Below are 121,896 nucleotides of genomic sequence, written 5' to 3' on the forward strand. Positions count from 1 at the left end.
AAGACTCATTGATAGTAAAGATTATTATGACCATATTAAATGGTACTTCAGGACACATCTTTTGTCCTGTAATATACACAGTTCTTCTGTTTATATCCATCATTTATTGCCCCCTCAACCTTTCTGAATTACAAACTGAACCATGTATAAGATGGGACTTTCAGATATGAAAACCTGTAAGTCAGTAAATGCAAATCAAGACTGTGGTGTTACCACACTAAGGAAATCACAGACTGTCCACATCTGCAGCTAAACACAATTTGTCATCATGCCCACATTTTTCAGGACTCTTACTCCAATGTCAGTGACATTATATAATTATATTATACCATGACCATTTCTCTGCCTGCTTCACAGGCTTGTGTATGTATTTAATTCTATTTCTATGCAGATAATGAAACACTTTCTGCTAAAAATCCTTCTCAATTTTTGCTTCTAAGTCACACTTAAAGGAAAAGCATCTTAACAGTCATACTGTTATTGTATTAATCTTTCAACTGGGTAAATTAAAACATTTAATTAACTTATATTTTATAGTAAATTCTGTGTTTCTGCTTCAAGAACTAAAGTGAATCACACAGCAGCTGGCCTCTTGCAACAGAAACTACAAAAATACTAATATATTAAATGCCTAATATCAGACAGTGATGTTTACAGGTTCTAATTCACTATTTGTTGTTCTTCAGCATCTCTCTATGTGTAAGTTTAAAAGCCAATACCCATTCCTTTTCAGTATATTAACATATGGCCTCTCCATTTCTGTAAGTGACGGTGCATAAATAATACATCTGGCATTAAAATGTAAGCTCTCCCAGAAGAACACTGTATTTTATTTAGACTTCATACACAAAAAAGAAATGCAGCAGCAGAGAAAGACATCTCGTTCTAACTCAAAGGTTGGAAAAATATCCAGAGTCACCAGACACACATGGTGAATTATTGTTTGGCTACAGGTACCTTCAAGGGTTTTTCAGTGTATGGGAGAGACAGCACTTTATCTAATCATAAACACTATGAGCTTCTCCTAGAAACAAGGTAAATAAATAAAAATGTGAATTTTCCTAACAAAGACACAAAGTCTGTCCCTGAACAAAATCTGAATATAATGAATAAAGGAGCCGGTAACTTTTTTATAGTTACAATTTCATAGCTTGAAAAAAGTTTGGGTTATCTTCATTTACACAACACCCAAACAAGATGAAGAGATGTTTACCATAACTGCAAATTGATTTGTCCTAGAAAGTGTTGTGCTCTGTAGAGCGGTGATAGAATAGAGCAGGAAACAGTACTATAATTAGGCGTGCAACTCCTGTGTCTTTTCAGTACAGATCAGACAATTTGCGAACATGGAACTCTTAAGTACAGGAAACAGAAGACAATTTTATAGCTCTATAGGTGATATTGCCTCACTAGCTTGCATAGAAGTGACACTATTTTGCCAAAAAGGTCTTCTTGCTGTTTGTCGCAGGCTCTGCCCAGCCCAAAAAAGTCACTCTAGCCATATTAACCTTCCCCACAGCTATTTGTTACTGCAGGGAGTAGATCCCATTTCGAAGCCTTGATAATATCGCTAGTAATTTAACTTTCGGAAAGCCTCCTAAATATGCCTCATTTCCAGACCCATGTACTCTGGTCTGCCTTAAAAATACCACTAAAAGGATATGCTTTGGGACTCTTGCACTTTTGCATGCATTTTATTGAGTAATTTGGACTGCTACAAAAATAATCTGTGCAGTTTGTCCTGCCGTCCGAAGCTGCAGGTGGAACAGGAGAAACAAAGGCAGCCTCAGGTGGCAAATTTCTCTTCCTCTGAAGACCAAATTCTACATGAATTGCACTGAAACAGCTTCTGTGGCTGCAACCACAACTTCCCAAAGCAAATGCTGGCAACACTCTTCAAATGCTAAGTATAGTTTTGAATAAAAACATTTTCCAAAAAGAAAATGTTGATAGAATTTCTGTCAATGCATCAGTTCTAATATTCACTCCACAGAATGGAATCATCTTGTGCACTTAGGAAGTTCCTAATCTAGCCTAGCAAACATGCCTTGACTTTGCCATTCAAAGAAGGATAAGCTATTTTTATTCATTCTCCATAATAGCATTTTCAACACTTAAATATTTTAGTCTTCTAGGCCAATTAATTGGTCAGATCAACAGCTCTACACATAATGTGGCTGGGGGCTAGAGAGTTTCTTCTCCGAATCTATCACATCCTGAGTAGCAAGGCAGGATCCCTGCAGGATTAGAGCTCATGAGCTCTCTCAATGGAATAGCCAGAGAATAGCGGCAGAGAACACAAAGACCCTCCCCCTGAGACAGCAGACGCCAGATTTGTCAGCAAACTCTGAAGCTGCTTTGAAGAACATGATGCTGGAACAGTGTTTCTGCACCTTCACCATTTGGCATTGTGTTGTTACCTCTTTGTAGTCTCTCTTTTCGCTGATTCTTTGGCCGTGGTTCACTCATTGCATACGTGTACTAATTTCCGCACTGGTAAGGTTCATGTGATTCCTTTAGCTTACATCCTAAACTGATCATAAGGAACACATCAACAGCAGAAAATGGAGGTATCGTACAAGGTATTTTTCAGAAGAGGTGGGGTCTTTGTGGGAGACTCTCAACTAAAGTGCCTAACAAAAGTTTCCATTTATAATAATAGGGCTGCTGATCCAATTTTAAAACTGTGCCCTAAGCTGATACAGCAACAACCAAAAAAGCTGAGCCAAGATGGACTTAAGGTGCCAAGTTCTTGATCTCTGATTCTTCTGTTCAGTGTATCTAGTAATTTGGTGTCCTAATTACAGCTCTTTTTTATGCGTTCTCTGCCTATTAAAAGGGAAAGGCGAGGCAAACACTAGGAGGAGGGGGAAATGTAGTACCTACAAAGAACAAAAACTGCTTAGGTTCATTGGCATGATTAAGTCACTTCAGAACTCACTGGAAAATTAAAAAGGGCAAAAAAACACATTCAGTACAGGAATACATTTAGAGATCAATTGTACCATATGGTAAATGTGCTTTAAAGAAACATAAATAAGTGATAATTGTCACTGAAACTGTCCAGCACCTATTTAATGGCTTTGCAAACTATAATAGTATATGATCATACTATGATTCTTATTTTGTTTCCTTCCTGACTTCGACTATGAAAAATGAAACTATGAAGTGACGGTACTTAGGGGAGTACACCAAGTGTGGTAAAACTACATATTAACCCAAATACAACAGCCTCACAACACACTTGTGCCCTGCAGAGCGTTCCTCCTGTCCCCGTCTGCCCCGGCTCTGCTCCACAGCCAGCGCAGGCAGCGGCTGGAGAAGCAATCCGGCAAAGTATCTTTACCTGAACAAAGATGTGCTGAATGGCACCTGGAACATGCAAAACTGGGCAAGTTAAAACACACTGCTCCTCAGTTAAACGAGCTTTGAATCCTTTCTATTGTTTGCGTGGGCACCATCACCTGATAAAGTCATAGCAAAGGTTCTGGTTAAGGAAAGGGAAAAAAAAAAAAAAAGAAAAAAAAAAGAAAGAAAAAACAGGTTTATATTAACTAATTTTAAATGTGGTCTTCACTGGAAGACCCTCACATGACTTCCATTTACCAATTTGCCTTTTCAGTACAGTAAAGTAGCTGACAGAAGAGTGTGGGCCACCATTCCATCCCTGGTTGCTGCTATGTAGCCAGACAGTAGGTGGGATTTATTTTTACCAGGCTATGTATTATGTAATCAAAATACAAATGTAGATTCAATTTTCCTTAAGTGAAAGGACAGGTTTGGAGGAAAGGAGAAGGAAAAATTCAACTCCTTGCAACTACATACAAAGGCAATTCTAAAAAAATAGCCCATCCATAGGTTTGCATCCATCAATTTGGCTACAAAACCAGGATGCTGTCTAATTCTAGGGTTGACTATGGTAGAACTGCATGCTGATGCATGTGGGAGAGGGAGCTTGAATGCAGAGCACAAGTATTGTCCAGCTGGTGCCAAACTCCCTGCTCTGCCAGTCTTTAATGTGAAGGCAGGATGCCCACTGCACTGCTAGCAGGGAAGAAGTGAGTGTGTTCAGTTTTAACACAGCCTGAGCGTGAACCCTTTGTGTTTTGTGGCAGCAACCGAACACTGTGTAGCTGCTGGACACAACCGCAGGAACTGCCTAGAGCCCGGCCGCACCCAGCTAACAGCAGGCAGGAGGTGCTGCTTCCACTCTAAATCCATCTGTATTCACACATTTTAAAAAACAGACTAGCAAATTTCATCTTGATAGCTACCAGGACATGTGAAGAGCTTTTGCAATCTTGCTGATAATCTCCTGAAAGTGTGACAATCACTGTTTTATTTAAAAACAGTGCAGGCAAGGATTCCACTTTTCTTACTTTTCTGACACATCCAGAATTGTTTGCAAGGAAAAAAGTCAGCTATTCTAGGGAATACAACCAGCCTGCACTGGAACAAAAGTGTTTCTGCCAGAACATACAGAGACAGGAACTAATGCAAAGAAATGGAACAGCCTAAGAAACAAATGAAGTGCCTTTCTAGAAGTTACCAGACCATGCCAACAGACCCCTGCATAGATTGGGGTGAGATTTTTATCACAATACAAGAAGATGTGACCAGAACAGACGAGCAACGGAACCAACATCATCACCTATTAGGCTGGCAGTGACACAGAGCTGCTACCTCACCTGCAGCCACTCATTTGGGTCAAACACCTTCCCAACTGAGGCCCGTATCACCAGAGCAGCCTGTTCACTCCCTGGCCACAAAAAGGACCAAGCACTATCTATCGATTCATTGCAATTATTTTTTTGCTTCAAAAAGGTTATCTTCCAACTATGGTCTAGGCCCAAATCTGCATGAAGTTAACTATTCACGTTACAGAATGAGCAGGCTGTAAATAGTGCTGCCAGATCTGGTGAAGAGGCAGGTTTAACTGTGAGTCTGATTTGCTGTTCTGCTGTTTCCTTAACTCTGTTTTTGACAGTTTTTCTAACAAGTCCTAATACAGGCTTGTTCTCCAAGGGGAAAAACCTTAAAGTTGACTGAGACTTAACTCCAGGGTTTTTAGACACTGCTAGAAAAGGTTTTCTGAATTCCCTATGCAAGAGTATGCTTAATAAAATATTATCCTGAACAGAAATCCACTGAGCCTTGAAATTCCTTGTAGCAGTTAGATATCAATGTCTGATATGGAAAGTGAGAACAACTTGGTCACATTTGATTGAAGACTAGAATCTTTGGGAAAATTGAGTTTAGCAGCTCAATTTAGAATTGTGGTCTCTTGCTACTGGCTCGAGCTTTCTGATATATAGTCCTTTCTTCAAGCCCAAGCCCTTGGAGAGACAAGAATCGCAGTTTTCATTATTTTTAATGTACTCTTCCAATCTTCCTGCTTACAAAGGCGATTTTGAAAATGTATTCAAGCTAGCTCTTTAAATGGAAGGAAATAACCCAATATTATTAATTCTTTTTTTTCTGGCATTTTAATCCCCTCTCTAGGGGCATTTGGCAAGAATGCATTGACTCCTGGGTTTCTGAGGTTGGCAGTACAGACTGAAATACGCTCCTGTGGGAATACATGCAAGAAAGCTTGAGATGGATTTTCTAGTTCCTGGCAGTTTTTGAAGTAATTTGCAACAGTATTGGTCAAGCAAGTCATTAGTTTTCTACAAAAGAAACTAGAGGAAAAGTCACAGTAAATGGCCTAGATACACATAATAGTGATGGAAGGAAAAGTCAGAGGCTGTGAACAAACTATGTCAACTGTTATATGCTGCAGTTTATCAGCCAAAACAGTTATGTATAGGGCTTTTGAATCTAAGAATAGTTTACAGACTCCTGACTCACCTTGACATCGTGATTCCAGCTTCTTCCAGCCTGCAGGTGCCCCAGCTGGCCCGTCAGCAGTGCCTGCAGCGGAGGAGGGCTGTGCCTCACAGCACTGAGCAGCCAGCATTTCTATTTGTTCGCTTGCTTGGGTTTGGTTTATCTGTGCGCTTCTGTCCATCAAACAAAGGTGCCAAGGCAATCCAATAGACAGTACCGGTAAGGGACACACAGACACTACCAGAAAAAGTAAGACTCAAATAGTTCTCTCTGCAGTTTATTCTGTAACCCTTGTTCTGCTTAGTGCCACCCATACTAGAAGTAACAGAGTTCACAAGACTGATTGCGTTATTACAAGACCGAAAATGCTTACTAATGCAGAGTGTGAGACTAACTGTCCAAAATGTTTCCAAAAATGATGAGAAGAACTGACAGTCACTGAGAAAAGCATCACTGCAAGCATTTCAATCTTCATTTCTGGGCAGTTAAAGCTGCTTGGAGAAGGCACTTAACCAAAACCAGAAGAAAATTGCTACCAACGTGTTTATTGCTTTTCCTGAACCAAGCCATCATTTTCTTTTGCTCTTAATGGGATTTTACAAATCCTTATCTGAGAGTGCAGAATTAAGACGGGGCAAATGCTGAGGCTGAATTCTTCATTTTAAATGTAAATTAAAAAGCCTGTTGCTCTTACAGGAATACCTTATCTAGTCTAAGAACATTTACAACAAAAGATTTTGAGCATATTTTCTTTATGGACAATTTGCTATCATTACCACATTTCTTACATTGCTCATGTCCTACAACTCAATGTTTTGTAGCATGCACAGTTCTAAAGCATAAAAGAATCACAATTAAAGTTCAAATAATAAAGGAGAACTAATACTCTGCATATTTATGGGAAAATGGGAATCACAAGATTTGGGTTCTGTTGCTAGATCTGGCACAGATTTCCCATGTGTCCTGGGACAATTTGCTTATATAAAAATATTCAAGTACTGCAAGGGAAATTGGAAATCTACAACAGGCCTGGCTTCTAGAGCCAAACCCCTTCATACCATGTACTATTTTCAGAAGCATCTCTGGCACATAGTCCTACACACCAAGTTGGGCCCACAATCAGCAGAACTTCAAAACTGAGCTCATACCAACCTGGGTTTTATCATCTGTAGCAACTTTGCCTCACCCAAGAGAGAGAAAACAATATTAATCTGCTTAACATTGGTAGCAGAAGATAAACTATTGATGATTACAAGCATTGATAACTTTGAATAGTTCTACATAAACAGTGTTGATACACCAACATGGACAGCAGCTATCCATAATGTGGTACAGCAGTTTAAAACTAAGTAATTGCCAAATGTACTCTGCACATATGCCTAGATAATGTATTCAATCATACTTTTATAAACGGATTTTCAAAGCAAATAGGTACAGGAAACTGTAGCTACCAGGAAAGGAATGTATAAAGAAGCTGAGGTTTTGTATATTCACAGAACTTACAGGAACATCAACTAAAACCAAGTAGCTAAGGTAAATAAATATGCAGCTGAGTGGAGAGCACTGTAACAAATGATATTTCCAGTCAGTATGCAAAAGAAACAAGAAGTCCAGAAGACTGGCTTGCATGCTGATATTACTAAGGTCTACAGTAACATATTGGAAGACTTTGATTTCATTAATTTATCAGGGAAAATGTGCTGAAAGACACAGAGAAAAGACTGGTGGCTTAGGAGTTCTTAGTATAAAGTTACTCCTTGAATTTTAAGCAATAAAGTGGAATATGGCTGAATGTGACATGAGATGCAGAAGAGGTTGCAGTGCATATGTATCAATATACACTGAGCTGTAGTCCCTGCTCAAGAGCAATGAGTGTCATTTTTCTGCAAGGTTAAGGAGGAGTCACCAGGGTTGGGAACTTCAGCAGGAAAATGCTGTTAAGTGAAAATTGTATTAATAGCTCTGAGAAAATATGGCAAGGTCAGAGAACTTAATTTTGCTGTTGGTGCAAGTGAATGATTCCTCCTCTGCAAGTCAGGCCATCTGGAAGGTTGGCTCTTGTTCTTCCCTCACTTGCCACTCTGTTCCCTCTTTTCCTCTAGCTGACACCCAGCTTGACAGGACAGAACAACAGACATGTCCTACTTCAACCTTTGAGGTAGTTAAATTGCTTGACCCTATTGTACAGACAAGCTGTGAGTTTTAGCTAAGGATATACCTTTGATAGAAGACTGAGCTGAAACAAATCAATGACCACTAAATTTGCACATTTAATTTTCCTTGCATCTCCTAGACAAGCTGATTCCAGCTTCAAGAGACAGTACTTGGAAGCACTTGATACTACTGACTGTACATAACAAGACTAGGGCTGGGACTGCTGCACTCCCAAAGCCCCGCAAGCACATCAGATGAGATGATGTAGTTAACTACAGAAGACAAGGAACCTTGAGGAGTCTGAGCATACAGGAGAGTAATAGAAAATGGAGATTCAGGAGACCTGGGTGTCTGGGACACCTCACTAACTGCCTTGTCTGACATCTTCCTATCACAGAAAAAAACCCACCTTCCTATTCTTGGCACATCTACGCCATGGATGTCTACAGGTGACACTCTGGATGTCACATTTCCATTTACAAGGCTTTTTTTTGTATTAACTCAGCAGTAAGAAACAGGTTTCTCTAGAATGATTTGTTTACATTTCTGCCCAGCTCCGTAAAAGGGAAGGTATCAGTTGTGTCTAGGAGCCTTTCCAAGTGTCTTGAAATTACCTGGAAACCTGGTCTAAGTGCTGTGTTGGGCCTGTGATAATCTTTCGTGTCACTTCCAATTTGATTCTTTTTAGAACTGGCTGTTGGAGTCTGCTCTGCCACAAGCTAAAGGTAAAACCACAGGATTCCCTTGTGTCTCTAGGTAATATACTGATTTATCTTCCAAATAGTTCTTGGCTTTGTTTGTTTTAAATAAACCTAAATAGCATTTGAGTGGCTCAAGAGCTGTGTAATGCAGATTTCCCCAGTAGTTTATTTTAAACTTTTCGACCCTCTGAACTGTAACGTCTGCTAGTCTGGAGATCACACTCCTATTCTCAGTGTTCTGACCTGCTATCTACCTTTAATTCCAATCAGCCACCTGAGCACATTGTAGGTCTCTCAGCTACAGCTGTTGATCTGCATTTAGTAAATAATGTCCCCTAAAACAACCGGAAAATCCATTACTTGGTCATATATCAGAGGAACCACAGAAAGCACATTTCATGCCTGCCTGCATCATATGAGACTGGAATACCAGGTCCATCAAAGCTGTTAATTTAAATTTTTCCTCTCTACTATACAAAATTCATAGCCAGATTAAATGCATTTTTGAAACATATACATGAGCACCAATGGGATGCAGGTGCTCTGCACTACTATACAGGCTTGAATAACAACTAGTAATCTGGATAAAACACTAAAAAGTACTTTGTGCTAATACAATCTGAACCATACATGTAGACATGCCACTTATTTGACTACACATTGATACTCCAGCAAACAGAAGTAACTTGTTACTACTTAAAATGGAAATATAAGGTACAGATAATCACTCTGGTCACAGCCTCACCCAGATATCTGATGAGTAAGCTCCGAGAGAAACCATACGCTATATAAAGCAGTTACAACTGTTCACAGATGTAAATTGTACCTTAGTTATACTTTTTATGTTTGAATACCTACAATTTTGTTGCTTTTTCTGTTAAAAAGTGTACCTAATGCCAGAAGACTGTTTCCAAAATCACTTAATATCTGAAATCCTATATCCCACCTGCAGCTACTTTCTGACTCTTTCCATAGTTATGATGCCCCAACAAGTAAAATGGAAAGGGGCTATCAGGTTTGGGACAATCTGCACAAGGTACTGTCACCGTCTCCCAGTGCTCTGCATTTTCCTTTAGCTTTTAAGCATTTTTCTTGTCCTTCAGATTGCCTATTTTCTGTTTTTCCTGCTAATATTCTTACAATAGAGTTCTTGATTCTTCTCAAGTCTAAAGGAATTAAGGGAATTGCCCTGTAAGTAAGTAACTGCTCGCTCCCACAGCACCTTTCACTGTCTGTTCTGTTATCCAGTTTGCAATACCCTACACAAGGGCCAGTACCGCGTGTTTTCTTTGCCAGCATTTGGGCAGTGCCAGGGCCAGCTGCTGGCACGCGAACAGCCACGGTGTTTGACTTGGGAGAGGTCTTGGCTACCCTGACTATTCACTGTCAGTGCAGCTGCAATAACCAGTAATAGCAGAGAAACGTCACAGGAAAGTCTAGTAGAGATGAGACTCTTCAAGAGACACAGAGGTCTCTAAAGTGGAAAGCAGGTATTCAGGCAGGGTGTGAGAGCATCTAGGGAATAGACAGGAATAAAAATCTTAATTGTATTTAAAGGATAACAGGCTTTTCAGTGTAGTAAAGTTATCTGATTTCTTACAGTAATTAATATCAGCTTCAAAGAATATGCAATTTCAGTTTTAGAATTCTCAAATACAGCAGGAGGATAAAAGTTCAAATACATCCTACAAACATTGCCTTCTGCAACTGCTGACTGGAGACCTCGCCATAAGGAATACCGTATAGGTTTTCTTTCAGAGAAAAATGCAATGCTGTTTTGAAGTCTTGTGCATTCACCCTGGGGAATCTGCAGGGCACTTTGTCTTGTAAGAAAGATATCTTGTCATTAATGACTCCTGACTGGTGGGTAATCCTGCAGCACAGTCTCTTGATGTGACAGGACCGCACACATGGGTGACTTGCAGCAAGATTACCCTGGCATGGTTGCTGGGTGGCAAATATAGTGCCTAGAAAACATTTGATGCTGACAGCTACTGTAAACTGTTCTGTAGGGAACAGCTTTACCAGTGTGCTAATTCTGCTGCAAGAAAGGTTTTTCTAAACTAGAGCTATTCAAAACAAAAACATCATAAAAATCAAATTTACACTGAACTTTTGACATGCATAACTTAACCCGCATTTCTCAAAAGAAAGATTTGTAATACCAGAATGCTCTAAAAGCTGAGTCGACAAGAGAGCTAAATCACTAGAGAAAAGGCCGTTCTGGCCCTTGCCCACAGATTATAGGCCTGGATCACAGCAACTAATGGCTCTGCCCTCTCTGAACTTTAGAAGCAGTTGGCGCTGCTCAAATATGCATCTTAGCTGATGAAATGAGAATGTAAAATTTTACATGCAAAATAGCCAAGCACAAATGTACACTTCTTGTGCACCACTCGCCATGCAGGGTTAACACCTTGAATTCCTTTGTTATCAAACCTCCTCTCCCCATGCTGATTTGCATGTATTAGTGTAATAACTACAGTCCAGCACCTCTCTCCCCCTAGACTGACACATTGAACTCTGGCAGCCTTGCAGCTCTCTGGCATAAAGCAATTACTGCAGAGCAGAATCAGTTCAAATTACATCCAGCTGCAGATGGAAGTAAAAGGAAGAGAGAAGAGTTACAGATAGATTAAGCTGCAGGAATGTGAAGGAGAACGAAGACCTTTGCACAAACAGCAACAGAACAGCTTATGGCTCAGCTTCTAGTATAGTGAGTAATTGCTGGCATTCAGGAAATTATTCTGAAGATCTTAATTGCAACTAAAACAATTACTCGTAACCACACTACTGTATTTAATAGTTTTTCCTACTAAGAGATAAAATACATATTTCATGTATTAAATCTTGCCTATGTTAAATGCTCTGCTTGTCCTGTCCTGGGTTTCATAGGTTGTGGGTTGCTTTCCAGGATCCCAGAGGAGTGAACAACGTCCAGGCAAAATTTACCAGGAAAGTTGCAGAAAAAAATGGTGATCAGAGCTATCGAGGGACTAGAAGGAGCTGTCCGAATTGATTTGTCAATCTGAGTTTAGATTTCCAGTTAATTTCCACCTTCCCTGTTTGCATCACTCAAAAAAACAGTTTGTCTCTAAATCACCTCTAGCTCCTCTACTAACATCGGGCTGTTGTAATCATTAAGTGCAATAGCAAATGTTTTCATTACATTTCTATTCTTTGTAGGTATCAGCCAAATAGTGCTTTCTGTATTTTTGTAATGGCTGACACTTCCAGTTTGAACTGTTTACTGTGGTTCAGTTTCAGGAATGCTCCTAAAATTCAAAGCAAAATAAGGCAAGTTGGCACAAATGCTGAGATAACAAGGGATTTCTTTTTCTCTTGGCTACAGTAGAGAAGGTTCAGCCTAGGCTTCATCTGGAGAGATGTTCCACTGCAAGGCAATCTGTCACAATAAATGCAATACACTGGGGTAAACTATGATTTGCATTAGTGCACTTATACTGTTTCAGGAACGCTTGCTGTAAAAAGCAGAACGATGGTGATAAAATGTAGTAAGGCTGTCAGGAAGTTACTAAACATTTGACTACCCAGTCTCAAAACAATATCATTCTAATCTGAATATCGAGATCTGTGTGAATGTAACTCAAGTACACCATGAAGTATATGGACCAAATAGTGTATACTGCTCTGTATGCTGAAAAGGTAAAAAATGCCTTTTAAACATGCAAATTAGCAATTAAACAGACTTTCCTTGGGTTTCCCCAGGTTAACACGTTCCATATGTGTCTGGTAGACCAAATAAAAGATATTGCACAAGTAGGGGAAGCAGTAAAAAAGGACATGGCTAAAAACCTGGTAGATGTTAAAAAACATCTTTTGTTTATTTGATCAAATGCACTTATAGTGGTAAACTTGAGAGAGAAAAGCTTCAGCTGCAGTGTACAGGATGGGGTGTTTGCCTGTCTGCACCTCCAAAACTGCCCAAGGACTTATTATTAACAAGAGCCATAAATATACACTAGGACTTATTTACAATTGGATTTTTTAATACCTGGAAGAAAGATGAAGATACTCAGTAAAATTTAGAGGTCTGTAGTCTAGAGGCCCTGGACTCTTCAGGGCAAATGTTTTCTCAGCACTGCACTCCCTCTGCTGCCTCCTTCTCCTGGATTCCCTTATGAATGTGAAGCTGTTGTTCCCTTTCCTCTTTTCACCCACAAAAGAAAAATTGCACCTTTCTAATGTGAAGGTGAAAAGGTGGAAAAATGTGACAGCAGCTTGGGTTTTTTGTGGGTTGTTTTTTGGTTGGTTGTTTGGTTTTGTTTTGTGTTTTTGTGTGTGTTGGTTTTGGTGTATTTTTTGGTTGTTGTTTTTAAATATAGGTAATTTTCTTTGTGGTTTGGGTTTGGGGTTTTTTCGGTTGGTTGGTTGGTTGGGTTTTTTTGTATAAGACATTCTGGTATTACTCACAAAATTTTCCTAGGGGAGTCTGAAGTGATCAGGAGAACTGGAAGAGGTGTAACATCAGAGGGAAATCAATAAAATAAAATGAAGCAAGAAGGACAAAAGTAAAAGAGATTTACATCCAAACCATTTTAGTTGTGTTAATACTCTAATTATTTGATATGAACAGATGAGTATTTTTTTAAACCTATCCACCTGCTTCTCTTCTGGAACGGGTAGGGAAAGGAAGGGCACAACAAGGAATTCCTTTAAGAAGACTCCCAGGGAACTCTCCATAGGGAAAAGAAGGAAGAGAAAGCCTGACGTTCGTAAGTTCTGCAAGCTTTGAAGAGAAAGGAATTCATAGATTAAAGTTAGGCCCAAATTACTGAGAAGCAAAACAAGAAAAAAATGTATTTTGATTTCTGGGTGGGCATAGCATCACATTTACTGGTTTCATTATCCTGATAAATCCGCCATGATGTTAATAATATCTAGTAAAAGGAGGGTAATGTACTTTCTCTTTGCATATTTGTTTACTATTCTATAGTGATTCATGCAGCCAGCTCTTCCAGAAAGTAGCTTAATCGCCCTGTTTATCCGGAAACTTTTCTATGAAGAAATGAAAAATGAAAACCCCCACCTAATCACACACTTAATGGTTAGCAATGACATTTTAAAGACAATTTTTAAATGTTGGTCCCTCCTCCTCTGGAGTACCTGCAGGCTATGGAGGAGGCTAAGCTCTCACTGATTTATTCATAACCATTTTTGCAGTCACCCAGTTTTATGCCAAGCAACTAGTCAGGAGCTGATTGCAGACTGTCCTACATAAAACAGGTTGCTTTGCCAAAGTAAAAGGGTATTCTGGGCCACACTACTGAAGACAAAGGGAAATAGGAGTGCACTAAGTTAATCAAGAAGGGGAAAAGGCAGCTACATACAGGAACATAAGATACGTGGTCTTTTTCCACGCATGAGGGAAAGAACTAAAAAACTTTTTGGCTCTGCCTCCAGTCTTGGAACAGGGAATGGCTTTGTTGTGTATGTCTGTGGTAAAGTTAAATTGAAGGAAATGCTGAACAACTCTACCAAATGTGGTTTCCAAATATATATCAAGGAATCAATTTTTCAGCACAACACAGATACCTGTAGTGCCAAGCAAACACTGTTCCTGCAAAGTGAAGTTTGTTACATCTTTCCGCTAGGAAACCCTCACCTCTCCTGTCTACTACAGACAGTTCCTGCAGCTTAATTACAAAGCAACATTTGATTTCACTAAAACCTGTATAGCGTCATGTTTTAAAATAACTGTTGGCTTCAAATAAATAACCTGGAAGGATGGGAAACTGTCTGTATACACCAAGATACAGAGTGAGCCTGAGATGGTGGCACTTTGTCAAGTGCCTTTTCTCAGTAGCTCCCTAAAGCTTTACAAATAACTGCTGCAGAAAGGAAATGCCTTGTACCTTGCTCATCAGCTTTCAAGTACAAAAACAGCCTCCAAAACATGGGACAAAGACATTTCAACGCAGCAAAAGACAAGAAATTTCTCTTTTTGCATATTTTGAAGCAGTAGAAGTGAATAGGAGATAGCTATGTTGCAGCAATATAAAGATGAGACTTTTCTGTGTCAGTATGACATATAGGACCTTTCACCTTTCTAATTATCATCTGTGTAATTACTTATACATCTGCTCTTTCATGACAAAAGACAAGGCAAGCAAGCAGAAACACCTCTAGTCCCAAGTTAGGTTCTGTGCCAAAAAGGGCTTCAGCCTTCAAAAGCCTGAAGTTTCTGCTCAAATGGGTTTGAAACAATCTTTTTTTTTCCCTGGCCTGGATTCACCGTCTGTCATCATGAAGTACCACTTGCAACACTAATCAGAGTAAGAGAATTCATCATTGCCATCACTGCCATCACATAAGAACTATGTTTTGAGGTTTTCTTTTAAATAGGCGAGTATCCCTGAAGGTGGAATTAAAGCTGAAGTGAATTGATTCTACTACTCAGATATACAGTGAGCACTAAAAGTGCTTTTACCTTTTATGAGTCATAGCAAAATGAGAGTAAGGTGCAGCATGGACACAGGAAGATATAATTACAAATGAATATTCAGAAGTGCACAGGATAACCAATGATGTTACTTTGTAATGACTGACGAACACTTCCAGATACGATGACATGCTCATTCCCATGTTCTCTCCATGTGCAGAGCTGGATTAATAATTTCTCATCCCCTTATTTCAGGTGAAATAAGAAAATATATAACTTACCTGCCCAAGCTGCTGGAGAGATTCAGCTTGGTCCCCCTTTCTCTGTGATATGCGCTCTCTAGTGGGCCTGTAAGTAAAGGTGCAAGTTGTCACTTATATTAGTGACATTTAGTCTTTGATTCAAGATACTGGCATTTGCCCTCTTTAACAATCCCTCCATAGACTTGCAAAACAATTATTTCTAAGGAACAGCTAAAACACACATAAGAAAATGTTCTGTATGGACCAGTCTGTTTTCTCAATACATTTTCTAGGCTGTAAAGATGATTACTGAACACATTTTGCAGCAAGGAGAGCTACAAAACAACAGCAAATTGAATGAGAATTATAGGTGTGACATATATCTGTCGCATATTTGTTGTATTTCCAAGTGGTAGTGGAGGATGGTTTTATTTTACTAGTTGCCATTTCAGAACACTACATATGGCCATAAGTAAAGGAACGAATATTGCCAGTAACCATTCAAAATTTGAAGTTAGGAATATACGTAGGGGACTGTAGTTGGGTGTAACTGACAGAAGGGAACTCCAAAAAGAGCTACATTTAAAATAGCCACACTAACTATCTGAAAACTGTTGAAAGACAAGGAGACCATGATGTGAATTTGCAAGAATGGAAATAATTTATCCCTAACAAAATAAAATACAGTCAAGTCTTAATCTGATAATGAATTTCTCTGACAGCGGTACAGTCCCTGAAGAGAAACCAAAGAATCTCTATAATTAGTAACTCTAATAATCAACATTGCTGGAAACTACGCTAAGGGTCAGAGTAGCTCCAGCAGAGATTGGGATGATTGTGACAACAATTACAACTGAGCTCAGAATCCTTCTGCAGAACATTGCCAGTGAATTCAATAATGCTTTAAAATGATGAGTGCTGTATTATGAAAGCATCAAACCAAGAGAATCATAGAATCATTTAGGCTGGAAAAGACCCTTAAGATCATGGAGTCCAATTGTAAACATAACACTGCTGAGTCCACCAAAGACAATATTATAAACGCCATTTATAAATTTAATGGGGGAAAAAATCTTATTGATAAACTTATGATTTTTTTATTCTAGGAGGAGAAAAGTACCTCCTGTACTAGCATGTTGCACACTCACAGTTGTACATTACTTGTGCACAGCTAAGGAGCAATAGCAAATAAATGGGAGGAAACCCTCAGTTCTTCATCCCTCACATAGCTGAGGAGCATGTTACTCCATGGCTTTAACTGAATCTGCCAGTTCGCGTCACAAGCTCCTGGAAATGTATAAAGTGGTTCTTTCTGCTCCCCAGCTGCAGGGACTGGAGGTCACCAGAGCCTTTTCCCCGCTATAGCCTTAGGCAGTAACTGGAGCAGGTGAAGGTGGCAAAGTAAGAGAAGTTTTTAAGCAATTCTGAAGGATTAACTATCTCCACAGAAGACTGGAAATTTCCCATGCTATAAGCCTGCTCAGATCCAGCAGCCCATTTGCAAAGATAAGAAACCGATGTGAATGAACCTGCTTTGTTCCCTGTGCAATTTACTATTAATAAATATGAGTTACAAAATCACTATAGAAAGTTTCTCAAAGGCAAAAAAGATTTCAAATTATGCCAAAAGAGACTGCTGGTCTTCTCTTAAGGCTGTACTTTTATTGGATGGCTTTTACCAGCCAGCTCTGTCGTAATTGCATTCATGCTTTTTGTACAAAAGGGCATGACCCTTCTCACTGAAGTGGATGAGGACGCTTGCATACAGCAGGGTCTACATCCACAGTTACGTAAGTAAAACAGGCATCTCTGTAGAGATTTAAATATCTAAATGGGATTTAGGTCTCTTATTATTATAAAGTGTTAGCCCAAAGGCTACACCTGTATCTGCTCACTTGACAGAAAGGTAAGTTACTGCCACGGCTAATGCTTTTTGCCAGATGAACCAGACTATTAGTAACTAATAGTGAAAGTAACCCAGTGTCAGTGCTTGGTCTTCCACTTCCTCTCAAAAAGGGTTCTGAACTTTTAAATATGTGTTTACTGTCTCTACTGTAGTGGCTGATGCATAAAGACAATAGAAACTGATGCTGTGCTACACTCGCTAGCCCCAAAGCTTAAATAAAACATTAATCTTACACTAAGCAATGACTTTTCTAAAACGTTCTTAATTCGCTGTGGTAGCTCAGGTACTCCATGCCACTGTGCATTTTTGAGTAAGCAAAACTACAAGATGGTGTGCTTAGGGCAGTCTGTACCACGAGCCAGCTCTGTGTTAATGCTGCAGGCTGGCTGGGTAGGATTTGGGAGCAGTTCAGTTACCTGTCACCTTGAGAAGGGCTCCTGAGACACTGAGATGTGCGGGTGCAACTGTACAGCTTCCAGGCAGAAGATGGCTCGTGTCTGCATGGCTTCAAGAGCGAGGAGGGGAGGGCAGGCACCTCTCTGGGTACTGGGCCTTATTTAGTTTTTCACGGACTGAGAATGGAAAGGGACAATACACTTAGGATTGTCACATACTCATGGTGGACACTGGGCAAAAAAAAATTACTTTTACTCCTTTAAAAACTGCATTATATAAACCAGCACCTATATAATCCAACAGGTGTTTGTATAACTCATGGTAACTTCTGAACTTTGCTGGAGTTGTAGAGTTGCCATCTCTGCAGACATTCAAAACCCACCTGGACACATTCCTGTGTGATCTGCTCTGGTGAACCTGCTTTAGCAGGTAGGCTGGACTGGATGATACCCAGAGGTCCCTTCCAAGCCCAACCAGTCTGTGATTCTGTGATCTTCTGTCTAAGTCCTTTTGCCAGAAACCTCTTAAGACTTTAGATGAGCCACAAACAAGTTGGGATATGTTTTGCCAGCAACTATACCATGTCAGAAGAGTTGCAATACTCATCTTTTCACTCTCTGTCTTCAGTAAGGCCCAACTTCAGTGGAGGAGTGAAGAAACCCGGTATTGGGCAAATTCCTAACGCATTTACACTGTCACTGCACCACCACGGGATGAATTACAACATCTAATGAGATCATCCTAGGCCGGTTTGAGACAGACGAGCGAGGCGAGGCGAGGGAGGCCTGTGCTGTCTGCACCGCGGCCCGGCAGGCCCGGCCGGTCCCGTCAGCTCACCCGGCACCGCGCTGCTCCGGGGTGGCCGTGGCGGTAGCGGCGCCCTCGCCATAATCCTGCACGGAGAGTCCAGAAGGGGCCTCTGCGGGGTCCAGACGGCAGCTGGGGGTTTTCACCCCGCAGAGGGTGGCGAGGGCAGCACTGGGGCCGGGGCAGAACCGCCCGGCACCCTCAGTCCTCGAGCCGGGGGCTGCGGGGCGCCCGCCTTCCCGCATTCCCGCCCGGCCGCTGCGCCCTCACGGCCTCTGTCAGCGCCGCGCATGGCTGGGGCGGCCGAGAGCGGCGGCGGGAGCAGCGCGGTCCCTCAGGGGAGGGCTTTTACCTCAGCTTCGCCCTCCTCGGGCCCTCCAGCCCCGCTCCCCCACTCCCGCCAACCCCTCGGGGGGCGCACGGCCGCCCACGGCCGCTGTCAAGGGAGGGGAGCGGAGCGGAGCGCCAGCCGGAGCCACCGCCCCGCCCGTCAGCTGTCGCTGGCCGGGCCCTGCGCGCCGGACGCCGATTGGCCGCCGCGCGGCGCCGCCCGGCCCCCGATATAAGGCGGCGCGGGCGGGGAGAGAGCTGTCGCGCCCGCGGCGGCGGTGGGTGTGCGGGGGGCCGGAGCGCGGCGGGGCCGTGACAGCCGGTGAGCGCCTGGGGCGGGCAGCGCGGCGGGGTCGATCCCGGCGCGGGGAGGCGGGAGGCTCGGCCAGGCGCGGTGCAGGGCCCGAGAGCTCGGGTGGGGGCGGGCCCGCCATGCCGGGAGCCAGGGCGCTGAGCGCGGGTCGCGTCTCGGGCAGGATCCCGCGCTGGGGCAGGGCCGGAGCCTCGGGAGCAGCGCAGGGACCCCGGGTGCTTCCCCTCCGCCCCGGGCTGGGGCCGCCCCTTCCCGGGCGCCGCCGCGGCGGAGCGGCTCTTTGTGTCTGCGGCGGGAGGGTCCGCGCCCCGGCGGCGGCGGCGGCTCCGCTCCGGCCCTGCCTCGCTCCCGGGCGGAGCCGGGGCTCCCGCAGGCCCCGGGGGGTGCCTCGGGGCGGGGCCGGGGCCGGCCGGCGGCTCTGCCCCGTCCCCCTGAGCGGCCCGTGCCGCCCGCCCGGGGGCTCGGCCCCGGCTCCCGCCGCAGTCACACAGTCAGTCACACAGTCAGTCACACAGTCAGTCACACAGTCAGTCACACAGTCAGTCACACGGCGGGGCCTCCCGGCTCCGCGGCTGCAGGTCGGGTGGGCACGGGCCGCGCCGCCACCGCCGCGCTCCCCTCGGCCCGGGGGCTCGTCCCGGCCGCCCAGCGCCGCGGAGCTCAGTGCGGCAGCTGGGGATGTGCTGCAGGGTAAGAGCAAGGTGACCATCATATGGACGGTCTTGGGAGTTCACAGGAACGTGAGTTGTGGAGAATGAATTGTGTTCCTTCCCCCGAGCACCCGCAGCGTACCCTGCTGTCTCGTGCTCTCCCTTTTCCTGACGTGAATGCAGGTGTGGACATCTGTCAGGTGTTGCTTTTGAATAGCCCTGAACAACTTGTATGACTCTTGCCTTGGTTAGCAGGTAGGTGAGCTGGTGTCAGATCTGCTTTCCCCAGCTGCCTGTACCAGGAGCTAATGGTTAGACACTGTTGTGTAACTCCGGGGAGCCAAGAGCAAAAGGGACTCGGGATGTGGAGCATCTAGAGACCAGAGTCATCCCTCTCCACAGGGGAGGAGCGAGGAGGAAGACTTGCCAGACAAGATCCAAAGCCGGTGTGACCTTCATTTTTCTCATAAGCTGGTTCTGAAACTTAGAGCAGACAACTCTTAGCCTGAGCTCCTAAGCTACTCAGTGCAGGTATGTAATAGACTTTGAGTATTTGTGGTTTGAAGATTTCAGCTGAGTATAAAACCTGCTTGAATATCAGAAATGCATGGGTGCTATCTAGCTGCTGTTAGACAAAGCCATTAAAAAACCCCAGACCACACCTTCAGAGAATTACCTCCAATGTGTGAATAGGAAAAGGATTTTCTTATCAGCAAACTTAATGTTGCCATCTCAGCAATTTTTCTAATATATCAAGAGTTAAGCTATGCGATATATACAGCATGTTACTTCTGATGACTCAATGTCAGAAGTGCCCCTGTTATCTTGTCAGGACGGACCTCTCATTAGAGCTCCATGTGGCTGTGACATGGAGGAATATAGAGTGTGGCAGATGCTTTGCCAGCCATGCAGTTATGTCTGAAGCAAATATGCTCTTAACTCTACAAACCTGCTTCTAGTTCTACATAAACTGGCTGGCTTGCCTGACTGGCAGTTACAGCATAAACCTATTCCACTTGCTGTGCTGCTGAGAACGTCTGTCAGCTCTTGAAATCACATTGTTAATAAGAATACCAGTGTCCCCACTTATTTTGGAAGTGGTGAAGCCTGAGCACTCCTGTATTATGAAGGCAGTGGGGGTGGGGTATGTGCTTGTGTGCCCGTGGCAGAATTACAGCTCTAATTCCCCAGAGGGTTTTCCCCTTATCTTCCATCAGCAATAAGGATGCTCTTGTGATGAGGATGCAGCATTCCTCACAAGTAATCTTACTGGCATATACAGGAAAAAGCATTTTTTCACAATTAGTAGCATGTAGTACAGGCTGCTTTTACTTTGTCTCTTAAAGATCTTAACGTGGAGGCTTTTAAACTGAGCTCTTACTACTAAATCTTTTTTATTTAAGCTGAAGGTCACTCTGGCAGTTTTATTCTCATTTCTTTTGACCTGCCCCATTCAACTTACTTTAGGCGAAATACTGCAATAGAAAGTATACCTCCCACCTTCCCCCCCTAAACTCAAAAAAAACCAAACCTGAAGACTTAATACTTGCACCTTAAATGTAACTGCTTGAGGACTTTGGTATATTTGGGTGAGCTATGCTAGACTTGCTTTTGAAGCCTCTTTCTATAGCTTTGGCGTCTATGGTAGCAGTATTTCTTTTCAGAAACGTGTCTGCAGGCATTAATGATAGCAAACTTAGCAGCAGAATGCCTATAATCATGGAAGACTTGGTTTAGAAACGAACACCAGCCTTGCATTGAATTTGTCCGCTAGCAGCCTTCTGCAATTTCAACGGCCTTTCTCTTTCTCTGTTACTTACAGCTTCTGAATTGGATAATAAAACTTCACAAATGAAGTTCTGAGTAAAAGCTGGTATTAGGCAAAAAAAGAGAAAAGAAGCAGTTATTTATGGAAAAGTGGTTTATAGCTGATGTTTTCACTGCTTGATTGCTGTAAGAACTGAGATTGGCTATTTGCAGTTCCCACCAGTGAATCTGACTAATCTTGCTAATGAGTAAATAAGCTTAGATGCTTTGATAGCAAGCGTGTTAGGAAGGGATATAGCACTTCAAGTGCAACCAAGTATATATGGATGGTGTTAGCAATCCCTTTGAAGATCAGGAATTTACAGCTTTTAATATCTGACAGTAAAAGTGATAAATGCACTCAGTGCTGCACCTGATGTAGGAGGCTGTTTTGGCTCAGGTATGTTTGAAGGGAAAAGCGGAGTCTGAAAGCCAGTTGTAATCCCCTTTAGATCAATTTAAGGGGATCTACAGAATGCAGTATTTCTCCCATCAAGAAGTGGACTCTGGAGACAACTTAATCTTGATTTCAATCAGTTGCTGGTGGAAAGAGTGGTGAGGTTGCAGTTCTGCATCGAGAAAACACAGAAACCAAAGGCCTCTCTGGTAGTTGTTACTAGTATAGTTACAACATGCAAATGTACCGTGCTAAGGATGGAATTAAGGCTGCAGGAGAGCTTTAGCTCTAGGTATACAGTGACCTAAAGCCAGACAAATAGCAGCATGAGCTAGCAACAACACTGAGGCTTTCAGCGCCAGAATGCTGCAGGTGTTTGAAACAAAACTATCCAGAGCTAATAAAATAAGTGCTGCCACTCCAGTTATTATCCCGCACCATTAACTAGCTGTTTGTACCACTGCCAGTCTGTACAGTAGCTTAATACCTGACTTTATGTAGGGTGCTGGCTCCATGTTCCTGGAGGGGAAGGAGAAGTGAGTCTGTCTGCAGAAAGAATGACTTTACACTTTATCTCATTGAGAACTGAAGTGCTTTGAGAAAGTGACCTTGAATTTTATTGTCCTTATTCTAGAAGGTGCATGTTCATGGAATAACCTTTCCGAAGATAAGCAGACTTCTTTTCTCCTACATCTCTTAGCATTGACTATGGTCTGGTGCAAAGATGTGATGAGATTTCCAAACAGAAGCTAGAAAGGGCTTCTGGATGCAACCTGATTATCTTGATAGTATTGAAGTGAGATCACACTCATTTCTGTGCCTAGAGAAAGGGAATTTACTGGGCAGTGCATCCAAAGGATGTTGCATATTTTTTTTCCTGTCCCAGAGTTCAAACTGAGGCAGATCCTTTGAATTTTTAATCAAGTCAAAAAGCATTCAGAATTTGAAAGGTGAAAACCTATGCGTTTGGCCAAGAAAGTTCTTTAAGAGGAATCTGTAAGTGGCTGTGTTGCACTCAGATTTGGACTGGAAATTGTTTAATAAGGGTAAATCAGTCTCCTGCATCCTGGAGGTCCCAGTATTCAATCTCTGACACTTTCTACCTTGCCATATCAAAGCACAGTCACTTGAGAGACAGGAGAACCTAGCCCAGCTAAACTAACTTTCTAGTGTAAACAGAGTGAGCATACACGTATAATATCCTGCAACTTTCTGCTCTGTTTATGTCTACTATTGTTAACATCTCAGTTATCTTGGAACTATTTTAGTTGGTGACAATAAATAGAAATGACCTCTTAGACTGGAAGGATGAGTCTGATATATTCTTCATAGTGTGTGAAGTTAGGAGCAAGAGTTCTACAAGAAGAGTTGATCCCCAGTTGTTAAATCTGTCCTTTTGTAAAGGACTCGTGCATTTATTCCAGGAGGAGCTGTCATGACTAAGCTGAGTTGACTGGCTAGAGCAGAGGATTAAGAAACAAAGTTGTCATACCCAAAGGAATCAGCATGTTCTTCCTAGCCAGCTCTGCACTTTGACACTCTCTACTTATGCCCCTGACTGGCATTTGCTGTAAAATTTCCTATCTTCCAGAAGCACTGGCTGTGTGGGAGTTGCCAGTGACTGAAGTCACCCACTCATGGAATGCAAGTGGGCCTGCAAGGTGCCTGTTGAGAAATGAGCCTGATGGAGACTTGGGTCTGATCTTTGGATGGTTTATCATCAGGATATTTCCAAAAGGTGGAAGTAGGTGGTAAATTGCCTCACAACTTCAGGCAAGCAGTAGCAGTGTTATTAATTGTCATTGTGGTGTTAAACAGAAGTGTCCAAGGACAGTAAATAAGAATTAAGTACTATGCAGCTCTTCACACAAGGATGGCAATAAATTCCTACCTCTTGTAACTCTGCTGAACTGCTGCTGCGTGTGCTTTGCTCAGAAGCACCTTCCCAAACAGTGGACTTCCTGGTCCAGCTGTATTCCTTGGGATCCCAAGAGAAAAGGAATGGCAAGAGCCCAGCGTGGAACCTGATAAGACGGAACTTTGTCTCAGGACAGAGGACTGCAGCCTTAGAGAGCCCGATTTCTCCCTCAAATAGGAACTTACAGACCTGCCTGTATTTTCCAGGTCAAACTGAGACCATTGCAGTCCACAGCTGTTAAAAAGGGGGAAGGAGAAATTATTTTCTTACAGTCCAGATAGATGTAGGTCCTCTGTTAGCCAGACCTAACATCTAGCTCTTGCTTTCAGACTTCTTTCTCAAGACTGCTTGGAAAGGTCTGTGCCTTGTTAGATGTTACGCTGAGGTCTAAAACCAGCTTGCCGAAAGATCCTGCTGATACAGAGGATGGCGATGTGCACAGTTTCATACCTTTTACAGCTGATGCTGTCTACGCACTGGAAGTCTGGCCAGGAGTAGCATTTGCAATGCTAGTGTCCAGTACTGAAAGCTGTTTTCTAGGTGACAGTAACTGTTTAGCTCTAATGTAAGGTTATGTGTCGCTTCAAACTGCTGCACAGCAACAGTGCTAGTAGGTTGCCATTGCTGCTAGCAATTGTGCAAGCTGCGGAAGGCTTAACGTGGCCACACAGTGCCTGCGTGAGAAGCAGGGTAGCCCATCTCTTGTGCTGATGCTGTACTGTTGTGGCTGGATCAAATGGTGCTGCAGTTCAGACATGCCCTGAGGAAAACAAACTACATGAAAGTCACTTGTAGTCACCCACAGCTGATCACCCTGTGTTGAGCAAGCACTGCAGAACCAAGCTGATCACAGCAAAATTCATACGCCTCTTCAGCTGCAGTGGGCACACAGCTCTGCTGAAGGTTTGTGGTGTGGCTTGGCCTGTTTTCTTGGGCAAAGCTGGGTCTGCAGGACTTGGTTGGTTATATCAGGTATGCTACAAGCTGTTGGTTGCTGTCATTTATGCGGCTGGGAATGTAGCCAGAGTGTGTGCAAGTTAGTTTTGTGACACTCGTGCTGGACTTCTCTTTAGGGGATGTGTCTTTACTGACATGTGGCAGTGTGTGTGAGTCTGCCATTCAACAAGAAGTTAAGGAACAAACTTTAGTCTCCAGCTTGAGCTCTGTTGGGAAAGACAGTGCATTGTAATTGCCTCGACTCTCTTACATGTTGAAATACTGGTGAGAATTCAAGTGCAGTGGATAATGCTCACAATAACCTAATGGTTCTGACTCGAGGTTAGTTAAGACTGACTTCTCCTGAGGGGTTTGAATGAAGATGTTGCTGTTAGAGCTGAGACACTGCAACAAGGATGGGGAGGAAGAGCCTTTCCAACAAAGGTATGGGGCCCTCAACAGACTGGCAGAGCGGCCAGAAGATCCTCCTGTCACTGCACTGCCAGTCTGTGGCACCTGCCAGGGGAAATGCAGACATTGTTCTGCACTTGCAGCTGCCCTTAGAACAGTTGGGAACCATATGGACTGCACCTGAAACCAGAGTATTGACCTGATCCCCAGAGCAGTAGAGAGATAAGGGATGTTCCCAGGTGGGAACCAGCTCTGGTCTCTACTGAAGCCTTCCATGAGTTCCCGTCCTGTTGAAGACCTAGGGCAGTAGGAAATAATGGGTCATTTCTGACTTTTGCCTTACATCCCAGTTAAAGTTGAGGAACATAAAGCTACCAGATTTGTAAATAGTAACTGAAATTTAAGGCAAGGCTCACATGACCCTTTCAATAGTGTTGTCAATTTGGAAGTGAAAGTAGCAAGAGACATTATGTATACTTATTTTTTTTTTACCTGCCAGAACTCAGCAGCAGAGTCAAGAAGTCTTGGAGCTCCTCCTCTCTCCCATTTTCCTGCCTGCTGCCTCTGTTCTAATTTTGGCTGCAGTCCCAGCACATTACCTTGCTCTTGTGGTCTGAAAGCCACTAAGAGGAGCAGAAGCTTAAAATAATGAACTTGCCCTTGTGTTTTGTTAGTCTTCAATAAATCTAGCTCTACCTGCTTCTTTTGAAAAATGCGTATAAAGCAACATGTGTTTTCTATCAGGTCAATGAAGAACCAATTAATTACTGTGTAGTCAACATCAGTGTTATGGACAAGTTTATAGTAATGCATTAGCATTGCAATTACCTTTGCAATTAGCTTACCAGTCCTGGAACTGTTAGTATGTAAGATGGATGATTGTAAACTAAATTTTAAAAAGGGCCAGACTTCTGACCCAAATGTATTGTTTCCATAAGATTCCTTTTGGAAGACTAAAGGTAGCTGAATTGCTACCTTGTCATGGATTTGAGAGCTCACCCATGGTTTAGTATTTGTATTGAATAGTCTTAAATGTCCATACTGAACTGCACTGCTGCTATATAGTCTATGTGTCTGTGTCTTGTCTCATCCTTTAGCTCCTAGGAAGAAGTGTTACCTCTGAGCAGGCTGACCATGTGCTATCCTGAGAAGCATGTCAGGAGTTGAAATAAGTTTAGCTTTTATTTGCATCTTCAAAGGCAGTTTGAATAAATAGCTTAAAATAAGTAAGAACTGTAGGAGTGTGAAAAGCTGAAAGCACTGAGTGCAAGAGGGTCACGTGCCATTGCAAAGGTTACCAACCATGAATAGAATGTTGCTGAATATGGTAGAAGTGCACAGCTTCATGAAGTGTCTGTTTTTTCCACTGCAGGAGTTTGAAGATGCAGCAAGCCTGATAGTGAGGACAGAAGAATCTCCTTTAAGAAGTCTCACAGTTGGAAACGTTGACCATGTCTATTACGGATCACAGCCCCACCACTGGCGTGGTGACTGTTATTGTTATTTTGATTGCTATTGCGGCTCTCGGTGCCTTGATACTGGGCTGCTGGTGTTACCTGCGTCTGCAGAGGATCAGCCAGTCTGAAGACGAGGAAAGCATTGTGGGTGAAGGGGAAACCAAAGAGCCCTTTCTTCTGGTGCAGTACTCTGCTAAAGGACCTTGCGTAGAGAGGAAAGCGAAGCTAACTCCAAATGGCACAGAAGTACACAGCTAACTTGGAGCAACACGTGTATATGGACCATGTTTATAATGTGTGTAACCAGCAGAAGAATCTATACTGTGAAGAACCTGGTCACATACTCACTACTCATCAGAAAATGCCCCAATGAGGCTTAAATAAGCTTTGTTTGCAACCGCATGCACTGAGAAGTTGCACTTTGCATCAACTGTGTACCCTAATTCCTCTGTGACAGGATCTGATTCACCTGGCTTAATGTCCATTGCCGGCAATGGACACAGGGATATATTGGAGTCAAGAGACTACTAGCATTTTTTTGTTACTTGAATGTTTAGCTGAGCCTATTTTGATGGAGCTACTACTGTAACGTGAACTACTTTACAACTGTGAACTGTAAATAGGCTGCCAGAAGCTTTTTGCTTTGTGTTCCACAGCATATGGGAATAACATCATGCAACTGTACATAACTCACAAGGGGACTCCTGAAGCACAACTGTAGGTGGGATTCCAGACCCTCAAAACCAAATCGGCAGTGAAAGCTTGCTTCTGCTACTAACTCGAGTGCACAGCCATAGAAAAGTTAGAACTCCTGCTCTTAGCAGTTCATTGGACTGATGCGGAATCCTTCCTTTGAAAAGAAGGTATAAGCCTTCAGTAACACATGGAGGGAGAAGCTAGGAGCTACAAAAAGGAAGTTATTTCCTTCTAGCTGCAGCTAGGTAGATGAAGCTTTTGGCTGCTAGAACTGAGTTCTCTAAGTATCTAGCTACTGCAAGGAAACTGCCGCTTGGATGGATTCCAACCTGGGAACTAATGATGGATACTGAACCCTCAGGGATGGTCCAGAAGGTTTCCAGGGCTTTGACAGGGCAGTAGAGCAGGCTCGTCTCTTCTGTAGGTCTGCATGCTGGAACTGCGGAAGTGGTTACTTCATAAAACTGGCAGAAGTGCCACTAATATGATTTTTTTTTTTCTAGAACGCTTGTTTGTGTATTTAACAGTTAGAGTGTATGTTAACAGCCTGTTGTAAAAAGGCATTTTAGTCTACAAACAGCCAGCTATAGAATTCAGTTAATGTATCTTGTAGCTAAGTTTCAGTCTTTCCTACCAAAACAAATGTTGATATGGGGAAGGGAGACTGGTCAGTTTGTAGAAGTCTTTTAACCAGCAATGGCAAAGGCCTTCCAGATACAGACATCCCTTCATTTCCTGCGATGGGAACTGTAGGAAGATGTGTTAAATGGGGAGTTTGGGATCTCAAAGATTTGGGGAGGAGGAACAAGAAGACTGAGCCACCCATGGCAGCTTACATATTGTAAAACTCTTAGGGTAGGCACACATGCTTTGAGGCCACTCACCTGTTTGCTGTAACTTCAGCCATAGCTTCCTCATGCCTACTGACATTTTTAAATACTTAGTTGCCTAGGAGAAAAAAAAGCTACTGTAGATCTGCTCCCTGAAATAAGTGACAAATAAGTCCAAGTTCTTCAGCTCTATAGGAAGCAATAGACTTGCTTCTTGTCCCTTTACATATGGAATTACTGAGTAACATAGGCCTAGCAAACTTGCTTGAGAATTGTAAATATATGCAAGACAATAATGGCCTAGTCAGTGAAGTCTTGTCCCTTTCTGCTACAGTAAGATGTTGAATTGCGTTTTTAGTGCTATATTGGTCTTTTTAATTGAAGACTATATAATTTGAAGCAAAAATTAATGCTGCCAGTAGCAAAAAGCTCTTGCTGTTGCCTGTTGAGTACACTATGGGTACAGCTGACTGCTGGCTGCTTTTCCCCTGGCACTAGTCCCCCGAGACTTGCATGAACAGCCAGACCCATGCACTTCAACTGCTGTATTCTAGGCCTCTTACAAAGCAAGGAGAAAAGGATTATTTCAGTAAGACTTTCTTTAGTTTTCAGTAGAGAACGGTTCACACATGGCTCTTGCAAGTTTCAAGACAGTCATAAGTTATATACAAAAGTGATACCAAGTGCTGAAGGTCTGGAACAGAACAGCTGTAGCAAGATGACTTTGTCCATTCAAGTTTACTGATTACATAGATGAAATATCTCTATTTTAAAATAAATTCAGCAAGAAAATGCAGTGTAAAGGGCAAACTTCTGAAATTATAGAAAAGTATAAATCAAAGGTCTGATTGCTCTTCTAGCAACTGTAAGAGAAAGCCAGTGAAAAAGAACTAGTCCTTAGTCAGAGGTGCTGCCCCTAAAAATCAGCATCTTTCACTTAAATGGGTCGGTGTTTGCAAGTTAGCACAACAGTAAAATGCAGAAAGTGCTTTCCATATTCCTCTTCTCTTTAGATGTGGGTATCTCATAAGTTGTTCAAGTATCCAAAAATATTCCATTTGATTTTCTTTTTCTAGCTCATGTGGGGGAAGAAGTCTTTATTTACAATGAATTTCAATAAAATTTGCATAAATACCTACCTAATAGTGCATCATTTGACTTTGTGTAAGCAGTCATTCTGTCCTGTTTCCACTACTGTGCTCTGTCTCTGTGGTACTGATATTATCAATCCTTTTTTCCTCTGATGTGGCAGTAGCTGTTGAAACTGACACAGCGTTATCTTCAGAAAGTGTTTGCTCTGACTGAAGGGATTCTTTAATTTCATCTTTGCTCTGTAGCTTCCCTTCCCTCGATGCCACCAGGATTCTCAGTAAAGTGTTCTCTTTGAAGAGGTTTTCTGATGCATCAGCTACATCTTGAAGCTCTTCAGCCATTTCTAATAATTCCTGGTTCTTGTGGCCATGTGTGGCCTGGAGCAGCTCGCTGGGGAGCTGCGGAGTCTTGTGCTGCTTTTCCAGAGCATGTTTTTGCTTCTGTAGCTTGTGCTGCTCTCTCCTGGCTTCAGAAAGCTGTGCTTCCAGCTGCTCCTGGGCCTGAGGAAGGGCACCGATTTCTGATCTCAGCTTCTGGATTTCTCTGTCTAAGTGGAAGATGCGTCCTTGCTGTAGAACTGTCTCTTTGTGTGGGCATTCTTTGGTACAGCGCTCTGATGAAGAAAAACTTGAGTGATGCAAAATACACTTAAGGAGATTAGGAAGGTTAATTGAAAAGTCTTCAGGGAACTTCACACTTTGTTCCTTCCTAGAAAGACACAACAAGTTGCTATTGAAACATTCAGACAGGTAAGCAATGATAATTTTATCCAAGCAACTGCTGTTCAATTCCAACTCAATACTTTGGGGGTTTTTACCATAATGGTTAATATAGAAGCTAAGAGAAACCTGAACTCGCACAACAAAGATAAACGAGACATTATTTTCTCTTGGTGAACCCTTTAAGCTGTATTTCAGTCTGGCTACTGTAAGCATCTCTGCACTGGACTGGTATTTGAGAGCAGAGTTTTCTGTCAGATTTCAAGAAACACATTTGACTAAGTATCCTAATTATGGGTGAGGAGCTTGAAGTACATACAGTAGCATCACTGCTGGGCAAGTGTGATCAGAGCATACTAATGTTAACAAATGTTAAAAGCTGAAGGAGAGCATTTGAGTGTTCCTTATTCTACATACGTTATTAGAAGTTAAATCCAGATCTATAAAGCTGATGGGAAGTGCCTATTTTGAGCCTATATATGTTATCCTAGAAGAAGCAACTTAATGTGTGCCAACACCAGAAGGGTGCTGTGAGGGGTAAAAAAGTACAACAGGCTGTTATACAGTAAAGAGCTGTTTTAGTCAGTAGCAAGGCCCTTTTGCTGTCAAAAAACCCAAATATTTTTACTTATTTCTTTTACCACTTTGTCCTCATGTCACTGGGGTGATCAAGGAAGCAAAATAAACAAGATTTTGGTGGGGTTTTTTTTGTTGTTTTCTTTTCCTGACTCATTCTATGAGTGTGAATTCAAGCTGCGCATATGAAGAGCTCGGCCTGTTACCTTTGCAGCAGCAGCAGCTGATCGTCTGAACCTGACAGGAGTCCAAGCTGCTGGAAAACCAACAAGTACCAAGTTTCTTCCTCAAGACTACCAACCACCAACAGACACCCACAGCCTCCAGCTGTGTCAAATATTAACATTATTGCCCTTTTTGGACCATGTGCATCCTTCTGTCACAAAACATGGGAGGCTACAGTGTCCTCTAAGGACCAGACAGGAACTGACTCTTAACCTTGTCTTTCTGAACTAGATACATCTTCAAGCTTTCACATTCCAGTATAACATGAGTTTGCTGCCTCTTGCAGTAGAGCTACTTACACTTCAGTACATATCACTGGGAAGCCCACTAATAGTTTATCACTTGGTGTCATCTTCAGTCTTCAGCAGTGAGAAGCATGATTCTCTTTCTTTAGGGAGCCAGCAAAATAGAGCAGAAAAGCTTTGTTTTCTCCCCTCTGATTGCCACGTTCATAACCAGATTAATGCCGTGTTACGTATATCCAGACACAGGTAAGTTACACAAGTCAGAAAAAGGATATGGGATAAACCCAAACCAAAATCATTCCAAAGCAAGAAAGCCAGATTCAAGTATAGGACCTCAATGTTGACTGCTGCTGTTCCGGCACAACACACACCGTGGACAGACAGTCCTCTGTCCCCACACGTGTGACACTGTTCCTGAATTGCTCACACGGTGCATCTGGAGCAGGGGAGTTGTTCAATTACCACTCACAGTTGCCTCAAAAATCCTTTATGTGAAATCCAGCTGATCAGCATATGGCATATAAACATATGCTGATTTAATTTATTGAGAACTATTTATTGTATTGCAGGTAGGAAACACATACCATATTTTATCAATAATTCAAGAGCTTCAGCCAGATGAGGCTCCTGTTCATCAAAATTAAGCTATTTTTGGAAGTGTAAGCAACATGATTTTTCTCCCCTTGCAGACTTCTGGTGATCAACCAAGATACTCCTGCAATTACAGTTTCTCAGCTGACTGTCAGCTCACATCCAAGTTTAATGAATCATGACATGATTTTGGCAAAAAATAGTCTGACTCATTATACAATGGTAATATTTTACTACATCATCATCCATTCTTTTTGATCAAAAACACAGTAGGTATCCGAAAACCTCAAAGACTATTTAAACCAACCAAAAAGAATAACGGTGTGGTGGAAAGACGTTTGGAATAGAGTTAATTTGCAAAAATTGTCTCATAAGGCAAATGCATATGGAGCTGCACAGAAAGCCTTCATATGAAACACCTTTGTAGCCAAAACTAATATACAACTGCTCTACTGGTACTACGAGTTCAGTCAGAATAAAACAAGGATGCAATCAGAGCAGATGTTGTAAGCATTGATGTATTATCAAATACATTAACAAGAAAGTGTAGGTTGCACTGAAACATTAAAAACCCTGGACATGTCAAACCAAAACATGTCTTTTATATCTATATAAAATATAGATATTAGGCACTTGTGTGTGTGTATATATATATATATATATATAAAAATCTATCTATCTATCTATCTATCTATCTATCATCTCCATAAACTTGTTTTGGCTGGGATAGTTTTCTTCATAGTAGCTTCTGTGGTGCTATGTCTAAGATCTGTGATGACAATAGTGTTGATAAGGCAGGAACGCTTTTGTTATTGGTTGTTTGGTTATTGCTGGAAGTGTTTCCACAGCATTGGGGCCGCCTGTTTGTCCCTGTGCTGCGTGGGGCTCAGCTGCCCCCGGGGTTAACCCACAACAACAAACAGCTTCTCAAATACTGTACTACAGGATGGAATTATTCGCTACAAATTATCAGAGATAGGGATAAAAATTATTTCCTGCTGCCGTTGCATTGATTCGCTTCCTGAAATTGGGAAGCTTCAAGGTTAAAGGCACTGTTTAAAAATTCATTTGAATTAAACTGCATAACTACTGCAGTGAGATTGAAAACCACCAAATTTATGCGGAGGGAAACTAACGCATTCAAAGAAAAATGAAGACAATGACATTCACATCTACTATTGCAAGATTAGAGAGAAAATAAAATAGTAATTATTTTCCAGGCGGATGACCTCAATGAACTTACACTATTCTCAAAGGATGAAATTAGAATCTTTTTTACCTTGTCACAGCGAGATTATCTGGATGCAAAAGCTGAGCAAGCTGAATAAAGATGTGCTTAAGAGAAGCACAGAATCCACACCGCTGTGCATAACAGAGCAGCAAGACATCCTAGAAAATGAAATGGAGAAGAGTTCGATTATCTATTGTAGTTAATCTGCAGTAAAGGACCAGTCTTCATGACAACTAAAACTTAGATCCCTTAAAATGCAAAAGCAAACTATATCCTAATGTTAATAAACTTTATTGTAAGCTACATTCTGATGCCGTTTGTCTACTGAGTTAACATACAAAAACTCTTAGAAGCAAAACTTTTCCAGAAGTTCAAATGACTTGGAATAGAAATATTCTGAGCGTTACTCAGTAGAGAAACCCTCATCATGCACAGGAAATCCTGTGACCTGGAAACAGTTTGAGACAGAACGTACTGGGAGCAGAAAGGGGAAGGAAATGTTTATCTCCTCACTCTGATCTTAATTTTTCCTGAGCATCCAGAGTGTTTATCTGAGGGCTTGGGCTGGCGACAGGACACCGGGCTGGATGGGATCCTTAATACGAATGTAGCTCTTCTTATGTTATACATACCTCTGTACTTACAGATCTATGGCAAAATAGAAATGTAGTGAATGCTGTAAGAATTATATTGATATACCTTCTTGAACAATTTAATACTATGTTCACCTGAATTTACTTTCACATTTACTTACACTGCCAACATTAGAAAAGCCCGCATGTTCTGAAGGTAGACTCACTTTTGCACATCCTCAGGACAGGTTCTATGTGGTTAGGTATACTGTGTCTTATTCAATAACTTGCAAATAAATCGCATATGGATATGCATTTAAGATTACAAAAGGATCTTGAGAAGTGTACTAAGGTTTAGTGCATTTTCATTTAAATTTCCTAAACTAAATAATCCAAATAATCCTCTTCATTTTGTCCTTCTCTTTATGGAAAGAGAATTCCTGAAGAGTTTGTGTGTGTTAACTCAGTAGACAAATGGCATCAGGAACTATCTGTGTCTTATTCAATAACTTGCAAATAAATTGCAACTGTGATCGTTGTGTTGGTTTTTGTTTATTTGTTTGTTTGTCCCTGCTCCAATTCAGCCAGGAAACCGAGTATTGACAGACTTGGCTAAACCCACTTCAGGGCTCTACTTTGAAAACACACAGATTTCTAAAAATAAATATAAACCAATGTATAGGTTGGGTTCAGAGGACAGGAGGAAGGGCTAGTCTCTGCTGATATTTTAGTATACAGAACAGCTGAGCAAACACCAACACCACCATTAATATACAAATGTCTTCTGCAATATAAAATACATTAGATGCATCATAACTTTCTTTTTCCCACAGGCAAATTAGTTTAGATTTTACTAATTCTTTCAATGCATCAGGCAGTCACGTATCACAAAGTTTGAGGTTCACTTATTTTAAAGCAAATCATTCAATCTGGATGAGGGGATTGAGTGCACCCTCAGGGTTCAGAGAAGGGAACGGAGCTGGTGAGGGGCTGGAGCACAAGTGTGATGGAGCGGCTGAGGGACCTGGGGGGTTCAGCTGGAGAACAGGAGCTGAGGGGAGACCTTCTGATCTCTGAACTGCCTGAAAGGAGCTTGGAGCCAGGGGGGTCGGGCTCTGCTCCCCAGGAACAAGCGCCAGGAGCAGAGGAAACGGCCTCAAGTTGCGCCAGGGGAGGTTGAGGTTGGATGTGGGGAACAATTTCTTCCCCAAAGGGCTGTGGGGCATTGGAACAGGCTGCCCAGGGCAGTGCTGGAGTCACCATCCCTGGAGGGTTGGACAGACATGAGGTTCTCAGGACATGGGGTAGGGGTGGACTTGGCAGTGTTGGGTTAACTGCTGGACTTGATAGTCTTAAAGGTCTTTTTCCAACCAAAATTATTCTATGACTTTTGGTATACGGAAAATTATTTCTAATGTCATCTAGAACACAATTCTTCTGCTTGGTTAACTACTAAATAAACTGCAATACAGGAAATTATGATTCATACTGTTGACTATAGTCTCAGTTTAAAAGCAGTCATTTTCAAAATGGCATTACGTTTTCCATTCATAAGGTTACCTGCAAACTTAATTTTCTTATTTCAAGCACTTGTATAGTGGCTACCATACCCAGTGTACACCCAACAAGTGACTGATTTGGATCCAGGACATAGTGCACTTTCTTTCGGGTCAACAATGGCAGCAAATTCCTTAAGGTGAGCAGATCTTGATGCTCCTAGTCTCTCTGTGTATATCCAAAAAAACCATTTGAATCCAGTAGATAGAGATTCAAGGTTTTGTTGGTCCTGCAGTTCAGACCAGTAACATTAGTGCCACTGATGTTAAAAGTCAGGAGTAAAACAATTCCTGTCCTCGGTGTGAGGAATAGAATGTTGGGTGTTACCTTTCTTCCCATGGGAAGAAAACGCTACTTTGGGGGTCTGAAAGGTGTCTTCTCAGAACTTATGAAACTTAAAAAATGCCTGTTTACCATCCTGCAACATGCAGTGTAATAGCTAAAGGGACTATAGAAACTGAAGAAATTGCTGCATTCTATGGTACTTGATATAACTTGAAAAAAGGTCACACAAGAACACTTTGACATGAAGCATAATTATCACGGGGTGTCAAAGCGTCATATCTAGGAGGTGTAGTGTATTAAGATGTGGTCTATAGCAACAGTTTGTTATTCTTCAAGAATTCACTGTTAGATGTTTCCAACCTGAAAATGCTCAGTTAAATACTTGACCCCTCATATTACAATATAACCTGAAGATTTTGACTACGTACATAGAGAAACACATGAAGAAATTATGAACAGAAAATAGCTTTGTGATAAGAAATCTCATTTCAGTGAGCTACTATCAGAAAGTAAATTCTGCTCTTGACAGCCTCATTCTTTGCAACTGCCTTACAGTCAAGTGGTTTCATTGCTCGATGAAACCTGCAGCAAACATCTCCAGGCTAAACAAGTTGCATAATATCTCTCTATTAGAGTGAAGCTATACCAGACCAACTGGAATATTTAGTATCTCATTTCACATTTTGATAGAGATAAATACTCTCATTTAGTAAAATGAAATCTGGAACCGAACATCTTACGTTGCACTGATTTGATCTAAATAAGTGGTACCTGTTACTAGAATGTTGGATCTGTGACAAGCATCCCTAAATTAAGTCTGCCAAAACCAAGACAGGTTAGTACAAGAAAAACTGCAGCTCTTTTCCAGTCTTTCCACAAAGCTTTCCCCAACCCTATCCTGTAGCAGTCTGGCTTTTATTGTATCTATTTCTAGCTTGGCTAAATATTGTATCATAAGTTATTTTTGTTTTTTTTCCTCATTGCTTCAGACACTTCAATATAAATTAGGCCTCCTGAACTCAGCCCTGCTGCTCATCTGCCACGGCTGCTGGTTTCTGATCACCACGGCGATGTGTTCACTGGAACAATGGGGTCCAGGTGAAAAATAACCCAGGGAAATATTTTTCAGCCACATTAGTTTCCCTGTCTCATTTACTGCACAGCTACACAAGCCCCTGTCCTTGGCAGCTCAGAAATGGAAATAAAGTCAGAGGAAGAGAAAACTGGAAGGTGCCTAAGGGATGCACAGGATGCAAAAGTCAGATCAGTTCTGAGTAGTTTTTCAGTTGGTTTATATTTCAAATAAGAGTGTCTGGTTTACTGAAAGGTCCTTTCTTCCTTGTGTAACCACCTCTGGAAAGATGGGAGGAGAAATATTAATAGAATGAGGTGGATTCTGATTCTGACTGCCAGTCCTGTTGTACACTCACAGCAGCTTAAGACTTCCAGACCATGAAGAATAAGATGTTTCCGTGAGACATTTTTAGAAAGTGCTTTTTCAGTAAGAGGAAAATGTAGTGGGAAGAATATATACTAATGCTATATGCCTAATCATTAACCTGGTTAATTAATGTCCTTTTAATGATCATAGTTAAAATTTCCTCCCTGTTACAGTCTGCAATTATACATGAGAAGAATGTCTAAAATGCTGTATTCCTTTTCTCAAGTACCACGCAATTTTTCCTGTTCTTCTGTCAGAATGATGAGATCCATTTGCTAATGCCAACCACTCTGCTCGTTTTAACAAAACTGAATACTTCCAGGTGCCAGCAACTCACAAGGAATCTTGCTCCAGCAAGCGATATTCAAGTCTTACAGAAGAGACCTTTTGATGAAAGAGGTTCCCAGTTTTGAACACAAGTGTGCTGAGAGGAGCTCGACAGCAGCAACTCCCACTCCATTGCATGTAAGAACCTCCAAATGACCAGTAACTGCAGCACCAGCACCTGCATATGGCTGATGTGGCACCTACATCCAAGCTGTTAAGGACCTACAGCTGCTTCCATGCAACCATCTGCATGGGGTTACGGTTAATTACGTTCACACAGGCAGTTAGGAATAATCAGCTGGACTGGATTTGCCTTGCTGCCGTGTAAAGTGGGAGGATAAAGTATCAGAATGTGACACGGGGATAGTTTAAAGACACGTTAGGAGTGTTGGTGTTGCTAGACTGGAGTTCTTTCCATGAAACAATTTTCAGGATCTAACTCTGTAGGAAAAGTTCTGGAACAAACCTAAGGACGTCAGTAGTGAAGGGTCATGAGTACCATCTCCTAATGAAACTCATATCTGGAAATGCAAAAATCTTTAATTGTAGCATAGCCTATCTTTTGCTTGGTCTCTACATCAGCGGAATAGAAAGTGATGTGTGATGTCAATTAAATCAAACAAATAACAGACCTGCCAAGAATCTCAACAATGACAGATCAGTAAGTTCACAGAAACTTTAAGAATGAATAGAGATCCTTTTATTGGAGAGCAGCCAGCATGGATTTATTACTGAACCATCATCCCTCAAGTCTATCATGGTTCTCTGAAGGAAGGAGCAACGTGCAGATGACTGATCTGCTCAATGCAGCATACAGAATTCCCCCAAAGCCCGCAAGAATTTACCAAGCACACTGGAAGAAACTAAAGTTATAAGGAATAACATGGAAGGTCCTTTTCTAGATTAGCAGAAAAGAGAAAACTATGGGTAGAAATGATTGGTTTTCCACAAAGACAGCCAGCCAGGATGTGTACTGGTGCTCATATAGTTCAACATTTCTATAAATGCTTTAGAAAAGGGCGAAAAAGGTGAAGAACAACATTTGCAAGGGTTATTGGTAATCATTGAAACTACATCTGACTCAGAAGAGGTGTAGAAAGACACTACTAAATGACTATGTGATGAAAGAGCTCTGAAATTTCAAAGCCAACAAATGTGAAGTAATGGGGACAGAGAACTGAAAAAACCCCACAGCTACTGATTAGTTTTTACAATTAGATAAATGCTTTTGCTACTCAGTTATTTCTATCCCGATTTGTATTTATTTATGTTTTGGCTATATCGCATTGAGATAAGGGAGACTTTATTTTTCCAGAATATCAGGCGTGTGCTGGCAGGCAATTCCTGCCTCATTTTATCTGTGAACCCAGGAAAGAAAACAGCAAGAGGAAAGGAACTTGTTATCTCTGGGGACCAGAAGAACCAGTATTACATACCACTAATTCTATACCATAGAAATGCAAAGAAGCTGGTTAACGCTCAGGCAGCGTTTCCACCACCAGAGCAGAGCCAGCGCTGACACCACGCCAGGGCACTCACCAGCTCCCGCCCAGAGATGGAACCTCCTCTCCTGAAGCAAAGAAATTACGAGGTCCCTGGACACATTCTGTATTTTTGTAAGTGAATGACGCTTTTTGTCTAACTAGAGAAGCCGCCTGTTTTCTTCCTCTGTGCCTCAGAAGGATGAGGTTGTTTTGAGTAGCTGGGCTAGTCAGATGAGACGTGAGACACACCAGTTTGGATTAAAACGGAACTATTACATCTCTGCAGTTACAAAAATAAAAGGAGGCTGATTATAGGTACTTACAGGTACCTGGAGTTATGGTAGGAACTGCATGTCTTTCTCTTGATCTAATCTTCTTATACATTTCAAGACTTTCACTGCTTTCCAAAGGGGATTTTCCCCCTTGCTCTCAAAACTTTAATTTTTATCTGGTTCTAGTTTTGCACTACTATCCTCACACACATACACACAAACACCCACCCACAAACAAACAAACCGAACCACAGAACCCACTCTTAAAAAAATGCAGAATCCGAATTGTCACCTCTTAACTTCGGTCGTCAAGCAGAATTGTTTTCACGGGATTTGAGCGCCCTCATGTGAGGTCAATACATCATCTCACGATAGTCACGATGTGGTTGAGGAATGGACATACCACCACAGAACTAACACCAAGTGCTCTTACATTTAGCTGGATTCTGTTCATCAGTATTTCTTAGAAATAAAAACGTGCTAATTAACATTTGAATACAAGAGAAAATGCTGCTAGATTTCAGTATCTTTTGGTCCGGTTCAACTGAAAAAAAGCTTTGGCTGTTTATCTTGGTACGTTCACAGTACTCCTTAGTTCGGGCACACTAACACATTGAATGCCTTTCAGTATTCCACTGAGTGTGACCAGAGCTCCTGGTTTTCTTTGCTTGATACTTTTTTTCTGCCAAAATCTGGCTATGGGAATTTGAAAACAAGATTAAAACATCAAAAGCTTCAACAGATTGGATGGAAAAGGATAACTATGGGCTTGAAGCCCTGGCAATCAGTAGATTGACAGGCAACAACAAAATATCCTGGAAACAAGAAAAGAAGGACACAGGAGTTCTTTTAAGTGTGGAAACATGCGCTGAGTAAACTTCAATTCTACATGATGCCCTGCAAATGAACCGCTCACCTATTAACAACCTTCCAACCTGTTGCACACTCCGGATTATACACAGTGCCATCCTTGCACAGAGAACAAGACAACGAGGACAAAAAGTGAGTGACAAGCAACTCCTCTGCAACCTACTGCTTCCTCCATATGGGAGGCCCTGACACACAGTAGAATGAACCAGCCAAGGAACAGAACCGCACTGCCCCAGTGCAGCCTGCGGATCAGCTGCAAAGAGGTTCTAGCCTGCTCTGTCAGGCTCTGTCAGGCACTGTCAGGCTCTGTAGGGCAAGAGTTCACGTTGTCTCCCCACTTGACTTGACGCGCAAAGTAACAGTTTCAGAACAACGCATCTAGGTCATTCTTCGTATCAACAAAACGCTAAGAGCAGGACTGATTTTCAGCATTGCTGAGCACTCACAAACTCATGTCAAGAAAATACACAGGAACATCTTGCAATAAGCGGTCATTTTGTTTTCCTGCATACCCAGGTTCAGAAAACCAATGGTTCCGCAGTGCTTCTCACCGCCCTCGGTCAGGAAAGCCATACCTTCTGTTACCTTTTCTAAGCGCAAACATCTCTGTTTTAATACACACCAACCTGATTAATGTCGAAGCCATAACATGACATTTGATGGAGGGCACAGACTGAAACTACGGAATTACACAGAGAAAGCACAGTCCTGACATTCGCAAGGGTTCGGATGCTTTTATGTCAAGGGTGTTTTTTGCAAGTTATATTCGTTTTGTGAGAACAAGTGACAATGACACACAAGCTTTGCTTTGGAGATACATCTCAGTGCACATCAGTTCCAGATGAGAACAGGTCTGTCCATTAAAAAAAGATTCTTACAAATACCAGTCCTGCCTCAGACCATCCAGATAAAAGCTGCAGAAGGATGTGGGCTGTACATGTGTGTGCACGAGGAGTCAAAGGGAAATTCACATACCTGAAAGGTAACTGCAAGTCGCTGGTGACTTCCCATGTGTTCTCCTTCGCCCTTTCCATTTCACAGAGAAGCTGTCAGGTACTCAGCAAGGAAACACGGACATCACTGGCAGGGAGTTACTGTGGAGACATCAGCATTTCAGAGATAGCAGGGAGAGAACAGATAAGGCTTCAGCAAGGAATTATTGCTGTGCCACTGAATAAAGCTCAACAAGCAACAAGATGTTAGGCCTGAGGCAAAAAAATTTCATAGTGGATATGACTTTGTTTTTCTTATTTCCAAAAGGAAAGTCAAATTACAATAGAATATGTTCTTGGAGCACGTGAAGACTCTCTAATCTGTTGGCAACATAACTTAAACACTCTAAACCAGAGACGGGTAACATAATTTACTGTAACCCATTTCACATCGCTATGGAGAGGCCACAGAGACCTCTCAAAATCCGCTTGCAGAGATCAGAGATGGGAAATACAAAAAGGCAGCTATATATTTTTTCAGTTACTACTTACACTAGATGGCATTGTTGAGTTACTATAGGCATAAAAGAATTACAACCAAATTACACTCCTTGTGGGGTGAAATGGGATTTTTAACTATAGGTTAAGATTCTTGCATCCTAGTGATATAAGGGTAGAAAATTAAAATAATGATAATAATAATGATGATGATGATGATGATAACTCCCAGAATATTCCCAAATGGCAAAGGCTGTCTTTTTCAGAATAACCAAAGCATCAAATAGTGTCAAATTCACTCTCTGTCACGAAAAGTTTCCCAATTACATAGATGCAGCTGAAGAGAGCACGGTTTTCAGAGTCTAGTTCCTGCTGTCCTTGTAAAGCTGTGACAGAGATGAGCTGATATACCTGCATTACAGCTTCTCATTACCTCTCTGCATCTGATTGAGTTCCTCCCCCACTATCTGCCAGGTAACAGACAGTCCTCTCAAGTTATGCCGGTTTTAAAAAAAAGTCTCTCAAGATTTTGATTTTAACACAAAATTCCAGCAATAAAATACATACACATATACCAGTATACAGTCACACAAGACAACAGTGATCAGCATGATTTTAGCAACTGGACTAATAATTTTGATCTGAGACAAAAATCAATAAACCAATGATTAACTCTGAATGTTGAATGTTATTTCTTCTGTAGTAAAGATCAATTTACAAGCTTTCCCCAAAGACTTTCGCCTTTTCACAGCCCTCCGGAGGTTCACACTTGAACTTGTAGCTGTTGTTGGGTTTCAGTGAGGCAGCATATTTTGTCAAGGGAGAATTATTCCCATTCTCTGCAGGAAGAGTATCTCATTACTTCAGTGTGTCACACAATTAAAAAAACAATAGCTATCTTTACATGTCCCCCACATTGAAACCCACATCTTTACCAATGTTATAAAATTAAGGAGCATTTTCATTCACCTCCAAGTCTTCATTTGCAAATAAGCTTTCTTATCTCAACCTCTTTCCTCCTTTCTATTTCTCCTCATATCACTTTCAGGCCCCTCTGCAGCCTCTGTTCATTCCTGGCCACTTTCTGTTTGTGACTGCAAACCCGAATCTATGGTCCTGTGCCGCCACCACCCAGCCAAAAGAAACGGATAGAAACCGTATTCCTTAAAAACCAGAACAAGTTTAAGTGGAATTATGAAATTCTTCTACTATATCTCAGAAGATTTCTAGTAAAAAAGAATAATTTTAAAAACACATCTTTATGGGTGCATGTATGAAATGCTGGAAGGTTGCCCATGTTGTCTGAAATCATAAAAAAATACCTGACACAAGCAACAGGATGAGCCTATTTTTGCTGTTCCACCTGTCCTGTACACTCTTGATTCTTCAACTTGCTTAGAATACTTGAAGAATCTATTATTTAAAAACAAAAACTTGTCTGGGAAGCACATTCCTCAGTCACATCTATCCAGCTCCAATTACAGAGCACTACCTATGTGTGCACACTGTATTTGGAATAAATTCAGAAAAGAAAATCACAAAGAAAAAAACATTCTACCATTTGTCCATGGACAGGGGAAACAAAGCCCCTATTTTACTACATGTTCATGCACATAGAAAAGGGTTAAAGTTTAGCACTGTTAAACTCTTAGAGTTCTACAGTACCTTCATCGCTGGAATATGCAAAAAGAACATCTGCAGAAGAAATGGGTGAAGTTATGCTTCAAGTGGGATGGGGACAGTTCGGCATGGGCAAAGGGAAGAAAAAGTTACTACAAAAAGTCTCAAAACAGACCTTTTGTCTTTTCCCGTTTTACTGAGATTTCCTGTTTTATTGGAAAATGAATTAAATCACAGTAATCACAGAGGAAAATGTTCACATTCAAGCTTTTCCTGTTTCCTTCTTTTTGCTTTCCAAGGGACTTCTCAAATACCTTTATGAAAGAATTACTTAGACTTCAGCAAAGCCTTTGACATGGTATCCAGCAGCATTCTCCTGGAGAAGCTGCAGCCCATGGATCTGGGAACAATTTCTTCCCCCAAGGGCTGTGGGGCATTGGAACAGGCTGCCCAGGGCAGTGCTGGAGTCACCATCCCTGGAGGGCTGGACAGACGGACATGAGGTTCTCAGGACATGGGCAGTGCCAGGGGTGGGTTGTGGTTGGACTTGATGATCTTGAGGGTCTCCTCCAGCCAAAATGATTCTATAATTCTCCTGACAAGCTCCAGCTGTTTCCAACAGTCTGGGCATTTGACAAGGTTGTAAACCAATTGCTGTGAAAAACTGAGTATTGGGATTAAACATAATATTTGTACATTGTATAAATATTACTGAGTTTGTATGATTAATTAGTTAACAACTATTCTAAGCAGTATAAGCTTCTGCTTTTGTTTCCCAAACCAGCTCACCTAGTGTCCATTTCTGAGCCTAAACCCCAGCTGCTGAGCCTGTTCTCCAGTCCCAAAAATGCAGGATTTGACTTCTATTTCTGAGCCCAAAGCCACACAACTCAATCTGTTTCTGAGCTCCAAATCAGCTGTATGAGCCTGTTTTCAAGCCCAGGAACAGAAACTTTGTCTTTCTGGCCCCAAACCAGCTGCTTTCTGGCCCCTTTGCATCCGCGTGTGTGATGCTGAGTGCTGGGGGAGCTCAGCAGAGATTCTCCACAACCAGAAGCGTGAAGCTGGATGGCAGGAAGTCATTATGCCAAAAAAACCACCCTTTTTATTTTTCCTCTCTCCTGGCCAGCAGGTCCTTCCTACATATTCATCCATGAAACAAATGGAAATCTTAAGTAGCCAAAAAGTTACCAGAAAACCTATTTTTTAAGGTTAAAACATAGTTTTTGTATTGCTAAACAACTCATTAAAAAAAAAAATATTTACAATTATATAAACAGTTCATAAAACATTTCTCTTCTTATCAAAATTGTTTTGGTCAAAGCTGACTCATGTTAGTCACAAAACAGGGTCCAACAAAGCCTGACAGGGCCCAACAAGGCCCAACAGAGCACAACAGATCCCAAGAAAGCCCCACAGGGCCTGACAGGGCCTGACAAATCCCGACAGAGCTTGACAGGGCCTGCAAGAGCCGGTAAAGCCTGACAAGGCCTGACATGGCCCGACAGAGCCTGACAGAAACTGACAAAGCCCGACAAGTCCGACAGAGCCCAACAGAGCCTGACAGAGCCTGACAGAGCCCGACAGAGACCGATGGGGCTCAACAGAGCCCGAGAGGGCGCTGCAGGGCTTGAGAGAGCCCGAGAAGGCCCGACAGATCGTTACTATGCCTGATAAGAGCCCGACAAGGGTCTGACAGAGCCCGACAGACTCTGACAGGGCCCAACAGAGCACAACAGAGCCCGAAAGCCATCGACAAGGCTCGACAGGGCCCAACAGAGCCCAGAAAGGCCCGACAGAGCCCGACAGCTGCCGTGGCCAGGAGCTGAGCTCGGCGCTGCAGCAGCCACAGGCACAGGCACTGCCGTGCCCTGGCACTGAGCGGTTTCACCAACTCCGGCTCGCCCCAGTGGCTCCGGCCGCGCAAGGGGAGCTCACGCCGCGGGTGCGGGGACGGGCAGAGACAAACGCACCCAGCGATGAGCCCCGCGCCGCTCGGCCGCACCCCTGCAGGGGTCAGTCCCCGCACAGCGGGAGGGGAGGGCGGGCGGGGCGGCAGCGGGTGCCGGTGCCGGTGCCGGCCCCGCGGGGTGACCGCTCGCATTGTGTCCCTGCCTCCCCCCGCCCCAGCCCCGCACTGAGCATGTGCGCTGCGCCCCTTCCGCCCCCCGCCGCCCGCGGCCCCGCTCCGCGCCAGGAGCGCTGAGCCCCGCGCCGGCTGCGCGGCCGCGCTATGATGGTGTGAGGTGCGGAGCGCCGCGCCGGCCGGCCCGCCCATGGAGCTGAGACGGTCCATCTCGGCCAGCGCGGAGGCCGAGAGACCCATGAGGCGCTACGGGGCAGTGGAGGAGACGGAGTGGAAGGCGGAGGCACTGGGGAGAAGTGAGTGTGGGCGCGGGTGCGGGTCCGGCTGCCCAGGCCGCCCCGGGGGTACCGGCTGCGGCGGGTCGGTGCGGTCCGGTCCTCCCGGCCAGCGCTTGCCGGGCGCTCCCGTTCGCAGGAAGAAGCTGCCGTGTGCTGCTCGGGGAGGAAGGTTTGTGTGACCATTTTGCCCTCTGAGGCTGCTGCCTCCCGAGGAGGCTGTGCCGGAGACAGGCGGGTTCTCGCCGGCAGGGACCGGCCGCGCAGGGCTGGAGCCGCCGCTGCAGCTCCGGCTGCCTCGGCGGCTCCTTGCGAGGGGGTTCGCTCGCTGGCTCCGCGGAGCGAAGCGGTGGGAGGGCGGCTGGGACCTTAACTCTCCCTCGGTGTTCGTTAGGTCGGATTGAATGTATAGCTTTTCATAAATATCGGTAGCTTGGAATGTGTTTCACATTAGAATGGCACAGATGACAGCCCCTGTTATTCCTGCTTGGATCTCAGGCAAAGGGTGCGGGAATATGGCACTTTGTTCACTTCTTCAGTGGCTGCACTGTATTGATGAGCTCAACACACGCTCCATAGTGAAAGAGCTTTCTTGAAATCATAATTTTCAAGAAAGCAACCATTTCCAAAGTGCCAATGGAAAGAGTAGTTAAAAAGATAAGTAGTTGCCAGTTCAGGTTATCCAGGCTATACCCTGTGTTCTCTAAGATTTCCAGTTACTATTCTTTTATTGGCAGAACTATCTTCTTTACAACCTAATAAGCCTGTGAACCCCTTCTAATTTTCCAGGTAACCACTAAGGCAAGAAATATTGAAAATACTGTTGCAAAAAGCTCTGCACTAGTATAAAGAAAAATATTTTCTAAGTTTTATCAAGTGTTTGATTAGGCCACAGGAAAAAAGCTTTGTGTGTATCTGTTGTGACACCTTCGTCTTGGCTGAGACTGGGGTTGCTGATCTTCTTAATTCATCATCCGTCTTTTGATGTGCATCCTGAAGTCTCACCTGGATGCCTGTGACATCCCGTGGCTTTGCAGCATCCTGGCAACAGATTTTAGCCAGTGCTTTTGCTATCTTTAGACTTCCCTGATGCTGCTGTGTTCTGGAGTCACACCTCGCCCCTGGCTTCAGTTTTTCATGCATCTGTTATTGTCTGCCCTGTGCTGGTGGCAGGGGTGTAACTCCCACTCGGTGCTTCAGTCGCAGCGTTGGTTTTGTTGCAGTGCCTGGCAGGGGTTCAGGACTGAGTAACTCCACGCTTTCCAAAATGGAATTGAAGACTGTGATCACTGTTGACTGAGTTGGTTTACTCAGACATATGCAACAGTTTTGCAGGTTCTCTGGTGTGATACAGATGTATCCTTTTCTTATTCTGATAAATACCAAGGTTTGTTCCAGACTCAGGAACTGAGTGCAGTGTAGCACTTAAAATAATAACTAGTAGCTTGAGGTGACAGAAGGATTGCGTCTTGCACGCTTTGGGCAAAAGATCATGTGTTTGGCAGGGGGCTGAGTGGGAGACCCGATCTGCTCAAAAATCTGTACTCGGCATTGAGCGTCCACCCAAATCACAGCTTGACCAGGGACAAGAATGGGCTGTTGGCAGGACTAGAGCCAAGTGCCCAGGTGTCTGCACCCTGGCACTGCTGCCGAGCAGCCCTTTTACACACTAGATTCTGCTTAATGAGAACATTTCTCTGTGTATAACAATTTAGATCTAGAATAGGAAGTTATCTTGATGCCACTGTCTGTTCTTTGAAAAGCAGAAAGTTATTATGTTAAGACTTCGCTATTTTAGTAATTGATCTGTTTGTTTATAGACTCCAACTTTGTTAAAATAATGTAGAAAATCCTATTTATGGTAGTGGTTTTAGATGATCCCTGCATGTCTTTCCTATTTTAATACTAACATTGACTTCTGGTCACACTTTTGCTTTGATTAAAAATAAATAGATTTTACTATTTGCTTTAAAGTTCCTTTACAGCATAGGTCCTAAATTGCTTGGCATAATGACAGTAGTCTCCAGAAGGTCTGGGAACAAGCTGAAAAAGCATCATCCCCTTTTTTTACTAATGTCAACAGCTCGCCTTTGGTATTTGCATATTGATTTAAATATGAAATGCTAAGTAATAGTATTAACAAAAGCAGAAGCCTCATGCTGCAGTATGCATCTGCCCTTTTTACTCTGGTGATTCGTTGTGTCTTAAATCAGGGGGTGGAACTCGTGTATCTGTACAACACTCTGCATGACCGAGTGCTGTTTCTGGTCAGGGCCTTTTGACGTGGGTGTTGTCACAACAGAATGTCCATCCTGATGATGTCCATTACAGAAAGAATGTCATGGAGGCTGGGTAGTTTCTATTTAATTGGTTAAATGGAAAGGCAGCTAGTGCTAAATTCTCTCTCCGTGGTACAGAAAGCATTGCTGGGTATTGGCTATAACCAAAGGTGAGTTACTTCGTAGCAATGAACTGTAGCATCATACACATTTCTGTTCTACGACGGCCTCCCTCAGCCAGGTGATCAATGGAGTTAGTCTGGTTCACAGCAGCTGAGGATCTGATGCCCAACAACCTGAGGGTGTAATGATCTCCAGTGGATTTGCGTGCAAAACATGAAGCAGATTGTTTAAAGGTGTCTCTTTAACAAGACACTGAAGCCTTTATCTTCACACACAGGAGAGACTTTCCAAGGAGTAGAGAACATAAAAAATGATGGTTTACCATGTACAGAACAACTCCTGCATTTTCTAGTGCATGCATGTTAAACACAGTCAGGCTTATGTGGTTACAGCCTTCTCAGTGAATGATCTTTACAATACAGTCTTGGGGAGCTTGCTCTGAAGCAGAGCACTCAAGCATTTTGGTCAGTCCTCATTACCGACCACACAGCTTCGTTTAGATTCATCTGTCTTGCTGCCGGCAGGGACTCCTAATGCCCTGATTAAATCCCTGCGTACCACACCGGGGAAATAGCCACAGAGAGACAAAGCAGTTTTCCATCGTCCTTCTGAATGTTGCACTTCTCAGATGATACATTTCTGCTGTTCTTTTCCTTCCTCTTTCAGTTTGTGTGAGGTCTGGAACTAAATTCAAAATGTATGGTGAATGCGTCAGCTTCAGTCAGTATAAGGAAGCAGAAATGCCAGAAAACTGGATATTTTTTGGTGTGATTCAGTGTATGAAGTTGAGGTTTGGGGAAAGACGCTCTATTACAGGCCAGCACTGAAGAGGATGCTGGAGATCCCCAACACGAGTCTCGGTAGCAGCACGAAGCCTTCGTGAGCAGCTTTACCTGCTCGCCCTTCCTGCCGTGAATGTTGTATCACAGGTTATGTCCAGGCGAAGTGCTGGGAGATGGTGCACGCCAGAACAGCACCAGAGGAGTCATTTGGTCAAGTTCTGAGATTGCTCTGGTTTGTTCCAACAGCAGGAGGATGGTACCATTCCCAGGTTCCCAGGGATCCTGGGCTGACACATGGGAAAGCTTATTTCATCATATTAAGGTAGTTAGGCAGAGGGTTAATGGGTTCCAGAATCTCTGTGCCCAACTGTGCCTACCACACAGGAAACAATCACTTAATGCGTAACGCAGTGCTTATGTTTAAGCCAATGCCAACCAATAATTGTTGCAGAAATTACAGATGAGGCTGAAGTGTCACATTTGAGACTGTTGCTCATGAATTTTCTGATTTCCTTTAAAGATCTTTTACAGAAAAAATGCATTAGACCTGGAAAGTAGGATACTTTGAACTGCACATATCATCCCCACTGCTGGTAGCCTGTGGTATCATCGACTCAGTCTGCGTAATTTTTTTTACTATGTTTGATAATCGATCCCTTCATTGCATAGCATTTTTTCATCAGAGTAACCACTTGTGAGAATGTCCGTGTGTTTTTTTCTCAAGGGTGCATTATAAAACAGAATTAAAAACTTACATTCAGGACTGGGCATGCGCTGCAAAGTACTGTGTGTCATCCATGGAGTTTATAGTTTTCTTGTAGTTTACTGAGCACAAAAAAGGTTGGAACTCAGCACTCTGTAATCCTGAATCCCAAAGTGCTTTTCCTCTGTAGCAGAATTTGTTCCATTTTCATAGAAGTCTTAGGTAGTAAAATAGTTCCGGAGTCTCAATAAGTAAATAACACTGATTTATTTCCATGAAACATATTCTGCTGTCTGACATAGAAGGTATAGTAAAAATGCATTCAAAATTCAAAGATGAAAAATGTATGCTTGGAGGGCAAACTGTGAGGAATCAGCAGGAGCACCCTTGGATAATTATGTTAGTTGCCCTTCAGGATCAGCAATGAATCATTAATTATTAACGTTTTGTCAGCTCATAAAGGGCAAAATATTTGAGAAAATAATTTTAAGAGAATTTGTCATTTAATGAGGATAAATGACTTTCAGTGAGACGAGTGGCTTATTGCACAAGCCTAATGATTGCAAACAATTCCAAATGCAAGAGGTAATTTTTTATTGTAAGAACATCAGCAGTGTTTAAGGATCTTTTTATTGCCCTGAGCCATTCCCCTCCTCAAACCCTTATTGATTAGAGATTTAAGGGATTTTGTACAGACACATTTGTTTTTTTACATTCTGATAAAATCGGAACAAAAGATTCTCGGTATGAAGTGGCTTAATGGTTTTGTTCTCTTGGAGAGAAGAACTCCAAAATCAGAAAAGGAATCAACGATCAGTTCTACCACTAATGTTCTTTCAGTACATGAGGCCAAAGTCCGTTTTAGAATAATGGCATTGAAGCCAAACGAGCAAGACAGTGACCTGACCTCCCTGGGAAGTGACAGAGAAGCCCGACTGACACTTTCTTAGTTAAAAACACAAAACGCAGTTGTGATTTTATTGCCATCAGTGGAAGTTTCCTCACCGATTTCAATCAAAGCGAAGCTGGGCTCTGTGTGTTTGTCTCCTGGAGCCGTGTTCACCTTGATTCTCTACAGAAAACTCGGGTGGGGAGTCTCGGGGTGTGTCAGTTCCACGAGGATTGCCCTGGGGATCTGTGGTGCCCCTGCCTGTTTGGGCTCTGCCCTCACTTCTCACAGGGCATGTCCTTGATGTCCTGCAGAGCCCTGGCGAGCAGTGCTGAGCGTGCGCTTGCTGGGGAGCCGTTTGCACTGGCAGGGGTGATGCCATTTTAATCTTCTTGTCTCTGAGCAGTGAATCATTAGCTAATATGTGGAGCCCCTACGGCGAGTGGCTGTTCCTCAAACTGTCCTGTTTCACAGGAGAAGAAGGCATAGAAATTCCGTTATGCTTTTGTGTCCCTGCTCTCTTTGTCCAGTCTGTAGTTTCTCGGCACTCATCTTCCACCGTGGGTTCCCATACGGGTTCCTCTGGGCGCTGTGCCTGCGAGGGCACTGAACTTGCTGCGGTTTGGCAGACCCTGAGACAGAGGCATTTTCCTTTGGGCTGATGCTTGTCTGTAGCACAGACAGTCTGTGGGATGTGATAATGAAGGGCACAGCCATGGAGTTTCGAAAGGCAGTAAAATGAAGATCCATTTGTCTGTGCCTCAGTAAGGTGTGAAACGTCCTGCGATTACTAAATTTCTTCCTTCTCTCATACAAAGAGAAGGTGACAGCCAGGTAGCTGTTTGTCTCGATGATATAGATAAAGACTCTGCCAAACTGCCTGCGCTTCCCCACTTCTGAGACCTCTGGGGACGCAGTCAGCTCAGCCTCACGTCAGCACAATGCCAGTTGTGAGGAAGAAATTATTAGCTTATTTAAGGAAAACTGAATCAAATAAGCATGCAAAAGCAATTAACCTGGTGAAAACAGAGGTTTCTAGAGAGTGACTCCATATCCACACATATAAGGCAAGTGCAAAACAAATTTCTTTGCCAACTGTCATTATTTTGTGTGAGTTGAAAGATGGAGCCCTGTGCTGTTCCACCTGAGTGTCCACTGAGAAAGAACAAGCGGATTTTGGCTCCACTGACCCTGACAGTTTAATCTTTAGGGAAGGGCACAGCTTTTGCTGGGGGCTCCCTGGAAGCACCGGGTGCCCCATACATGGGAGAACAAGATCCCAGTATGATTCCCCAGTGCCCGGCGGGGAATGCATTGTGAGCCCACGGCCTGAGGAATGGCAACATCCATCCACCGGATGGTCTTTCCTCCTATGAAATGTGAAATTCCCTTTTTCTTGGCTTCTGAGGAGCATCTTCTCAATCTTTAATTACTTGCTGGAGTGGGAATCTATTATGTGAACCAGTTTCTTTACTGTCTGAAGCAATTCTCCATACCGGTATCACTTTGGCCTTTACTGGATTGGACTTATATGTCTATAATTTTTATCCAGTCGTTTTAAGGCTGCCTAAAAGTATCTACCAGCTGATGGGAAGATGTTTAGAGCACTGTTAGAAAACTGTTATCAGAAAATCACATCACAGAGTGGAGAGAGAAAGGCAGAAAGAAACGAGGTTTCTGATGTGTGATGGTTTCAAAGGACAGTATTGTAAAGGTGCGAAATTTAGAAATGCGAGTGGCTGATTTACTATTACTTCACTTGTAACATATGCTGCTTTTCATCAATTGATGCTCATAGGAGAAACCATAAAGCTGTATATCCTAAAGAGGTTTCGCAAGACTTTTTTTTTTGTTGACTAGTGCCACTGAATAAAACTGATTGTGAGGATTTGGGGGTCAGACATTCAAAAACAATTTTCCCTCATTTTTTGTGTTTCACTTGGGGTCAATTTTCCCATAGGAATAGCTGTGAGATCATATATACCATGCAAACTTTCCTACCAGGCTGCGTATAGCTGCATATTCTCCTGATCCTCTCAAGGACAAACTCCTGTTTAAAGTGCATAAGGTTGTGTTTTCAATTCATAACATGATGGGAAAAGGTGAAAAGAATATGCAAAAAAACCAATGGTAATTATATTGTCAGCATCGTGATTTATTTGAATGCGAAGCAAGTTTTCATCTCACACAGATTTATTTTGAAAAATAAAATATTATTTGAAGCAGTCAGTCCTACACCCCCTGGTGTGGAGGCATTAAAGACCAGAAACCAAGAGCTGGTACTTTAGGTACTAGCAACTGCTGCTCTTTTGCACTAGCTTTAAGATAGTCAGAGAGATACTAGAAAAGATAACCCCTGTTCTCACAAACCAGAGCTCTAGAAATAGGTAAGTAATGCAGTTTGATTTTGGGATTTTCTTTTCTCTGTCTCGGGGGCAGTGGAGGTCATGAGACGGGACAAAGGGGCTGGTGCGTGTGGTGTGAGAAGCACTGAGGTACCTGGTCCTGTTTAGTTCTGTATTCCTAAAGTGAACTAAGTATTCAAAAGAGATGTAACTAATAGTGGTACTATTATAGGATGATAACTGGGGGAAGAGAGGAATATTGAGGCCTATTTCAAGGCTTGGCTACATTTAGTGGAATTATTTCCATCTACTGCTATGGGGTTCTGATAAAGACAGGTATCAGAGCTCTTGTACTGGCTCCAGTAACATTTTTCCACTACGTTCAGTTCTTGTATTTGGTTTACAGACCTGGTGTGCTACAGTGAGTGACTGAGCTTAATTCATCCACTCTCCTTGATTCCTCCTCTCTTTACTGCAGCTTTCTTTGCCTCATCTCTTAAGTATGTTCATTCAAAGAGAAAAAAACCCACAGCTATGACTCAAACCACTGCACTCCTGCTCTAGGGTTTGCATATGCAGAACTGCAGTGATTTGAGGACTGGACGGACCACAGCTAATGCATCTAAAGCTTGTGTAATCCAAGTTGTGTCTGTACAGCAAAGGTATAATGCAAGGATGCTTAAATTGCAGGATAATTCCCGATCAAAAATAAAGAACATGTATGAGAGCTCTTCCAACAGGAATCTCAGCCAAAGCATTTTTTCAAGCATTTTCCTTGTTTTATTTTGTTGCAGTGATTTCATAATTGTTGATGTGAGTTTTTTCCTCAGTAATTGTTATGAAACTTTACCTGTTATGTAAAATAGTTTTGATATAGAATACCCTGGTAATAATTTATTACAGAGAAGAAAATCATAGCACTTAATTTCATTGTTTTAAAATTACGTGGTGAGTCACAGCAGAGTCACGTAACTATTTTCATGCTGGGAAGGTGTTACACCGCTATTGCAAGCAAGAAAAAAACTATCTCCTTCTGTGAGTCCTCCGCATTTATAGGTATTTACACCAAATCAAACATTGTCCTTGTAGCGTGTTTTCATTCACTCTGCACAAGGGAGAAGAGATGTTACTTAGAAATCCAATAATTTGCATGTTTATAAGGAGGCCATCCACTGCCCTTCACAGGAGGAAAACATACAAGGAGCAGAAAACAGAAGCTGTTCTCATAGAATATCCTTTTAATAATTTCCCCAGACTTCCTTATTCTGGAGCTGTAGAAAGGCGAAATAGCCCAGCTAGAAACCATTCCTTATCTATTAGAACAGATGATCTCATTAGTCTCTCAGTATGCTGGCAACAGTTTTAATACTTTTAATACTTTTCTATAAACAGCAAGGCAAGTTTGCTGAACGCTCTCCAGGAAGACTGGATAGCAATGCCAGTTCTGTGGGCAAAACCCCAGGGTATTAGCAGACGGGTTTGCTGGTGGGGCAGAGAAACAACCAGGTAGCCCAGGAGATGGGCAGTGTGAGATGTGGGTCTTTCTAAATGAATCGATATCGCAAATGAGCTGAAAATGGTGCAAACAGATGCAAATAGAATAGCATGACCTGTTTACGACAATACTTGAGTATTAGTTTATACCCCAGTCTGCACCAACACAAATGGGGTCAGAGATAATAAATTCAGAAGGAAGGTCAGTAAAATGAGACTCATCACCGAAAGTTCACTTAATCCAGGAGGTGATTAACTTTGCATAGTGACTTCTAAGGAAATAATTAAATGTATCCTCTTTTTGTACAAATAAATTCCCATTAAAAATGAGAATTTGTAAACAGAACTTAAAATTGCAAACAACAGGTAACTTCATTACTTATTCCTGTAGAATTTACTTAAATCATACTTCTGTAAGATTTATTACTACCCTGTTAATAGCAACATATCTGAACAATGGTCTTACAGGTTATAGGGTGTTTTGTCTGTTCAGTCTATCTGATAACACTTCCTGAATAGAGTCAATATTATTTTCTTTGCTGGTTGCAAGAAGTTTTCATATAGCAACTGGGAAGATATAAACACCTAATGAAATAGGAAAATCTCATTGTAAAGCCAAAGAATTGAATAGGGAAGATTACCTGAGGGGAAAGAGGAAGAAAAAATGAAGCAATTTAGCTTAATTCATTTTTTAACAGATTTCTTGCTGGTGGCATCCCAGTATTTTATGGAATGACATACCTGTTTCTAGCTCTTTTTGAGCTGATGTTTAATTCATATAGGGAATTTCCACTTAAGGAACACAAGAGTCTGGTCTGTTGGTTCTGTGGTGGCTACTTCCCAGCAATGTGTGTGCGTGTGTGCGTGTGTGTGTGTTTTCAAAGATCTAGACCTGAAGCTTTGTAATGTGGAGATTTACTGAGATCACATTCTGGGCTCAGACGAAAAAAAGAAAATCTATTAATTTTTTTAAAACCTCCCTCATAAGAAAGCTGGTATCTCATATAAGACACCTCCAACCAAGTATTTGTATCACACACATTGATTTTTGCAAAACAAGGAGAATAATCTTTCATTTCCTGGAGTGAGGGGATGAGGTCACTTGTTACCTCAGTACTGAGAATTTATCTGAGTAGCATTTTAAATGGAACATATTCCCAGGCTGGGTATATATATAAGCCCATCTTCTCTAAGGCTGTGGTATGTGATATAGCCAAGACTGTGGTAAGAGACAGCTGTTTGTTCAAGAAAGTGAGCAGCTCCCTTTCCATCCCAAAGCTGCTCAAATCTTGGGTCTAAGCTGCTTATGGATAAAGCACAGCAAATTAGAGGCCTCTATCTTCCCTGAAACAGGCAGGTTCCCCTGGCACAGCCCTTCCTTTGTCCCTTTGTCCCTGAGCCCGGAGAAAGCAGAGGGCACAGCTGGGGAGCCCCTAGGCTGCCGGCCCTGTTCTCCAGCTCAGCAAAACCCAAGCTCTGCTCCAGAGCCACCTGCCAGCCCTCACAAACCTGCGGCAGGCTCAGGCAGGCTAGACAGCAACAGTAATGACTTCTTATTCACAAACAAATGAGCTAAATCGCTGCGTTTTCTGCGAGCAGCACGCACTTGAGTGCTAAAACAATATAGTGCAAGATCAGCTAATTTGTGTCATCTGCAGAGATATGTTTATTTACTTATCTATGTGCAGGGGGAAAGAGAACAGAGAGAAACCAGAAGAACAGAATATTAGGAGAAGCTTCTGGTTTTAAACCTACTGGGATATTAGGGCACTCTTTCATCAGCTTAAGTCAGTAGGAGAATCACTAATATGAGATACACGGTGGTACATCTAGAAAGAGGTGGAAAAATGCCACTCCACTATTTCAGTTCCAGCAAGAGAAAGTAGGTTGCTTAGTTTCAGAGTGACATGTAACGTGGTCTGGGGGAAATTGCTTTCACACCTCACCTAAAGTCACTAGCAAAATGTGTGAAAAATTCTGTTGTCACAGCATCTGGCAACAAGGAATGTGGCACCAGTACCCAAACTAGAATTTATTTAAAATTGGAAATAACAGTAGGAAGTCTGGAAGACGTTCTTGCACAATTCAATTACAGTACTCTTAAGTCTGTCATAATTCTCTGCAGACCTAATTATATGGACAGCTTTTGTTCAAATCACACTGAAACCCACTTAATCCTTCCTTCTACACAACAGAAATGGCTGGATGAGACACCACAGGCTGTTTTGCACATGGACTGTTCTGGTCTTGGAGAGTTTGTGGCTCCTTTCAGGCACTGGGGATGCTGGAGCTGAAGTCTGAAATGGTCACACCAATCATGCCGATGCCCTTCTCGTGTGCTGTAATTGCTCTGAAACATATCTGTCTGTGAGCAAGTCCTTTTTCCACTCTATTAGTATATCTGCGATGCCTGTGAAGACACTCTGTCATGCTAGATTTTTACGTCTGATGTGAGATAGGAGCTGTACTGAGATGATACTGAGCTGGCTACTGAGCAATCGCTTGCAGACCAGCCTGCGTCTGAAGGTGTGAGCTGCAGTGACCTTGTCACAGCCACCATAAGAAACAAGAAGAGTCAAACCTGCCCAATTTAGAATTTGGGTATTTGAAAACTGTCTCAACTGAGAGATGCAATTTATATTAAAACAGAGGATTCGGTTTCAGCTGAGTGGAGAATGGCATGTGAATCCACAAATTATGTCTCTGGGGTTTCTTAATTCAATGGGCCTTGAGTTTAAAAAGGATTTTATAAAAATACATTAATTCCAAACTCCTTTTGCTGTTTTCATGATTCTGTTTTCCTCATTTTTATGCATTTGTCCTCTAAGAAGATGAAGAGATGTGTGCAACCTTGTTATCATTGACTATAATGGAAATTGGCTTGGGCATGCAAATTGCCTAGACAGCCTTGGAATCAGCTTCAAAGGAGCGAGGTTGAGCGCTGTAATTGGAGTGTCAGAGCCCTGAAGGGTTTTCAAGACCCAATCTGTGAGTGTCATTAGGGCAATTTGTGTTAGTGGACATACTTCTGCATACCCTGAATTTATTTATGTCAGAAGCACTTTCTGCAAATTTCAATCACATGTTTATGGGAAGACTTTCATAGAAGTTATATTTATCTTATCTTTTCGAAGAAGCATTTTGTTCAATATTAAGTTCTGCCTCCTTAGGCATTTATTGCTGTGAGTGCAGCAAATCTGTTTCCTGATCTGTAAATATGGTTTGTGTGAGCTTTTAAACTGCTGCCAAAGGGAGGATTGCTGAGGAAAAGTTCTCCCTCTCCCTCTAAAATTGACTCTTTAGGGAACTGTCCCAGCCTATTGTGAGTCACAGATCAAAGACATGATGTAAAAATACAGAAAGCTAGTAGAACTCTGAGTAGTAGAAAAACCCTACACGTAAATCATCATGATAGTCCTATAAACCAGCGCCAAATCATATATAGATTTACAGCTAGAAAAGAAATTATTCTAGTGGCAGATAATTAGGTAGCAAATTGTCCTATTGTACCAAGCTGGTTCCTTGCATAAGCAAACACGCACAGATCCAGATGGGAGAATACGGAAGCAGAGACAGTGCCCTACCTTGAAGTGGTGGTTTAATTGGACAGGATGGATCCTTATGACTTTGTACACGGAGCAGGAGTCTGGAAGCTTTGTGTGGCAATGGCTGCTGCAGAGGACACCAGAAAGCTAAACCCTACCTGAAGAAGTAAAGCCCCAGATACTGGTCAAATTAATCTTTTCTGCTTCCTGAGTCCAGTCTCCTGCAATCACAGACTATCATGCAATACCTGAGCTTATTCACAGGACCTGGCTGATTTTTTTCCCCAGAAAGTGAGGCCAGACCCTTTAAAGATCTGTATGTTCTGATCTTAGTTTAAACCACCTTTGGTTCCTTTCCTCTAATATCCTACTTGAAAGACTGCTTCAGAATGTTATTGCTTTGGATGGTTACTAGTTCCCAGTCTAAGCTTATTCTTTACCTCTACTTAATTTTACATCAGCCATTATCATTTAACATAAACAATCCTTTCCGCTGACCACGATCCTTTCCTCTTAGTTAACCAAGAGCATCATCTTCACAAGTCAGTGAGTACCACAATTCTGACAGCATCAAAAGTCAAGAGAATGCTGAAATCTGAAAAGCTTAAGAGCAAGATACAACAAATGGAATTTATCATCCGAATACAGGATGGTAGTATAGATTTTAAGATGCGTTAAGTCTAAATATCACCATTAAGTCCTTTGTATCACATTCTACAAAAACTTCAGCCTGGTGCAGATTCACAGGATCTTCATGACCAAAAAAGGATGATCAGCTGTTGAGAGATGAGTTGCTTTTTCAGGATATCGTTACAATCAAAATGAAGTCTTCTATGCACAGAGCAGTTTCTTAAGACTAGAAAGATCTTTTTCCCGGGGGAAGTGTAAGATTAAAGGGTTGCATAATTACCCACTTAGGAAATTGGAACTGTCATAAATTGACAAAAGACAAAGCCAAGAATAATTACTGCTTATAAATTTCTCAGGATAACAAACAAGACAATTTAATTGATGGGGGTTTTTTTTGAGAGTCAAGATCTTTATAGATCTTATCATTATGGACTTGTGCTGATATATATATTTAAATAGGAAACAATGGCAAAAAATGGTCCCTAAATTAGAAAGTTGGAACCATCATTTAATCGTAAACCTTCTAGTTAGCAAAGTACTGAAGACCATCTTTAATTAGCAATCATTTTTACTGCCTGAATGTCTATTTCTGCTTGGGAATACATAGTTGAATTAGAAAACTCACAGCAGGATCTCTTTCAGGTTCAGTTTTTAGAGCAGCCTGTTGTCAGTGCAATATCACCCCATCTGGAGAATTCCAGCAGAAAAGGTGCACAGTATCTCAGTGGGGCACTGGGCAGGTACAGGTACTTTCTTCCATCAGGCGCGAGGGGAGTCGTCGTGTGCAATGCTGCGAGTGCAGTACCACAGAAACCAGAAGGACTTGGAGAGTTAGAGGAAGGAGTTAATACTCAACATGGTGAATCTGGCATTTATGTTTCAAGAGAAATCCCAGTGCACAGGAACCTGGAATGGAAAAGAATAGACTGCTACCAGCAGGCTTTTTGTGAAGGTAAATAATGAAAAATCAAAGGTCAAAGCTTGAATATAAGAACAAGAAAGTACAGGATGAGCAACTAAAAGGATCTTTTTATAACAAGAGGCTCTTAGATAGGGAACAGACAGGGCAGTAATTCTAGCAGTGCAGTGGGTAATTGCACACAGTGCTTTTATATTCCCTGCTTATCTAATTTTAAAATTGGGTCATATGGTAGAGTGTGAGCGAGACGCTTTTGCAGTGGAAACTCAAGTTGTAATATGTCTAGCCTGTAAATAGAACTGTGATAATTAAAAAAAAAGTATTCATGAGCTGGACAAATTACATCCCAATATTATAATTGTGCTTTTGCACTCAGACCGCAGCTGCTTGTCTGAACAGAGCCATCTCCAGTCATATCAGGTGATTTAATATACCTTGGAAAGAAATGATATGGCAAACAGAATGATCTCTGGTGGTTTTTAGCAACAGGGGATTTTTGTTACCATGTGGTGGTTCAAAGACTCATTCAAATGCTGTTGAATTCAAGAAAATTTTGAATGTCAGTCCTGTGTTAGTATTTTGCTTTTTTCTGGCATTCTTTTTTTCCCTCGGCATTAAGCAAAGACTGGCATATCACAGCCCTGCTCCACAACACACGTCAGGCTGTGAGGCAGTTGGAGAGAGTATAAAGAGATTTCTACAGATTCCTGAAAGGCAAGTGTGATCTTCCAAACGTATGCTTTTCCTTCAAAGGCAAAAATAGCTGCCTTGTTATCCTGAGAAATTGCCTGGAAGGGCCAGTTATATATGACACACGCCAAAAAACAAAAAAAGAAAAAGGAAAGGAAAAAAAGGCTGAAGTGAAAGACTCCTGTTGACTTCAGTGAGCTCTGGATGAGGAGAAGGGGCCTGCGGAACTCATCATTTCCTCAAGATAAATCCACGCTTTCCGTCCCTCAAGCCAGCTGCTTTTTCTCCTCCAGAGTCTGTATGTTGTAGGGCTTACTGCAAAGATCTCTGCATAAAAGACAACTAACTCCAGTTTTGTTTGATCATGTTGAAGTTATTTACATTGTGCTTAGTGAATGCTGATCTGACTATTTAAGGATGGCAGAAAGTACATGTAAGTTACAACAGATACAAGCTGTGCATAAAACTGCACATAGTCATTATAAGCCATGGTAGCTTATTATTATTAGAAAGAAGTAATTTCATATATTACAGAAACATTATCCTTGCTATTCAGTGTTGAATACTAAACAAGGCTTGAGCAAAAGAAATAACCATAGTATCCATATATGACTTCTTCCAAAGGCTGATTAATTCAACAAATCAGTTCAGCAAAATTTGAAACAAAACCTTCCAAAGTTGGTGTATTTGCTGTATGAGAAAGAAGTCTTTTTAGGTTGCTTGTGCCTTTCCTAGCCTCTACTAATGCTGTTAGTATGTCCTGCAGTCAGATTTTCGTTTGGATTACTAAAAAGATGAATGTATTTCCATAAGCAAGGTGTGCAAAAGCAGCTGTCATCATAAAGGACAGGAGAAAGTAGTTTTTTTCTCTCCAGTTGCAAGATAAAAATATTTTCCCTGCAGCTGATGCTACAACAGTGCTTTTCGCAGTGATTCTATCCCTTACTATGAAAGCAAGATTTCCTCTCCTCCCACAAATGGCAAGTTTAAGTGCATGATAATTTATTTTGATTGTGTGGGAGAAAAGTAATTTTTCTCTACAGGTTGTACCACAGTGTCTCTCTACAGACATGAATTTCTGATCTCTTGACTGAGGAGCTGCTGAGTAAAAGGCAGATGTGAAGGGCTTGCTCTAGTCTAGCAGTTTATCTCAGAACATAAATGATCTTTACACAGCACAGAACAGAGTACTTTGGCCAGTACTTTGTATTTCGGTTTTACTGGAAGCATAGATGCATCATAATTCCCCATGGGTCAGAAAGCACACCCCCCCGTCCCCGCCATCATAATTTTCTCCTTCCCCAAATGACTGTTCAGAAGCAAGGCTATTTGGTGACTGTGATACTCCCCAAGATCCTGGCATTTAATCAGCTTTCAATATCGATCTCTGGCTCCTTCTTGCCAAAGAGGTTCCCTAGAGCTGCCAGATTTCACCGCAGCCGGTAGCAAAGCCAAGCTGTAAGGGGAGTGGACCAACCCAGAGCTTAACCCTGAGACATGGAGCATGTGAAAAACCCACTTTGGGATTTCTAGGTGCCCTGGTGTCTGCCTAAAATATTGGAAGCTTTGACGCCTACTTTAAGCCAGTATTTAAGGGCTCCAAGTTTGCGCCCTGTGCACCAGGGAGCTGCACTGCCATTGAAACTTCTGCTTCCAAGGTTTTATGGAGAATTTAATATCTCCAGAACTGCAAGGCAGCTTTGAATCCTGATGCACTGATAAGAAACCAGGCTCTTTCACAGAGGCATTCCTTCTGACTTCATAGTAAACAAACTGAATCCAAGATTTTATCTTCCAAATACTCCGAATGCCATTTCTATGGCATTTCCTGGCACACTCAGTTTTGGCAGGAAGTTTCTGGCCACTGTTAGTTGCAGGGCCAAAGCACATCTACCCACCTGTGAAGGATACGAGCTCAGTTTGCGTGAGCTCAGAGTGAATTTCATGGCTCTACACACCAGTGATTCCAAAATAAATAACTGTGTTGCTTAATTTATGGAGAAGTATTAATAGGGATTTAAAAGCTGTAATAGGTACAGTAAGAGAAGAAGAAAATTTCAGCTTCCTGCTAGAAGGAAAATTCAGCTGTGCCATCTCCAGTATTCAGTGCTATTGATGGCAGTGGAAGCAACATGATTCTGAGAACTTCAGCATACCGAAGGAGAGTAGAACATGAGTTTTTTGCTCCTCCAGTAATGGCCTCTGCACACTGCTATTGTCTTTAGAGGTTACTTTTTTCCCAGTATTAAAACTCATCAGGTATGTGTGCTCCTCTAGCCTCAGTGTAGCTTATTAGCTGGTTACTGAGACTTGATAAAACCAGCAGCATGATTCAACTAAACCGGCTGTCATCACCAGTCTGTTCCCAGTGCAGGAGATGGAACAGGAGGGCCCATTGGCAAGCAGAGGGAAGAGATTGCCTTGGGGGAGAAGAGGAGGATACAACATTTTCTAAAATAAAGCAATATGCCCATGTACTGCTGTTTGAAACAGATATGCAGTGATCCGGCACCAGTTCCCACAGTCTATATATGCGTATTCCTTTGAAATTTGTCCAGAAATCATCGAAAGTAAGAAAGTAAAAGCCCAGTCAAGGGAGCTTTGTCCAAGGTTCACTGCAGTCATGAGGGGTGTTGCCATTAATAACTAGGTGGAGGAGCAGTGCAGGGTACGAGAAGAGCTGGCAGCTCTGAAGGGGTAGGCAAGGGGCAGCGACAGAGTCCTCAGCGGTACCTGAGCAAGGAAAGCAGAGCAGGTCTGGTGACAACAAGCAGAGTCAGCCGCAGTCCAGATCTTCAGGCATATCCCTAGTACAAGGCAGGTCCAAGGTCAAGTGGAAAGTCCCCCAGTCCCCAGGGGTGGGGGGGATCAAGGACCAAGGCCAGAGTCTCACCTTGAAATCTGCTTCTGCGTGAAAGGAGAGAGGAGGGAGGGGGAGCCTCTGCTGAGGCTTCTCGAGGCCAGAGACCTGCACCGTGTCCAACTCAGGCCTGAGCCCAGGCACTCAGAGCAGCAGGAGTGGTGGGATGTGCCCAGTGCCAGGGCAGGCGGGTCACCTCCACACTGGTACCACCCTATGCCACCCTTTCCCCTGCTCTGCCCATTTTATATTGCACACTGTTGCCTGCCTGTTAGGAAAGGCAGGAACAAAACATACTGCAGCTGTTTGCATTGTGTTTAACTGTTAGCTATATTTATATGGTAATTCCAGCATAAAACATCGAATAAATACCATTTCACACACATGCCAAATGTAATCGTTGTTAAGATTCACCATAGTAGAATGCTGCAGCAGGCTAGATTAGGAATAAGCAATTAGATGTAGGTTTATTTCTGCACAGGTTAGCTATTGGCTGCTGCATCCTGCTCCAGATGGGTTAAATCAAAGAGAAAAAAGCACCTCGGAGCCTCTGAAGACATTTGAAGCAACAGTAAAAGGTGCAGTAAAAGGCCTGGCTACAAGACCAGTCATTCACACGTCCAGGTGCCGAGCTAGTGACAAACTACAGGAATCATCTTTTCACATGAACATTTTTTATCTGGAATATTTTGTACTATAACAATTTGTTTTTCTGCATTATGCAGCTATTTTCATTTTCTACCAAATGTGCTGTTCTCAAGTTGCACCATCTGGTTCATCCGTTTCTAACCTGTGCCTCCTGCTCACTTCTGCTTCGGCTCATCAACTAATAGTGGCTTTGAAAGTCTTGACTTTGGTACCTGAAACAGCAATGAGTGCACTTGCTGCACTCTGCTCTGTTAGCATTCAATATACTTCAGTGAATAAGGATCATTTGAGAATTTCACGCAATTCTTGAGAAATCCCCAAAAGTGCTGACCCGGATTTGGAACAAAACTTAGCCCTTGACAGTATTTCAACACAGATTATCTTATTATTGGACAATTTAAGAGAGTGGGAATAGGCCTCAAGTTGCTTAGTTTAAATCCAATCCGGGACAACAATGACTAAAACTAATTTTCAGCTGAAGCACCGTAAGTGAGTGGGTGGAGCAGGCAGGTTTGTTGCTGAGTGGTGTCTGCACCAGAGACGCCATGCAGCTGGTTTGTACTGCAGTCCTTTAAAGAGCTCTCAGAGGCCTGGGTTGAACAGACTCTCATTTAAGATGGTTCATATGTGTCAAAGATGAAAAAAATGGCAGAGTAGCTGGGCCATTACCCTCACCTGGAGCTCTCCTGTTGCTAAATGCGATGAATCTTCAAGTGACTGGTTCTTTCCAATAGCAACAGATTGACAAGCAAGAAAAAGGATAAGCAAGGTCCTGAAGAGAGCCCACGATGCAGCAGACCTCGTGCTGGCTCTGCTGCACACTTGCTGTGTATCCGGCAGCAGCTCATCACTCAGCTCTTCCTGACTGTGCGTTGTCCGCGTGCTGCTTTAGGTGTTCACAGCCAAGAGGTCTGATTGCTGTCCAGTCCATAGATACCATGAGAATAACTGCTACTCCTCACCTTCTCCACGCCTCTGTCTTTTAGAGATTATGATAACAAAACCCCCACATTAGAATTAAACCAGCTAATGGTTGGAGATCACAATAGGTTTCTCAGTGTACAACATGCTCACATCAAGTGACAGTAGCAGGACTTCCGCTGATAATTACAGTTTCCTTACAGCATCCCTTACCGATTTGTCTGAAACTATTGACACCAGGTATAATGCATTCTATCATTTCTGCTTGGATCACTTCAGGCTTCTTTTAAAGTTTTCTTTGCACTTATTGTCTTAATAGGCTTTTTTTAGTTGTTTTTGATTTTCATCACGGGTGGCTAATGTTCCATTTCTGGCTGGCAGAGAGGATGAAATGTGATCATTAAGTTAATATCCAGTTTAACTATACCAATCCGCATTTAAATTGAAGCAAAACCATGCATAAATAGTTTCGGGTTTAACATTTTCAGTCCCTCTCATTATATATAAAAATTTGATAATTTTATTTCTATATAGTAATTATTTTCATGCTAGTATCTTTTTGTGCATAGAGTAATAATATTTTACTTGTTTCTTTGTCACTGAAAATTATCCTGGAGATTACAGAGCAGACAAAATAGTTTCATCCTGTCACCGGCTGTGACTAATTTCAGTGTTGTCTCTACTTTTGCTTTGTGAATTCTGGCTCATTACCAGCAACAGGGCTTAATAACAATATATGCCAAAAACCAGTTGTCTAATGAATGCCTGCTTTAGATAAAATGAAATGGTTCTTCTTTCTTTTAGGAAAAGGTAAGAGATTTCTGTGTGAAGCTGTTCAGAATCATGTCTCAAAGCACTAAAGGTGTCATTCATTGCTGGCACAGAGCTAGAACTTTACTCCAAGGCTTAATAATGTTAACACGTTCTTTCCCAAGTGGTTTACATCCCAGGAGTTCAAACCATTTTATGAAACATAATTAATTACCCTTCAGTGTAGCTGCTGCCAGGTCGGCCAAACAGTTATCCACAAGATGAAAACAGAAATTCAGACACAAACAGGTTGGTGATTGGTGAGGATCCTGATGGTGAAGGTGTGAAGTGGGAATCCTGACCCATGGCCTCTTTAGGGGCTTGTATTTCCAGTGTCCTCACACCTGTGCTCTACTCTTTCAAGTTTTCTGGGAAATGTGGTGTTCTAATTGTGCCTTTTCCCACAAAGCCTGCCTTAAACATGCATGTTCTTCAGAGAGAGCTGAAGTGTGTGGTATACTGCAGCTCTGTTGTGTTTATGAGACCTATGGACTCACCTATAGAAGGAAGTTGGCAGCTGTTACAGGAGCTTACCTGTTAGGAAGGGAGGTTTACAAAAGCTGGAGATTTGACGCAAAAAATGATATTGTTCCTTAATAGTGCACAGCGGAACACACATAAAGCGTGGACTGACTTCTATCCCGTCTCCTTGGAAGACCATGCCTACCCCTCTAGAGCTGGCTCCTAATCTCTCCCCACACCAGCGTCTCCATGCTCAGTTCTCTGTCCTCACCCTCCAGTTTCTTCCCATTTCAACTGTCTGCTCTGGTTTTTCCTCTTAAAGTTCCCTTAATCCAGCTCTTGCCGATCCTCCTTCCAGTTTCAGATCTCCGTGAGAATTAATGACTTTGCAGTAGGTTCACAGCACATATACTGCTACGAAGAGAAACTAAACCACTCCTTGTATCTCTGTATTATTATAACTACATCTCTAAGTTTGCAGACAAGTTGCAAACTAATATCTTTAGGTTTCTATATTTATTTCCCTCCACTTTCAGACTTGTGCCTGGCTTACATTTTTGAGATTCTTTTGAAAACATTGCCTAATTTTGGATAGCTTTCAAAAAGTATTTTCTCTGGTTTAAGCACACACTGAGTGGGATGTGAAGGAGAATCTGTGACTGTTCTGCAAGAGGTCAGGCTAGACTACTGCTCGTCACGCTAATCCTTGTGTTGGCTCTAAGCACATAGTCAGGGTGTAAGACTTGTTCATGATTCCCCTCCAGAATTATTGAGATCACAGTGTAATAGTTGATCTGATGCGAGCGGTAACACTGGGGCATTTATAGCTAGAGTTGCAGAGTGGAAATAAGATAGGTGCTGCTTTTTTTATTTCTGTTTTCTGAGCTCTTGAGAACTAATTTAAAAATATGTGTGTATGTGTAATATATCTGTGACTTATCTTTCTAATTACCAGTATTATTTGCTTTAATTCATGGTAGCATCAGAATAACTTCCTATCATCTCCTGCTTAATATTTTTGGAAAATAAATTTCCACCAAAGCAAATAATGCTGCAAGCAGTTAAAAATAACTCCGCAACCCCAAAGAGCAACAAGAAGCAAAAGTATACTTAGAGAATCCTTCTTCTAGCTTCTTTGGATTGCTGTCTGAGAAACAGGTAGTGAATGTTGACCTCGAATTGTGCCCATCTGTTTAGGCCACCAAGTTCAAGCTTCGCTGCGGTTCCTCATTCGCACGGAGCCAGGTGAGGTGTGAGGGGAGGAACGGCCAGGGCTGGGCACAGTCCCTGAGGCGTTTTCCGTGGGGTTCAACCTTCTGCAAACAGAGTTCCCAAGGTTTTCAGGTTCTATTTCAACACCTGAGTTAGTGGCCAGGATTTCAAAAGACTCATGCTTTGTGCTGATGGCAGAGCTGGATCAACGCTTCCTAGGACTTCTAGGCTAAACCTCAACTCAATATACCCCAACAAACAGTTTCTAATAGGCAAATCCATCTTCCAGCAGCAGTTGTGTGTTCAGACACACAAGATGGCCTTGCTTTACCAACCAGTTTTGCATTTTAAAAACAACTACTGAGAAACAGGTGTTCTCTCATGTGTCACTTCTTTCCTCAAGATTCTGTTATCTTGAAAAACAATAGTGCTTTTAATATTTATTTGCCCGATTTCTTCATTATGAAGCGAAGCCAGAACTTGCAGATAATACTAGTAGGATAACTTTAAAACATACATACATATACAAATGTTTTTATGTATAAAGAAAATATATTTCTATCCTATAGAATTTCTTTGCTTCCTTTTTGGGAGAACACGTCTTTGTGAACTAAGCTCATGCAGGTGCTCAGTGTTTGTTGAGATTTTGTAGTTTCATTCCTACTCCAAGTTTCTGTCAAAAATTCTTCTCAGCTGTTTGTGCTTAGTCTGTCATGAAGGACTTTGGAATTCATCTCATAATTAATTGAACAGCTTTATTCTGATGCTTTTTGTCTCCTGGTTTCTGCATAATCATCCTGAGTACATTTTGACCTATCCATTTTACTTTTCAAAGCCAGGACAGCTGAAGCAGGCCTGCTTTCAGGAATGTCTCCATTTGGGTACCAAAACATGCAGGCGCTCTATTCTTTAGTCTGTAAATTGTTGTTCAAAATGAAGGCTGAGTATGGTGAGCCCTTGGAATAATGTTTTCCAGAGGCCAAGTTGCTCCATCCCAAATCCACCTCCTACAATTCAGTTCCTTCCACCTTCGATGAACATAGTCCACAGCCCTGTTAATCTACAGAGTAGAAAAGGTAATATATCAGTTAGAGAAATCATCATGGAAGGACCCTGGCCTTACGAGTTGCCAAGTAATTACTACAAAGTGCTGTTTGTCTCCTCCAGTGATCTCAATGCCCCCTTGAAGGCTTAGCCCTACATTATTTCAGTCACATCCTTGGCTCCTCTCGACAGGGTCTGTTGGTCGAGCTGAGCTGGTGGAACGGCGTGAAGAGTTCTACAAAGATGGGAAACCTGCATCACTTTGCATTGCCTGCACTTGTGCCAAGATAGAACTCTTCCAAGCTGCAACTAATTGCATTGAGTGAATTTTATAGTGATTTATGGCTATTCTTTCAAAGGTTGTAGCAGCATCAATTAAGGAACAGCAGCTTTAGTTATGTCAGGGCTGGGGATTCCTTAGAGGTATGATAGATTCTGACTAACAAAACGAATGTCACTTTGGCTGGAGGATTCTTTCCCCTCAAAATGGTTACATTGAAAGTAATAAGCAAAACAATAGAGAAACCAGTCAACGTAGCATTCAGCTAGAATACTCTTTACTACTTGCATTAATTACCTCATAGTCAGATAGCTCTCTGATTAAATTTGCATTCCTAAAAAACCCCCGTTAAGACTGCTTGACTCGCTTAATTTGTTTTCTCTGCTTTCACACACAGATCAACTTGACATCATTTCAATGGCTGAAACAACGATGATGCCTGAGGAAATTGAGCTTGAGATGGCAAAAATCCAGAGACTTCGGGAAGTCTTAGTCAGAAGAGAATCAGAACTCAGGTTTATGTAAGTATCAATGCTTCTGGGAAAACACTATGCAAAATTAATCGAAATAGGAAAGAATGCTATTTAGAAGACTTTTATCTACTTGACATTTTAAAAGGATGAAAGATAAAGAGCATCTTAGTTAGGTGAATGCTTGCAAAATGCCACTGGGAAATTATTTTTGTAGTTGCAAAGGAAATTACCTTTTTTATTCAGCATGATTTGCAGAAAACATAAAAGGGATCTTTTACTTACAAAAGGAAACTTTAGCAAAGTACACGTCTACAGAACATATTTTTATGTCTGATTTCAGTCCTTTGTGGGAAGGATATTTGTCTGAAGAAAAAATCAACAGGTAGGGGATTTGCAGCTTCCAGATTCTAACCTAATTCAGGCTTTATTCCTCACTTCATTAGTGGTCTTGGACAGTTCGTGTCACAAGAGAGCACCCTGTGTTCTGATCTAATAGCAGCAAAGACTGGACGTTTGTTAAATGGAAGCCATTCAGTTATGAACACAAAACACATTTTGATGTATCAAATTAAATAGCAATACTCCAAGAGAAATTTTCAAAACTGCAGAAAGGGTCAGGTGTAGGAGCCTCATTGAAGGTTAATGAATATTAATCCCATTCTGATGATGAAGTCAATAAGGTTTATATTCCTAAATCACTGAATTTAGAAGACCAGGACTTATTAATAAGGAGTAGATTATTTTGAAGTCCCATCAAGCTGAGAACCTCAGTAGATCTAAAACCTGCTGAACCCAGATTCTTGGCATTAGTGAATCTACAGCAGCCTGAAAAAAACCTCATTTGCTCTATCCACCCTTTAAAGTACAAGGATAGGACTGGTATTTTAACCCTTACACCTGGAGGTTAATGTCAGTGCCCTGGCTTGCAGCACCAGAAGTTGAAAGCCTTACACTCAAACAGCACAGAATCTGTCTTTTGAGTATTATCTCAGAAGACTTCAGCCCAGAATCACTGCTTAGACACCTTTAGAAAGATGGACTGGTAACCATGACACTGAGCTTTATTAGTGCTGTAGTGGTACAAGTAAACAGGAAAGGTTTTGTCACACCTTCTCCTCGTAGTGAAATAACTACTCGATTAGTGGCTTCCACATACGTTTAATCCAGAATCCAGAAGAAGCCTCACCACTGAACCCTGCACTTCTCTTGACATCTGTGTCAAACAAAGCACTGAAATAAACTGTGCCAGTGAATGAGAGCCCTGGTGGCCATCTGCTTCTTATCCTTTTGCATGTTGTTCACTCATTCAGTTTGCTCTTGTGTGCAGTCTGTTCTTTTCATTTCCCCCATGCTCACACCCATGCACTCCTGACTCTGCATTGCCTGGCAGGTGTTTTGAGTAAGGAACCAAACACAGAGGAGTTTGCTTATTGGGAAGGGAATATAACTGACATGGGAGCTGTGCAGCAGCGGTCTTCCTACGTTAGATATCATCCAAACACACCCCAGAGCTACCCAAGAGCTGTTGACTGGCTGAGTGAGGAGACCCCTTCTGAGCACCCAGGTCCCCCTGAGGTGTGGCAAAGCAGGTGGGGGACAGAGGCAGCAACTGCTAGAGATGGCCTCACTTTTTTGTCTTTCTGAAGTCATGGAAAGCCAACCTTGTTGCTGCTGTCTTCAGCAAGCGGGACTGAGGTGTGTGCCGCCACCACAGACCCTCTCATTCCTTTAGCAGCTGCACACTGAGATGACCACTTTTGCAGGGCCATTCACACCCCTCTCCAGCCCAGCTGCTCCCTTCTCTGCAGCAGAATGTCCTGACTCTGCCCATTGATCTTTGAGGCAGTTCAATTCAGATTGTTAACAGCACCAAATGGAATGGTCTCTGCACTGGGACTCTACTTGCAAACCAGCCAGCAGACAGCATTGATGGTGATTTTTCAAGCCTTCCCACCTTTTAAGCCCATTTACACGAGGAAAGTTCTTCACATTGGCTCATCAAGTGTGAAAGACAAACAGCCTCTCTCACTCAAGGGCCTCCAGAAGGTTCCCTTAATAGCTTTTAGGAGTCCAAGCAATTGCCTATTTGACTTTGTCGCATTCAAAAATGGTTTTTACATTTTAGTCCTGATAAGTGAGAAGCATGTTGCTAGTGATGCCCCAATAATATCGCAGCAGCTGTTCCTGACTGCCTGGTATCCTGGGTAGTTTACACTGACAGAGGGCTCGGTTGCGTTGGTCTTTGATGACAAACAGCTTTTAATGACCAATAGCTTTTAATGACCTCTTGTCGAGCTTACCAGCACAACTACAGTTACCTCAGCGCTCTAAGTTTTCTACCTGTTTAACTAAGCAAATTACATAAACTCTAATTCATAGACGAATCGTGGAACACTTTATATGTGGCCATATTTCCTATTTTTCAGTAGTTTCCCCAAGTAATGCATTGCCAGAGGCGCAACACCAGAAGTCTGGATGTAGGTCGTGATTTTTAGTAATTGTTTTCTTCTGACGGGGCTCGATTCCCGTCTGAATGACCCATACAACCCGCTGCATGAAACCGAGCCGGCTCAGACAGGTTTAAGGCAGAATCGACTTTGAACATGTGGCTGTTAAGTGGCAGCACTACGCCTGTGCTCAGACCACTGAGCTCAAGACCAGCTTTAATGAGAGCCAGATCTCTTTAATTCTTGTGCCTGCTTTAACTTTTTGTTCTGTTGTAACAAAAAGATAAAACATACACATAGCAATGGAGAAAATGTGTGGTATGTTTTTATTTTTTCCCCCTCATGCTGTTGGCAGCAGAGTAGAAATTCTCGAGTTAAACTGGGCTTTTTTTAGTTCTTAATAAAGCATGAACACACTGAAATAATTCCATATCACTTAGACATCCAGCCACAGCTTACATCTTTAGCTACATTTTTTAAAGTAATGGTGCATTCTTCTCACTGTCTCCCTGTATGACTAATTTTTTTATTCACATGTTGCTTGATCCTAAAACTAGGACAGAGTACATTGTGGCTGTGCTTTAAAATAAATAATAATAAAAATAAATGAAATAGGCTAGAGGGCTTGTGCTCTGAGTGTATCATCAGCCCTAATGGTGGCCATGGCTCCCTCCTCTTAAGGGCAGCAGCCCATCAGCTTTACTTACATACACCAGCAACTACCACAACTCTTCACAGCACAGACACTATTTTAACAATATTCACACTCAAGAATAAGAATAAGAAAACAAAATCCTGCAAGCTAGACCTGTTGCTGATTAAAATCAGAGCAAGCTCTTCCCCTGTCAGAGCAGCACAGGTTTAATCCATGGAAGGAAGTTGCTCTAAGATTGCTAACTGAAATGACTGTTTTCCTTGAAGAAAGCGCACAAAGATTGAGATGGGATGATAATAAAACTTACCATTACGGATGTTTCAAACAGCTCTGCAACAACATGTGTTGTCTTTAACTGTTAGGTCAACATTTCCCCCCTCGAAAATGCAGTAGCCATAAAATAAGGGCATCTGGCAGAGAACTGCTCCAGGTTAGCATATCAGCCAGTAAAAGAAACCAAAAGAACCCACAACACAAAAAAACCCACCAAACAAACAAACAAAAAACCAAAACCGAACAAAGCAAAAAACCAAACCCATGATTTTTTTTACCATAGTAATACTACGAGGCTCATATTCCATCTCCTCATTGAACAAAATAACACCAATGACTAATGAAGGCTGTAGGACAACAAAAGGGATAAAATGAAGTATGCTGCTCTGACGCCACTACACAAATGTTACATGACAGTATTCGCAGTTGGTAACACTTCAGGATCTAAATAAAATGTTTACTGAGCAGCTGATCACTAAAAGCTTTAGAAGTGTCACCCTGTAGGGGTGAAAGGAGGAGTGGGATGGTGAAGAAATAAAAGCCACAGACTTAATCATCAGTATGATTTTAAAGCAAGTCCTGAAGTATTTGAGAATCAGGCAGTGGGATTAAACTGAAAAATTAAAGGATTTGATAGTATTAGACTTAAGAAGTAGTAGAGAGGATTGTTGAAAAAACATACAAAACTATATGTGGTTTGTTTTTCATACATATCCAAGCAGGCTCTGTATCTCATCAGTTAGCCTGTGTCTATCAAACATACTATTCGTTCAACAGTCCTGCTCTTTCAGTTTTCAAAATTAAAAGTGAGGAAAATTTCAATTATATTTGAACAAATTTCACATACATTTCTGTGATTGAGTTAAAACATCAAAGCTTGTTGTTTTTTTTTTAATTTATTAATTTCCCCCCACCTCTTTGCAACAGTCACACCATGAATAAGCAAGTTGCTTTGTGCTGTACTGGATATTAAAATTACTCACGATCTTCACTCTGTGCTACTGAAGAAAGGTTAATCTCCTCATGAAGAAATATTCCACCTTTAGAAAAAGATTTGGATGCCAAATCAGCAACAGTAATCCACATGATACTGAAAGTCATTCACCAGATAAGAGACCTCACCTGCCTGCAGCTTTATGATTCTGATTAAAGAGAGGGCAGCAAAGAACTCCTTTAATAAGGGGCACAGTGTATTTTTAAAGTTTAGAAGGAGTCCTTCATAGGGGCCCTTCCCCTGCAGAGCCGCAGGACACAAAATGGCCGCCATGCTGGGGCAGCTCAACTACACAACACAAAATGGCTGCTCTGTCTGTGGGGCCGCGGCAGCGACCCTGCCCCTGACACTCACAGTCCTCTTGTGACAGCTTGGAGGAATTCATTTCCTTCCCAACAAACCCTGTGTGCTCCTCTAATTGTCTGCTGGGCTGCGTGACATAGAGGGCTGTGAGCTACCAGCTAAGGCCTCAAAAAACACTTTTTCCAGCAACCACCTCCAACGCCCCTGGCTACAGTGGGAGGCAACGGAGCTCTGGCTCCATCCCAGGAGGTCTTCTTGAAAACCGGGGGACATTTCAATGCAGGGCTGTTAAATGCATGTGTCCTCCACCAGTCCTTCAATAAAAATAAACCCACTCGCTGCTCAGGTCACCTCAAGCGCAGCACCCAGGAGCCCGCGTGCTCCAGCCCAGGCCCAACTCAGTGCAGCTTATGGGGCGCAGCTCTGAAAATTAAACCGCCTGACAGGCACCTTCCAGAAACTGCACAATTCCCAAGAGGTGGACAAGTCAGGTGTGTGCTTACACACATGAAAATTATTTCAAAATTCAGAAGATGCATCTTTAAGAAAGTGGAGTAGTTTATCCACATCTCTGTAGCAGGCCCACAAATCAGGTACTGTCCACAGCCCCACAGAGCAACACATACCGGTTTTCAGTGACAGATTAAAATTTACTATTGAAGGCCAATACCTGTGTTTGCTCTTAGACAAATATCAATATTTCTGTAGTCTATCATTGTGTTAAAGAAAATCTTCCCATAGAGAAAAATGGAACATTCAGTGAGAAGAGTGGAAACAGGATTTAGTCTGTTTAAGAATGAAATACTAAAAATTTTTAAGTGAAGAACACAAATATTTGTACAGTTTCAATACCTGTGATTTTTCTCTCTTTTGTACTGCTTTGTAGTCCACTGTACATTCTTTTGTCTCTGCTTTCCAGATAAAAGTGGCAATTCCTTACTGCTATACTAAACATACTGTGAGACCTCATTTCAGTAATTAAAAACTAAAGCACTTAAAGATACATTTAAACAGTATAACTTGGTGGAACTCTGAAGTGACGCAAAGACATACAGTACGGGAAACTCCAGTTGACGTCTGATTTTCAAATTTGTGAAGCTTCTTTATTGCAAAACACAGCTTCTTAATTTTGCTGAATGAAGGTCAATAAAATTAGATGTGTGGCAGCACGTTCTTAGCCTGTCTTCCTGAAGTGTTTTGTTTTGAAAAGCAAAGGAAGCAGCTGAACTCTTCTATCTATTAAGCAGATTACATGCTATGTGCCACAGTGAAATAGTTCATCTTGTGTGCACTTTAAAAGAGGCCAGATTTCTGATAATTCTTGGTTTTATTTTTATCAAATCAAGGAAATAAAGCAAAATCAGCTGAAGCAACCGATTAACAGGTCATGACGTTTCTCAGACCTTGTTGCAAAGTGCAATTCTTAGCATTTGTAAGCCTGTCCTTTGCTCCATGCTGCTATTTCCTCTAAAAAGAAAAGGAGGGCAGCTGAAGACATCTGTACTCTTCATATCCGGGAAGTCTGTACTATTTCCAGCTGAATACCTGCTTGCTATGAAGAATTACCTAAAGTTTACATGCACACAATTTTCAGATTATAAAATCAAGCCTTCCTCAATTAGGTAATACCATGATTTATGTTGTGCAATCACATTTTAGCTCGGGCAACCACAGTCACAGCAGAGCAGATGCATGCTCTGTAATGACATTATGGAATCCCGTTTTTGTCTCAGGACCCTGCCTCGGTGCCCAGGATGGGCCTTCTCATTGTGCAGCAATTGTGGCTGCTTGTAGCATCTCTTCTTCTATGCTCCCAACGTTGTGAGATGTCATTAAACTATGCCAGGAGCTGTTGTGACCATCTCCAGCCAGCCCAGGAAAGGAAAATATAGCTTAAAGTCATCATATGCTGTCTCCAGCTCTTCTGGGTTTATTTTCAGAAAGGCTGAGGACTCAGCGTGTATTGATACGAAGGAGACAATATGTACAGAAAAGCCTCTGCTTATAGCTAGCTAGAATTCCCCCTCATTCGCTTCTCAGGCTTCTCTTGGCTCATTTCTTAAAATGCTCTCTATAAAAGGAGTTTTGGGTCAAACTGTAAGTTTTCAATCTGTCTCTGCTGTTAAGGAAAGCAAACATACCACTTCAGAACGTGCACGCTCTCTTATTCTCCTGTCCCGCTTCTGCTTTTTGTTTCCTGGTGAGATAACAGACCCAGGAGCCGAGGGAGCTGCTCAGGCAGCATCCTTTTCATTGCACATTTAATGTGCTATTGCTATGGATACTTGTGTGTGGCTTCAGAAGCAGTTTAGGATTCCTGTCAGTGTGGGGCATGGAAATCTACTGTAAAAATGGGTAATGCATGTGTTAGCTCAATTTAGCTGACAGGAGACAGGCAGCAAAACCTCAGACCTCTGTATGATACAGGAACAGATCAAAACTGGAGCTCAGAATCATTTATAGTGCAAAAATCTTGCATTTTAAAATGTATTAGCACATTCTGATGCAGTAAATATTAATTGTATAGGTGAGATCTTATCACCCACAGTCGCTGCCTAAGCCTATGAACGGAAAAGACGTGGAGTTCCTATAAAGCAGCATTTGCCGTCATCATGAAACATATTCTCTCTGCCCAATACTGCTGGCTTTCCAGGTGGAAAGCAAAACTTGAAGCCTGTTATAATGGATAACCTTGAACTAAAACTGTGGAAGAACCTCTGATGGCTGTCTCGGGAGTGGTTATTTCTGCCATGCAATGTTTTAATGTATGGGAATATAGGATAGTAAATAGACCCCTTAAGTTGTCTTAGGCAGTTATTGAAAACAACTTTACTTATCTCATTAAACATGGTTTATCTGTAAAAATATTATCAATATAATGCACACAGTATTTGCTTAATGTCTGTGTGGTTATTACGTTGCTAAACTAATACTGTGAAAAAGCCAAATTCTCCTCCATATTGACTTAGCAGAATTAAAATTGGTCATTGTGCGCTCTCAGTACACACTCTTAGATGACTCCCTCTTCTCCAGAGTGCTCGTAATATCTACACCATCCAAATTCTCCACAGATCCATTCTGGTTTTTAGACCATTTTACACTATTATGTTTGATTACTTGTAATCCCAGGAACAATTACCATTTACGTAGATAAGTTTGTTGCAGCTTGGCTTTACCATGGTAATAAACTCATGCTAGGAGTCCCACAGCTTCATTAGCTGCCCAGAGTGCATCATTAATCCCTGGGTTTTGTTGTTGTTGGGTTTTTTGTGGGGATTTTTGGTTTTTTTTGGGGGGTGGGAGTTTCTTGCTTCCTATCAGGCTTCCTATTTCTTTACGTGCCTTTTTAACCTTTACCTTTTTCGCACTTTGCATAAAAACCTCATAAATCTCTCTCTCGCTGCTGTGACATTGATGTACCCATTGCTAGAAGTGGTAGAGGTGGGAGAGTCAGTACTAGTTATTTTATAGGGGGTTGGACATAATGGTAGGATCTCAAATTTAGGGCACATTCATGAGGGAGAAACATTGATAGTCCATATTCTTTCTAAGGCCAATGACACATCATCAGAGGTCAGACAGGATCCTCACCTTTATGACTTTTGCAGTCTGCACAGCACATTGGTATTTTCAAGTACAAAATGATGCGTCTGCTAATTGCTTCATGCAACCACTGCCAAGTGAAGCAGCATCCAGCTACATAAGAACTGTAGAAGTGAGAGGTTAATTCCTTTGGTGATGAAAACATTCAGTAAACCAGCTTAGAAACCTTATGTTTTAATTTAGAATGAGTGCAGTAAATCTAGTAGATTTACATGAAATGGGAACATGAAATAGTCGCTGGCTAAACTGGGAAGGTAACACTGCACTACAAAGCTTATTACGTGGAGTGTTTCTGTTCTCAAGAGAGAAAAGGCAGCTGTGATTGCTTTGTTTGAACAAAATTCAATTTTTAATTACTTTTTCAACCAAATTTGTTTATCTGTTTTTCAGGACTCACTAATATAGCGTCACCTGTGACTTCTCGGTGGCTCAGTGCCACACGTGGCAACGATGACACACAGCAAGAATCACCCCGGGCATGGGTGAGAGGGAGGGAGGGTGAAGAACCAGGCTGTGAAAGCTGTGGCTAACGGTGTTTACTCATGGGTTACTATATATTGCCAAGCAGGTGTCCTGGCTTTTCCTTTCTTCACTAGTTCTAATTCTTCCTCTGCTACTTTTTGTTGTTGTGCTGTATATTATTGATTTTCTCTCCTCTAAGGAATTCTCTCAGGGCTGTTTATTTATATATACAGCATTTAGTACTTTTCTGGGAGTTTGGCACCCAGCTGTTACTACAGTGCACCAACAAAACCAGATTTTTTTTCACTAATAGAGTTATTGTCAGTGTCTTCTGATAAGATTTATCTTCTCATGGAAAGGAGTAATAATTTGTTTCTCCTTCACAGCTCTATAGCCTTAACAGTACAATATAACTTCCTGTGAATTCTTGCCTTTTTTGTCCTGATTGTATCTTGTTCTAAGGACATAGGAGGCACTCTGGGATGTTCTAGAGGAGTGTGACGACGTTTATCTTTCAATAAATACACGTGTTGGGTTGTTGGCTTCGTGAGATAAGGTATGTTAGGGACTGATGAGGGATACCCTGGCTGTCCCACTGATCCGTACTGGGGTGGGAGCCTAAGGAACAGAATTGCAAAACTCCATCCTGTGCACTTTAAGCTAGGAGTATAAATACGAATCAGCTCTCAAAGAGGAAGAAAACTGCCTGTGTTCAGTTTGATGTCTCTGCAGACCCGTCTCCTTTGCCCTGTTTGACAGCGAGCAATCAGCCCCAGAGGAAAAAATGACATTAAGCTTCCAGCTGCGTGGCAGTCAAAAGGCTACATTAAAATGCTCGGAAAGGAAAAATGTTTTTTTAGTGGTGTGTAATGATAAACATATCATTAGCAAAGTTCTTAATGAATTGTAGACTTGGTACCTGTTAGTTGAGATGTTTGTGTCTTAAAAAAGAAAGAAAAATGCAGAAGGAGGAATTCTCATTATTATCTCTGTTGGACAGCTAGGAAAATAATGATTTAACAGAAAATGTTTTTTTAAATAGCATTTCCTACATTGAATATATGCTACGGTTGTCAGAATTTGCTGTCAATAGGAGAGGGAGCAGCCCTGTGTATCCTTAATCTTTTGAATTAGTCATTTTTAGGTCAGTAATTTAGCAAGGTAGATCCAAATGTAACCTTTAATCCCACACTGTTTATGTTTTCTGAGTTCTTAGCTACCTGCGGTCTGCTTTGCATGAGTGGATGGTAGAATTAATTGTCTCCCATGAGACCATGTATCCAAGCTGAAGTATTCCTGATATATAATGCATATATAGCACTCACAGTTACTGTGCCTCCCGTTTCGCGCAGCTGATCTTCCCACAGGCGAGGATGCTCTATAAGAAGGGGTAACTCCTGACCTGTGGGGTTTCGGTGCTCCCTCTCACTTGCCTCCTGCTATAAAGAGGAGAATATAGATTAGTGGTGACTCAACAGTAAACTCCCAAGTCCTGAAGTGGACTCTGAGTGTTTAGTTTTATACCAGGTACCTTTTCTATTCTTTTCAGCTTTGATGTGAAACTGTTGCTCTTCTGGTTTCAAAAATAAGAAAAGGTCAAATATGGAGGCAAATTAAGAAGGAAAGTCATAATCAATTCTGCTAGAGACAATACATAGCCAAACCCAGGGCTTCCTACTTCTGCTGCCTAATAACAGAAATTAAAACTACCAGACCAGTTGAAATGAACCACGGGCATAAACTGGCCCTGTGTTCTTACATTCAGTCTTCTGGATGGTACTGCAACGGGGTTACATACTTCTGAATTTAAATTGAACTTCTTTACTGTATGCTTTTAGACAAATGAACTTCATGAATTTTTGCCATGTAGAAAAATATTCCTCTCCATCCTGGGGTGTTTCCAGGAAAGCTCCTCTTGTTACTATTGAAGTTGACAGTAAAACTTGATAACTGGCAGAGGAGATGGCCAAGCTCAAGAGGATTCAACAATGTCAGTGAGAATGAAATACAGACAGCTTCTTTAGATGCTATTCTGAATTTTTGTGAAATATGCCTTAAATATGATCTGCAGGGACAGAGATTCTAAAGTCCTGCCATCTTCAGTTGTCCGAAATGACAGCTGAATTACAGCCGCACTTGGCGAGTTGTGGTCCAGCGCTTCTATCCACTGTCCTTCCATCAGACACATTTATTTTAATAGTTAATTGTAGGACTTTTGATTTATAACTTGACGTGCCAAGCAGGCGGGTCAGCAATCTGTTCTCTTCATTGCCAGTTCTGAGTCTTCCAGCCCGAGTAGCACCAGGTGCTGAGCTAAATAACAAGGTGATAAACACACCCCATAATGACTCAGATAACATGCACTATATTCATTACACGTTGCCTGTGATTTCACAGATTTATAATTAGAAGCTTTAAAAAATGAAGGTGAATTGACAGGGACAAAATGGAGTCAAATGGAGAAGAGGGACATACATGAACTTCTTGTGTTCCCAGAATACTTTCACCGTTCCACATTCCCCACAGTTTTGGCAGGTCCTTGAACCCCCACAGTTCCCAAAGCCAGCCCCTACTGACGTCCCTCCTCGAGCTGATTTTTACAAATCCTCAGCTTGACAACACATTACCCCCTCTGGCTATAGTAATTCTCTTTTATTTCTGCACAGCTCTTCAATCACCCACATTTCTCCATCACTACTGGCTGTTCTTGGCTGGTGTTCAGCAGGTTCAGTGGTGACACCACCAAGATCATCTTTTTACCCCCGTATTTAGATCAGATACAGGTAATCATGTCAACTCACAGCTTCCCGTGACATCTGATTCTTGGCCCATCTCCTAGACCTGCGCTACCAGAGGCTTCAGAAACTCTTAACAATTACAAACGTTTTACTTCTGGCACAGGAATATATTAAAACAGAACTAAAAATAACCTAAGTGCTTGCAAACCCTCTTGAAAGAGAGGGTAGGGAAGCAACAAAACCACTCTACGTTCATTTTTTGATTTCAAGCACTTTAATGCAATAACAGAAAACAAAAGCATCTCCGACCTCCTCTGACAGACGTGCCAGAGGGAGCACAGATCTATTTCTGGCTTTGGAAGCCATCGGCAGAGGCAGCAGCTCACTAGACACGCTGAACCGCTCTGCGGGCCCTGAAATCAATGAAAAAGGTATTTGATGCTTTTGTACCTGTTACTAATAGGTCTTACTCTCAGATCTTAAACACCCAACAGATTTGTTGGCCATCTCTTTTTCCTTGGCTGACCCTTAACGTGAGAGTTTAGTGATTTCCCTACTGCCTTTAACTTTTTGCTTTTTTTTTCCATCCGTGCTCTAGATGGTACCTGGCTGTTACCCTAGGGAATGTAGCTTTCTTCCTCAGCTGAAAACAGAAAAAAATAACTGTTACAGAATAATTCCTATGGAAACAAACCACAGCACTTCCATGTCCAGTGTAGAGTGTTTCTTTTCCAAGCCCGCCTGCCGTTATCCCCGCAGCCACCAGCCCAGCAGCAGCTCTGCTCCTGTTTCCCCGCTCCCCCTCGCTCCAGATGGTGCTCGGTGGAGGTGACTCACGCTGTCACCTCACTGGTGGCTCTCACGGGGATGACGGTGCTCAGAGCGTCCTCCTCCCGGTAACCGGACTGCACAAACACGCACTCGGGCTGAGTCACTGAGCCACATCACCGCCGGCTCTTCCGACCCACTTATTTTCCCGTCATTTTGTGACATGTTTAGAAAATCTTCTGCTCACGCTGTTTATTCATTATGAGCTATTTTATCTTTTTTGGGGGCCAAACAGAGAGTCTGCTTTTAGGTTTTGATGATATAGCTTGAAATTCCAAGAGAGAACGGAATAATACATGCTTATGTGATATCTCCAAGCACACAGAAGGTTTCCTGCAATAAGCCATCAAAAAGCAGCAAAGCAGAATTGCAGACTGCATCAGGAACACATGAAAACACACTGCGAATTCATCTCTAGCTCAACACTATTGCAATTACTCCAGGAATGGATTTGGACTCTTAATAAGAGGAATGTTTTATCATACTCATAACTCATGTGTTTAAGATTGCTGGGCAGACATTTAAAGCTCAGCTTGGGGGAAAAAACTGACATAGTGTAGCTGCTCTTTGCTTTATTAATGTTTTTTTCTACAACATCAAAAATTATTTTGCAGGGACTGGAAAGCATGTGCTATCTATTCCAGAGAATGGGGAGGTTAGTGAAGGTTGGTTGTGTATCACAGATTTTAAGCAGATGCCTGGAGCAGCTTTGCAGGTAACAAAGAGGCCGGGAGGGCGGCATCTCGGTGCCCTATGCCATGGATATAGGGAAAAGCCACTGCATTCCACCCAGACCTGGCTGTGCTGCTCCCCTTCGAGAAGAGCACTGGCTGCCCAGAGAACGTCACAGTGCTCTTAAATAAGCTGGAGAACACTCTGTGTAACTTCTCTTCTTGTGCTCTGATAGATTTGACTCACAACATAGGAGAGAACGTGTTGCTGAATCTGGCTCAGCATGTTTCTCTAGCTTCTCTGCAGAAGGTTAGGGGACCCAAAGGAGTTTTGTTTTCTCCACTCTGCAGATTCTTGCTCTCTTTAAGATTCCCAAGATCTCTTTTTACTTCCTGAAGAGGTCTGATGGTAACACAAGCTATCCAGCTTCCAAATGAGAAATCCACTAGGATGTGCTTTTCTTTCAGAAGCAGCATGGACTTCTCCAGGGCCTCCTGGAGCTGCTTGCACCCAAGAACCAATGCAGAAGGGAAGGAAGGTTCATGGTACCAGTACAGATTGAATGGCCTTCCAAGAGCTCCTTTCCTAGGAGTTCCTCCTCTTCCCTTTGCTTTGAAGGCAACATGATAACTCTTGCCCAGGACAGCAGTTGTTTGCCCTACATTCAGTATTATTTGCTGGCAGATGTGTAATGTGCTTTATCATTACAAGCAATTCTACCTAGTGCTTTCGTTAAGTCAGACAGATGAAGCCTTCATATGGTTTTTATGACTATGTCCCATAGCCCTTTTTTAGTCATTTAACCATCTTTTTTGAATTATTTTTTTTTCCTAATCAGCACCATGGAGTGGCTGAAACACAAAGGCTGTTTGACACAGATGGGAGGAAAGATGTTCCATGTGCCTAAGGGGATTGTTACAGATGGTGGGATTAGTCTTTGTCCATCATCAAAACACACCAGCATACAGAGCTGGGACTTCAGAGGGCTCAGCTGACTTATGGCTTTGGGGATTCAGATTTTCACAGAACTGTTACAGCCCTTAAGTGCTTGGCCACATATTTACTTCTCTCCTGTGAGTTACAAAGCAGTACCTTTGCCACAAATGGAGCATAGGGGCCATGGGGACTACTGAACATCAGTGATCTTGCTCACTTGGAACATACTGTCACTGATGTTTTAAATTCCTGAAAATCCTGAGAAGAGCAGTGACCTGAGCTTTTGGGAGTTCCCTGAGGAGGGATACAGTAAAGTGTTTTAATTAGGATACCTTTGAGATCTTCCCAGAATGAAACCAAACCTTCCCAATACAGAAGAATAGAATATCCTCTCTCCCTATGCCATGGACATCACTTTTGCAGAAACTCACTTCTTTTCACTATTTGAGAGTCTGGCCTCTAGATATCATTTGAATAGAGCAGTTAAATACTGAACACTTCTCACCAAGAAACTGTCATCTTCCTTAACCATGGTCATTTTCCTCAAATATATTAATTCTCATATTAACATGACACCCAAACTGCATGAACATTGAATGGATAAGGAGTTCTGAGGCTCGCTGACATCCCAGCACATTTTGAATATTGATTCTCTTGAGGGAGCAGTGTTTAAGACTGTTAATTGGTAAAAGTAATTTCAGTACCATTTAGCATGATGGATCTCCAGAGTAAAACAGGCTTTGCTTGTGATCAGCATGAATAATACGGGGAGCCCAAGTAAGAATAATCATCAATATAAATGTCTCTGCCTCCAAATGTCCTGAACACACAGCACAGAACCAGGGCCAGCCCCAAGGGCAGCACACTGAGCTTCCCAATAAATGTCTTACACAACAGATGGATGGAGAGCAGATCCCCAGCAGAGGTGACAGTGACACCTAAACAAGAAATCAGCAATAAGGATCATTATCAGAGGTATTTCACTGTCATATTTTGGGAAGAGAGAAGTAAAAAGGCAGCAGGAATAGCTGTCATAACATGATGAAAGTAGGGAAGCAGGCAAGATGGAGTTAACCAAAGCAGCAAATAATAAAGGGATCGACATGTTTTAATAACACCAGCAAAGCAGCAGAAGGGCAGCTCCCTGTGGAGACCCACATTCCCTGCAGAGGCAGCAGGGAGAAGAACAGCTCTTCGGTTGTGATTAAAATAATATTTGTGTGAGAAACACCTGCTTTTTCTACTCCTCACTTATTGATGACTGCATCATCCTTTGTGCTCTCACACACCCAAATCTCTTGTGTTTCCTCTCTGGAAATACCCCTGTTCTGACAGCATTTGAGGTGCTTGGGCAACAGGCAATCCACTCTCAGGCACAGGGCTATGAAACAAGGACTCTGAGATCTGGGGGCAAGGGTCCTGTTAGTGACATCCAAGCCGAACAATGTACAAATGATCACAAAGGCTGAATTTTGTATTCTTCAGAGTGTGATAACAAAATGCTCCAGCCCTCAGAACCAACACCTGAGTCATGGCAGCCAATACAGCTGAGACACTAAAATAAAACATTTGCCAGGAAGCTAATACTGAGGTTTGCTCCCTTCCAGGGCAATAATCCAGCATGGCAGCGCTCGGGACAGGCAGCAGTTTCTATGAGAACTGAAGGTGTGATTTCTGCTAATGTTACAGAATTTTTTTGGCTCTCTTCTGTGTCTTAACATTAATGGGCTTTCGGCACACATCAAGGATTTTAAGCACTCACATCAACGATGGAAGACACTGACCCAGGCACAAGACCCCAAAATGGTTTGATGCCAAATTATGACAGTTTCCAGATCTTTGGTATCAGGGCTAAGCTATCAGTAAAGTCAAAGACAATGAGGAATGGAATATAAACTTTGTCTTGGCTGTGCCAGATAATGTATTGGCTTCTGCTGTGCCTTCCCAGGGTCACTTATTCTCACCTTTGCTCTTTCCCCAAGCAGAACCTGTTGCTGCAGTATCTGCAATACAGCACACCTGCTTTTTAATGACTAAGTACACAGATACTCATTACTGAATGTCACCAAACATTCTGGAAAGCAAAAGGCAGTGACTGATGTGACCTATACACAAATCAGATCCCAGTCAGACAAGTAATCAAGGGCTCAGACATTTAGTGTTAAATACCTTTTGCTATCTGTTAAAAACTGGTTAATGAACACCATCAGTACCCAGGTTTAAAGCTCAGCATCTCAAGCTGCCGCACAGGCTGCCAGCCCATGACACGGTTGCGTTGTCAGATGAGATCTGGCCGATCCCATCAATGTGGGATGGAGTTTGTACATCTCTGACCAGGCATTTTCTGTTTCCGCAGGATGGATGACATCCAGCTGTGCAAAGACATCATGAACCTTAAGAAAGAGCTGCAGAGTTTGGTAGCAATCCCAGGTAACGGCTCGCTCCAACCCAATATTAGGAAAATGGTGGGGATAGGGTCAGCAACACACCTCTGCCCTAATAGTCAGAAATCTCCCCCCAAGGCAGAGTTTCATCTCTTTCTTCTAGTCCTTTTTCTTCCTGTTGTCCTTCCCATCTTTAATCTCCTAGTCTCTAAATTTCTTTTCATGCTGTATTTCCCTGCTCCTCGGGCAGCAACCTGCAAATACCACTGAAACAAGGTGCACGTTCCTTAGTTCTTGTACTGTCTTGAAAATCTCAGGGGAACCAGGTGGCACAGAGACTGTCGGGTAAAAAAGAGAGAGCTGAGATACCCAAGACAGAGGGGAGAACGGAGAGGGATTTACAACCATCATTGTGAATGTGATTGGTCTTTTCCTAGATGTACCAATTCATTGTCGTAGTTATATCTGCCTTCTAGACTAAAGTAAAATAGGTTTCTACAAGAATCAAGGGACAAGTCTGCTTTGTGTTTTGCCTTAATTCTCTGCAGTTCACCACTCCAATGAGGAATGGAGTTGTGGGCAGTTTTGCAGTCCTTAACTCCAAACTCCAGCTGGAAACAAGGTGGAAATTTGCTTCGTTACAGCTTTGCTGGTTTGGGTCACCCACAGCAGCCCTGCTCTGGTCAGGAAAAGAGTACAGACAGATCCTGCATCCTGCAAACACTCAGCAACTGCTCTGGGCCATTTACACCAAATATTACTGCATGGCCTCTAGCACCCTTCAGAAATAATTTGCTGCTGCCTAATTATTAAGGACAAGTCTTTATTCTCCTTTGGTTATCCTCATTTCCACCCCCCATTTTATCAGGCAACTTGCTCCGCAGAAAGGAGAGAGCAGGTCACTCATGAACTAGGAATCCCATCTACTCTGAGGCCACTTATTCTTGTACAAGAGCTTTTCCACTTTTCTTCACACCCAACAAAAGTGGATTCAATCTTTTTTCTTTCTTTGCACGTATTAGTTACTTAGAGGTTGCATTTTTAATTTCTAATAACACTATTGGTACATTATTGGTTTAAGTGGTATTGGAAAGGATTATGAATCATAGAAAATACATGGGAATGATCCCCCTTGCTTTGGCTCCCCTAGTCTGCAGCTTTCCTACCCAGACTTCCAACTTACAGTTAGGGTTGAGCAGTTTTCACTCTTTTTTTTTAGCATTTTAGAAACTCTTTTGCAATTACAAAGATTTGAGCAGAGATACACAGGCAGCAGTTCCCCCTCAGCACTTTGCAAATCTCAGACTTCAGAACTGTAAGTTTGTACAGTTCCAGCAGCACCACCTTTTGGCAAACTCAGAATCACACAGAACCCCAGAATGTGAGGGGCTGGAAGGGCCCTGGAAAGCTCATCCAGTGCAATCCCCCATGGAGCAGGAACACCCAGATGAGGTTACACAGGAAGGTGTCCAGGCGGGTTGGAATGTCTGCAGAGAAGGAGACTCCACAACCCCCTGGGCAGCCTGGGCCAGGCTCTGACACCCTCACCGGGAAGAACTTTCTTCTCAAATTTCAGTGGAACCTCCTGTGTTCCAGTTTGAACCCATTACCTACCATTGGTTGTCACCAAGAAGAGCCTGGCACCATCCTCCTGCCACTCCCCCTTTATATATTTATAACTATGAATAAGGTCACCCCTCAGTGTCCTCTTGTCCAGCTCCAGAGCCCCAGCTCCCTCAGCCTTTCCTCACACGGGAGATGCTCCGCTCCCTTCAGCATCTTTGTTGCCCTGACTCACAAGAAGACAAATTTTGTCTCAACAAAGACAAAGGAGCTGCTGCGTTGACACAGAACTAAGTGTGAACCCAGAAAAACAGCTTCCCGAACTGGGTTCATTCATAACATTTATCATCATTTCCCTGTTAGCATATGGATTTGTATAGATACCTGCTCCTTGGTTTCAGTATTTTTCTAAGCATTCTTTTTTCTATGCTGCATATTCAGCATTAATCACAGGAATTCTCCATAGGTAACGATGTAGGAGTCTTGAAGTCTCCATAGCAGTCAATAACCACCTTTGTCATTTCTAAAAGATATAACACAGAAAATACATCCCAGACAAAGCAGCCTTATGTTATATTACAAATTATTTCCTCCGCCAAACCATAATTTTAAATTCTCCAAGGAGTATGACTTTGTGATTGACTTACAGAATTTCATTGTCTCAAATATTTTCAAGGTGCTTTTATCTCACCAAGAAATGGATTCATTGCAGAAATTCCCAGCAGTAAGTGTCCTGAAGCCTATAAGTCAAAATTAAGCTGTATTAAGTAGTTGTTTTCAAACATCTGATTTATTTAGCTGTTTAAAATGTAAGTTCAATCAGCAGACATCACATAGCTCAGATGCAGACTGCAGGCAGCTTGCCCTTCTTGCAACTCATTGTACTTCATTTTATGGCTCTCTAAATGCAGTTCTACTGCTCAAAACCAAAAGTCTTGATTTAATGCAATGTGTCTTCTCAGCTACTCACAATTTCAGCTTCTTGAGGAAATACAGGGGCTGGGATTTGCCTCTGGCTCTCTCCTCTCTGCTCCACTTCCTATGTTTAAGGTTTGTCTTAACTACATTTGCTTTATAACCTTGAACTACAGCTCTATAACACCTCACATTCTGGAGTTTTATAGTTTGTGACGGGCACATCTTTCATGTCACAAAAATGGTTGTTTACAGACAACCTCGTCATTACAGAACAGCCAATTACACCATAGGTTAATTATTCAGATTTTTGAAGAACGAGGAAAGTAAGCCTCTTAATTTATTTTTGATACAGGTCTGAATAACCATTGACATCAGCAATTCATTCTTAGACATCTGCAGTGTCCCCCAGCCCCACCCCACTTCCTAAAACCCACAGTAATGGTTTCTCTTTGTTTTTTGACCAGAAAAAGAAAAAACAAAGATGGAGAAACAAAGAGAGGACGAACTGATCCAGAAGATCCATAGACTGGTACAAAAAAGAGACTTTCTTGTAGATGATGCAGAGGTGGAGAGATTACGGTAAGAACTAAAAGCAACTGAACTTATTAGTGAGATTTCACAAGTCTGAATGTCACAATGGAGTAAGTGACAAAATTTACATCGACATGAGAGAGAATTGGTCCTTTAAAACGACTTAGTTAAAAGCCTCCTTCCAGTTCCATAGGCAAAACATTAGATCACTGCTGTGGCTGTTTAACCCATTAGTGATTCAGTTGTCTCTTGACTACAGCGAAGTTTTGTCTCTTACTTTCCTACTAGAAAACATCTGGGCATTTACCATTAAAAAGAGAAGGATTTTTGCTGCTGCCAGAGGACCCTCTTGGCATGAGAAATACACACAAAATGGAATTCTGCAATGGGTATTTTTATAGACATCCAAAACCTGCCTTTTTAAAATAAAATATTAACATGGTTGGTTTTATTACTATTGTCACCCTGCCATAGCAAAAAAAGGGAGAACGCAATCACTAACAGGTCTATCTCACCTAAAGCATAAACGAGCTTAGAATGGTTTCATGTCTCTATCTTAGCTCAGAGTTGCTGAGAAACCTTCCTCAAAAGCTCATTTCCAGCTGTTGCATCGAGATCCTAACGCTCACAAGGAGTCAGAGTTCTGCTGGTACTTCCCTTGGCTCTTTTAACAGGAAAGATTGGAGGCTCATCAGCCCATTCATCCTAAATGACAATATCTCTTCCAACACATTGAAGTTCTCAGCAAGCGAGGGACAGAGCTCAGAGTCCTCAGAGGCAGCAGCTGACAGGGAGCCTGAGCTGCTCCCAGTCCTGAGCTCTCCAACGCTGGTTTGATGTGCAAATCACAAAAACCTCGTCAGCAGCCAGACGATAATTGCAGGCTACTGAGAACGTGCTGCTGTGCGCCACACAGATGGGAATACATTAGTGTCAACTCACATTGGCAGGAAAACCTGAGGCTTTTCTTTCAAACCCTTGATAACAAAATCTGCTTTTCCTCTCAACCAAGAGAGTCAATGTGCTCATTGTTAATGGTTAAATAACAAAACAGCAGAGAAACTGACTGGAAATATCATTAAAAGATACAATCAAGGTTCGCAACACCATCTTTTCATTTTGGGCCTAATGCTCTTATGTTCAGGCAAAGAAAAAGGTACTTGGTTCGATAAACACTAACAGCAGAAAACCACGAGATCTGGTCTTTTGGCTGAGCAGGCCTTGAAAAATAAGGCGCACAATAACACCCATTTGTATCCTCTGCTTTCCTTTGCAGACGAACCATGGCAAAGCACTTGTGAGACCAGCTTCAAATAGGGGACACATTGTTTAAATCCACTGATGAGTCAAGATAACAAACCCAACACTATCAAAGAACCTTGGGGAAAAATGTCTCTAAATTCTACAAGAAGTTTGTTTTCATTTAGGCAAAACTTTGCTCTCTAATAAGCAGGAAAATTAAGTGTTTTTAACAAGAACAAAGTAGTGAATTGTTTCCTAGTGACTTGATCCTAGCTGCTCTAGCTTTGTTGTCCTGTTTATAGAGCAAGCATTGTTATTTCTGTAACAGATTCGTTTTCCTTTTTCCCCACCAGCGAGAAAGAAGAAGACAAAGAGATGGCTGAATTCCTTCGCACCAATTTAAAACCCTTAGACAAAGCAACACAGTCTCCTACCAGTGAGTTCCTAAACATTCAGAGAAAGCAAAACAAAACACACACCATAAAAAGGAAAAACTCCAAAGACAACCAAATGAAAGAGCATTTTCCAAGGCCACGCTGGGTTAATCTCGCTGGATCACCCTGAAACAAGAGAGTGCGTCAGCAATTGCTGGGCACTTGAATTCAAGTGCCCTGTTGCACCTTAAAACTGAATCCAAGTAATCTATGGGCACTTGAAACTTGCTTTGTAAGTTTTAAATATTTGAAGTACATCTGAATATACATATTGCCACAACCTGCTTTTGTAAGCAACTGGATTTATTTTGCCTATATTTTCCTACTTGATTCTGCAAAAATAACCAGGAAAAATCTCTTAACATGTATGCTAGGATATCCAGAGCTAAGTTGGCCTGTTTTACTGTAAGGAAGATGGAGACTAGAGAAAACACTGTAAACTTCAACAGCCACCCCAAATTTCTTACATGTTACCAACATAAATAGGTTTTTTCTATCGCCTCAAGTCACAGACAGAACTGCACACACAGGTTACATGATCCTTTGGAAGCTTTTAGCTGTGGCTTTCAAACTAAACAGTCACAGCATGAGCTCTAGATGTTACCAGGCTGGTTGTGACCTGTCACTGAGCTCTGAGGCAGGGACACGATCCAGTGAGAGCAGTGCCCTTCTTACAAATTGGATTTGATCCACCAGCTCAAGAGGTTTGTATCCAAACTCACCACCATTTTGCACAGATCTTGCTAAAGAGTTTCCAGATGGATGTGGAATGACTGAAGGTAGAGGTTGACAGAGACATTTTAAGATGCATCAGGAATTATTTATACCCTTTTAGTCACAGTGAGCACGACTCATCATCTCCCTTGTTAGTTTACTTCCTATGTGATTGTTTTAAACACAATGTTAGGGATCAATTAAAACCTACCTTTATGTTGTTCTCCTAATTATGACATCCAAGTTGATGAGAGAATAAATTCTAGTGATACTGTTGTTCTTCAGCTCCTTAGCAGTTGGGGTGTCAGTGCAGTAAGATGACTTTCTGTGAAAGGACCTGTTATCTGACCCCATGGCTGTGACCAGGGACTCCTAGATGGAACAAGATGGGATCAGTTTACCCTCCCATTGAGATGTCTGGATTCTTCAGCCCCTCCTAACCCCCTGCCCTGAAGAGAGAAGTTTGAATGCACATACCAGCTTGGTTACTAACAGAGTGGTAGATGTGTTATTCAGACAAGAGTTTAAAAATCCCGGGGGAGGAGGGTGGGGAAAACTTGCGTTCTTTAAGCCACAAGTAGGAAGAAAGAGTTTGAGCAGCTCTTGGTTTTAATGGTGTCCTGTTTTGAACGTTGCAGGCAGCCCAGCAGAAAAGAAGGCAGAACCTCCTCCAAGCAAGCCCACCATCGCCAAGGCGGGATTGGCCATCATCAAGGATTGTTGTGGGGCCACACAATGCAACATCATGTAGCCCAGGGCTACTGCATTTGTCTTTTCAAATGTTTTCATTGAATGGAACTGGAGGGTGAGGGGAACTAACAGCGTCCTGCTGACAGAATCCAGAGCAACTGGTACCACAGTAATGGGTGGAATGTACAACGGCAGGTTCTTCACTGTTGCATGGATCACTCAACACGCATGCCTAAAAACAAAAGAAACCTATATAGTGGCTGTCCAGTGACCAGAACAGATCTGTAGTAGAGGCAACAAAAACACCCCAGTGATAAACATGAAATGAGGATATACTTCATCCAGTAAAGGTGTGAAAAGAGCAATCCAAATAGGTCACCACTTTGTAAGAAGTTTTTGTACACTTTTCCCCCTTGACAAACAGCACTCAGCAATTGCTGGAATGTCCCATTTTGGCTACTTTTCAAAACAAAAGCTACAAATAGCAATGCTGTAGATAGCGCAACTGATAGACGAAGCAACTTTAGGATAACTAATGTTGCATACAAAATACTTCCCAAACTCCTGTGATGTTCAACTACTTTGATGTGCAGTTTGACTCCTAATTCTGCAAGTAAATAGATTTTTATATCCCATATGATTTCTGAATTAAGTCAAACAAATACTATTTGCACCAGGGAAAAGAAATCTCTGGTGAAGCTTCAGCAAGCACAGCTCCAGCAATTGGCAAATAGATGGTGTAGCACAATGGGGCATCGTTTCTTTTGTAGATCTCCACCTCACATGGAGTCCGAGAAATAATCGCTCAGAGTTTTGTCCGCTCTCAGAAGTTACATGCAATATGAAATTACGTATCACTGAGAGGAGAGTAGAAGACAAAACTTAATATTTAAAGAATGCTTCAAACAACTATTAAAGGCATATTTTGTGGCCATAAGAAATACAAACTAGCAAGCATAGGAAGACACCAGCCACCCAAGACAAATTGAGTACAAGATAAATGTACAATACAGAAGTAGGTATTTGTGGTAAGAAGATCACATTCTACACAAATGGGTTTAAAATTGAGGGAAATACAGAAAGACTTACCTGTGTTTCACCATTAAATGTGTTTCTGGTCTCTATGCAGATTAAACCTTGTGGAATCTAATATCTTTATATTAGCTGTCAGTAGCTGGCTTGTCTGTGTGATGGTATTCCATATAAGTGTACTGTGATAGGTGTAAATAGTAAAATAAACTTACATGGATCTAATGTGAAAATCTCAGGCTTAGAAATAACAAACAGATAGCAAAAAGTTCCTGAAATACAGTTTTTCAAGAGGAATTTCCATGTTGTGAAGGCAGCTAAGTGAAGTGTGCACTTATATACAAAGGAACCACAGTTACAGGAAAGGAGAAAGAAATAAACAGCAGTTAATCAAAAAAGGATAAACAATAATATTTTTTAGAGTAAGAAAGTATCTTATCAAGGTTCAAGGAGATACTATCTAAAGTAACTCAGACTATTCGTGTACAAATAAAACTTAATCCCCAACGTCAAACTGATTCGATGAATTACTGCATTTCCAGAGTAATTTGTTTCAGAACTTCATGCTCACTTGAGACAAAGAACCTTCATCACCAAGTTCCTTAATAATCAAGGAGAGAAAACAACACAAAAAGGTTTTGAGTAAGACATGAAGCACTTAAGTTACATCAACCAAAGAAGCAGGAAAGAGGACAAAACATATGCAAAGGCTGAATAATCATATAAAATTATTGCATCTGTGGTGATACAACATCCCATTAAGCTCTGCAGCTGTTAATACCCGCTGTATCTGGTACAGGTTGGACTCCATAAGGCACCTGTGTACATTAACTGAGGTAAGGGGAAAACTGCTTTGCAGGGAGTACACACACTGGAGGGGGAAAAACACCCACTGGCCTCTGGAAAATTTAGCAGCCTCTTGAATTTGCTGGTATCCTATTAAGACATCAGGAATTAGCAGTATTGTAAGACAAGAGGTAGGTGTTCAGTGCCATTAACAAAGACAAATGCAAGTTACGGAAAAAACTCACTAGTGAAGCACCAAAACTTAAAGCCTTTGGAGGAGTTAAAACTGAATATTGTGAACACCAATGGCAAGTCCTGAAGGACTTTGCAAACAGCTGTTGTAAGGCAAGAGGTGACTTACACACATTGACACTTTCAGCCAGGCTGTGGTGACGGTCGGGGTGCTCCCTGCGTGCCGCACGGCATCTGCAGCCCCTTGGGAAGAAAAGGGAAATCAGTAGAGTTTGTATGAAAAAAAATCCATTAACAGGAAAAGGAGCCAGACATTTCTGGGATGTAACACTCATGACCAGGCCACAGAGCCCCCTCCCTTCATTAAAATGAACACACATTAAAGGTGAATATGTAAATTCACATACAGCACCACTGTAGCTCGTGCCCCAAAAGGACTGGAACTACAGGTGTGTTAGTGCAAGAGAACTTTATTTTCAGAAGTTCTGGCTCGGCTGAGCTGAAAAGTTTTTGCATTTGTCTTGTTTCAATTATCAAATGCTTCCGTTCTGTTGTTACTTGGGGCAGGTTGAGGCGCCTGCCTGCAGTGCCCCAGTGGTCCCTTTGGAAGGGGGTCAGTGATGCTGCTTAGCGATAAAATCCTGGATTGTTTGGACTGTGAGGTCCGATTCTCCCCTGTGTTCAACGCTGTGTACAGTGCTGTTCATCAGACACAGCAGAACCCTAATGGCTTCCTTCAAATGTAATGGCTGTAATTAAACAAATTAAGAAAGAATTAAGTGCGTAAAAATCTTGGGCCTTTAAAGATCAGACTAAACTACAGAGTATTCGCAAGTACAAGGGGCTTAAACTTCCGTGATGCCATGAACATAACACATTGTCATCCCCATGCATAAAATCAGACATGTATCCTTAGGTGACCAGGTTGAGAGCTGATTTTTAGCTGTTACCATCTGCAAAAGAGGAACATTGGTTGACCAAAGCACCCAAAAATCTCTTCTGGAAATCCTGGCTGTTTATCACAAAGAAGGCGTCAGGAAAAGAAGAAAAATTAAGATGGATTTGACATACTGTTTCCTCAATGAACTGCTAAACATGGTTGTATTCAGGAAAGGATCTTGGTCTACTGAGCAAAATAAAAGTGCTGAGGTGCTATTTGTACTCATCTCTAATTCGACCAGCAAACAGTTCTATTGTACCTTCCCCTAGACTTACTGAACCTCTTCAAAGTTAAATGTATTTCCAAATAAATTAAGCTGCTGTGTTCAACTAAGTATCTGTTTCTTCTTGTTACTGAGGGAAATTGGTGGAGTGGGATGCACTTACCATGCTGCTATAATTTTCAAAAACAGTAGGATGATTATTCTGCAAGAAAGGACTAATTTGATAAATTAGTGATGCTACTGAAATAAAGGGGTTTGTCTCACTAAAAAACCCACAGGTGGGGCAGCTTCTGTCCAGCTTGTCACTACTGTGCAACCTCACCCAGGTGTTCCTGCTCCAGTGGGGGGTTGGACTAGATGAGCTTTTGAGGTCCCTTCCAATCCCAACCATACTGTGATGCTGTGTGCGATAATTACAGCCCAACTGGGCAAACGCTCAGGGAAACAACCAACCCTGTCACTGGCAATAAGCCAAACCAGGAAAAACAAACACAATCTTCCTTTGATAGGCATTCTAGAGACAAGGCAGCTGATTAGATAGGGCTAGTGGAACATCTCAAAACTGATCTGTCCTAGAGAAGCCTTTTCTGCTCTACAGAAAAGGCTCAAAAATACCTTGAAGTGGCATCTCAAATCTCTTGTAAAATGGCATTCTCTGTCAATCTGCTTTCTGTAGCATACGTATAGCACTACTAACCATTTTAATAGTCACATAAATTAAGATGTTTTCTAATTTTCTCCATCTGCACAATATTAATCAGTCCCTGCAAGAGGGGCTAAGTTAAAAGTAACACATGCTGGAAGAGTAGAGATGCTGTATCTCATCCTCTGAGCAAATACCAGCCAAATTGTGGGAAAATACCCCAAAGATCTCTAGCTATCTCCCTTGTTCCATAGCACTGAACACATTCCAAGTGTCAAAGACAAAACTTTTCTCTTAAATTATGTTTAACAGAAATAAGAGTTAAACCACAGTTCACCATGCAATTACACTCTGTGCTGTTACATTATGGCAGAAAATAAGCCATACTAATTTTAGGGAGGGGAAAAAAAGTTATTCCCATCATGACTTTTAGAAACTTCTTAGTAATTTAAACAGATAACATAAAATGAGAATGAAAGAAGTGGGAGTGTTTGCAGATATCAGAAAACACAACTCGCCTTTTGAAGGCACTCACATAACAGGTGGTAGGAGGGATTTTACTCATATACTTAGAACATTCACAGCTAGTTAAAGAATGAAATTAGAACCGTGATTATACCACTTGTGGTGTCACAATGTTATAGCAGGTTTTTAAACATTGCCTGCCCTGCCTTTTAAAAAGCGGTATTTATTACACTATTTATGGAGAGCTTCCTGCTAATTAACACCCCTCACCTGCAGCAGGCCTGACATCAGCTCTAGCAGACTGTTCCGCTTCAGTTCCATCAAAGAAGAAAATGGAATTAAGAACACCAAAAGAAAAAGATAGTGAGGAGCATCTCATCCAGCTCTTGACTTTTGTCCACAAAGCTGCAAGTTGACAGAACAGATCAATTTAGTTGCAGATTTTTTTTTTTAATTATTTTGTTAGATTCTGAAGTTTAAAGCACCACAGTGAAGCTGTGAATTAACTTGCTTGTCAGACTCGTAGCTCCTGGATAATTACTGTGTTGAGCTGGAAAACAAGGCGGTTGTAACCCCAAAGGGACTTGTTAACTTCATGGCACAGTAACACTCCGTGTGCCCATCATTCACATGAATTCTAACACTCCAAAGTGAGACAAACTCACTTGGAACACCTTCCCTCCACCTCTTGCATTTACACTCCTTGCTCCAGTTTTCTCTTCAGGCTGATAAATAGTAGTTTCCTTCTAAAATAAACATTATGTTGCCTGAAGAGCAGCAAGAGATCCTGAGTACATCCACCAACAGCTGAATCACTAAAATTGGGAAAACCTTCCTTCTCCAGAATAGCAGGTTGTGGACTAAGTGTTTCTTTTGTTTTCACCAAACCCCACAATCCAGCTCTCTTCTCTGTCTGGATAATTACATTTAACACAACACAGCAAATCAAGGATTCTAGGACAGGGTTTTTTCAGGTTTTCAGACAAGGACAAGGGTTATGCTTGCTTGAAAATTTTATTGACACAACTGTTTGGTCCCAACACACAAAACAGCAATTGAGCCACAAAAGAAAGTGTCCAAACAAAGTAGACAGCTAAGAAAAGTCTTTTTTCTCCTCCGTCCCACACGAAGAAAAAGTGCATCAATTGAGGGCTTCAGTGACATTTCTTTTTAAACTGACATGAACCTGAAGTAGTACATTTAATTGTTAAATTAAAGAATTTCATGGTTGCAATGCTTTTAAATCTGTAAGTCACATCATTCATTTAACCCTTTGGATAAAAAAATATATTGTGATTCCATTAGCTATTTTGTTACACTATGAACACAACTTCTCAAAAGTATTATCCTATTACTTCCAAACAGCGATTTCGTCAGAATCACACGCGAATCCAGAAAAGATCACTGACCTCCATAAACGGTGTAACCACCGCACTCACTCTGACAAATACAATATTTTCCTTTGAAGCAAAAACCTGGTTTTCTTTAGGACTCCAGATGACTTGTAGCTGCATCTCATGAAAACAGAATTTCGGGTTGTCTTCTGAAACAGAGATCTAGACTGATCAGTGTTAACCTTATCAAACTTAAGGTAAAACGAGATGTTCTCGCATTCGACTCATTAGAAGCATTCCAAGAAAGCTCACTTCTAATTTTCTCCTTCTAGAGCTGTGTGTCTGTAGTTTCACTAAGGACTGAAAATACTGTGCCACAGTGCTCAGAAAAACTTCCAAGTGTTTCTCTGCATCCCCAATGGCTATAAGTTCACTACTGGTAATACTTGCCTAAGTTTAAAAGATTTTATAACAAAATCTGACCTGTAAAATCCTGTCTATAGCCATTATTCAGTGGTATTTCCTGCTGCTGGCTGAGAAATTAGAGCCCATGTTCCATCTCTTGTGTATTACAATAGAATCCACCTAAAAATATTCAGTTGGCCAGTGGAAAACCTCTAGTCTAGGTTCTTTCAGTACTACAAGCAATTTATTTGCTGCCTGGCAAATACAACCCATTGTAAATGCCATGGTTACCCAGAATGGGTATAATTACTCACACACTGGACATTTCTGCTAACTAGAGTTAATTAAGGTCATCCACCGGCTTATCCTCTCTTCCAAAGCCAACACAAGGTACCACACATAGAAGAAAGCTTCCAACACTAGGAGTAAGTTTTAAAATAAAAACAGACACAGTTAAAAGACAGCACATCAAAGAATAAGCTTCCCATTTACTGAACGTGCTTAAAAATAGAAAACAAGGTTAAGCAGAACAACCTTAGCATTTCCACATGTAGTTAGAACTTGCCTTACAGGTGGAAATAGCATCCATACCTTCTGTCAGAAAACATTTTACTAAGACCTGCTCTGTTATCTGTAATTTATGCATTAAATGCATATTTCAGAAATATCAGAATCTTCCTAATTTCATTTCTAGACACAATAAAATGTGTGTGTCTGTATCTTGAACTCACGACACCAAGACAGTCTTTTCCTTAACCAAATCCATACCAGACTGGAACCAAATATAAAAGGGAAGCTTAAAGCATCAAGGTCCTAGAAAGCTCCTAAATGGAACTGAAAGCTACAGAAAACATTTAAAACAAGCTTTAGGAAAAAAACCCATAATCTTCTACAGACATCTTTAGCCAAAAGAATTTCCAGTGCAGTTACAAGTCATCTGAAAGGTCAGAGAACAAGTTTCTCCTCTGGAGGACAATCAGCTCCCTCACTCTTGACATTTCAGGTCAGCGACTTAAAATTTCTCAACAGGCTTTTGAAAGACAGATCATGCATTTTATTAATACTGTCTGAAACAATACCAGTAAGCAACAGCCTATAGAATATAATATGCTACGTGTATGATTACACCACCAACAACGCTTAAAGAAAATAAAATCTGTTTCATTTTAGTCGAATTAATATTTTGCTTTTACTGAACACACATTCATGAAAACCGTAAAATTTAATAATAATTTAACGAATGCCAGAATTGGTTTTTTCAAAATAATAGAAAAAGTCTGCTCTGCTAACAGCTGTGTTCAGTGTAAAAAGAACAAAATCTTCACAGAATACATTAAATACAAATTAATTCTTCTAGGCCTTTCATTAAAATACGTAAGGGCTAGCAAATAGCTTCATTTTGTGCAGAGTCCATAGGTATTTGTCTTTCACACTAAAAAGAAAGAGTTAAAGCTTGGTTACAGGTGCAAGTGAGAAGTTTGCTGCCAATTTCACCTTGTTTTTGTGTTGTTTTTTGGCTGGGCTGTCCATCGCTTCCTTGCTGGGTTGGGTTTCGGAGGACTGGCAGGGAGGCACCGACGTGTTCTCTGTGCTGGGAGATCCCACGGAACCAGAGGCCAACGTTTCTTGACCTGGGGGAACAATTTGTTGTTTTTCTTCTTCTGTTAAAATCATTATCTCTAAAATAAAGAAGAATGCTCAATTTATTGATGCTCTTGAAAAAGAAAATGATATTTCTCTGCTAATAAGGCAATAAAGTATTTAAAAAGAACATGTCAGCCTGATTTAAACCAAATGGTGTGTCATGTTCACACCTGTGCAGCCAATGGGATGTTTGCTTCTGGCTCTGTATCACGTACTCTTTAGAAGGTTTAATTTAATTATCACATTAAGTCTCTCAACACTCAGAAAAGCACTATGAAACTGTGTTGAAAAGGTTGCCACAGGTTGACAAAATGCAGTTTTAGTGGTGGACAAAGTCCTTCTAAAAGTCACCCCAGGGAAGTGCAGCAGGGTACTTACAGTCAGTACTTTTACAGAAGCCACCTGCATTTCCAACACATCCCAATGTGCAATATGTATGCATATGTATTTAAATGGAACTCTACATAATCAACCATTTGTTTGACGCCTTTACCAAATGGTCTGAATTATCCATAAGTAATAACATAGGCCAGCAAAGTCTTACCAGCGAGAGGTGCCGGGCGTTCCTCAAACTGGATGAGGTCCACGGACTCCAGAACCACGGGGTCGGGGTGCAGTTGTGGGGACGGAAGGCAGGAGGGAACTGGCTCACACAAGAGGTCAATGGGAGATGTGTTTGTGAGGCAAAGAAGTTCTTGCTCAGTTTGATTAGAAACTACAAAGATAAGGGAACATCTTTCAAAGTATCTGTAAGTATGGAGGTATCACTATTGCAGAGCTGCTAAACATGAATCTGCAGATGCAGTGCTGAGGATCCAAGATCTACGCTGTACTTGAAATACTAATATCAAACTGAATTAATGCTAACTACCCTCAGATTCATTAAGAGTTACTTGGCTGGATCAAGAGCATCTAACTGATTACAATACAGCAGACAAAGCAACAGTATGTTCAACCTCTTTCTTGCCTGAGTAAATACACCTCATGGTAAAATCTGAGATTTGCCAAACTTGTGTAATAGAAGGGCTGAGGAAACAAAACCTCAAGGAACAGTAACTTAGAAGTTACCAGGCAACTCCCCTGCAGACACACCAATATCCTATCAACTATGTACCACCACCTCACACAATTACAGGTGAAAATTCAGCTGAAAGTTTCAAAATAAAGTGACTTGCCCATATGAAAAGGGACAAGTCTAAACTTCTGAAATAACTCAAGAAACATTCCACAAGTTCTCCAACTCGCAGGTAATAAACAAATTGCAGAGCACAGCAAGAGATGAACTATGAGGCCACCATTTCCCAGTTAATTTTTTTTCTTGACATAGACTTAGACCAACTGGACTGTCATTATTATTTGCAAATAACAACACCAAAGTCAACCTAACACCATCACAAAAAATAAGCACTATATTATCATCAGAACACTGGAGACATTCTTAACAGAAGCAGCTACTGACCATCTTTTCTCCTTAGCTTCGTGCTTATAGACCTAAATTTCCACTAAAATCCATGAGAAACAGTACTCTGGCAGCTGAGGACAAAAGGTACTGTTGTCCTTCTCCTAAAGTCTATAGTTCCAACAGCTTTCAAGCCATAAAGCATTTCTACAGAAATTCAGATGGACAAACTCACACAGCTTTCCCTGTGCTGCTTCAGTTACTCTGCTTATTTCCCCTAAGATAACTAATTTCTTATATAAATCAATTTTCTATTACCATTGCTAGGTGTTCCTAGATTTAATTCCATTGATGAAGTGGGTCCTGGGGTCTCCATATGTCCATTATTGTCAGCAAGTTGATTTCCATGATCATCCACATGATCAACAGGGGGAAAACTAGGTGAGCTAAAACGAGCTACAAAAAGGCAAGTTCGTTTGGTTACTCAAGTTACCTCTCAAAAGAAAAAAGGAAAGGAAGATACTGCTTAAAACAGAAACAGCTTACTTTTCATATCATTCTTCAGTACCACAATTCTCTTATGGCCATGTCCTTTAATCCAGACCACCTATAGAAGAAAAAGCAGAATTTATTAAACATTGATACATACTAACCTCAAAGCCTAAAGCAGCTTATTCACTGCCTTGCTCTGACTGAATCATGCTGCTAATTTGTGCTACACTTGCCAAGTAAAAGCTTTGTCTCAAAATAATTTATGCCAAAGGCAAACTATAGGGCTAGAAAGTATACTAGCCATATATTAACAAAGCTATATGTTTAAACATTGAGCTGCAAAAATCCATTTTGTTACTCTCCAGAAGATTAATTTACTTAAAACAAAGCTTATAGCCATGAGCTGGGTCACAAAATTATCCCAGAGCACTTAGCATGTGTGGATGACAAGATGCCACAGCAAAATTCCTTTGTGTGGTGTGGCACTTCTGACAAGGTCTCACAACTCTTCAGTCCTACATCTCATAATTCAACCTGATCAAATGAGGCTTCAGTACTGTACAGTCATGCATTCAAACCAGAAATCAATTATCTCACTTGATAACAATGCCAAAGATTTTGGCAGCCTCACCAGGAACAGTTCTTATGCAAAATTTGACCAAAACATGTGAAAAAGTATTTTCTTGGTCTTATTACACAAACCAGATTTTTCAGAAGCTATTAAAAATACAACTAGTATAAGCCTCCTTGGAGAAGGACAGTAATTCACAGCAATTAAAACTAAAACTGCAGTTGTGACTATTTTTAATCCATGCAGAAATCTCAGTATAATCGTGCAAACCAGAATTCTTCACACCTGTGGAATTGCTCCCAAGAGCTCTTCTAAATTGTTGCATCCATATGCTTTAGGCTGCAGCACTTCTCCTGTGTATTTGCTATATGCTACTGGGAACTCATGAAGAAAAATCTGCTGATAATGATAAGTGTGAAGTAAAGACCTTACATTCTTCGCAAACATATAGAGATTTGTAAGCTTCACGTACTCTTCTGCTGCACCATTGGTAAAAACCTGTTAGAACAAGAGAAGACAAAGAATTAGAGTGTGTACATTCATATCCTCTAGTCACAATGTTTGTTCTAAGTATGAAACACCAGAAAGGAAAAGGAGCTGCTGTACCTCAACCAAGTAAGGCAGGCTCTTCAGGAGTTCAGTTAAGGTCATAAATCCATATTCACAGGGGTTAAGCGAAGCGCTATGGGCTGTTTCATAGTGCTGTCGCAGCTGTTCCACGGAGAGGAAGGACGTTCCGTCCCAGGACATCAACAACACCAGCAACTGGGCAGTCAGGGTGCGCAGAGACTTTCTATTGATCAGCTGAATTTGCTTGCCAGACTCTGTGTCAACAACCTGGAAAAATGAATTGGGAACAAAATTAGGGACAGCAAAGAGATTAATTTATACGTAATTTGTGCAGCTGGGATTTGTTTGAGTGAAGCTGTATCTGACATAACACACCAGTATCTGATACTGCCCAAGCCAAAAGCACAGAGGATAAAGCAGCTTATTACATGGAAAAATTTACTTTAAATATCCAAAAGCTGTGTAGCAGTTTCTGTCCATGTGCTATACATGATTATACTCTTTGTTCCAAGCCAGCTGGACCTGACTGAGCTCCACCCTGAGCTCCAGCTGCTGAATTAACAGAACTGGAGCAACTAAATCAGCGTATGTCCAAGTCCGTGTAGATGTAACCTGTCTTTTCCACTGACATAAAACCATCCATGCTTTTACAGAGTCAAAGCCTCAAACCATGGATCAAATAATTTCAGAATATAAAACATCCGAAGACTGATAATTACTACGGTTATCAGGAAATTATTACTTTTACACAGTCAGGTGGGAAAAAAGTCACAATCTGTATTCTTAAAAGTATCAGAGTACAATCTTTTACATGTTACTTGCTAAACAAGCGTGAGTTTTCCCAGATACAGTAGAAGGTTACAAAAGAACAAGAACACCATCATAGGAATATAGAAGCTACATTTAAAAATCTCTTTGGAATTCCCTCTCCACCTCCACCTTATTGAAATACTGTTTCTAGAACACAGTATTAAGCACACTAAACCCTGTCATTTGAAGCAGGAAATTCCTTAACACAACATTGCATAGTTTTTAGAGGGATAAAGATAAAAAATTACCTTTACGACATGGCAAAGCTTTTGCATTAAAGCTGGAACCGAGCTGACATCGTAGTCGTGAAGCCGCAAGGTGTACCCAAAGGTTTTGCTGTACTCGCTCAGTACATCAGCCATCATCAGGCTGTTGTCCTTCTGAGAACGCAGTAGCTTTACAAACTGGGCAGCAACTGCTTTCACTTGTTCCACCTCTGTAAGTGTGAGAATTTTCTCCTCCCCACATTCCAATACCTACAAAACAGAAATGACACTTTGTTCGAGTGATTTACATAGTCTGGATGAAAAAAGTGTCCTCTGCAACTAAAATTCAGCACTTGTAGGCAATCGCTATGTAGCAGAGCTCAGCTACCTCAAAAGATATCTGCATTGTAAGCAAAACTAGGTAATTTCTGAAATAAAACAAAATAGGCAATTATAGTTATTAACCTTTACTAAAACAAGTTTAATACAACTATAATAAAGCTTAGCTCTGGTTTTGATACACAGACTTTTGTAAATGTAATCCAATTGAGAAAGTTGTAATTTGTTAACAAGCTCAGCCTCAACATGTTTAAAAACCTTGGACCATTTTACCAAAATAGCTATATCAAAGACTTTCTTAAATACAGCTGGTTAACATTACAGGTGCACAGTTTAACTGGTACTACAGTTAACAAAACACTTGTGCAGATCTCCGAAAAATGCTTTAGTACAGCTTAAGATTTCAGAACTTACAAGTAAGACATCTGGTATGGCTTCAAAGAGTTCAAGTAGTTTCGTAAACCCATAGTAAGCAAGTTTGCACTGACGACCAAAGTGGTGATGATAGGAAGGAATAAATTTATTGAAGGGCATTCGAAAATGGGGTTGATGGCGCAGTAAGTCTACCACCTCTTTCGAAAATTGTTTGGTTCTTTCTATTTCTTCTTGTGTACGTTCTAAAATTAAAAAACAAGGCAAAAGTGATGTACCAACGCACTTACAAAAGGCAACAGAACATGAAAATAATTCACCGTGTTTTCTTTAACTTATCACACCAAGTCACTATTTCCTTCTGCCACTGAAGACTTACTATGCTTACATGTTTAAAGTCGAAAATAATCAGGTGATGAGCACTTCAGATATTAAATAGCCAAATATGTTCATATTTTTGCTATGTAGCAACAACCCACTCAAAGCATTCCACAGAAAACTCAACTGCATGTAGAAGCAGCAGCATTATTTTAGCTGCTTTGCCACTTGCTTTCCTGTCTGTTCCATTACAACTGCTCCTAGAATGACAAATTCTTTACTCACTAGACATTTGTAAATTGGTTATGAAGGTGGAAACACAATTATAAAAAAAAAATCCAAGTCACTCCCATATACTTTAGTTAGTAGAGTTTAAAAATAGTTAAAAACCAATTTCTTCAGCAACAGTAAGAAAAGTACAGGACATACCTCTTTTGGGAATACAAATTACCATTTCATTGTCTTGCTGTGACAAACAGATGGTTGTATCTGGAATTTCTGATATAATATCAGCCAGTTCACAGACTCCGTACTCAGTAACATCCCAGTCCTTTGAGAAACACCTGGAAGTTTCAGAACATTGTATCATATGAGTACTAATGCATGCTGTGTAGGGAAAAAAGAGTAAATTGAGAATAAGTCTAAAATACTAAGTAAACAGAGCCCGTCATTCTTGGCTCTTTTTAAGAGAAGATAATCTGCTTTTTAGCATGTTAGAACAGAATGTTCTTCTTGGCAACAGTGAGACAGATACTGCTCCCCCTTACTTCAGCTGGATCTAGCAATGGCACAGAAGTAATGAAAGCATCTATTGGCAATCAGTCTATTTTATATTCACCTCTAAAGAAAGCCTAACACTAAATTTTTCCTTTATTTGTCATGTTAATGAATCATGATCTGATTGCTTAAATCCAACCTTGCAGCTCCGGCTTCAGATAGAACAAATGAAATCCATTAACCCATTTCAAACTCCAACAAAGTTAAACCCAGTACTAAAGGAAGCAATAAAAGTCTGGCAGAGAGCTTTTAATTTTTGTTTTGATTAGAAGTTTGAACTTCCACATCATAGACACTAGAGTTACTGCAGTTTGGTGCCGACTCCTCTTGCACCAGGTTTTAAACCCACCAGCATTAGATGTGCCCTGCACAACTGTTCTTGTTTCATTAAGAACTCACCAGTGATAAGCCTGTAAGAATTCCCTCACAATCACTTGCTTGCTAGCCTGGGATTTGAGAAGCTTCAGTAAGTCTTGCGTAAAGCGCTTCACTTGAGCTCTGTGTGTCAGAGTCAACAAGCGTTTGGAACCCATACCAAGAATCTGAAAGAAAATTATATCTGATTACTCACATCTAGCACCTCACTAAACTCTTTTACAAGATACTTAGAAGCTAGATCTAGCATAGCAAGGCTAGAATTGAAGGATATAATAGAAAGAGTGTTTGGAAAGGCAGCCTCATGAGCCATATGCTTCCTGTGCTAAGGCATCTATCATGAAGAAATTAAGATATGCTTCCTCCACTAGTGCTATTGCAACTGTTGCATATTTGTATTGGTTATTTTAAAATTCTACGATCAGTTGGTGTTCAAAGTACTGAACTAACATGACCATGGTGTTTCTTTTTTGTACCTTAAGGCCATATGACTATTTCACACAGAAATCCTTCAAGACGCAGGTTCACTGAGGAACACTCCGTTTGCTGTGCTTTTATGATAAACAGCACAATTAAAGCCTTTTAACCAAACACCAGCCAAAGGCTTTATTCCACAGGCTTGGATTACATGAAGAGTTAATTCCCCCAAAAGTTGTTTTGGAAGGGTGAGAACAATAATGACAACAAAACAAACACCATCTCAAAAAAAAACCAACCCACCCACAATTACACTCCAGCATTCACTTAACCACCTATTTCAAGGTGAACCAGGCAATTGCACAGGAGCTATTAGACAAATCCGCCCAGTAATTCAGGTAGTTGAACATAAAAGTACAATTCCCCAAATTAAAAAGAAGAGAGCCAAAAACTCACTTGCAATACATGAGGCACTGCTTCCAGCAGCTCCATTAATTTAGAATATCCATAGTCGGACACTCGGCATTGTTTGGCAAAGTGATGATGGTACGTAGGGATGAATTTACTGACAGGTATGACGCAGGACGGTTGGCTTTTAAGTAAATCTATCACTTCTCTACTGAACTGAATAAGTTGTGGGTTACCTACAGGGCTCTTAGAACGTAGAAGCCATGGATCTACAAAAAGAAAATCATTATTAAACCTATATTCTTCCAGTAAACACTGCACACTATAAGGCACTAGTTAGAGCACAGGTGACAAAACTGTATATTCAAGCTAAAAGTTTCTCTTTTTATAAAAATTTTAACAGTTATGCAAGATGTTGACTTTATGCTACTCCCAATTTTTTAGCAGAAAGATAATTTCTGAGAAAAGATTTTTAAATAGAAATATTTACCTGTAGTAGGAGGTGGTGGTTTGTTATGGATCCATTTAATCACTTTAATGCCATTTTGGGCAGTGGCAATGTTAACTCCAGGAACACAGGTAATCAGATGTTCTAAAGGAACACCACCCTGGCCTTCTGGCACCATTTCAAGATCATTGAACTCTGACATATAACAATCAGGAAAACTTCAGAAAGAAAAAAAAAAGCTTCCATTATACACTAAAATACCACTACAGCATTTGTCCTAAAAATACCATTTTTTGAGACACTTCCTGAACAAGAGGCTTCAACAGCTTACTAGTACATTAGAGTAATCGTCATAAAATACATATTTTAAATAAGCATCTATTTTGCTCAACAAGAATTCAAAAAGGAATCATTTCATAAGGCACTTATTTTCTGTAAAAAATACCTTACATAAGAGCTGGAGTTTTTATACAACAGGTAGTTTCAGAGCACTACAACAGCCAACAATAACCTACCAGCCCTTAAGATATATACCTAAATTAAAATACTTTACCTTAGTAAAGGCACAGTACCCTCATGTGTCTGTAGAAGACTGTGAACTTGGGGAGCAAACGTCTTCAGAGACAAAACCACAAAAGGAATTCTGTAAGAATCTGGATCAAACTCATGTTCACTGTAAAAAACAAGAGGTTGAAGTTGATACGCTCGTTCCACACGTCGCTGTAGCGCAGCATGTCTGTGCTCACACACGCACCCAGAGAAAACATCCTACTATACGCTCACAATACATTGCTAGCAGCTGACAATACCGCTACCTAGTCACAAGGAACTTCCATCTTCTTCACAAAAATTAAGAGAGCTACAAGAAATTTTCCATGAGACATGCAACATTTAGAAGACCATACTTTCATTATCATTAGATCAAAATTTCCAAATTCAACTTCAGCAGCACAGATCAGGCAGTTCACAGTGAACACCTAATAACTGCTTTAGCAGCACAACCTGGCTGCTGTTGAACAAAACAAACTTAATCTCTTCAGGAGATCTTCAACCCAGCATAAATGCAGCTGGAAGACAAAGAAATATCAGTTGCAGCTACATTTACATAATAAAATTCAAGCCAGTAGAAACCTCTACGATGTAGAACCTTCCTGTAGAGCCAGGGGAAGGCAGTGTACCTTTCTGCTTACAGGTGTTTAATCTTGCTAGAAAACAATCTCACCTGAACAGACTGATCCATAAGAACTGCCTAGCAAGGTGGCACAGTGAATTTTCTATTTTCTGTCTGACTTACTCTTGTAAACATAGAAACAGTGACTGGCACATGCTAAGTGAACATACATGCCTTAAGTGTTAAATACTGTTCAAATATTTTGCACGGTTTTATAGTATTTTATACACAGCTTACATAAAGTCTTTATTCAGGCAATGCTGCTTACAAACAGGCTCATGATATTCCAACTCCTCAAATATGATAGGACTACAGTTTGCGGATGAACCATCGTGCGACTGGGACGAGCCCAGAGGGCTCTGCCGGGCTTGGCTGCTGGGCAAGAGACAAACGAGCCGCCCACTGCCTTGGTCCCGGATCGCCACCGTGTCCGTCAGTTTGTATAAGTCTGATACAATCAACTTGTGGCCAAATCTAAAAGAAAGATAAAAATAAATGCACTTTTAAAATCAAATTAGAGAATGCAGTAATCTGCATTTTTTTTAAGAAATGAGAATATGCTAGAAACTACGTAAATTGTTAAGGTAACTAATCTATTCATCCCAATGCAGAGAAGTGAAGATCAGCTTCTCTTTAGAAGTACTAGAGAAAAAACACAACTGAGAACTTACTTTTTTTCATAGATTTCTGTGAATTTGAACACAGGAAGACAACAAGCAGGCGCATCCTGCAGAATGGACATAGCTTCTGAGCTATAAAAGAAATATTGTAACATTGATTAAATAACACTGGTTTGTAAAATCAGTGAGATATTTACAGATGCACTTTCATAAGCTATAAATATAACAGGACAAATTACATTTCCTTCCATCCCAGTGCTACAACAGTTGACACTTCAGATTGGGAAGTACAAGCAGTAACATTCCAGCTAATATATCTAGGTACCGTCTCTGAAGGAATGGCAACTTTCATAGTGGGTGGTAAGATTTTTGAGCATCTATAAAATGCAGTATTAAAGCTGCAGCACTGGAAGTTATCAGCTCAGACTTTACATTAAGAACTTTGAACAGGCATAAAATAATAGGCAAGAGTGTAATCAAGTTGTACATTATAGAACGGCAAGAAATACATAATTGTACAACGCCCTGCACTCCAACCACTGTTTTCACTGGAGCTTTCTGTGAAAAAGTGTTGACAACTTCTTTCCTAATGCTCTTTTTCAACATGGAAAAATTGAAACGGGAAACTCTACTTCTACCATCCTCCATGTAGAAAATGGAGATCAAAGCAACACCAACAGCATTGAAACTGTTTCCCATCCTCAAACAGATAATTCATGTGCACTTTCTCAGAGGAAAGAATAAAGATGTCAAGTGTAATCTCAACTCAGCTTCACAGACTAAGTTACTGAGGTCTATCAGTATCACAAAAACGTAGTGGCAGAACTATTAAATGCTACTAAACAGAGAACAAATCTCTTCAGATGTAACTTAAAATATAAGCAGCATAAAAACATTTAACTGAAAACTAGCCTAGTTGTACTGAGCACATTCATCAGGTCATAAGACAGATTGTATTTTATTTCCCTGTCAATTCTTTGCTCAGTATTTTAAATCACCTCTCAACTACTAAATACATGCTATAACAATTAGGAAGATGCCAAAGCACTTATTACCTAAGCAGAGAGAGTGATTTACTAGCAGTTCCTGTTGCTAATGACACCTGGATCCTTTTACTGCCGATTTTGTATCTGTGAAGGCTGTTGACGGCACTGATTGCTTCTTGCAGGTTTTCCATCTGAACTGAAGCCTTCAACTGGTAGTCTGTATGAGGACTGAGCTCTACAGTTTTTACCTGAAAAGAAGAAAATACTTTACACATTTATCACAAAACATTAGCCAAAAGCAAGCCAAAACACGAGTATCACAGTCTTGTTTTGGCATAGAGCCGAATATAACACAAAACGGAACAGAGTAGGATGAATCGTGGCCAACAAGACGCTGCAAACAAGAACCGAGTGCAACGAGCCTTAGCCAAGGCAAGACCATGGTATTTCTTTAACACAGGCATCATCTTCCCATGTAGATTATTCTAGAAACAAGTCATCTGCAGATCAGACAGAACCAAGACTGCTGCAGAAATGACCCTGCCTTGTTTTTTCCTGATTCGCACTCCATGTCTGTTTCAAAACAAACTCTGTTTTTACTGTGATCAAGTTGACACTGGGAATACAGCTTTACAGCTTAAAAAGGTCATGCAGTTAAACCTTAAGATCCATTTACTAAGAATTTTATGTACCTAACTTCAGAATACCAGATCTATGAAGAGCACATGCAAATTAAGAACCTAGGGCAAGAGATGGTCTTTTTAAAAGAAAAAAAACCATAATACCTCCTTTTAACAAAGTTTAGAAGTCATCTTTGGGTAGCTTTCCATTCCTACTCAAAGCTAGACCACAAAGTTGTCCACAAATACATAAGCAGGAAGTACTTAAACCAGATTTAATAAAGGTATTTTAGCCTTTACCTTGCCATATCTTGAGAAAATTTCTTGTAAATTTTGCTGCAACTCTTTTCTGGACAATCTGTAATCTATATTGCCGATCTGAATGTCTGCACCATTTGCAAAAGGATCAGGGCAGTCTGCACCACTGGTATGATTTACTATGTTAAACGTGAGCGGAGATGATCTATTTGAGAGGTTTGGAGACATACTCCTGGGTACAATAAAAACATTTATGAGCTAAAGTAGCATTGCACAGTTCTGATATATACATGTCAAAATTAATGAGAAAATAAACACATCAAGCGCACAAACATGGCACTTTGAGAGTATTTTCCTAGTACATATGTGCGTGGGCAAAACAAATTTCACCATGAGCAATACATCATAACATGACAAATATTTCTTATGAAAAGAAAGGAAATACTTCATATCATGTTCCAAAGTCACTGAATTTATTAATATATTTGGCATCAAGTCTTCTATCTTAGCAGCATATTAAAAAAGTCAAACTCATTCATATGAACTTAATAATTTGGAAAGGCCAGATATTTAAGTCTATGATAATTTCATAGGCCTGGATATATTTGTACTGAGAACGTCAAAGGCACTGAAATTATGAGGAGCAAGATGTCTATAATGCCTCTGAAGATTTTTCAGATGCTCTAAAGACAAAGTCTGCAGGAAACAACTGTCACAAAACAAGCTTCTGAAAATGAGTTCACTCCATCTTATATTTACATCCACTTAGTTGTCATGCAGCACCATCACATTTTCCATGTACCTCCACATAAACCAGTGTATCAGTCACGTGCTCAGGGCACACACTCCATGTGCAGCTGTCAGTAAATAACATACATTGGTGAAGTCTCGCTTCACCTCCCCAATAAGACACAGACACTTACCGCGATGACCAGCAACTCTGAGACGTGAGCAAAGGACTGAGCTGTCTTGAGGCCGTCAGCTTACTGAAAGCTGAGGGATAGCTGACCTGAAACACGGCTTCATCTTTCTCTTTTTTCTCTACAGGGGAATTGGTACTGCTCCTGGAAGCAGACATCTCTTTTCTATTCACAAATATACATAAAAAAGAAAACACATTATGTCGCAGAATTCACATGAAAAAAATAAACATAGCTAACAACGATGTCTATTTTTAAACATACTTCTGACTGCTTTTACAGGATGATTCTCCCATTCCAATTTTTTTGATTGCCAGAGACACAGGAACTGCTGCATTAGAGTTACTCTGAGGAGAAGGAATTTGTTCTCTTAAGTGTTCTTGCTGGTTTTCAGTATTTCTGCTGATGGTCTTTGATTCAATGTGGCACAGCTCCTATATGAAACAGAAAAAAGGTCAGCATAAAAACATCAGGCATTCCTTGCCAGAGGCTTTGTGATGGAAACCAGATAACTGACAAATTTTTCTGTAATAGCATTTTAATTGGCACTTCATAACTAGGAATATTTCATTTTCTGTAACTGAAAAAAGTAAACTGTCTACTAGCCAAAATATTTTTGCTGTATTGTAGATCTACTCTGGTCTTCCTTAAACCCAGCACAAGTGGATCAGTCTAGATGTTATACTTGTCACCAACAGGAAAATCAAAACTAGCCTGGGATTCAAGACTCTGTAAGTACCAGCAGTATTTCCAACTGAGGAAAAAGGTAGCAAGGAGGGGGAAAACCCACCCACAAATTCATTGTCTGTTTTCCAAGCAGATGAATACAGCCCTCCTTTGGGAGTGTCGCTATACATTAGTTCTTCATTAACCAGGACTGACAAGTGAAAGATAAAGCTGGTACAGAAGCAATCCTCAGAACATGAGGAAAAGCAAGAACACTAAACAAGGTAGAACAACAATACCTGTAAACTTTTAACATTTGTGGGTTTGCTGACAGGAATCTGGAATCCTCTCCCGGCAGAGCCTTTGGTACCACAAGACTGGTCACTTGAGTCTTTGTTGAAGAGGCACAGCTTTGTGTTCTTGTTAATTTTTTTGGGAGACTTCACCTTTTCACTTCCCACAACATTGGAGCTTTTTGTTTCATTAATTTCTTTGTTTTTGGGAGTAAAAGACACTACGATCCTGTTACCAAAAACATCTTCATTTTCCATTCGCTTGCGAGCCCGCTCAGCACTTTCTTGATTTAAAAAGCGGAGGATTGCACTGCTTCCAGAAATGCTCAGCACCTTCCCTCCACAGTTGTCTGACAAACGCCTGAGTCTGTTACTGACACTTTTGCTGTCTCTGTTCGTTGGCAGATTATAAACATATAATAGTGTATGGCATGCCTGTTTAAAGGGAGTAAGATTAATTTGATTATGTCAGAATACTCTCTTGTTCAAAACCAGTATTTTTTTACACTGATTCTGGTGACACATGATTCTCTGCATCCCCCCCACCCCAAAGTAATTGTTTTTGCAGCATTCAGTTTGTTTGGAAAACTCACAACAAGGTAAGTCCTTACATTATATTGGAGATGGAAGTTTGAAGTTAGAAGAGACTACAGACTCCACTGAGTCTTCCACTGATCAATGGATCAATACCTGATCACTTCTCCAGATAAGAAAGCACCACTGTTTGCAACCTGAGAATTCTATATATTCAACACACATAACTTTCTGAATTATTTGTTTGTTATTTCGAAAGTAAAGGTTATGAGCGCTGTGCAAAGACACACTAATTCCAGAAAGAAACATCAGGAATACAAAATCTGAGCAAACTGTCAACAGTCACTCAAAACTGTTAAGAATGCATCACAGAGATGTCTTAGTGCATAACTAAGTTCTTACCCTAACTTTCTGCCAGTGAAAGGCATGTAAGATACATTATCTAATAAAATAGTAAGTAATAAGAATGTGACCTTGCTACCTGTTACTTTCTTTTTATTATTTCCTTCTTTCAGTCTTAAAGCAGAAAGCATACGTTCATATGGTAGTAACAGAAATACAGACAATGGTCAGACATGCCCCACCACAAAAAACACATGCACTTCAGCCTGCTCTCCCCCTAAATTAGGGGAAAAAAAGGTAATTGACACTTTGAAATGCCTGTTGCATTAAGAATTCAAAATCTTACCGGCATTTTCAGTGGTAACCTTGGTGGCAAGTCTGAAATAAATTCTTCAAAGCAAACAAGCTCATGAGCATGATGTAAGAGTGCTTCTGAAGCTTGGTTTTTATGTACCAAAATTATACGAAAACCATGTCGATGTCTCAGGTCACTGAGTTCCAAAGCAAAGTTTACATCCGCTGAAAGAAAAAGAAAAATAGAATGAACAAGGAAACACATGAAAAAGCAAAATAAAATCTGATTAAACAAACAAAACCTCAGATCTCACTGAACAAGTTCTATTTATCACTGAACATTTCCAATGAAAACGCACCAACAGCTACAAGACTGTGCACTCAACATCATTTAAATCAGCAGGTAGCACTTAGTCTTCATTTAAAAGCAACTTCTAGCAGTTTCTCAGCAAGGTATGTACCTGCACTGCACACTACTGTAACAGCCATTTCTTCAGCTTTAGGGAGAAACCCAAGGCAACACACAGCATTTCAACAGCTGAGTGGCTGGCATGTGTAACTGGATAGTATGCTGCTACAATGTAAAAACCAAATCAAATCCACTTTGCTCAAAGCATTCAGAAAGATTCCCATACAGAGGACTCAATGTTTTACTTTATTAGCTCCTGCTGAAGATGTTTGACTTCATTTCTACACAAACCTACTGACCCTCAACAAGACATTAGATTCCAACGCTGACTTAACTAAGCCAAGTTCTCATCTCACTGTCCCTGCTTTTCCCTTGCTGCCACTGACATCATTAAGAATTCTTGAGCAACTCCGTTAAAGCCGATTCCAAACACAACCCTTGGAAAGCAGGACAGCAGCACATGCAAAAGTGCTACTGAAGAAAGGAACCAAATTCTGTGCTGTAGACAAGCCCCACAAACACTCACTTGACACCAGAACCACGGTGGCAGGTGCAGTGTGTGTGTCAGCAAATCTCCTCAGGCTCTGTCGGAGTTTGTCATCAGCAGCGTTCTTTGCCGTAGCATTGATGTGTGCAACAGTCACCTGTGGAAATATGAAGATATGCTCTAAAGAAAAGCTTGAATGTGAACTACACTTGCTTACATTCATTTTTTTTTAAAATATTAACATAAACAGAAGCTTTCACACAGACCTTTTATTTAAATAAATTAACTCACATATGGATTAAATATAACATGTATGGATCCCAAACTGTTCTGATGAGCAATTAACTTCAACCCTGGCTGTTCAGCCATGTCTTACAGATAACTTCTGTGTTCTGGGTTACAGATCACAATTTACACGCTTTGCTTTCCCTAAGAGTATACGCTACTACCTTAAAAACATTCCATAAACCCTCACTGGAAATAGAGGGGCGACAAATGCTGCAAACGCTCACTACAAATTCGTTTTACCTTACGTAAGCAGATAAACTGTCAACCTGTTATCATATCTGCAATTTAGGGGGTGGGAAGTGAATTTCTGACTTAGAAACCTGCACAAAAAATGCCAAGAAGCAGAAGGTATTGATGAAAAAATATGTAGTGATAAAGGTGCCCCAATCAATACCACTAATTTACAAGTGTACTCACTAATCAGCAGAGTATCCACTACTAAAATAAGTTCAGAGAACCACAGTTCTTTTAAATTAATGATATAGACAGAGATTTGAAAGTTAACACTAGAAATACAACTGCCACTTATTACTGGATGAAATAAAAATCCCCTGTGAACACTAAAACATAGGCTAAACCAGTAATCTACATAAAATGGAATGCAGTTTCGGTTTTAAACATATCACACCAAGAAAGTTCAGCATTAACAACCCCAGCCATAAATGAATTACAAGCTCACACACCAGAGCACAGAGAAGCTAAGACAGCTTTAGTGAACAGGAATTACCACCAGCACACTCAGAACACACATGTTCTCAAGCAAGAACACCACATAGATGCTGGTTTGATACCTGGCAGTTGTTTAGCTCCTGAATAACTTCTTTATTTTCTTTACTGATGTCACACACACAGATGAATTCCGCCTCTCTGTGACCTTTAAAAAACTTCTCCCGAATTCTCTGTACAACTGCTATGGCTGAACGGCCCGTGGGAACGGAACAGTTTTCAATATCCCAGAAGACTCCAATGGGGGGCAAGTTTTCCAGGACTTGGCCTGTCATTGCAACTTCAGGAGACCCTGAACAGGTTTAATAATACAAGTGAAACATGAAAGCTGTTCAAATTTACAGTGCATATTAGATAAAAAAATATCAACAAAAGTAGATGAGATAACCATTATAGTGACAGCAAGTATAAAAAATTACCGGAGTACGGAACAAACAAAGGTATCCTGCACTTCAGGAGAGCGAGGTTGAGAGTTTTTGCTGTTACAGACTAAGAAGTACAAATAAAGCTTCCAGCGTTTCAGCACTCAGAATATCTGTTTTATTTTGAATCAACATTATACACCCATTTCATCCCCACAAAACAACTGGAAAAGAAACCACCGCAGGTCAAAAACCACCACAGAGAAACCATCACAGGTCAAAAACAAACTAAGAATTAAAGTTTAACTGCGTTAACTTCCATACTAACTATGATTTTGTAATTGAAGCAATGCTAACACTGCAAAAAGACCATGTAATCTGCACAGTATTCTCCTCTCAAGAACACTGAAAAAAAGCTATATTGTAATTATAAATATTACAACTTTACTGCATATGAAGTGACAATAGAAACTACAGGCTAAGAAAATGCTTTCCAAAGTATGACTGCAGATAATTCCTTTATACACCAGCAGAACAAAATAGCTTCTTGCAGATAATTCCTTTATACACCAGCAGAACAAAATAGCTTCTATGTCCTTAAGATTTATTTTTCTAGTTCCTAAAATGGTAAAAATCAGAAGAGTAACAAAAAAACTCTACACAAACAATACAGTAAGTTAACTAGGTAGTCCAGGACAGGTAAATCCAAGTTATGACTTTGCAAAACAGATACAAGTTATTCCTTTACTGTTTAGTTTTTTATGACTTCATAGAAATTTCCAGAGAATAGTGCAATTTAAGAAAACATTTGATGTGCAGTATTATTTACTGAGAACGCCCACTAACTGCAAGTTCCAAACAAACACCATTTACCATATTTTTGCGGTGATTTGCCAAGGCTGCTCGCCAGTAGCAAACTCTTCTCGTTCGCTGCTCCTTTGGTTCCACAGCCGTTACATATGGGGATAGGGACAGGCGCAGTCTGGGCACTTGGAGGAGGAATATTTGGCCAGATTTTAGCAGCATCAACAAGGCTGTTCCTGGTTGGCTGTTGGGACAATTTTTCAAAATACACTTTTATTTAGTATACAATTTTAACACATACTATTCTACACTAGAAATGCTCAGTTTCCCTTCCGCAACAAATGCAAGATTAGGTGTAGTCTACAAGTTAATTAACAGTATTACTGCAGCAAGAAAGCTTCTATCCTAGAATCTTCCCTACCATACTTAGCTCTAGGTTTCCAAATACAAGGGAAGACTCTGTTCAAATCTGCCATCAAGAAATGCCATCTTTAAGAAGCACTAATATGTACTCTGAAAAAAAAAAATAAGTGACCCAGCATAGGAAATCAGCACAATTAAGAGCACAAGGCTGAATCACCTTCCTCCCTGCAAAAACAGTGGTCATAATTCCAAACATACTGAATTCACAATTTAGTTTATTGGAATTAAGACATTTCACTTTTATATTGGAAACTCAAATTTGGAAGTTTAAGTAACACATCTTGCAAAGTTGAGTACATTATTTCCCTTGAATTTCCTATTAAAATTCAAGCACAGTTCTATTCAGTTCTAAAATCTACCAAATTGGTATTGAGATATAAATTACAAATTTGGGAAGTCTGAACTAAAAGCAGAACAAAATTAGAATATCCTTATAGCATCAGACATTTCACCTGACTTACGAAAGGCTCTTTACTGATCAGCTGCCCAAGTAACTGTTGTTAGGCTTTTTCCAGAGTCACTACTATTGAACACTAAGTGGAGTTGTAAAGAGAACTGTCTTTCAAATCTAGACAAAATTCTGCTTGAGTACATTACAGATCCCTGTAAGCTAAACAGTGCAGAGTCTTTTCTCTTCCTATTGAACTATTGCTGTCTACAACTACCTGAGATGTTGGAGCATTGAGGGGGTTCGTCTCTTCTCCCAAGTAGCAAGTGATAGGACAAGAGGAAATGGCCTCAAGTTGCACCAGGGGAGGTTTAAATTGGATATTGGGAAAAAATTCTTGCCGAAAAGGGCTGTCAGGCATTGGAACAGGCTGCCCAGGGCAGTGGTGGAGTCACCATCCCTGGAGGGGTTTAAAAGGTGTTTAGACAAGGTTCTCAGGGACATGGGGTAGTGCTAGAGTTAGGTTACAGCTGGACTCAATGATCCTGAGCGTCTCTTCCAACTAAAATGATTCTATGAATGTTAGCTCTGAAAAGAAATCACCCTCAAAATGGATATCTGATACATTTGGACCAACTTGCAGGACACAAGCTGGTGTTTTGCCCAAGCAACATTAATTCAACATTCACCACATACCACACCTAATGAAGGAGAAAGGTGATGCGTACAAACCTTGCTCAAGCAGTCACTGCAGTAGTGAGAGCCCTTCAAGCAAACCGAAGGTGCCATGTTTAGGTGCAAAGGGTTGGCGCACACGTGTGACGGCAGCTCCGACTGTGCAACGTGTTCATCCAAGTGGCCCGTAGCCCCACTCGTGAATTCAGAACATGGGAAATAGCCAGAAGACGCGCAGCTCTGAAGGGCGGGGAACTGATGCAGCTTGTGCACATTACCATGGCAGGACTGGAAATGGAGTTTTCCACAACAGGGCAGATGTTGACAGGAGGACACACTGTTTTCTAAGCACATGCCAGGGAATTCGCTCACAACACCTGCCAAATTGCTTCTAGCCGGAGGGTTCTTCAGTGAAGACACAGACTGATAAGCAAATCCTGACCCCACTTGACAAGTAATCGTCCCAGTGCTTTTTGAGTCTAGTATCGTGCCAGGGTGAACCAAGTTACCACCACCACCACCACAGTGCAGCTGTGGAGCACAAGGAGAGTCAGAGCCATGAGCACAGCAGCTTACTTTTGGGCCAGGTGAAAGCTGAACTTGCTGTTGCTGAAGGGGATGAACATCAGGAAGCGGCACTGCGGGAAACAGTTTAGAGCCAGCATTATGAGGAGATGAAGCATCCTTCAATTCCACAGGAGCTTGCTTGTTCTCCATGTAATCCTTCTGGAAAATGAAAGCTCAGTTACATTCACATACAGGAATAAAACAACAATTTTGTATTACAATAAAGTATTATCTTTGCCACTACTACTACCTCACTGTCTGAACATGTAAAATATTAAAAGAAACATGCCAGTTATGTGTGTGCCAGCCTGAGGTACATTGGTATCAGTGGATTTTGGAAGCAACAAAACCAAAAAGCTCTAAAGAAACAGCAATAGGTCTGTAAAACAGAATTTGAAAAGCAGAAAACTGTTAAACAAAGGCTGAGAAATAATCTGCATTTGCAAAGCAAAAATATTTATTTTAGGAGCAAACATAGATGGATTAAAAGTAAAGTAAAAAAACCCCACAGCCTATAGGTACATAAGTAATCATTTTTTTACTTTTAATAAAGACTTTAAAGTTGTATTAAAGTTTTAGAAGTAATGCATTAGAAGACTAAAACTTTAAGACTCAATATCAAGAAGGTAAACTAACAGAGTACAAAGAAGACTAAGTTTTCACAACAACTGTGTAAGTGCTTTTTGCCTACTCTTATTTAAGGTATCAAGATGTGCAGACAAAGAAAATCCTATCTAGAAACAAAGGGTTTTTTAAATGGTAGCAGTCAAAACTAAGCAAGAAGCACCAGCACAGTCAAGGTCAGCAGAGCCAGCCTGCATACAACCCACCACTGCAGAGCTTTAGGCTAGTACTTTGGAACAACTTTCACTTTCCAAATTGAATTTAATGCATTTCCTACTACCCAGTAATGAATAATTGATCAGTCAAGCTCAAAAGCATTCCTTTCTACCCCATCTCATGAAATGAAGATTTACTCTGTCAAAAGCCTGTCTGGAACTGGTTTATATGTTGTTTAATTCCAGAATTTATGGCAGCTCCCTATTAACACCTGACACCAGCAACACAACAGGACACATGCTTGTCTGTTTCCCCCAGGTCTTTTACCAAAAGTCAGACCAAACATGCATGAATGAGTGTTACTTAACAAATGGAGCTTGCTTGCTGAAGCAAGTCATTGTGCTGTGCTATTCCTTCTATTCCTTTGCACCCTAAATGTACAGAATCATACACAGTTACAGAACAGGAACATTTGAAGAAATGGAAACAAGGAAAAATTAGACATTCGTGAAGAACAGTAGCTACAACTGCTCTAACTAGCATTTAATAATAATTCAGAATACGCTAAATTTGCCTCTAAACTAAATTGATAAGATCTGGAAAGGTAATGGCTACACTTCCCTACTCCACTCCTCAGCAATAACTTCACAGAGCTTTCAAGCAGCTGCCTTATACACTTTTTAAGCAGTCAGTTGTATTATTGCAAACAGCTGTAGTGAGTAAAGCTTCCCTGCTTTCACCAACAAGGCTTAGAGCACTGCAAACAACTAAAGACCTTGAATTCCCATGTAGATTTTTGTATTTCACACTGCAAGTGCCACCTCCTCATTCTTCCCTCTCCAACTGCCCCTTTACCCAGCAGTAACAGTGCACATCATTACAGCACTCCATACCAGGACGAAAACCATGCTTTCAGTAAAGCAACAAATTACCGTTTTCGCACTACAAGGCAAAGACTTTTCAGCAGCAGAAAAGCAATTAGAAAGTTTCCATAGCCATGGTTTAGCATCATTCTCTTCTCGCTGAAGCCATCCGAACGATCTATTGCAGAGGTTCTCTGTCCTGTTTCCTTCCATCATACAGCCAAACAAAAAGGTTCAACATTCTTTCATTCCCCCTTCCTTTCATTCTTCCCACCTGCTAAAGAGAAAAATAAAAAAAAAAAACAACCAACAAGAAAGAAAAGCACATTTTAAGTAACTTTTAAGGTAAGGTAAAAATCCACAGTGGTGTTACAAATTCCACTACTGCTAGATCACTGAACCTGCATTATTTATGTTAAACTTAATTATGCATCTGGGACACAGCCTTGACTATTCCTGTTTAGTACAGAATACTCCTCATGACCTGCAGCACAGGTGAGGCAGTCCAAGCAAAACACTGTTTAAGTCCAAGTCACCAGCTACAGAATTCCAGAAATGCATTGCTGCTGACATGAAATAACTTCCTGAGACTTTCAGTGCATTGTCCTGGAAACAGAAGCCAGGAGGTAGATTTTTCAAGAACTGCTCATCAGTAAATACAAAACAGGTGCAACTGAACTCAGCTGAAAGAATAAAACTGCATATTCATTGCTGTTCCATTGGCTAACAAAACTACATACACTTATACGAGATACACAACATCTGGTATTTAAACAGAGCTCTAAATTATCAACATGATTTATAAATACTTGTACTAATTCTCAAGCTGCTGCCCCACAGGACGCCACATCAACTTCGCTTTACAGAACGACAAAGAAGCCAAGTGACTTGTTTCAGGCCCAGCCACACTCTATTGGGAAATTACAATTTGCAATAAAGTCTTCTCACCCTCCAACTATGCACCACATTCATTAGACTGCACTCCTTCAGGAGTTTTTTGCACTTAATGTTAAATGTCATAACTAGGGGAGGCATTACATGACATTGAATTTTCCCCAGAATTATTTTTAAGCAATACTTTGCCTTTTTAAAGAAGATATGTTTAGTCACACAAACCCAAAGTACCCCAAAATAATGCGTATAAAATATTAAGTTAATCAAGTTCTACTCCTCTAGAGTATGTCGCTTTTAAAAACGTCTGGTAACGCCAACTCCTTCAGGAATTAAAACACTAACTGAAGAAGACTAACAGTCCCCTTCACTCCCGACGTCCGCGCGTTGCCCGCTGCGGCTCCCGAGCGCTCCCAGCCCGGCCTGCCCGCGGGGCCCGGGCCGCCCCCCGCCCCGAACCGCCCGCGGGGCCGCCCCGCCCGGGCCCGGCTGTGCCGCGAGAGGAGCGGGCCCGGCCCGGGCCGCGCCGCCAGCCGGGGCCTCCCCGCTGCCGCGGGGCGCCAGAGGCAGCCCCGGCTCGGCGGGAGACGGCAGGCCCGGCTCTACTCGGCCCCGATCCCGCCCGCCCTCTCACCTGAGCCGCCCCCGGCGCCGCCGCCCCTCACATGCCGCCACGGCCCCTCACACCCCTTTGTTGTCCTCCCTCCTCCCTCTCTGCTCCTTCTGCCGTCAAGCGACACCGAACGCCGGAAACCAGCGCGGCTGCCGCAAAGGCGGCTGTCGCAACGCTTCCCTCCCTCCTGCCCCTCCCGGGCGCGCAGCGGGGCGGCCTGGCAGGCAGCGATGCTTTTAACGGGCCGGTGGGCAGCGATGGCTTCAATGGGCCGCGGCTCCCGCCGTGCGGGACGGGCTGGGGCGGGGCCGGGCGGCACCTGGCCCCGGGGTGGGGGAGCTGCGCGGGTGCCCGCGCCCGGCGGGACGGTGGCGGGGCCGCCCTGAGGGGCTGGGGCGGCTCCTGAGGGGCTGGGGCGGCTCCTGAGGGCGGCCCCGCTCAAGGACACCCCGGGCCCGCCGCTGAGGAGCAGCCCTGTTCCCCCGCACCCCGGGACCCCCACCTTGCACCGACAGGCACAGCTGCGCTAGGGCTGCAGGCCGGGGCCGGCCCCGAGGGGTGTCGGGGGGTCCCGGGGTGTCCGGCCCCCGGCAGGTCCCGGTGCGCTCGCTGCTCAGGGCGATGAGGGGATCGCCGCGGCTTTCGACTGGGATCTTGTAGGTAATAATAATTTGAAGCCTTGTGTAGAATTTAAGTTCTCACTTTTAACTTTTTTTTTTCACACACACACCAAATCTTGGTAGGTTGTCAGGAATGGACAGTTTTAACTTTTTAAGAGCCTGAGCCCTTGGAGGCAATATATACTCATAAGCCCAAGGACAGCAGTTAAGTGTCAACACTGTTCAGAAATCTGCTGTTTGCATATTTTAACAGAAACAACTGTAGTGTTCTTCTCTGGGTCACCTTGGGCATCGTTGGCTGTGTGTAAAGAGATTCCCCAAGAAAGGTATGTACAGCTTAAAAATACAAAGCAATTACTAGCTAACAAAAAAGTTTCTGTCAAGCCACTGGATTAGGCACTAGTGTGCTCCCACCACCTGATAAAACCTGACATCTGCTGGCCAAACAAGCATTAAGGGTGAGCCCTCACAGCGACCTTAGTTTTAAAAAACAGTCATTCCCTGGAGCTGTTAATGTGGGTGATACTGGCATCCCACTGAAGATATCCTAAAGTGAA

At 41.6% G+C, this 121,896-nt stretch overlaps 3 protein-coding genes and 1 long non-coding RNA gene across 11 annotated transcripts; 2 read left to right on the plus strand and 2 right to left on the minus strand.

Moving 5' to 3' along the window:
* Positions 1 to 26,650: 26,650 nt before the first annotated feature.
* Positions 26,651 to 27,059, plus strand: SNN (stannin; the record flags this gene model as incomplete). The annotated part of the gene is made up of 1 exon (XM_080354073.1): positions 26,651 to 27,059. The coding sequence occupies one exon, from the start codon at positions 26,651 to 26,653 to the stop codon at positions 26,912 to 26,914; it is 264 nt and encodes an 87-aa protein (XP_080210199.1). The 3' UTR covers positions 26,915 to 27,059.
* A 17,936-nt stretch (positions 27,060 to 44,995) lies between these two features.
* On the plus strand, positions 44,996 to 90,651 carry BMERB1 (bMERB domain containing 1; the record flags this gene model as incomplete). Its single annotated transcript, XM_080353637.1, has 6 exons — positions 44,996 to 45,101; positions 68,114 to 68,237; positions 84,457 to 84,530; positions 87,430 to 87,544; positions 89,092 to 89,174; positions 90,525 to 90,651. The coding sequence occupies 6 exons, from the start codon at positions 44,996 to 44,998 to the stop codon at positions 90,635 to 90,637; spliced, it is 615 nt and encodes a 204-aa protein (XP_080209763.1). The 3' UTR covers positions 90,638 to 90,651.
* On the minus strand, positions 86,453 to 90,253 carry LOC308046022. Its single transcript, XR_013922847.1, has 3 exons — positions 90,098 to 90,253; positions 86,695 to 86,787; positions 86,453 to 86,570 (listed from the first exon to the last, which is right to left on the minus strand). It is a non-coding gene; the product is annotated as an uncharacterized lncRNA (long non-coding RNA).
* A 97-nt stretch (positions 90,652 to 90,748) lies between the features above and the next one.
* MARF1 (meiosis regulator and mRNA stability factor 1) lies at positions 90,749 to 120,817 on the minus strand. 8 transcript variants are annotated; one of them, XR_013922846.1, is made up of 30 exons: positions 120,741 to 120,817; positions 119,285 to 119,492; positions 117,063 to 117,731; positions 115,589 to 115,763; positions 114,419 to 114,645; positions 113,379 to 113,496; positions 112,496 to 112,668; positions 111,280 to 111,708; positions 110,579 to 110,748; positions 110,318 to 110,479; positions 109,437 to 109,626; positions 108,586 to 108,764; positions 107,582 to 107,662; positions 107,148 to 107,384; positions 106,293 to 106,412; positions 105,782 to 105,957; positions 105,340 to 105,560; positions 104,491 to 104,633; positions 103,744 to 103,877; positions 103,039 to 103,241; positions 102,328 to 102,555; positions 101,306 to 101,536; positions 100,985 to 101,197; positions 100,183 to 100,243; positions 99,955 to 100,092; positions 98,782 to 98,952; positions 98,088 to 98,272; positions 95,125 to 95,259; positions 92,753 to 92,826; positions 90,749 to 90,808 (listed from the first exon to the last, which is right to left on the minus strand). XR_013922846.1 is itself a non-coding variant. In XM_080353631.1 (29 exons), exons 2-28 carry the CDS (start codon positions 119,429 to 119,431, stop codon positions 92,767 to 92,769), a joined length of 5,238 nt encoding a protein of 1,745 aa, XP_080209757.1. In that variant the 5' UTR covers positions 119,432 to 119,492; positions 120,741 to 120,817; the 3' UTR covers positions 90,767 to 90,808; positions 92,753 to 92,766. The 8 variants fall into 8 exon arrangements, 7 of the variants coding, with proteins under 7 accessions (XP_080209757.1, XP_080209762.1, XP_080209761.1 ...); XM_080353631.1 differs by lacking the exon at positions 95,125 to 95,259 and having other exon boundaries at positions 90,767 to 90,808; positions 117,063 to 117,728; XM_080353636.1 differs by lacking the exon at positions 95,125 to 95,259 and having other exon boundaries at positions 90,767 to 90,808; positions 98,782 to 98,880.
* Between the last annotated feature and the right edge of the window lie 1,079 nt (positions 120,818 to 121,896).

This window comes from Nesoenas mayeri, assembly GCF_963082525.1.
Source record: "Nesoenas mayeri genome assembly, chromosome: 15".
Taxonomy (NCBI): domain Eukaryota; kingdom Metazoa; phylum Chordata; class Aves; order Columbiformes; family Columbidae; genus Nesoenas; species Nesoenas mayeri.

What these genes read in the sequence shown, in the direction of transcription:
- MARF1 (XM_080353630.1), bottom strand. Translation starts at nt 119,431, where the DNA reads ATGATGGAAGGAAACAGGACAGAGAACCTCTGCAATAGATCGTTCGGA. An exon ending in GCCTGCCTTACTTGGTTGAG is followed by an intron (nt 101,198 to 101,305) that starts GTACAGCAGCTC and finishes TTGTTCTAACAG; the next exon opens with GTTTTTACCAATGGTGCAGC. An exon ending in ACGCCCGGCACCTCTCGCTG is followed by an intron (nt 98,273 to 98,781) that starts GTAAGACTTTGC and finishes TCTTTATTTTAG; the next exon opens with AGATAATGATTTTAACAGAA.